Consider the following 144179-nt stretch of genomic DNA (forward strand, 5'->3'; position numbering starts at 1 on the left):
AGAACAGACTTGATAGGCCAAATGGCCCAATTCTACTCCTATGTCTTATGGTCTTAACATTGTGGGCTGTTGTTACAAAAAGCTTTTTGCATGTTTCCTTATACTTAAAATGTTTCTATTTAAATAAAAGCAAAAAGTATTGCAGGAAGCAGTCTTGTGGAAAGAGAAACAGTTAAAATTCCAAACTCTCTGACCTACTGAGTGTTTCCAGCATCTTCTATTTTTGTTTCCAATTCCCATTGTCAATGTTTTTTTTTGATTTTCAAAATTCTATTGAAATCTTGCAATTCCGTAACAGACACATTTCCAGTAATGTTGTGCAGAATATTTGTTCTAACCAAAAAAAACGTAAAACAAACGCCAAGCCTCATTAGAACGATGCAGAAAGGGCGACTATAAAGTTGAAATATTTGTGAAGAAAAGCTCCTAAATAGACTCGTCGGTGCTCCTAGTTCAAATCAGTTGAATGTAAGAACAGAAAGTGTAAAGTACAAAAAATTCACAGTGCTGTATTTAAGTACCTTTCAGAGAATGACATTGAGATACAAATCCTGTGAATTATTCTAAGTTGCAAGCAGAGCTAAACAGTTCCTAATATTTATGATTCAGTACAGTGTCAAGGCGTATACTGTTCTCATTGCATCATCAAGGATGATTATTTTCTCTGTGGTCAATATTATTGTGGAGTCGAGGGGCCACTGCTTTCACATAGCATTTATTTATTTTCCTGATTTATATTTCTCATTCTCTTTCCTGTTGGGCTATCATCTGGAATTGCTTAGCACATCCTTCCCTGCTTACAAAAGGAATCATAAAAATTTTGCTTCACAACAGGATTTTTAGTCCTACTACTCACTTTTTCTTCTTTTCTCTCTTTGTTTGTTATCAAATGTTTTCCACTACTTCAAAAAAGTCAAACGAATGTTTAACTTTGCAACAAATTATGTATTTAATTGAAATGCAGAACAAATTAGAACTCTATCAATACTACTACAGTACTATAAAACCACGTATGTTCCTAATGGTTATCAACAGAGGAATTCATCCAGTGTATCTCTATGTTGCCGCATTCCTTTGATTGAATAAATGAACAAAACCAGTGCAGACACCTAGCATAGATATTGGACTACTTTCATACAATGCTATTGACCATTGAATCCTCCAGATCTATATTTTTATTGTAACATTCAAGATGATTGTCGATACCTTCAAGTTCTTCCTAGTTCCTAACTTGTTGAAGTAATGAAGTAACGTCCATTTTTATTCCTGGACGTTTCTGGCATCTCCAAGCCTGAATGCTTGAAACCATAGTGAGCAAAACTGTTCTGAATTGTATTACTGCTTATTTCTTGCCAACAATCAGTGACAGAAATCATGGCTTTTTAAACACAAGTGCATGCAATGGAAATTATTTTAAAAAACTGCTCACTCAAAGTACTGCGTAGAGTCTAACGGCCGCACAACTGCATGCATCTGACACCAGTTGGAAACTGTTCAGCAGCACTCCCCTGCCTTAATTAAGCAGCATAATCTGTCAAATAATCAAAGTAAATCCCGGCTATTTTCTTGATTATTATATCTAGATATACCCTAATCGAGAACTTGCCAGGAAAATACATATCTACTGAACATTATCAAAGTTCAAAGTAAATTTATTACTGAAGTACATATATGTCATCATACACAAACTTGAGATTTGATTTCTTGTGGACATACACAGTAAATCCGGAAATATATAGAGTTAATGAAAGACCATACCCAACAGGATGGACAAATAACCAATGTGCAAAAGACAACAAACTATATATAAGTACAAAAGAAAAAAAGAAACAATAATAATAAATAACCAAACAATAAATAATGAGAACATGAGATTAAGAGTCTTTGAAAGTGAGTCCATAGGTTGTGGGAGCAGTTTAGTGATGGGGCGAGCGAGGCTGAGTGAAGTTATCCCCACTGGTTCAAAAGCCTGTTGGCTGAGGGGTAATAATTGTTCCTGAACCTGGTGATTTGCATCCTGAGGCTCCCGTGTCTTCTTCATGATGGTAACAGCAAGAAGGGGGCATGCTCTGCGTGGGAGGGGACTTTGATGATGGATGTTGCTTTCTTGCAACAGTACTCCATGTAGATGTGTTCTATGGTGGGGAGGGCTTTACCTATGATGGAACGTGATGTATCATTACTTTTTGTAGGATTTTCTGTTTAAGGACATTGATCTGTCCATACTGGGCCCTGATGCTACGAATCAATATACCCTCCACCTCACACCTATAAGAAGTTGGTCAAAGTTTAAGATGACATGCCAAATTTTCTCAAACTTCTAAGGAAGTAGCGACACTGCATTGCTCTTGTCATAATTGCAATTACCTGCTGGGCCCAGGATAGATCCTCTGAAATGGTAACACTGAAAAGTTAAAGTTGCTGACCCGCTCCACCTTTGATCCTTCAGTGAGGACTGGCTCACCGACCTCCGGTTTCCTTCTCATGAAGTCAATAATCAGCTCCCTCATCTTGCTGACATTGGGTGAGAGTTTGTTGTTGCGACACCACTCAGCCAGGTTTTCATTCTCGCTCCTATGTGCTGATTCATCACTACCCTTGATTTGGCCTACGACAGTGATGTCATCAGGTATGGCATGGGAGCTGTGCTTAGCCACACAGTCATAAGTGTAAAGCAAGTAGTGCAGGCAGCTAAGCACACAGTCTTGTGGTGTACCTGTGCTGATAGAGATTGTGGAGGGGATATTTTTGCCAATCCAAACTGACAGGGGTCTGCAAGTGAGGAAATTGTGGATCCAATTGCATAAGGAGGTATTGAAGCCGAGGCCTTGGATCTTGTTGACTTGCTTTGAGAGAATGATGGCATCGACTTCCAAGCTACAGTCACTGAAGTATATCCTGATGTATGTATCTTTGCTGTCCAGATTTTCCAGGGTTAAGTGAAGAGCCAAATAAAGTGACATCTGCCGTGAAAATTTTCTGCTGGAGGCTAAGTTGGACCAGATCAAAGTCACTTCTCAAGCAGGAGTTGATATGTTTCATCACCAACCTCTCAAAGCAATTCATCATCATAGATGTAAGTTCTGCAGGGCGATAGTCATTGTGGCAGGTTACCACATTCTTCTTTGGCACCAATGTAGTTGAAACCTGATTGAAGTAGGTGGGTACCTCAGACTGGCAAAGTGGGAGGTTAAAGATCTCAGTGAACATTCCAGCCAATTTATTAGCACAAGTCTTTAATACTTGGACAAATATTCCATCTGGGCCAGATGCTTTCTATGGATTCACCCACCTGAAGGACGCTGTCACATCAACCTAAGAGACTGAAATCATAGCATTATCAGGGGCCGTGGGAGATTGTAAAGGCTTATCTATGTTTTGACGGTCAAAGCAAGCATTGAGCTCATCTGGGAATGAAGCCTTTTTGTCATCTATGTCGCCTGGTTCCACTTTGTACAAAGTAATAGCATTCAAGCCCTTCCATTGGGGTCGAGCATCCTTCACTGATTCACGTTTGGTCTGGAATTGCCACTTTGCCTGTGAAATGCCTTTCCAGAGTTCATATCTGAACTTCCTGCATCTTACTTGGTCTCCAGACCTGAATGTCACTGATCTGACCCTCAGTAGATTGCATGTCTCATGGTTCATCCAGGACTTTTGACTAGGGTAGACACAGAATGATTTTGTGGGGACACACTCTGCTATGACTGTTTCTATAAAGTCCATGACAACTGTGGTGTACTCATTCAGCTCCTCTAATGTGTCCATGAACACAACCTAGTCCACTTACTCAAAGCATATATACAATACTGTGCAAAGGTCTCAGGCACCCTAGTTATTTATATGTGCCCAGGCTTTGTGCACAGTACTGTATATATATATGGTCATATGACATAATACAGCAGGAAACTTATAAGCTGGAGAACCTGTTAACCTCAGGCTTAAGTGAGCATCGAGTATTGACGTCACTTACTAACTGAACTGGTCCCAGTCCTCATTGATGCACATATATTGGGTCAACAGAAACCTTAATCAATGCAAAATTTGGCCTCAGAAAACTCAAGGAATCTGCTGTCTTAATAAATTTCCAACCTATTTTAGACTATAGCTTCTCACATGTGTCATTCACTGCTTAACTTGAGGAAACGTTTGTTATTGCGGTCAGAACTTACAATCCACGTCAATACACAACCCCACACCTCAATAGCCAAATATATTGCCAGTAAGAAAATAGTTCTTTCTTTAAAAGTAGTTATGATTTAATTAGGATCATCATAATGAAAACAATTCATCATATTAATTGCAATTTAAATTAATTTAGACAATAATAATAACAACCTTTTTTAATTAGTCCAATGGAAAATATTCTGCTTTTATAACCTTCAATAACTTGTTTGAGATTTCTAGTAGGTTCTATCCAGCACAGTGCCCTTTCCTAATCCAACAAATTTAGATGCCTGTTTTCCTCCAACTCTAGCCACATGTCTATCCCAGTTTATGTTTTTCTCTGCATCATTCTCAACTGTATGTGTTTGTTTTTGGATGTGATACTATAAAGCGAGAGGGAGCAAGGACTCTAGGCAGGTGAATTAGGTCTGGTTTTGACTTAACTTCCTCTCACTCTCAGGTTGCTCCATGTTCTGATGCCTGAGATTAAGTGATAACACAGGGAATATAAAGGGGCACCACCAGATTGGATCTGCATTTGGCTGGAGTTGAAATTACTCTTCATTTTCTCTCTATCGTCATTTCTCTCCTTTTCTTCCTCCAAGTATCTTTTCCTCTCACTTTCTTGTTGCCACCCCTTCCTTCACTTAAAACTGACCAACCTTTGATTGCTGTGATGTTTTGTAATTCTTCTATACACTCTCCACACATTTCAGTAGCTAACTGGGAGAGTTATAGACTCTGCGTTTCCATCCTTACATGAAGATCTTATAAGGGTCAAAAAGTCCAACTTTGTGCACTCTGTGCAAGGCAGCATTGCCATGGGTAATGAGAGCGTCAAGATAAGCAGAACCCATTGGCGTGGGTCTGAATACCTCTTGGAACTACTTCCTTCCATCAGTCTTGCTTCAAGGTAAACAGCTGGCAGCAAATATGTTTAATAAATGACTCCAAAGGTAGAATGTATAAAGGGAGGAATACTTACTGGCTTTTAGTGAGCACCAAAGATGATAGCATTTTTAATGTTAGTTTTCTATCATCACATTTTAAGCAGGTTTTTTAATGTTATTGCATAAACATTCATTTGCATTGACATTCATCCTTGATATTGATTGACATCAACTGAAATGTGTAGTGGACAAAAGGCTTGAGGAATGCATAGCCATGGATCATTGAAAGGCTTCTGAAGCATGGAGATCACTGTCTGACAGGGGGTGGAGACTAAGAACTTCATCTCTTTTAAAGGGTACCTGGACATGCAAATGATCTGCCATCGACTACAATTCTACAGAGTGAGAGCTGGGAAATAGCATTTCATTCAATTCCTCTTTCTTCAAATAGTATGAGCAGGATGGGCTGAATTGCCTTCTCTGGTAATACATTTCTTTGACAATATGATTCAGCCAAGTTCCACCATTTTCAGATACCCAGATATGACTTTATTTTCAGTTACTCTGACTGTTTTCTTTTGTGTATTTAATGTCTCAGTGCTATTTGAGAGGTATTGTAGATGTATTCTTTGATTGGGTGATCCTTGTTGTCTGCACGGTTCATTGCAGATTGCATGTATGTGAATGGTGAGCAACACTGTGCCGCCACATAATGGGTGCATGCCTCTTTAAAAGTAAAACGTAATTATACATATTATCCCTGAGCTCCCATATTTGTCATGCAATTTGTTCTGGAGTAACAAAATGTAACAGTGAAGACAAGGAAGTTTTAAAACCAACAGGAGACAACTACCTACCTGTTAGACTGCAGTGTGTTTTTTCTTTGCAGAGAAAAATAGACACATTTGAGTAAAGAAAAAGCCTCATACTTTTTTCTTTAGAAGGGGGAGAAAGACGGCTGAGTTAAAAAAAAGCAAAATATAGACACATTTCATGGGTTCATAAACTGTAAGTACCGGATAATAATAAATTGTTTAAAAAAAGCAGAAATGGCTGGCTATATCAGAAAAATAAATGTTGTCAATTGCAGAACAGATAACTGTATTTTGTATACTGAGTGAACTGAGCAGTATTTGAAGTAAATGAAACAGTTTACGAGAAATCAGTGCTAGTTTTGATAAGTGCAACTGGTGGAAGAACATATAGTTTGCTTAGGAGTTTGACGGCTCCAACCAAACCACCCAGAATGAGCTTCACTGATATTATGCATATAATGCAGGAACATTTAGAATGAAAACTATTGTTGATTGCAGAACACTTTAGGTTTCATTAGTGAAATCAAAAGGAAGGGATGTTCATTTCTGCTTATGTGGTTAAACTGACAAAATTGAGCATTGTCACTTCAGTGATGGGCTTAATAATACACTGAAATATCATTCAGTGTGTGGAACCTTTACTAGATAGCACTCAAAACTGGCTAACTGAAGTGCAACTCAGACTTAACAGAGCAGTTGAAATTGCTGTATCAATGGAAACAGCAGCTGGAGACACAAGTGAGTGGCAGTCTAAAATGAAATCGAGAGTAAACAAAATTGCAATGTCTAAACGGAAACCTGTCTGGCCGAGCAAGTTGTGTTACCATTGTGCAAAGGGCACACATACGCCGGACCAATGGCAAGTTTTAAAGGCAAATCTTGCAGAAAATGCAACAGAGTAGGACCCATACAAAGAGCAAGTCAGGCAGATTAAAAGAAGTTCACTGCACAGGGAAGAGAAAAAGATAAGTCAAATTGCAGTTTCAAAAAGAGCACTAACCTGCATTCTGTTAATGAAAAATCTGGTAATGATGAGAATGTCGCAGTGGCAGACCTTTATTTCGGATCTTTCAATTACTGTAACAGGTTTCTGCCAAACCTGTCTACTATGCTTCACCCCTTGGAATCAGGAAGAAATGGCAATGCACAAGGCAGTGTGAGGTGGCTTTCCAAAAGGTGATGCCATATACTGTATTGACACATTATGTTGCACATCGTCCAGTTGCCTCCAACTGCCAACCTGCTCTCAAATTTACCTGGTCCATTTCTGACACTTCCTTCCCCTTTCTCAATCTCTCTACCTCTGGAGGCAGCTTATCTACTGATGTCTGTTACAAACTCACAGACTCTCATAGCCATCCCTTTCTCTCAATTCCTCTGTCTCTACCGCATCTGCTCTCAGGATGAGATTTTTCATTTTAGGACGGAGATATCTCCTTCTTCAAAGAAAGGGGCTTCCCTTCCTCCACCATCAGCCCTTCCCTCAACTGCATCTACTCCATTTCATGAAGGTCTACTCTCATCCCATCCTCCCACCAGCTTACCAGAGATAGGGTTCCTCTTGTCCTCACCTACTACCCCACCAGCCTCTGCATCCAGCATATAATTCTCTGCAACTTCCGCCATGTCTAACAGGATCCCACCAGCAAATAAATCTTTCACTCTCCCCCACTTACTGCTTTCTGCAGGGATTTCTCCCTACCCGATTCCCTGGTCCATTAGTCCTTCCCCACTGATCTCCCTCCTGGGACTTATCCTTGCAAGAAGAACAAGTGCCACATCTGCCCCTACACTTCCTCCCTCACCACCACTCAGGTCCCAACAGTCCTTCCAGGTGAGGTTTCGATTCACCTGTTAATCTGTTGGTGTCATTTACTGTATCAGGTGCCCCCGGTGTGGCCTCCTCTATATCGGTGAGACCCAACGTAGATTGGGAGACCACTTCTCTGAGCACCTATGTTCCCTCTCCTAGAAAAAGCAAAATCTCCCAGTGGCCACCCATTTTAATTCCATTTCCCATTCCCATTCTGATATGACTATCCATGATGAGGCCACACTCAGATTGGAGGAACAACACCTTATATTCCGTCTGGGTACCCACGAAACTGATGGTATGAATATCAATTTCTTGAACTTCCAGTAATGCCCAGCCCTCTCCTTCACCATTTTCCATCCCCTTTTCCCGCTCTCACCTCATCATCTTGCACACCCATCACTTCCCTCTGGTGATCCTCCCCCATTTTCTTTCTTCCATGGCCTTCTGTCCTCTTCTATCAGACTCCCCCACCTCCACCCCTGTATCTCTTTCACCAATCAACTTCCCAGCTTTTTACATCATCCCTATCACCTGATATTTCTCTCTTCTCTCCCCCTACCTTTTATATCTACTCATCAGCTTTTTCCCTCCAGTCCTGCTGAAGGGTCTCAGCCCGAAACGTTGACTGTACTCTTTTCCATAGATGCTGCCCAGCCTGCTGAGCTCCTCCAGCATTTTGTGTGTGCTGAGGGGCCTTGAGTCTGGTTTTGGAGTCTAAAGCAGTTCAACCAGTCTCTGTATGGGAGACAGTTAACAAAGGGAGAACACTGAATTGACTTTATTTCTTACAGCTTTTGCCTACGAGGAGTAAAAATCTTTCCATTACATCTCCATCTGAACGTGCAATGTGCAAATTATAGTAATTTTTAATAAATATGTACAGTAAGATATACAACAGAACAGTCAATATAACTTAGAGATACAACTGTGTCAGCATGAATTAATCAGTCTGATGGCCTGGTGGAAGAAGCTGTCCCTGAGCCTGTTGGTCCTGGCTTTTATCCTGTGGTACCATTTCCCAGCTGGTAGCAGCTGGAATAGTTTGTGGTTGGTGTGACTTGAGTCCCCAGTGATCCTTCAGGCCCTTTTTATGCACCTGTCGCTGTAAATGTCGTGAATAGTGGGAAGTTCACATCTAAAGATGCGCTGGGCTATTCACACCATTCTCTGCAGAGTCCTGCAATTGAGGGAAGTACAGGTTTCATACCAGGCAGTGATACAGCCAGACAGGATGCTCCCAATTGTGCCCCTGTAGAAAGAGTTAAGATTTAGCGACTCATGCCAAATTTCTTCAACCGTCTGCGGTGGAAGAAGCATCATTGAATTTTTTTCACCACACAGCCGGTATGTATAGACCAAGTGATGTCAATAGGGGTGAGCCTGTCTCTGTTCCTTCTGTAGTCCTTTGTTTTTGCGACATTGAGGGAGAGGTTGTTTTCTTGACACCACTGTCTCAGGGTGATGACTTCTTCTCTGTAGGCTGCCTCGTTATTATTTGAGATAAGGCCAATCAATGTAGTATGTTCTGCAAATTTAATTAGCAGATCAGAGCTGTGGGTGGCGACACAGTCATGGTTATACAGAGAGTAAAGGGGGCTTATGATACAGCCCTGAGGGGCACCTGTGTTGAGAGTCAGAGGGGCAGAGGTGAGGGAGCCCACTCTTAACACCTGCCATCAACCTGACAGGAAGTCCAGGATCCAGCTACACAAGGAAGGGTGAAGGCCGAGGTGAATTGTAGGGGACCTAGTGTGGGTGGTAGCATGCTGCAGATGTAGTCCTTGACCAACCTCTGAAAGCATTTGCTTATTAATAAGGTCAGTGCAACAGGACGCCAGTCGTTCAAACATGTTACCTTGGTCTTTTTAGGTAAGGGACAATGGTGGATGTTTTGAAGCAGGAGTGCATTTTACACTGGGAGAGGGAGAGATTAAAAACGTCTGCAAATGCACCAGCTATTTGTACCGCGCACATCCTGAGAACCTGCCCTGGGATGCCGTCCGGTCCCGCAACCTTGCGACTGTCCACCTGTTGGAAACATCTGTGTACCTCAGCCTCAGAGATGACCGAGGTTCAGGTCACATCAGTGGCTCTCCTCGGGGGCTCAGTGGTGGCGATATCAAACCGAGAGTAAAAAAGATTTAGCTCATCTGGGGGAGAGGCAGCGATGTTGGCAGCACCACTGCGCTTAGCTTTGAAGTCTGCGATGGCGTGCAGACCTTTGCTATAAGCTGCGTGTGTTGTTGGTGGAGAGTTGTGTCTGGATCCTGTCCCTGTATTGTCGTTTTGCTGCCTTGATGACTTTGTGTAGATTATAGCGGCACTTTGTTGCGTTCCTGGTGGTTACCAGCGACAAAAGCTCCGTCTCACATGGTGATTGCAGCGTACATGGAACTGTTGACCCAGGGTTCCTTGATTGAATAGACCCTGACCATTTTTTGGGATAACGTCCTCGGTGCACTTCCAGATGAAGCTTAAGCTGCACTCTAACAGCTCTGTTGTCTCCTGTTTATTTTAAAACTTCCTTATCATCACTGTTATGTTTATAATTCCAAAACTAATTGATTGAAAAGCATGGGAGCCACCTCCCAACCCCATACCAGACAGTGATGCAGTATAGATGGATTCTATACTGAGTTGGAGTCTATAGCAGAGTAGAGAGGAGCTTTGTGTGTTTAATGGCTCAGTGGTGTTTGAGTAGCATCGAGGACATATAGTACGACTGGGTTTTCTTCGTTTTGTGGCTCATTGTGGGTTGTTTGTATGGGGTGCGTGAAAGACGTGCTTTGTTGCGCCACCACATTGTGGCCATGTGCCTCACCAATAGTAAAAACAAAGTACACATTTCTTTTCTTTCAATTAGTTTTGGAGTTACAAAAACATGATGTCCTTGCTATGTTTTCATCGCCTTTTAAAACTGACATTGTTCGTCTCTTGAACCTATCAGGTCAGCTGATTTAAGTTGTGCAAATATTTCAAAACAGTACTCCTTATCTGGACTAACGTATCAGTCATTAGAACTGATGACCTTAAGCGAATGGCCGCTCAGTCATTATATACTATTCATTAGTGGGAAGTGACATGGTCACACTGAGATTTAGTTTTATGTTACCTGGTGGCCCCGTGGTTATTTGCTTTCTGGGCTTCCTGTTACTCATTATCAGGTCATCAGTTTGCACCTCTCCTGCACATCCTCCAACACCCTTCCTTGCACTGCTGCTATATTTCCTGTTTAGCCAGAGGGCTATTAGTTCCACAGTGCAGACTTTGAGGCGGGGTGGGGGGGGGTGGGTTGTGGGGGAGAAAGAACTTGGCAGAGACAAATGTAAACAATACCAGAGCCTATTTTTAGATACGGTGTCAGCCAAGGCAGTCAGTGTGAGTCAGACCAAAACTGCTGATTTCATTTTGCTTGCTCACATGATACAGATGAAGTCACAGAATCAAAGAAAGGCTGCAGCACAGAAGGCCATTCTGATTATCAAGCCTGCAGCGTTTCTATGTAACTTCAATCTCTCTGATCACATACCCCCACAAATGCTCCTTAAATTTATTCTTTCTAGATACTTATTGAACATTCTTTAGAACAGAGTTGTAATTCAAAAACTTTTTTATCTCTCTGCACTCTTGAGGATTTGCAGTGAAACTCTAGAAATAAAGCCAGTGTGCTTCAAAACATGGCCACACAGGCTAACAGAGACTGCGGGAAAGGTGATAGCATAAAGGAGTAATATCCTTGGTGATTTCTTGAAGGGTGTTGGGAGGGACATCCTTCTTGGTATGCAGTTGTTGGTTAGGTTTCTATTACCAGTTACATTCAATGAGGCAACAATCCATTACTGATCCTGTCGAAACTGAAGGTATACGTACAACCAGTTTGTTTTCCAACTTATTTTTGAAACTCTCTTGATTTGATATGCAAATTAACTCCAATGGCTGCCTTTCAATTTCACCTACTTGTTCTACCTGAAACACTCATCAGACTAAATATAATATTTCTCTCCTGTGAACGAAGGCATTCTGTGCTGTAGAAGTAGACTATACCAGGAAAGTCAGACACCACACTGTAAAAGGAAAACTCCATCGAGTTTATTGGAATAAAGGGCACAGCTTTGCAGCTTGTGTACTGGCTGGCACCGGGAGCTTGGCACATCTTCTGAAATTATTCAACAGAGAAATTCAAGTACAGATGTGGGAAAGGGTGAGGCCATGAGGTTCTGTGAATGCACAGAAAGAGAGTAATTGCAGGCTGGGTGCCAGCTGAAGGAGTTGGTCACATTCCTTTCCCACCAAATTTTACTGTTTTCATAATTCATACAGTAAATACAATTCAGATATTATTTTCTTCATCCATGGTACCAATTAATTCAGTACATTTCTTTCTATTGTTTGTCTTAGAGTCAGAAGTCGCTCCAGACCCAATTTACTATGTTTATCCACTACTATAGTAACAAGGAAGCACTTCGCTGTCAAAGATTGCTAGATCTATTATCATACATTTATGGGATCTTGTTGTGCATCAATTGGAAATTCTTTTAATGCAACTGCGCTACTCTATATGGCTTGCAGAAGCAACTGGATGCCCTGAGAAAGAATCAGAATCCAAATCAGGTTTAATAGCACCTGCATATGTTGCAAAATTTGTTAACTGTGTGGTAACAGTACAATGCAATACATGATAATACAAAATATATAAAAAATCTGTAAATTACAGTAAGTATACATGTATATTAAATAGTTATTAAGTATATATGTGTGTGTGTATATATATTAATATTTATAATAAATAAGCAGTGCAAAAACAGAAATTAAAAGGAGTGAGGTAGTGAGCTAGTGGAAGGCGCCACACAAAATGCTTCCCTTTTAATCATTGTGAGTATTTTTACAAAGTTGTCTTTTGTTGTCCTTCACAGGGAAAAGTATCTACATAAGAAAATACTTCATAAGCATCCCTTAAGTTCACAGGCTCAGAATTACTTTGGAAGGGGAGGAAGTAGATAAACTGACGACAGAAAAGATCACGCAAGTTTTCTTGGGTTTAGTAAAAAGAAGATATTCAAAAGAGATATATGTTGAGTGTCCTCCCCACCTGAACTTGATGCCAAACAATGTCAATATTAAGCAACACACACAAAATATGCCGGTGAACACAGCAGGCCAGGCAGCATCTATAGGAAGAGGTACAGTCGACGTTTTGGGCCGAGACCCTTCGTCAGAACTAACTGAAGGAAGAGACAGTAAGATATTCTCTCAGTCAGTCCTGACGAAGGGGCTCGGCCTGAAATGTTGACTGTACCTCTTCCTATAGATGCAGCCTGGCCTGCTGCGTTCACCAGCATTTTTTGTGTGTGTTGCTTGAATTATCAGCATCTGCAGATATCCTTGTGTCAATGTTAAGCAGTTGTTTTGCATCTGGAGAAATAATCTTTCTTGCTGAGAGTGAACTGAACCAAAATGTCAGAGCGCTGCACAGCATCAGAGGTTCCTGTGATATGATCCCCCCAACGGCTGCCTCTGAGAAACTTCAAATGACATCAAAACCTTAGCTCAGGCTTTGCTGCCAGTCAAATCTATCTCCAACATGCTAAAACATTTAAGACCTGTTAAAAATGAAATAAGTGGTTAAAATTTAATGCATTATGAAAAATAGTTTGTAAAATGAAATGGTTAAAACAGCTAAACACACTTGCCTGCAATTCAAAACTGCCAAGAGCAAAAATATGTTAAATATGCTTTAAATGGGCCCTCAGGTCCTGTCACAGGTCTACCTCTGCACAGGATCTGAAAGGAGATACCCTGTTTTAGATGAAGACACAAAACCTGCAAATGTTAGAATCTGAATCAAAAAAAATGTTTCATGGAGGAATTAAGCGGAAAGGAATCATCGACATTTTAGTTTGAAACTCTGCATCAGTACAGATGCTACTTTAACCTGCTGAATTTCTTCAGCTGATTGTGCATCCTATTTTAGATGTTATGGGGAGGGTAAGTCAGCTTTAAAGAATCAGCTACAGCTGTGAGGGCACTCATAGCCAAAAGTTAATCTTCAAAAGGTATGTTGATCAGATTCAAGGAAACCAGACTTAGAAGAGAACTGAGATTATAGCAAAGGTGGGAAGGGGGAGGAGACAGGAGGCGATAATACAGATTGAAAAAGTTTTAAGAAGAGAATTATCAAAATAAAATCACAATGAGGCTTATGTTAAGACCAGAAATCATATGTGTCATAACCTCCCAAGCGTGAATGGGATGTGGTCTGGTATGTTCCACTAAGCAAAAAATGGCAAGAAGCAGGTGTGCAGGACTGAGAGAAATTGGCTGGTAGAGTGGTGCCACAACAGCAATCACACACTCAAAGTCAGCAAGACCAAGGAATAGATTGTGGACTTCAGGAAGGAGAAGTCGGGAGGAATCGTCCCAGCCCTCAGCTGAGGGAACAGTGGTGGAAAGGCTAAGCTGCTTTAAACTCCTGCATGTCAACATCTGTCCTGGGCCCAACATATTGATGCAATCATGAAAAAGGCATTCCAGCAGCTCTACTTTGTTATGAGTTTGAAGAGATTTGGTATTTCAGCAAGGACTCTAGAGCAAATTTCAATAGATGTGGAGAGCATACCTTCTCAACAACTTCTGTTTCCGCATTACCCCAAAGCCCCCTGTAGGTCACAGCTAAGGGCTTAATGGTCCAAACTTTTTCTTCTCATTCTGGGGAAAGGAGAGTAGAATTGAATTCCTAGGCCTTTAATTCAAGCTGGAATTATCTTTCTCTGGAGATATGTCGCTTACGAAAGCAAAATCAATGTAAGAAAGAGTTTACGTTTAATTTTCAAGAGGTTAGGGGAACTGAAGAGAGTGGGAGGAATCTCCACCTCACTGCCTAAAGCGATGGTGGAGACAGAACTGTCTACCACACCTAAGCAGTACTTGGACGTAGCTATGATCTACGGGTCTAGGGGCCAAATACTGGACTGTCAGATTAGTCTGGCTGACTCCTTAATGATGCTTAGACATTGAGGTGCCTAAAGGATCCTTTTTACATTCAGTTATTTTTAGGGATCTAGGCATTATCAACAAAGGCCAACATTTATAGCCCATCATTACCCTTGAGGAGATGGTGGCGAGTTGCCTTCTTGACCACTGTCGTACACTCTGTGCACGTCATATATTTTTTTCATTTCCTGTGTGGCTGGGATTGGCTTCTCATTGTCAAATGGACTGAGGTACAGTGAAAAGCATAGTTTTGCAATTCACCCATTCAAAACACAAAGGCATTGAGTAGGACAAAGGAAAAACAATAACGAAATGCCGAATATAGTATTACACTTTGATTTACAGTTACAGAGGGAAATAATAAAGAGTAAGGATCCTGACAACGTAGATGGAGAGATCAGGAGTTTATCTTTAATGCAAAAGAAGTCTGTTCAAGAGTTTTATTGCTAATGTGTATTGACTTCTTACTCCCTTTGCTGGAATAAGGTTATAGGGATAACCAATCCCATATCATTTAACAACTTTTGTCACGGTCCGTTCCGTTGACTCCTCATTTTCTTTTAATTCCCTTTTCCCCGTGTTCTACCGGGCTCTTTGATTAAGGCACCTGATTCTCATCCGAACCAACAGCATAAAAACTGCGGCTTACATCTACTCAGGGCTGGACCGTCATCTCAGCCAATGTGGCAATGCATGTTCCGGGCTGTCGAGAATGGTGGATTCTAAATTGCTTTGGTGCCTGAAGTTGCTTTGAGAATTCTGCCTCTTTGTGTCCAGCTGAGTGACTGCCGGCCGTTTGCCGCTTCATGTGCTACTCCATGTCAAGATACAAATTGTCTGTCGTTTGGTTTTGTCACCTCGTGTCCAGCTGAGTATTGCCGGCCATTTGTTGCTACTCCAAGTCAAGATATGAATTGTGTGTTCTATATTCTAAGTTCCGTTCCCGCGCCAGTTGCCTGTGTTAATTTCCCCCCCGCCCCCGTGTTAATAGGAGTAGGGCATTCTGCCCTCTGTTCTTTCCCAGCCACGCTCATCCCCTGGTCCACAGCCCTGCTGTGCCTAAGTCCCGCCACTAAATGCCAGAGTCTTGCTGTAGTGACCCGGTTCGATCCCCGGTCCATCTTCACTCACTCCTTGGCTCCCCTGGCCTAATCCTTGCTCCTCAGAACTTCCTTGCAACTTAATAAACATACTTCTGTTAATACTACCTACGTGTCGGTGTCCTGCACTTGGGTTCGCTCCCAATGCTCTTGTAACAACTTTACAACACAGTGATGTAATCAGCAGAGCTGCTGGCTCACAGGTCCAGTGACCTGGGTTCAGTTGTAGCCTCTGACATTACTTGTGTGGAACTTGCTCATTCTCCCTGTGATCTTGTAAGTGCTCACGTCTCCTCTCACTTTCCAAAAACATGCAAGTTGGAAGGCTAAAACCTTATGCATAGCTGAATGCCAGATTCTTATGGGAGTCAATGGGTAAGCAGAAATAATAAAACTGGATGTTGTGTAGAATCTTTGTAAATGGGTGTATGATGGAAAGCAGATAAAAATGGGTAAGCACACTCCTTTTTTACACACACACCCACACACACTCAGAAAGCATTGTGCACTTCAATATCTTCCCCAGTATTCTCATAATGGCTCCTAAAGGGTTGGCTTTAGGGTGCCTTCCCCACTATACATGGGGGAGTTTTTTTAGTAATGGGGATCTGTAAAAGTGTCTATGTGTTTCTATACTGTATTTAAGGTAGATGCTTCTGTTTACTTTGTAATAAGATTGTAAAAACATTGTGGGGTGCATCATATTCTAATTCATGCGTAGTCTTAAGGTAACTTTGTGTGTAATTAAAGATGGTGTGTCATGGTGCCAAATAAATAAGGCTCATTGCTCTGGGTGGGATCACGGAGAGATCGGGGCTGCCAGCAGTTCACACACAAAGATAGAATGGAGCTATTAATGTGCATTCTGGTAGATAATTTTTTTTTGTAAATATTGGCAGCTTTATTTTCACTATTTTCACAAGCTTTTGTAAGTTTGATTTCTGACACACCTAATAAACACCCTTGCACAAAAGTGCTAAGTGACTCCAGCCATTTTTTTCCTTTAGTCAAAACCCACTTACGCAACGGGTGGTAGATTTACAGTGTGGCCTCAGTGGGCCAAAGGGCCTCTGCGACTCTAATATAGTCTCCAGGAAGAAAGTCGCTGAGATATTGAGGATCAATTTGTGATGAATACTGCATTTGTTGAGAACTTACATAACATTTGCAAAAGAACAATAAAATAAAGTCTTGATCATAAGCGGGCCGAAACTCCTGAAGACAGGTGGCGGATCAACTGATGATCCCGCTGGTGATAGCATAGGACAGTTAACATCTTAGTCCACGTGTGTTTTCAATTCTTATATAAAAATCACTCCATCCCTTTATACTTATACATTTAACATCTTGCAATGCAGAAAATTTATTCAGTGCCACTTCTGAAAAAAATTAAACTAGCTTCCACAAACCATGCAGAACATCAGTAAATTCCCTTTTTGTTTCACTATAATACAGGATAAAATAAGCAAAGTATTCAATATTTGGTCTAAAACTTTTGCATGCTATCTGCTGAGTTACATTTGCAGAAAATGCATTGGCTTAGATTTTAAATAAGTGAAATTGTGAGCCACCTCTTTATCAGACTGAATTTGAGGAAAACAATGCTTCCAAATACTTGCAAAAATTGCATTCACTGGGTGACAAAATGAATGTAGCTTATTTTTCCCACCTAGAAACCTTCTAAACATATATTTTGTATTAAAATACAGCTAAACTCAAAAAGGAAATGTTTTGATTACAGGAGCAGATTGTTGCATGAGAGGGAATTGTATACACATCTGCTTCTTTCATAGAAGTCTGCTTGAAAATATTAGGAGCACATTGGGTTTCTGTTGTTCTGTTGAGCACATACTTTGTTACTTTGACAAACAGCAATTTAGAATACTTAACTTGGGCGTATATCACTTACAAAATAAAACAAGTTGAAATTGAATATTCTGCACAAACTGAGGGAGTCATTTATACATTAGTGCTACTTTCTGGGTAAAAAAAAGCTGTAAAAACAAACAACATTCTTAACTTTTAAATAAAAACTGACTGGGTGTGGTTGTGATGCCTTACATGGATAAACAGTTTCTATCCATGTCAGTCTGCTCTTCCATTGGTGGAAATTGGCAGAGGGATGCTTTATTCCAAAGGAAGAGGTTTCTTCCACAATTGCCCAGTTTAGGACAATTTCTCTCCTGGATGTGGAATGTAAGATTTTCTTTTCTGTACTCGCAAGAAGACTGACTTCTTACATGATGCAGAACCGCTATATCAACACATCCATCCAGAAAGGCGGTATTCCAGGCTTTTCAGGGTGTCTGGAACACACCTCAATGATTAGCCATTTGATCTGTGAGGCCAAGCTGAAAAAAGGCGACCTAACAGTTGTCTGGTTAGCCCTCGCGAATGCCTACGGATCTACTCCACATGACCTCATCCTAGAAGGACTCGACCACTAATATATCCCAGTGGCTATTTGAGATATGATCACCAGCTACCTATGAGGTTTCAAACTCAGATTTACAACAGCCCATTTCACAACTAGTTGGCAGGACCTCCAGAAGGGGATTCCAACAGGGTGCACCATCTCCCCCATCCTATTTATTATGGGAATGAACCTCCTATTATCAGCAGCAGAACATGTAACCCGTGGCCCGACGCTGCAGTCAGGCATTGTTCAGCCGGCTCTACGAGGATTCATGGACGACATCACTATAACAACTGTGTCACATGTATTGGAAACCCTGGACAATGTAGCCACTTGGGCGAGGATGTCCTTCAAGGCCAAGAAGTCCAGGTGTATGGTGATCAGAAAGGGCAAAGTTACTAGCAAGTTTAGCCTCCAGGTTCAGGGTGAGGTCATCCCTTCCATCGAAGATAACCCGATAAAATGCTTGGGGAAGTGGTTTAATGTGTCACTGACAGATGGGCCAATGTCACCAATGCTGTGAAGCAGACAGAGGAATGGCTGAAGAAGATCGACAAATCCGGACTTCCAGGTAAATTCAAGATCTGGCTGTACCAATACGGCCTTCTGCCCAGGCTTCTCTGGCTCTTCACACTTTATGAGTTCCCCATGACTGTCGTAGAGGGCATCGAGAGGAAAACCAACAAGCACCTGCGGAGATGGTTGGGAGTTCCCCTAAGCTTCTCTTCAGTGGCCTCTATATTCGATCTGGGCAACTGCAGCTTCCCCTGTCATCTGTTGTGGAGGAATTCAAGGTGGCAAAATGCAGAGCTTTATTAAGCTTGAGAGATTTCAATGACATCTTGGTAAAGCAAGCAGGCGTTACAACCAGATCTGGGCGCAAGTGGGCAGCCAACACAGCTGTGGAGGAGGCAGTGTGTTCTCTGAAGCTGCGAGATATCATCAGCAACCCTTGCGTCGGGCGGCAAGGCCTCGGCTCAGTTCACTTCCAGCGGTGGGGAAATGCAAACATAAGGAACAGGCGAGACATGGGACAGGCAGAAGTACGGATCCGTGAGGAAGAGAAGCAGATTTCAAAGGTAGTGGAACAAGGATCCCAGGGTGCCTGGACAAAATGGGATCTGCCTAAGCGCAAGATCTCATGGGCAGAGTTATGGAGACCGGAGCCCTTCCGTATTTCCCTCCTCTTGCAATCCATGTATGACACCCTTCCTTCACCATTACATCTGTTCACATGGGGGATGAGAGAGGACCCGAACTGTAAGCTTTATGGTCAAAAGGGGACACTGGCTCATATACTGTCCGGGTGTAAAACAGCTCTAACTCAAGGACGGTATAGGTGGCGCCATGATAAGGTGCTTCTGGCTCTTGCTGACACACTAGAACGGGAGAGATGCAAGAAGAGGACGGCTGGCACAGATTTGAGGAAGGCCATCACCTTCATCAAAGAGGGAGCTAGGCCTTTCGTAACCAAACAACCAAAGCCCAATCGCTGCTAACGGCCAGGCCCTGGGAGATGAGGGTTGATGTGGGAAGGAGGTTGCAGTTCCTGGATGTGGTGCACACAACCCTACGCCTGGACATTGTACTGTGGACAACGGAAGACAAGAAAATAATTCTGGTTGAGTTGACTGTGCCATGGGAGGAGGGATGGGAAGAGGTCCACGAGAGAAAGACCTTGAAGTACCAGCCCTTACTGCAGGAGTGTAAAGACAAGGGATGGCAGGCATGGTTGTTCCCTGTGGAGATCGGCTGAAGAGGTTTCCCAGCCAAATCAGCATGGTGGTTGTTGTCAGATCTGGGTCTGGACGAAAGGAGCGAAAAAACAAGCAGCTGGTAGGATGGGGGAAGAGGCAGAACAAGCCTCTTGTTGGATTTGGAGTAGGCGAGAGGAGGGGAGCTGGAAGCCAGGAGCAGACGGGCAGTGATTTGGCCACCACTGCCGGCCCACCAACTAGAGAGTGTCGTGGTTAAGGGTCGAAACACTCGGTGAAGGTTGGGAATCACCTGATGACATCTGCTCCTGGCTGAAGGCGACAGTTACCTTATAAGGTAACTGGAGAATGCACCCTAACAGGTGTATGTAACAAGTGAATCACATTTAGTCCCAGCATTCAGCTTCAGGATGGTGATGTCCAAGGTTTTGAAATGAAACAACATTAGCTCCAATCAACCACGATGTCCAGATGGACACGTAGAAAATGAAGACCAGGCACAGTTATAAGGAACTACACACACAAAATAATGGAGGAACTCAGCAGGCTAGGCAGCATCTATGGAAAAAAGTACGGTCGATGTTTCGGGCCGAAACCCATCAGCAGGACTGGAGAAAAACTGCTGAGGAGTAGATTTGAAAGGTGGGGGGAGATGATAGGTGAGACTTGGAGAGGGAGGAATGAAGCAAAAAGCTATGAAGCTGATTGGTGAAAGGGATGGAAGGCCGTGGAAGAAAGAAGAAGGGGGATGGAGTGTGGAGGAGCACCAGAGGGAGGTGATGGGCGAGCAAGGAGATAACATGAGAGAGGAAAAGGGGATGGGAAATAGTGAAGGAGGTGAGGTGGAGGCATTACAGGAAGTTAGAGAAGTCAATGTTCATGCTATCAGGTTGGAGGCTACCCAAATGGAATATAAGGTGTTGTTCCTCCAACCTGAGAGTGGCCTTAGTAGGCCATGGAGGAGGTCATGGGTAGACATATCAGAATGGGAATGGGAAGTGGAATTAAAATGGGTGGTCCCATCAGAACAAGCTGGAACTCCCAACACCTTATATTTCGTTTGGGTGGCCTCCGATCTGATGGCTTGAACATTGATTTCTCAAACTTCCAGTAATGCTTCTACCTCCCTCTCCTTCACCATTTCCCATCCCCTTTCTCTCTCTTATGTTATCTCATTTCCTGTCCATTGCCTCCCTCTGGTGCTCCTACACCCCCGCCCTTTCTTCTTTCTTCCATGTCCTTCTGTCTCTTTCAACAATCAACTTACTAGCTCTTTGCTTCATCCCTCCCCCTCCAAGTTTCACCTATCGCCTGGTGTTTCTCTCTCCACTCTCCCACCTTTCAAATCTACTCAGTTTTTTTTTCTCCAGTCCTGGCAAAGGGTTTCAGCCTGAAACATCGACTGTACTTTTTTAGATGCTGCCTGGCCTGCTGACTTCTTCTAGCATTTTGTGTGTGCTGCTTGGATTTCTAGCATCTGCAGATTTTCTCTTGTTTGTGAAAGTTATAAGAATGTTGTTAATGCCCAGGTGAATGGAGCTGAGGCCCAGAGTGAAGTCTGTTCTTCAGGGAGGGGTTAAAAAAAGTTGAAGGGAGGAAAATAAACAAAAAATTAACAGAGGAATAATAAGAGAAAGAAGAAAAGAAATAAGGAGAATGTTTATAAGCCACCATTCATGATTTCACTGAAGATTTGTTAAGTACTGTCAAAATTGTAATGATGAGAATGGTAGCATTCAGCAAGGTCCCGTAAACAGAAAGGAGATATATCAACAAAACGTCTAACTGAAAGAAAAGTCACATATGGTTTGCAAGGTTAACTGCAAAAAATCCTATAATTGTCTCAATAGATAATATTAATTTCATCTCCCCCTTGCTGTGGTATTATGTACATTGGAAAGAAGGGGTCAAAACATCTCTATCACTTTGGTGAAAGTGTTTGAATTCTGAGATGGTCTGTGGATCTGTTTCTGTATGGACTTCAGAAGTAAACAACATCAAACCAGATTACAGCTTCAGACAGCTGCTCTAGAGATCAAATAATTTCAGTCATTTTGGGTGTCATGTTTGAGTCTGTCTGTACATGTTACATAGTTGATATCATATTGTGGGATGGTTATTTGGAATGCAAACTACTTGAGAAGTAAAAAAAGACAAGACCATGCCCCAGACAGATTGCTTTACTAATAGCTTCTGTGGTGTTTTAAAAGCATAATGTTTAAAAATATACTTTAAATTTATTTATATAATGTTTACTAAACCTAATCCAATGCAAAAAAAATCATATTTTACAATTCTTTAGCCTTTTCTGCATTCGCAAGTCTGGAGCCTAATGTCACATATTGGGAAAGGTAATAGAAAGCAACTATTTGGTTTAATGTCACAACATTAACAAAGTTCACTTGATTTATGAAGGTAATGAGAAGCATCGTGTGTACAAATGACTGCAGGAGTATGAGCAGGTCTAGAATTATCACAAAACCTTGCACTCATACGGCACCTTGTGCGAAGTGAAAACTGGAGCATAATTGGGTCAAAGTTGATGGAGAGCAAAACAAGCATTGTTTACAACAAAAACCTCATCAACGTTCTGAACTGCGCAGAGATGTAGAGAAGCTGAGACACTTCAAAAGTAATTCCAAAAGTCAGTATCTGGGTGGCTGCAGACAGGCATGTTGCAAAGAAAGTAAAGGTGTGGGGATGACCACAAGGGAAAGCGTACTGTTTTTTTCCATGTGTAGGAGATTAACCAGGTTAATGTGTTTGATCCAAAAGAGTGTATTGCCTGGTCCTGCCATCCAAAAACTAATCCTAATGTTGTGGTTTGGGGGCATCAGGAAAGGACGGCTACAAAGTAACAATAGAAAGGAGATCATCATAATGGTCTTCTCTCTCTCTCAGTTATGTGGAGTACACTTGTGGTGTCTGCTCTATGGCCCAGATGAATTAATATTAAAATTAAGAGAACCCTTATTTTTTGCAGAGTCAATGATCACACATGACTCATCTAATCTTGTTCAAGATTCAAGATAGTTTAATGTCTTTTGCTGTTAAGTATAAAGGACAACAAAATAATTGCTGCTCCAGATCCAATGCAGCACTGAAAAAAGCACAAAATATAAAGAACACAATAAATAATATAAAAATGAAACTCAATAAATATAAATACTATAGCTTATCAGGTAATAAGGTAGGGTAGGCTGGTACAGTTTTGACTAGTTGTGGAGTCTGTCTGTCCACTGCAGTATAGTTTCTGTACCTGGAAATGATACAGATTGTCAGAATGCTCCCTACTACGCTTCTGTAGAATGACGTGTGAAAGTAAAGGTGTTGCTGAGTTTTCCTGACTGTGTAGGATGTGTTGTGGGACCATGTGAGGATGTGTGTGAAGTACACTCCCAGAAGTTTGAAAATGCTTGCAGTTTCCACTGCTGTGCCACTGATATAAAGAAGAGTGTGAGTGGGACAGGTTCTCTTGAAGTCGATAACCAGCTCCTTCAACTTGTTAAGATTAAAAAAAGTTTACCTACCTGGCACTAGGCCTCAAGTTCTTCCAGCTCCTCTCTGTAGGGCGTCTCGTCATTGTTGGTGATGAGTCCCATTACTGTTGTGTCATCAGCTAACTTGACAATGTTATTGCTTGGGTGTTTGGCCAGGCAGTCATGAGCGCGTAGAGTGTCTTCTTCTTCAGTTGTCCACTGAAATCCGATGACAACGTCCACTCCTTTAACGGTGAGATCTTTGATGACTATACAGTCCTATCCTGGACCCACAAGCTCTATTGCAGGTAGGACATGTATATGTGGTAGTGGTGGCAACCACGGCTGCATTTCTCCTGGCTCTCTTCTGCTGTCTTTTGGTTGTTCTTTCCATCTCCAGAATATGAACCCCATCTCTGCACAGCTGTCGCCAGGTGGTATGGTCAGCGGCAACATCCTCCAGGTCTTAGGGTTTGATCTTGCACTTCCTTAAAGCATTCTTCATCTGATCCTTATAGCGCTTCTTCGGCCCTCCAGCTGAACGTCGACCATGATGTAACTGGTCATATAACACTCTGCAGTGGTAGCCGACGTGGGGATATCCTTATCACATGCCCCAGCAACTGCAGCTGACGCTGGGTGATCATGGCCTCAATACTCCTGCAGTTGGTCTTTACAAGTATTTCAGTGTGAGGCACCTGCTCACGCCAGGTAATTCCCAGGATGCACTGGGGGCAGCTTGTGTGGAAGCGCTCCAAGGACTTGATGTGATGGCTGTAGGTTACCCAAGCTTCACAGCTATAAAGGAGGGTGGTGACACAGATCGCTTGGTATACAGCGACCTTTGTGGAGGGACGAAGGCTCCTGTTCTGAAAGACTCTACGCCGAAGTCTCCCAAAGACAGTTGATGCCTGTTTAATGCGGCTCTGGATGTCATTATCAATGCTGCTATCCTCAGAGAGAATGCTCCCCAGATATTTGAAAGATGGCACTACTGACAGCTTTTCATCACCAACAGTGGAGGACACTGGTCCTCCATTGGCAAACCACTACTGTCTTGGTGGTATTGACAGTCAGCCCCATCCTGCTGTATGCTCTCACCGCCACAACAAGGACAGTCTGAGGATCCTCCAGAGTATGGGCCACAGGAGGACAGTCGTCTCTACTGTAGGTCCTGGACCCACTCTCTACGGAGTTTGGTGGTTGCGTGGAGCCTTCTGATGTCAAAGAGGTTGCCGTCTAATCTGACATCCACTGCCACACCACTACTGTCTTCAATCTCGTTGTGGAGAAGCTTGGTAACACACAAGAGGAAGATGTTAAAGAGCACTGGCAGTAGTACACACCCCTGCCTCACCCCTGTGCGTACAAAGAAGGGCTCTGACTCTTGTCCTCCTATGGTCACCCGAGCAGTCGTCCCATTGTGGAACTGGCAGAGGATGTTAACAAATTTATTGGGACAGCCAAAGCTGAGGAGGACATCCCATAAGAGCTCTCTTTGCACAGTGTTGAATGCTTTAGACAGGTCGACAAAGGCCATAAGCAGGTCTTGATGCTGCTCCTGGCACTTTTCCAGAAGCTGCCGGGCTGTGAAGATCATGTCGATCGTGCTTCTGTTCTTCCTAAATCCACACTGCGATTCAGGCAGCACTGACTCGGTGATGTTGCTGATGAGTCTCTGAAGCATCACCTTAGCCAGGACCTTTCCAGCAACAGAAAGGACTGATATGCCCCTACTATTGCTGCAGATGGCCTTTTCACCCTTGTTCTAATAAATAACAACAATGTCTGCATTTCTCCATTGCTGTGGGATGTTCTCATCAGTCCAGGCCTTGGTGATGTACTGGGTAGAGGGTGCGCATAGACATGTACCCTCCGTTCTTCAGTAACTCCGCAGGGCTATTGTCAGTGCCTGGGGACTTGTTGTTCTTAAGGGAATGGACAGCTGATAGAACCTCCTGGAAGATTGGTGGTAGACTGAGGTCGTGGATAGGAGGAAGTTCAGGCAGTTCGTCCAGGATGGCGGGGTCCGCGTCAGAGTCCTGATTAAGCAGGGTGTTAAAATGCTCAACCCACCTCAGTCAGTCCAGCACTCTGCACCTCTCATTGCACGGGTGATGAGAACATCCTTGATGTCACTACGTCTCACAATGATGAAGTTGGTCATGTGCCAATGTTTAGAGTGAGGGTGCATTCACGAGGTCTTATATTTTTCCTCCTGCTGGAAGATGATGTTGGTTATTGTAAGGTTATGCTCAGTGCAGAGAGTAGGTAGCCTCATTCCATTTACATTCACCTTGCCAATACCATACCTACCTAGCACTCCACTCCATATCCTGTTGTTTTGTCCCACCCTAGTGTTGAAGTCCCCAAGCAAAAGGATCTTATCATTCTTAGGGATCTGGCAAAGAGCTTCATCCAATGTCTGATAAAAGCATTCTTTGGCCTCATTCTCAGATGGCAGAGTTGGTGCATAGGCACTGAGAAACATGGCATAACATTTCTTTGCCGAGGGATACGGATGGTCGTTACTCTTTCACTAATGCCAGCAGGTGTTTCTGTGAGACTTGGTAGAAAGGTGTTCTTGATGGCCAATCCTACTCCGTAGCGATATTGTCCATCTGGGGGGAAATCTTTCCAGAAGAAGGTGTAACCCATCCCTTCCTCTGTTAAAGAGCCTTCATCCAGGAGCCTGATTTCACTCAGGGCAGCAAAGTTGATGTTGTAGCACCTCAGCTCAGCAGCGATCAAGGCTGTTCTCCGGTGAGGTCTGTCAGAGATGCCATATGGGTCCAGGAGAGTCCTTACATTCCATGTTGACAGTTTTAGGTTGTATTGTTTCTTATTTCGATCACAGTAGTGGAATAACCTGATAGGCATGGTAACCTATCCAGCTGAGTGATTGAATGGACAATTTTTAGGCCGCCTTTTCTAGGCCCTTCCCCAATTGGGGTGAGCAGTGTGGTCCCTAAGTAGGGCTGCTCAGTCGCACAGGGGTCTGCTGAAAACAGCTGCCACTCAGTCCCAGCTGCGAGCGACCAAATACCCTGTGCCGCTGCCGTTCAGGGTTCTGACTAGGAGCTCCCAGTCCATTTGTACCTGCTCCCGTTGCCAGACGCCCCATCGCTGTCAGACTTCAACCATATGCAAGGTCCAGTTATTGTTCACTCAGGTCAGAGGTGGAGACCTGCGCAAGGAAGATTTTAAAGTGCCACGGGGGTGCGCCATCCCCAGTAGCACTATCTTCACCATGATGAGGTAAATCCCAGTTGACCCCAGGACAACCGGTCCCACATCTTGGCTGCTAGATCCTTGGTCTGTTAAGGCCCGCCAGCGCATTGCTTTTCTGTCAGGGTGTGCTCCCTTAGCCTTGTCTCAACAGACTTACCACAAGGCAGTGGGGCTATTTGCTCATAGCTGGGACAGTGGTTGATGGGCGCCAGAGCGTGTCCACACAGTGGTGGGCCTGCATGCCATGTCTCTGGGGCCCACTGCCACTCCGAGATCCCCTGTAGTTTAGCCTGGGACTGTAAGATACCCAGCTTCCGTGTGTGGCCCCGAGGAGGCACTGCAGGAGTCTTGGTGGTGGAGAGGCTCTGTACTGGCAGGAGGAGGCTTACACACTCGGCTCCTCTTTTCATCCTCTATTAAGAAGGCTAGCCAGCGGCAATAGCTGTAAGCAGAGAGCAGCAAGCAGAGAGCTCTCTGCGGCATAGAGCATGCAGCGTCCACTAACTACAGGCACTGCTACACTACTGCACTAGATGCTACACACGCACACACCCTGTGAGCAAATACTCACACACACTCCTCTCCTCCCTCCCCATCATCCTCATCATAGATGTACAGCAATGGGCTCAGCGCACAGCCCTGGGGCGGGGTGCGAGGGGATGGGCATCTGTGATAAGGGTGATGGGGAGGGAGGAGCATTTGTGCATCCTGACTGTCAGAGGTCTGTTGGTTAGGAAGTCCAACACCCATTTGCACAGTGGTGTATTTAGACAGTGGTGTATTTTGAAGATGTTCTTTAATCCAAAGTATGGATCTGTGATGCTAATTGATGTTATTCTCTCTGAAGAAATACTCAAGTTTATTGTAATTTAGTCATTTTACAAGATCTGGACTTTGTTAAGAAGGCCAGCACTAATTGCCTATTCCTAATGCTCTTAAGAAGGTAGTGGTGAGTTAACTTCTTGAACTGCTGTAACTTTCCTATTGAAAGTAGCCCATAACACTGTCGACAGCTCCAGAAGATGGAGCAAATGAGAATGGAAAATGATATCATAGATGGCTGTAAAATTATTAGCAATAATCCTGCTTGCATGTTTGCTAATTTTGAGACTCCCTTCCTCAATTCTCTTTAAAATAAATTGACAATTTGATATCGATACCATGACAAATACAATTTAGTTGGCATTATTTTATTGGTTGTTGAAATGTAGCATTCCACAAGGATACTAAGAAGCTGTTCAATGGAAATCTTTGTAACAACATTCTTTTAACTGACACCAACTATTCTTCATCCTCACAGCAGAATATCCAGTGAGGCTGTGCTGAAAGCAAGAGTGCCCCAATTTTATAATTTTCTTGGTGACACTTGATTTGACAGAAAGGCAAAACAAAGCACTCATTTAGTGCATCAGAAATGGTTGAATTCAAATTTCAGAGCAAAAGTGTTTTAAAATATCTTGAAAAGTGTTTTTACTGTTGTTGGAGATGAGAACTATTCTTTATGAACATTCTTATTGTGAAGCCATTGTTGAGGAGGTGTTACAAGAGATTTTCTTTGTTTCTTACATGTAATGAGTTCAGAAATCTGATCCTGGGAAATCAGGAATTTTATTCTTCCAGGAGAAAGATTGCGAAACTTGTACAGAATGGATGGGAGATTATGCAAAATGAGTCAAAGATATCCCAACATGCAAATATACTGAGCAATTCACATTGTCAGAAGTGAACTGTCCTTAATGTACATGAAAAGCAACTTCCAATTATGGTCATCAAACTTCTCCCTTCAATACTGTGTTATATTGAGGAAGAAATCTCAAACCAAATAATGTTCATTCAAGATTAAGCATATTGTTACTTACAGAGTCCTTTGCTCTGCTTAGATGTTTGTGCAGGTTCAACATGACATCTAAAACTCTGACAAACTTCTATAGATGTGTAGTGAAGAGAATATTGACTGGCTGCATCACAGCCTGGTTTGGAAGCACCAATATCCCTGAATGGAAAATCCTACAAAAAGTGATGGATACGGCCTAGTCCATCATGGGTAAAGCACTCCCCATCATTAAGCATGTCACAGAGCATTGTCACAGGAATGCAGCATTCATCATCAGGAACACCCACCCCACCACCACCACCACACAGGTCATGCTCTTTTCTTCCTGCTGCCATCTGGAAGAAGAAACAGGAGACTCAAGACTCACACTACCACCTTCTGGAACTATTATTACCCCTCAGCCATCACAGTCTTGAACCAATGGGGATAACTTCACTTCACTTGCCCCATCACCGAACAGTTCCCACAAACTATGGACTCACTTACAAGGACTCTTCATCTCATGTTCTCAATATTTATTGATTATTTATATGCTATTATCTTATTATTATTATTTTTTTTTCCTTTTGCATTTGCTCAGTATGCTGTCTTTTTGTTTGCACACTGGTTGTCCGCCCTGTTGTTGCAGCCTTTCATTGATTCTATTAGTCAGTACATTTGTAAGGAAATTAATCTCAGGGTTGTATATGGTGACATATATTCATCTTAATAATAAATTTACTTAGAACTTTGAACTTTATTGCTTTTAACTCATGAGTCATATCTAGATCAAAATTATGGGAAACAGTGAATAATGTTCAATATAGAAGGAGCAAGTTCTCATCTGACTGTTCAGTTCTCCCAAGGCACGCTGTTCTGCTCTTCATTAATTATAGAAGAAATTAGTCATTTTATTTCTTCTCTCCAGTAGAGACAACAGCTCACATCAGGGGCCCCTCGGGTGCACTTACACAATCAACCTCATGGAAAGGTGGCCATCTGGGGGCTCACTCAGCCTGCAGAGAGAATAAATGTAATTTTTGTCTGTTTCATTGTTAATGATAATAACCATTTAAAGAGAATGTTGATAATGGTAATGTAGTCAGGAAGATAAGCAAAAAGGCTGAAGCAAGAAGAGATTTGTCCAGAGCAGGGTTTCCCTTACTGTGGTCCACAGATCTCTCGGCTGAGGAGCAGTTGCCTGAAAAACAGTTGAGAAGTGAATGATTGTCAGAATGAGTGAAAATAGATGTAGTAGTGTAGTGGCTAGCACAGAGTTTTACATTACCAGCGGCCAGGGTTGAGCTCCTGCAGCTGCCCGTAAGGAGTTTGTACGTTCCCCCGCGTGGGTTTCCTCTGGGTGGCCTGGTTTCCTTCCACAGTCCAAAGACGTACCAGTTGGTAGGTTAATGGGGCACTGTAAATGGTGACATGATTAGGCTAGGATTAAAATCAGGGGCTTACTTTGCGGCACGGCTTGAAGGGCTGGAAGGGCCAATTCTGCGCTGTATCTCAATAAGTAAATTAACAATCAAAAAGACAATGCTGGAAACACTTAACAGGTCAAGCAGCATTTATAGAAAGAGAAATAGAGTGAACACTTCATGATGAAGGCTACTCGAGTCTATAATACATCAATGTTTCATGAGATGCTGTGGTCCATATTTTATTCCATGATTGCCATGCTACCAGGGTTAAAACCTCAACTGCAGACTTTTATTTTTGAAACAATGAAGTAATGGAGCTCGCACAACAAGCGGGATATATTTTTTCCTCAGGCAGAACAGTTAACTTGGGTTTCTGAAAAGAGAGAAAGCATGCTACTAGTAAAGTCGCTGAGCCTGCTGGAGCAGCTGAAATAGCACTTTTATTTCCAGTGAAGTTACCAGATCACATAAGTGTTTATAAATTGCATTTTTTAAAAGTTTTCCTGCATCCAGTGACTGCACCAAATATTTCTTTGCTGAATTTAGCATTGGTCAGGCTCCAGAGAGATACACTGACCTCATCGCCTTGTGGGCTCAGGTCTCTAGCTGTCGTGTCACCTCCCACTGACATAAATTGCTTTCTCCCACTGACCACTTTTTCCTACTTGATTGACACTCTGCCGTTCATGATCCTAAAGTGAACGTGTTTGGTAAAGAAAAAAGGATAAAAACTAGTCATTTTCATGGGCTTCCAATTAAATTTATAAAGTCAATCAGATTTTTCAGGTAGGAGGGAAGGCATACAGAGGGGAAGAAGGGGTTTAGACAGAAATAGACACAGTTTAGCAGTTAGTGTGACACTATTATAGTTCAGAATGCCAGAGTTTGGAGTTCAATCCCAGTGTCCTCTGTAAGGAGACTTTACCTTCTCCCCGGGGAATGTGTGGGTTTTTGCTGGGTGTTCCAGAATCCTCCGCAGTCCAAAGACATACCCTTAGTAGGTTAACTGGTCATTGTAAATTTCCTGGGATTAGACTAGGGTTAAACCAGGGGTTATTGACTGATGTGACTCAAATGGCTGGAAGTACCTATTCATGCTGTACCTCCAAATAAATAAAATGCTGTCAGAAGCAAGGAAGTTATTCTATTTAATGATAGCATGAATACAAATAAACATGCACTAATCAAATCCAAGTGTAATTTATTTCTGTTTTTAAAGTTTCTAATATTTTTAATTTTGGTGCTTCCCTTAACATTCTACATGTGAATCCACTCTTCTTTCCCTCCACAGCCTTTCTCACTGGAAGCAATCTACCACAATGCTGACTAGGGAACTCCAGCAACTTTGCTAATGCTGGTTTCACATTTCTGAAATGGCTTAACAGCCACTTAAGCAGCATTCTAAAACCCGACGATGTCGTCAGGAGCAAGAAGCTTTGTTACTTATCCTGTCTGCCACTAGCCTAGCCACGAAGAGCCAATTCAGCACATGCTGAGTTTGGGCCTCTCTCTGCTTCATCTGAACAACTGAATTATTCATTGCAGAGTTGTTTAATGATTCTAAAAGCAATTGATGTCATTTGGGAGGATGAGACAAGAAGAGGGAGTGCTTTTAATAAATTTTAAAACTCATTGAACAAAAAACTATTTATTTTTTGTGCCATGCAGTTTACTAGAAACCAGCTTTGCTTTTCAGCAATTCAGTGATTAATTTTTGCACCTTTAGGGTACAAGGTATAAAATGCAGTTATAAAATAAAAGAATTTCTTGCAATTATAACCTTTACCAATAAATGTATATAAAAGGGTGGAATAGAAGCATCTAAAAGGAATTAACTGTATTGATCTTTATATCAACATGCTCTCAAAAAATGCAACAAGATTAAAATTGCATTGCTTTCCTCATTTAGTGCAGGGACATAAAAGGATTAAATAGATTCCATTAGACTGCCATTGAGATGTTAACCACTGTGACAATCATTAATAATTTTGCATTTTCTGTGAATAAGTTAGAAGAATGTATTTGAAATCAGGACCAACTTCTGACCAATTCCAAGCTAATGTTTGTAATGATCATACATAAAATGAGGTTGATTACTCTCTCACAATTCCAGCTTGCATGAGCCTGCAGTTCAAAAAGCACTTGTGTAAGCAATAACCAGCAGTGGAATGGTGCTTGCTTAATCCTCTTTAAAACCTATATGCATCATCCCTATGCTTTGGATAATATTCTTCTGAAGGCAAAGGGGCAGGAAGCCTTGTCACAGGATGCAAAAGAAATGGTCAAAACACACATCATTGTCATCAATCCACATGCTTCCAATCAACCATTAGCTTTTTTTGTTAGCACCTGAAAAAAGAAGGGCTTCAAGTAATTCTAGCAAGGGGAAGAGAAACGTTGTACATGTGCTGTAAAAGGCACTGTTTTGGATTATACTGTTGCATTTCTAAGGAAATATTTAATCATTGACTTCATGCACAATCATTAAATACTGGTGCTGTCAAAATATAAATATTGCATTAACAAGAGCTGACAGCTTTCATTACGATGGAATCCAATAAATACAACATCAATTTACACAATTTCCCACAGAAAATAAATTCCAGAATTTGTAAATAAAAGAGCAATGTATTCAAAACTTACTTGATCCAGCCTGGCATTCTCTTTTCTCATTTCTTGCACTGGGCAGAAATTACCTTGATGCCTCCCTGTGCAACTGAGTCCTCGATTTCTTCAATTGCAAACTCTAGTCAGTTCAGATTGGTAATAACATCTCCTCCACAATCACCATCAGCACAGGTGCACCATAAGGGTGTGTGCTTAGCCCCCTGTTCTACGATCTACTCACTTTATACTAATGGCTGTGAGGCTAAGTGTAGATCCAGTGCCATTGTCAACGATGTCACTGTTGTTGGCTGAATCACACATGGTGGCAATATAGGAGATTGTAAATCGGGTTGGATGGTGCCACAACCACAACCTCTCACTCAATGTCAGTAAAATCAAAGAGCTGATTATTGACTACAGATGGAAGAAACCGGATGTCCATGAAACAATCTTTATTAGAGGATCGGAGGTGAAGTTGGTCAGTAACTTTAAACTTCCTGGTGTAATTGTATCTGAGGATCTGTTCTGGAACTGGCACCTAAGTGGTGTCACAATGAAGGCACAACAATGCCAATGTGTAGATTTGGCCTGTCATCTAAAACTTTGCCAAACATCAATAGATGCAGAGTGGAGAGTATCCTAAATGCTTACATCAGAATCAGAATCAGGTTTAATGCCATTGGTATGTCGTGAAATTTGTTGTTTTACGGCAGAAGTACATTGCAATACATAATCATAAAAAACAGTAAATTACAGTAAGAAGCATATATAAAAAATTAATAAGTAATGCAAGAATGGATATCTCTCAAAGCACTTCATAACAGTAGATGTGAGTGCCACTGGAGAATAGTCATTGCGCCAGCTCATGGCCTGGTATGGAAACACCACTGCTCAGGAACAACAATTGTCCTCTTTAGCACATTGGTTGTTTGTCAGTCTTTGTTTATTCACAGGTTTTCATAAATTCTATTGTACTTCTTTAGATTCCTGTAAATGTCTCCAAAAGGTGATTTTCAAGGAAATATATATAATCCCCTATTAGGGATTGAGACAGGGACTGTTGTAGAAATTTGTGAAGGTGAACATTTTGCATCTAGTGATCATAATGGCATTAGTTTCAGAGTAATTATGAAAAAGGATAGACAATAGACAATAGGTGCAGGAGTAGGCCATTCGGCCCTTCGTGCCAGCACCGGCATTCACTGTGATCATGTCTGATCATCCACAATCAGTACCCTGTTCCTGCCTTCTCCCCATATCCCTTGACTCTGCTATCTTTAACTCTCTCTAACTCTTTCCTGAAAGAATCCAGAGAATTGGCCTCCGTTGCCTTCTGAGGCAGAGCATTCCACAGATCCACAACCCTCTGTGTGAAAAAGTTTTTCCTCAACTCTCTTCTAAATTGTCTACCCCTTAATCTTAAACTGTGGCCTCTGGTTCTGGATTCCCCCAACATCGGGAACATGTTTCCTGCCTCTAGCGTGTCCAATCCCTTAATAATCTTGTATGTTTCAATCAGATTCCCTCTCATCCTTCTAAATTCCAGTGTATACAAGCCTAGTCGCTCCAATCTTTCGACATATGACATTCTCGCCATCCCTGGAATTAACCTCGTGAACCTACGCTGCACTCACTCCGTAGCAAGAATGTCCTTCCTCAAATTTGGAGACCAAAACTGCACACAATACTCCAGGTGGGGTCTCACCAGGGCTCTGTACAACTGCAGAAGGACCTCTTTGCTCCAATACTCAACTCCCTTTGTTATGAAGGCCAACATGCCATTAGCTTTCTTCACTGCCTGCTGTACCTGCATGCTTACTTTCAGTGACTGATGAACAAGGACACCGAGATCTCGTTATACTTCCTAATTTGACACCAGTCAGATAGTAATCTGCCTTCCTGTTCTTGCCATCAAAGTGGATAACTTCCCATTTATCCACATTAAACTGCATCTGCCCAATAACCTAACCTGTCCAAGTCACCCTGTATTCTCATAACATCCTCCTCACATTTCACACTGTCACCCAGCTTTGTGTCATCTGCAAATTTGCTAATGTTACTTTTAATCCCTTCATCTCAATGTTTCTTTGTGCCAGTAATGGAGACAACAGATGGATATCTCGGATGGGGAATGGGAAGATAAATTGAAACAGGTAGCCACTGGGACATTCTGCCTTTTCTGGTGGATAAGGAAAAGGTACTGGATGAAGCATTTGGCCAATCTGCGATCACCAATGTAGAAAAGGCTGCAGAGGGAGCACCAGGTACAATGGGTGCCCTAAACAGACCCACAAGTGAAGGATTGCATCACCTGGAAGGACTGTTTGGGGTCTTGAATGGTGATGAGGCAGGAAGTGTAGGGAGAGGGTTAGCACTTGTCACACTAGTAGGGATAACTGCCAAGACGTTGATCAGTGGGGAAGGGTAAGTGGACAAGGGAGTCATGTACAGAGTGATCTTTACAGAAAAGGGTGGAGGGCAGTAGTATTACATGTACTTAGTAGTAGGATCCCACTGGGGATGTCAAAAGTTATTGAGAATGATGTGCTAGATGTAGAGGCTCATGGGATGGTAGGTAAATACCTGTCCCTGTTATGATGGTGGGTGAGTAAGGTGAGAGAAGTTACAACGGATGCGAGTGATAGCAATCGATGGAGGTGGAAGGGGAACCCCATTCTTTGAATAAAGAGAGCCAACATAATATTAGTTAGAAATGTTTCTGCTTCAAGCCTCCTATACAAATGAACTCTAGAATTTGTGGTCTGTTGCATTTCCCCCTACTTTCTGCAGCTTGGCTTATCCATCTGAAAAAATTAACTAACAACTGCATTCCCAAAAAGTAAAAAGATTGCTGACATGGCAATTAAGCCTTTCACATTCCATTGAGTATATCACAGTACTAAAAACAGAAAAGCTGGGCAGCATCTGTGGAGAGAGAAAGAAAGACATTTTCCAGAATTTGATTTTCTTATTTCAGATTTAGTGTCTACATTATATTGTTGTGAGTCTTGTTTGGTAAATAGCAAGTCTTTGTACCTTGCTGAGAATAGCTGTGATATGAAAGACGATCAACAATGAAAGATTTATGCCATATTCATTTTAAATATAACAAAAAACCTCTTCAAATGCAAAATGATTTTGCAAAGATATCTTCTGGCAGCCTCTGTCTAATTAAACTAATTATCAGTATATTTTCAATGAAATTTACCAAGCGATAAAACTGCACACTGTAAAATGGCTTTTAAATTGTTAAATTGCTAAAATTTAATACCAAGTAAAATTTTAAAAGCCTGTTATGAATTAAGATCCGGAACATGTGTCATATTATCCTTATTTTTTTTATCTGCCTATCTAATATAGTTATTGATCAATAAAGATCTTTTATTAAATAATGAATGGATGAATAGTTTACTTTATTGTCAAACTCAAGCATTAGTAACACACATCAAAGTTGCTGGTGAACGCAGCAGGCCAGGCAGCATCTCTAGGAAGAGGTACAGTCGACGTTTCAGGCCGAGACCCTTCGTCAGTACTAACTGAAGGAAGAGTTAGTAAGAGATTTGAAAGTGGGAGGGGGAGGGGGAGATCCAAAATGATAGGAGAAGACAGGAGGGGGAGGGATGGAGCCAAGAGTTGGACAGGTGATTGGCAAAAGGGATATGAGAGGATCATGGGACAGGAGATCCGGGGAGAAAGACGGGGGGGTGGGTGGGAAACAGAGGATGGGCAAGGGGTATAGTGAGAGGGACAGAGGGAGAAAAAGGAGAGTGAGAGAAAGAATGTATGTATAAAAATAAATAACGGATGGGGTACTAGGGGGAGGTGGGGCACTAGCGGAAGTTAGAGAAGTTGATGTTCATGCCATCAGGTTGGAGGCTACCCAGACGGAATATAAGATGTTGTTCCTCCAACCTGAGTGTGGCTTCATCTTTACAGTAGAGGAGGCCGTGGATGGACATGTCATAATGGGAATGGGACGTGGAATTAAAATGTGTGGCCACTGGGAGATCCTGCTTTCTCTGGCGGACAGAGCGTAGGTGTTCAGCAACCCATGCGTGCAACATCTTATATTCCGTCTGGGTAGCCTCCAACCTGATGGCATGAATATCGACTTCTCTAACTTCCGCTAAGGCCCCACCTCCCCCTAGTACCCCATCCATTATTTATTTTTATACATACATTCTTTCTCGCACTCTCCTTTTTCTCCCTCTGTCCCTTTGACTATACCCCTTGCCCATCCTCTGTTCCCCCCCCCCACCCCCATCTTTCTCCCCGGATCTTCTGTTCCATGATCCTCTCATATCCCCTTTGCCAATCACCTGTCCAACTCTTGGCTCCATCCCTCCCCCTCCTGTCTTCTCCTATCATTTTGGATCTCCCCCTCCCCCTTTCACTTTCAAATCTCTTACTAACTCTTCCTTCAGTTAGTCCTGACGAAGGGTCTCGGCCTGAAACGTCGACTGTACCTCTTCCTAGAGATGCTGCCTGGCCTGCTGCGTTTACCAGCAACTTTGATGTGTGTTGCTTGGATTTCCAGCATCTGCAGAATTCCTGTTGTCAAGCATTAGTAAGTTGGATTAGGTGAAAGTCACCTGGCCTCTGTTCCATTCCAGCTTACATAACCAACAGAATGCAGATCGATTGATTATTATTGACAGGTTAGCAGTTCAGAAGATCTGTCCTGAGCCCAGCATGGAGAAAGCACAGGAGTGCCTTTACTTCCTTAGAAGATTGCGAAGATTCAGCATGACATCTAAAACTTTGATGTGTGGTGGAAAGTATATTGACTGGTTGTATCACGTCCTGGTATGAAAACACCAATGCCTTTGAATGGAAAATCCTACCAAAAGTAGTGGATACGGCTCAGTCCATCGTGGGCAAATTACTCCCCACTATTGAGCACACCTACACAGAGCACTGTCACAGGAAAGCAGCATCCATCATTGAGGACACCCACCACCGAGGCCATGCTCTCTTCTCACTGCTGCCATAAGGAGCCTCAGGACCCCACCATCAGGTTCAGGAACAGTTATTAGTCCTCAATCAGGAGGCTCTTGAACCAAAGAGGACAACTGTACTCATCTTCACTTGCCCCTTCACTGAACTGTTCTCACAACCAATAAACTCTCTTTCAAAGACTTTTCATATTTTGTTCTCGATATTTATAGCTTATTTATTTATTATTATGTATTTTTGTTTCTCTTTCGTATTTGCATATTTGTTGTCCTTTTCACATTGGTTGTTTGCCCATCATGTTGGGTGTTGTCTTTTATTGATTATATTGTGTTTTTTGGATTTACTGTGTACGCCCGCATGAAACCAAATCGCAGGGTTGCATATGGTGACAAATAAATTTACTTTGAATTTTGACTGATAGTCCACAGATGTACAATCAACCTGTGGTAAAAATTCAAGAGTTCATCATCGGTAGAGTGAACACAGTAGAGTATCTCCCTCCCATGTCCCTTTCACCAGTCATCAACATGGTCCAGCTGAAATGTGATCATGTTAACACCCCATGACTCTTTACAACTCAAAAACACTCCCCACCCACCATCCTCAATCTGTGTGCAGTACATCGCTCTTAACCCCTCTGTAATTCCTCTGGTCTCATCTTTTTAAGTATTTGTTATCTCTCTCAGTGTTGGTAGAAAGAAATGTTTCTTTGGGACAAGTTAACACACTTCCTCATCAAAATCAGTTCAAAAATAATGATGGCAGGATTGCTTCATAGATAAATCTCACCTTCTTCTTTAATTATTTTCATTCTTAAATAATCTCACCGAAAGCAACACCAACGAGACACTTTGGACTTAAAGGGCACAGCCAGAATACCAACTTTGCTTAAGGTGATTCCAACTGGAAAATGGATGAGTCAAAGATGCATGGCTCTTCCAAAGCACTCTCACTAAAGGTATGGCAGTTGTTGGACTGGCTCATACAAATCCACATAAAGCCTTCAATAATTCCTGGCTGACAGTTTCTGTAAGTTCTTGTAGAAGATCAGATCATTATAGAATAACCAATGGTGAAGAGTGCAGTGCACCAGTGGAGATAGTCTCAGTCACATCCTCACTTCCATGGCCTGATGGCCAATATGTTTTGAGGAAACAGGCAAAGTTAGAAGTTTGAGTACATTTGGTATGTCACCAGACACACCTGGTACATTTGGTATGTCACCAGACAGTGCACCCCACCCCACCATTGATGACTGAGCATAGCTTCAAGAACGGTTCCTCAAGAAGATATCATCTATCAATAGACAATAGACAATAGGTGCAGGAGTAGGCCATTCGGCCCTTCGAGCCAGCACCGCCATTCACTGTGATCATGGCTGATCATCCACAATCAGTATCCAGTTCCTGCCTTATCCCCATAACCTTTGATTCCGCTATCTTTAAGAGCTCTATCCATCTCTTTCTTGAAGGTATCCAGAGACTTGGCCTCCACAGCCTTCTGGGGCAGAGCATTCCATATATCCACCACTCTCTGGGTGAAAAAGTTTTTCCTCAACTCCGTTCTACATGGCCTACCCCTTATTCTTAAACTGTGGCCTCTGGCTCTGGATTCACCCATCAGCGGGAACATGCGTCCTGCCTCCAGCATGTTCAATCCCTCAATAATCTTATATGTTTCAATAAGATCCCCTCTCAGTCTTCTAAATTCCAGAGTATACAAGCCCAGTCGCTCCAATCTTTCCACATATGACAGTCCCGCCATCCTGGGAATTAACCTTGTGAACCTACACTGCACTCCCTCAATAGCAAGAATGTCCTTCCTCAAATTTGGAGACCAAAACTGCACACAGTACTCCAGGTGTGATCTCACCAGGGCCTTGTACAACTGCAGAAGGACCTCTTTGCTCTTATACTCAATTCCCCTTGTTATGAAGGCCAGCATGCCATTAGCTTTCTTCGCTGCCTGCTGTACCTGCATACTTGCTTTCAGTGACTGATGTACAAGAACACCTAGATCTCGTTGTGCTTCCCCTTTTCCTAACTTGACTCCATTTGGATAATAATCTGCCTTCCCGTTCTTACCACCAAAGTGGATAACCTCACATTTATCCACATTAAACTGCATCTGCCATGCATCTGCCCACTCACCCAGCCTGTCCAAGTCACCCTGCCTTCTCATAACATCCTCCTCACATTTCACACTGCCACCCAGCTTTGTGTCATCGGCAAATTTGCTAATGTTACTTTTAATTCCCTCATCTAAATCATTAATATATATTGTAAACAGCTGCGGTCCCAGTACTGAACCTTGCGGTACCCCACTGGTTACCGCCTGCCATTCCGAAAGGGACCCGTTAATCGCTACTCTTTGTTTTCTGTCAGCCAGCCAATTTTCAATCCATGTCAGTACTCTGCCCCCAATACCTTGTGCCCTAATTTTGCCCACTAATCTCCTATGTGGGACTTCATCAAAGGCTTTCTGAACCTTCAGGTACACTACATCCACTGGCTCTCCCTTGTCCATTTTCATAGTTACGTCTTCAAAAAATTCCAGAAGATTAGTCAAGCATGATTTCCCCTTCGTAAATCCATGCTGACTCGGACCGATCCTGTTACTGCTATCCAGATGTGCCGTAATTTCATCTTTTATAATTGACTCCAGCATCTTTCCCACCACTGACGTCAGGTTAACTGGTCTATAATTCCCTGTTTTCTGTTATCATAATAGACCATCACCATCTGGAGGTACAAGAGCCTGAAAACCCTTTCTCAGTGACTTAAGAACAGCTTCTTCCCCTCCACCATTAGATTTCTGAGTGGTTCATGAACACAACTTTATTATTTCCCTGAAACAAAGATTGACCCAAGGCCAAGTACAGGTAGGAGAAGGCAATCAGAGTTCCAAACACCAATATTCAGTTGAACTGGAAAATCATTTTTTTGCAACTGACTGTTCTGCAGTTTGGAAAGGCTTTCAGTCTATTACGAATTGCATAAAAGATTCCTTGGCGTCATTATTTCACAGGACCTCATGTAGGAGAATCATATCTCTTCCATTAATGTAAAAGCTCAGCAGAGGCAGGTCATCATTGATAATGACCACAAATTAATAGATTCTGGTAAAATTCGATTTAGCTCACCAATGTTTTTCATGGAAGGAAGTCTGCCCTCATTACTCAGCTCAATCAATATGTTTCTTAATTGGTCTTTGAAATGGCCAACAAGCAAGTCAGATGGTTAAGTTATTGCTGCTATATTGAAACAGGGATAGAATAAAGCTGGTCAGATTACCTAGCATTTAGTTAAATAACATCTACAGACATGATCTTTATGAATACTTTCCACTTACCTGTATAATTGCAGTGCTAACAGCTCTTAAGAACTTCAACATAATCCAGGACAAAGCAACTGCCCAACTGGTACACCATCTACTCCCACTACTATCAGTTTCCTATACTTATACTGCGCAATGGCTGCAGTGCGTGCTGTCTGCACAACACAGTGCAATTTCTCAACCAGGCTACACCAACAACAATTCCCAAACCTATGACGTATACAACCAAAACGTACCAGGCACACTGAATAGCATCATGATTATGTTCCCTCTCAAGCCCCGAACCTGGAGCTTCCTCTTGGGTGTACTTTAGCCAATCTGCAGCAGTTCAGGAAGATGGCTGACCACTATCTTCCCAAGGTCAATTATGCTGCCTTGTCAGTAATATACAGATCCCAAAAAGTGAATGAGTAAATAAACAATACCTGATGTTCAGAAATCAAATACTTGCTGGAAGTGCAACCTTCTACAGTAAGGAGATGACTCACTGACTCTACAATTTCCAATGATCTCAACAACACCATGCATTGATTGGCGCAGACAAAGAGAGTAAGTGCCCAATTTTCAAGGGCTCTGCACTTGTTTCAAACTAATGTGGGTGCTAAGGGAAAAGAACAATGGATTAAAATTCATTACTATGGATTGCAATGAACATACATGAATACAGGTAATGCAGAACCAAATGAAACACATGTAAATTGATATCCAAATACAAAGATTGTTGATTGCTTTTTCATGCGGTTAACATACAGACTTAATATCACAATCAGCTTTCTCATCGTACTTCCGAAATTAATAACAATTCCAGAATCAGGCTTTTATGCATTCACTGGGGATCTTTAGAATGATTATTTTGAAAGCCTTTCCTTCCTAATCAAATTTACCCTACATTGCCTGAAATACTTTACAGTGATAAGGTGAGCCTGCAGTAATGCACTCAAAGAGCACACAATAAATGTATAGCCACCCACTTGCTATGCCTGTCTTTAGTTTCCACTATTCTATTACTTGAAAGTGGCATCTATCATTGGATGAACTGGCAATGAAGAATAGTTTTAGGCTAGTAATATTTTTAGTCTATGAATTTGTAGTCATATTCCAAACAGTAGCACTATAATAACCTGCAATATATGCAATTTCAACATGTAACATTTGAAAATAAACCTTAGTGTATATAATATCTGATGTTTTTAAGGTGTGTATCAGCAGTGAAGAACTTTTTCACCTCATCAATGTATTTTCAGAAATTCTAATTACTTTTAATTGAATCAAGCATCCAACACACCTAGAGTATGCCAGCTTCATTGCTACTGGAGTGTACTTTTCAAGTGACGTTGTTAATATTTTCCCTTATAAGTGTAATTGTTTATGATGTTGGATGTGATTACATTTTGAATGGCAGATTAATACCACTAGGAATTGATAACCCAAAAGTACACACTTTGTACTATCTGTAATTATCATTAAAAAAAGGACTTCAATATGTTGCAGAACATAAAGATTTCTACCGCTCTTTAATTTGTTGAATTGTTATTTTTCAAGGTAAATTGATCTTGGGAAAGTCTGATTATCTAGGTAAGAACCATTCTTTGGAGGTATAACATTTGCTGCTGTTATCAAAAGGCAAAAAACAACATTACAGAAACTGGAAATTTATAACTTAAAAAACGATTCATGGTAATACTCAGCAAGTCAGGCAGCATCAGTAGGAAGAGAAAAAAAGTCAACATTTTAGGATGATGACCTTTCTTTGGAAATGGGGTAAGTGAGAAAATAAACATATTTTCTCACTTTCATTTCGAGAGGTCTAGAATAGAAGAGCAGGGATATGCTGCAGTCGTTTTACAAGGCACTGGTGAGGCCTCACCTTGAGTACTGAGAATATATTTTGGCCTCTTTATCTAAGAAAAAGATTGGAGAGGATCCAGAGGTAGTTCATAAGGATGACTCCAGGAATGAAAAGATTATCATACAAGGAACATTTGGAATTTAGAAGGATAAGGGGGGATCTCAACCTTTTGAATGTTGAAAGGCCTAGGCAGAGTAGATGTGGAAAGGATGTTTCCCATGGTGGGGAAATGTTTCCCATGGTGGGCTCTATCTAGCCTCAGGATAGAGTGGCACCCATTTAAACAGATATGTGTGAGAAATTTCTTTAGTCAAGGGGTGGAGAATATCTGGAATTTGTTACCACAGGGAGTTGTGGAGGCCAGGTCGTTGGGTGTATTTAAGGGAGAGATTGATAGGTTCTTGATTGGACATGGCATCGAACTTTACAGGGAGAAGGCCAAAGAATGGGGTTGAGGAGGGGAAAAAGGATCAGCCATGATTGAATGGCAGAGTAGACTCAATGAGCCAAATGGCCTAATTCTGCTCCTATGTCTTATGGTCTTACGGTCTTATATTTTAACTTGCAGAGTTGGGCAAAAAGAACAATGCTATGAACGTATGAACACCAGGGGAGATTGAATGATGCCAATGGTAATGGTGCTGGCTGAGAGAAGGCAGTAGAGGTTTGTTAATTGTAGACAATCTGAATCAAAGAAGTGTAACAGGAGATGAATGAGTGATGAAAAACTTGATGTCACAACTGTAAGATACAAACATTGCTGTTACTGGAAATTTGAATCAAAAGACCTTATTTGCTTCCCCATCAGGTTTTCAAAATCATTTTGATCTTCTTTCTCTAATTCTGAGCAAGCTATACCTAGCAGTGGCCTTGGATAATAAAGTCTATAACCCAATTCGAACAAAACCTGGGTAATATCCAGACCTGGACTAATAGATGACAAGTAAAATTCATGCCACACAAATGTCAACCAATGGCAAAATCCAACAACAGAAAATTTGTAAATGTTATTACAGCACCAGCAGTGGGTTCAATTCCCACTGCCGTCTGTAAAGAGTTTGCATGTTATCCCATGACCGCGTAGGTTTCCTCCAGATGTTCTAGTTTCCTCCCATATTCCAAAGACATAGGGATTAGTAAGTTAGTGGTTTAATGGGTCTAATTGGGCACCACAGGCTTGTCAGGCTAGAAGGCCCTGATACTGTGCTGTATCTTTAAATAAAAAACAAAAATAAAAATTCAACTTTAACCCCCCCCCCGATATTGAAAAGCAATACTGCCACTGAACCCCCACTATCAATATGCTAGGGGTTACCATTGACAGAAACTCATCTGGAGAAACCATATATTTTATGTGGGTAAAAGTGCAATTCAGAGGCCTGGAATCCTGTGCTAAAAAATTCATCTCTTAGCTTCCTAAAGCCCATGTACAAGATCAGGTCAAGAGTGTAGTGGAATACTCTACACTTTCATGGATGAGCTCAGCTGAATAACACTCAAGAAGCTCAACATCATACCTAACATACTGTACTTTGTTAGGCACTACACCCACAACCATGCACTCCATTACCACACACTGTGGCATCAGTTTGTGTTTCACTTGAAAGGTGCACTACAACAGCTTAACAAAACTCCTCAGAGAGCATCTTCCAAACTCAAAACATCTACAAGCTAGAAAAAAAAAAGGGCAGCAAGAAATCGCCCTCCTGGCCACACAACATGTTGACTTGGAAATATATTGACATCCTTTTGTTGTTGTTGGGTCAAAATTCTGGAACTTTCTCCCAATAACATACACATACCTCCAGGACTGGAACACTTCAGAACACAGTTCATAACTATCTTCTTAAGAGCAACTGAGGATGAAGAATTAGGTAAAGCTCACATTCCTTGACTGAATAGAAAATAAAACCCCCGTTCTCCCACATCTCCATCACCATGTATTTTTAGCTCAAAATTTTGAGCTCCCTACTGCTGTCTTTGACACCATTTGTGTTCAGGAGCCTTCCAATATACCCTTTCTCCTGCCTTTATGCTTCCCACTCTGGTTGGACCTACTCTGTTACTTTCTCCCTATACTAGCTGCAAGAACTATTATTTACATCCAGAAGTTTCTATTTTTAATCTTTGGCAGTTGTATGCCAGTGTTGATATTCAGTGCTGCAAAGATGTTTATTTGATTGATTGATATCTCACTTCTTCCATTTGGCATGAAATACAAATTAGATAGAGTTCTGAATTTAACTTTACCATTATGCATTGAGTTCTGTTGAGGATAATAGCAGCTCTCCAGCTGAATTTAATTGTCTAAGTAACAATTTTGAAATTAGCCTCATTTGCATTTATTTAACAGCTTAGTTTCAGGCCATACATACTCAGAAAATTAGGCTGAAGCAGATTTTGACAACCAATTTGAGAAATAATCCATTAGCTGTTAGAGACACATAGAAGTAAAGCAGTTGCACCAAGATCCGTCAGAATTCCAAAACTACCAGCAATTCTGCACCACTGAAAGAGTTACTGACTGACAGGGATGGACAACTGGAATGCAAATACATTTCCATGTTAGTGCAACAACAGCTTAAACAGCACTTGATCCAACCACCCCTGTGCTGTCAGTACATGTCTGGTAAACATATACCAGCCGAACTCTGCTATTTACTGTATATTGGAAAGTGCCTACTGTATCAAAATAGATCATTCCACTATACCAACAAGATGATATCATTCAGCAAAGGACTATTTTTATTCAAGTCACATGTTAGGGATGAACAACTTATCAAGTATATGACATGATCTACTCAGGAGGAGAATAAAGTTACAAGTTAACATTTCACTGATGATTTTCCTTCCCAAACCTGCAAGACATGTTCACTTTCCCTGAAGGCTAGGTTGGTAATTACATCACATACATTTGTGAGATAGATCCCCTTCTAGTTTAGGTGCTAGCTGTCTTGTTTGTGTCCTCAACTCAGAATATTGTGGCTTCCAGTCCAGGCACTGGATCCCATATCCAGTCTGATGCTGCCTGGAGTCATTTAGTATGAGTCATACATTTGCCATGGAGATTTTAGACTAGAGTCTCACTTACTCTCTCAGATTTTAGTAACTAATTTATTAGGACTATTTGAGGAACAGTGTTTTCTCTCATGTCCTGCTCTGTTTCTCAAGAAAAAAAAACAACAAAATGGTCTGTCCAGCAATTATCACATTATTGGTACTGGGATGTCACTGTGAACATCAGTTGCTATGCTTCTTTCATTACCACAGTGATTACTCTTCAGAAATACTTTATTAACACTAAAATACATTGAGCATTGTGAAATTGTGAAATAGTTTGTATAATAATGAATCTCTTTCTTTTTCCACAGAAAGCCCATCTATATGTATCTTTCTCCCACTTTTATTTCCAGTTTTGTGCACCCTTCATCCATCTTCTTCCTTTCCCTTAAAGGCCAATGTGGTGCATTCGCTGGCTGAGAGTTATTCACCTCCACCTTTAATATGCTTCAACAACAGGTCGAGTCTCAGTGGTAGGGCTGAAATTTACCCTTTTTCTTGAAGATTAGTTGTTCCAACTGAAACTGCCCTTAGAAGATGACAGGGCAGGGTGGAGTTACGGGAGCAACAAACAATCTACTGGAGGAACTCAGTGAATTGAGTTTCATCTCAACAGGAAAGACATTTACGATGATTCAGTTTGAAACCCTACATCATGACTGAGAATGGAGAGGACAGTTGGCTAGTATAAACCATCTACTTTACTTATGACAGCTGTACGTATCAAATTTGTTGTGTTAAAACATAGCCATCTTTAATATTACTTCCAGTTTTTCTCTTGAATCCATACTAAACCCTAGTAAACGTATATACACATAATAAAAAGGAGAAAGGGACTGGTGCGACAGAGGCACCTATGTTTTTGCATAGCACCATTACAACCCTCGAAGATCTTAGCATACTTCACAATCAAAGCCCTAAAGGAAAAATATGAAATTGATTAAATGATATGCTTTGGTTGGAAGTTGTTTGAATGTTAAAAGTTAGGCCAGGACACTGACTCCCCTGTTGTTTTTAGAGAACATGGATATCCAGGGAGTGCAGGCAAGTTTTAAAGTAATTATGGCCATCATATCGTGGCATACAGGAACAAGCCCTTCGGTTTAACTTATTTATGATAACCATAAGTCATCCATCTACACAAATCCCAATCTTTCCTTTTGAATCCACATTAACAGCCAACCCCCTTCCACTATTCCCTGATTCTCCTGCCACTTGTCATACCAGGGACAATTTACACACAATATTCACTGGAGTAAATCAGGGCACCTGGGTTAAACACATGCAGTCACGGGAGAATGTGCCAAGAGAGTCTAGAGCTATGAGGTGGGAATGTTAACTGTGGTGCCAAACTGAAGGAGAGGATTTATCACATAAGCAGCTCGCACAGTGTAAAGTAAATGACCAAATAGTTGGTCAAGTCTTGGATAAATAATGACCAGAATTTCCCTGATGTTATGTCAACTGTTTTATTCAGCTAAGAGCAACTTGGATTAGTGTGGCCTTTAAAACACAATGAATCAGCCTTAAATGCTCAAGCCCCTGGAGTTGCAGTTGAACCAAAGGTTCTCATTCAGAAGCAAATATTAAAATTGAACCGGCACAGTTCCCAATAGAACATGAACTAAATTTCCTGGTGTGCGTTCAGAGCCAAACATTAAATGCAGGCTCTCCCCATAACAGCCTAACTGTGCCAACTCACACTTTGACTGCTGGAGGAGAGAGAGAAAGACAGACGGGAGAGAGAAATAAGGGATATGTGAATTAAGGGGCCTTAGCAACATCAAGACCACCAGAAGAGGTTCCTAGCAGGAGGTGGCTACAGTGGTCTCCTCTGGGGAGGTGAATGCTCTCACGATGGAGCAAAGCTGGAAAATATTTGAAGATCTCATAACTTATTTCAGGTTGATATTTTTCCTCCTCCATGTTGTGAAATGTATTGTTTATGGCAACAGTACAGTGTAAGACATAAAAATTACTATAAATTGCAAAAAATGAAAACGAGTGCAGAAGTAGAAAAGCAAGGAAGCATTCATGGGATAATGGATTGTTTAGAAATCTGATAGTGGAGAGGAAGAACCTTTCCTAAAATGTGGAGTGTGGGCCTTCTGACTCTTAAACCTTCTCCCTGATGGCAGTAATGAGAAGAGAGCATGTACTGGATGGTGAGGGTCCTTAATGATGGTTGATACCTTCTTGAGACTTTTTGAAGATGTCTCAGTGGTGGAGAGGATTCCACCTGTGATGGAGCTGGTTGAATCTACAACCCACTGCAGCCTTTTTTGATCCTGTGCATTTGAGCATCCATATCAGCTGGTGATGTAACCAGTCAGAGTGCACTGTATATAATGAACAAAGCGGATGAGCTTAGGGTGTGGATCAATACTTGGAACTATGATGTTGGGGCCATTATGGAGACTTGATTGGCTCAGGGGCAGGAATGGTTACTTAGAGTGCCAGGTTTTAGATGTTTCAGAAAGGACAAAGATGGAGGTAAAAGAGTTTGGAGCGTGGCATTGCTGATCAGAGATAGTGTCACAGCCGTAGAAAAGGAGGAAGTCATGGAGGGATTGTCTACTGAGCTTCTGTAGGTGGAAGTTAGGAACAGGAAGGGGTCAATACCACTACTGAGTGTTTTTTATAGACCACCCAATAGTAACAGGGACATCGAGGAGCAGATAGGGAGACAGATTCTGGAGAGGTATAATAATAACAGAGTTGTCGTGGTGGGAGATTTTAATTTCCCAAATATTTATTGGCATCTTCTGAGAGCAAGGGATTTAGATGGGGTGGAATTTGTTAGTGTGCACCGGAACAGTTGTAGTAAGAAGTTAAAAACATGCACCACACTTAGCAAATTTAAAAAATTATTTAAAAATAATTTAATGAACAAGTATAAAATACATGATTTAAAATGAAAGGGAGTAATGTAAACAAATGATACTTGGAATTGGATTTTGTGTTAAAAGGTTATGAAATTTTTTCTTTTGATGTGATGATTGACACGAAATATGTTGTTGTATAAGTAAGAGGGGTAGGTGTAATACGCTGCAGCTTCAGCCTACACCCTTTCAGTCTGTTTTAAAGAATATCTTTTTTTGTTGTTGTAATTTTGTCCTATGAAATCGTCATTGAAAATGATGCTTTTTTTTACGTTTGTACCAACTGAAATAAATTTCATTCATTCATTCATTCCTGACACAATATGTAGATAAGCCTACAAGAGGAGAGGCTGTACTTGATCTGGTATTGGGAAATGAACCTGGTCAGGTGTCAGGTCTCTCAGTGGGAGAGCATTTTGGAAATAGTGAACAACAGGAATTCTGCAGATGCTGGAAATTCAAGCAACATACATCAAAGTTGCTGGTGAACGCAGCAGGCCAAGCAGCATCTATAGGAAGAGGCGCAGTCGACGTTTCAGGCCGAGACCCTTCGTCAGGACTAACTGAAGGAAGAGTGAGTAAGGGATTATCTCCTTTACCATAGCATTGGAGAGGGATAGGAACAGTAATGCAGGGAAAGTGTTTAATTGGAGTAAGGGGAAATATGAAGCTATCAGGCAGGAACTTGGAAGCATAAATTGGGAACAGATGTTCTCAGGAAAATGTATGGGAGAAATATGGCAAATGTTCAGGGGATACTTGCGTGACGTTCTGTACAGGTATGTTCCAAAGAGACAAGGAAAGGAAGGTAGAGTACAGGAACCGTGGTTTACAAAGGCTGTGGAAAATCTAGTCATGAAGAAAACATAGAAAAAATAGGTGCAGGAGTAGGCCACTCGGCCCTTCGAGCCTGCACCGCCATTCAGTACAATCATGGCTGATCATCCAACTCAGAACCCTGTAGCAGCCTTCCCTCCATACCCACTGATCCCTTTAGCCACAAGGGCCATATCTAACTCCCTCTTAAATATAGCCAATGAACTGGCCTCAACTGTTTCCTGTGGCAGAGAATTCCACAGATTCACCACTCTCTGTGTGAAGAAATTTTTCCTAATCTCTGTCCTAAAAGGCTACCCCTTTATCCTCAAACTGTGACCCCTCGTTCACTTCCCCAACATCGGGAACAATCTTCCCGCATCTAGCCTGTCCAATCCTTTTAGGATTTTATATGTTTCAATAAGATCCCCTCTCAATCTTCTAAATTCCAATGTATAAACTAGTCGATCAAGTCTTTCATCATATGAAAGACCTGCCATCCCAGGAATCAATCTGGTGAACCTTCTTTGTACTCCCTCTATGGCAAGAATGTCTTTCCTCAGATTAGGGGACCAAAACGCCACACAGTACTCCAGGAGTGGTCTCACCAAGGCCTTGTACAACTGCAGTAGTACCTCCCTGCTCCTGTACTCGAATCCTCTTGCTATGAATGCCAGCATACCATTTGCCTTTTTCACCGCCTGCTGTACCTACATGTCCACTTTCAATGACTGGAGTATAATGACACCCAGGTCTCGTTGCATCTCCCCTTTTCCTAATCGGCCACCATTCAAATAATAATCTGTTTTCCTGTTTTTGCTACCAAAGTGGATAACCTCACATTTATCCATATTAAATTGCATCTGCCATGAATTTGCCCACTCACCTAACCTATCCAAGTCACCCTGCATCCTCTTAGCATCCTCCTCACAGCTAACACTGCCACCTAGCTTTGTGTCATCCGCAAACTTGGAAGTGTTGCATTTAATTCCCTCATCTAAGTCATTAATATATATTGTAAACAACTGGGATCTTAGCACTGAGCCTTGCGGTACTCCACTAGTCAATGCCTGCCATTCTGAAAAGGTCCCGTTTATTCCCACTCTTTGCTTCCTGTCTGCCAACCAATTCTCTATCCACATCAATACCTTACCCCCAGTACCGTGTGCTTTAAGTTTGCACACTAATCTCCTGTGTGGAACCTTGTCAAAAGCCTTTTGAAAATCCAAATATACCACATCCACTGGTTCTCCCCTATCCACTCTACTAGCTATGTCCTCAAAAAATTCTATGAGATTCGTCAGACATGATTTTCTTTTCACAAATCCATGCTGACTTCGTCCGATGATTTCACTGCTTTCCAAATGTGCTGTTATCACATCTTTGATAATTGACTCGAGCATTTTCCGCACCACCGATGTTAGGCTAACCAGTCTGTAAATCCCTGGTTTCTCTCTCCCTCCTTTTTAAAAAAGCGGGGTTACATTAGCCACCCTCCAATCCTCAGGAACTAATCCAAATCTAAAGAGTTTTGAAAAATTATCACTAATGCATCCACTATTTCTTGGGCTACTTCCTTAAGCACTCTGGGATGCAGACCATCTGGCCCTGGAGATTTATCTGCCTTTAATCCCTTCAATTTACCTAACACCACTTCCCTACTAACATGTATTTCCCTCAGTTCCTCCATCTCACTAGGCCCTCTGTCCCCTACTATTTCCGGAAGATTTTTTGTGTTCTCCTTAGTGAAGACAGAACCAAAGTAGTTATTCAATTGATCTGCCATGTCCTTGTTCCCCATAATCAATTCACCTGTTTCTGTCTGTAGGGGACCTACATTTGTCTTAACCAATCTTTTTCTTTTCACATATCTATAAAAGCTTTTACAGTCAGTTTTTATGTTCCCTGCCAGTTTTCTCTCATAATCATTTTTCTCTTTCCTAATTAAGCCCTTTGTCCTCCTCTGCTGGACTCTGAATTTCTCCCAGTCCTCAAGTGAACCGCTTTTTCTGGCTAATTTGTATGCTTCTTCTTTGGAATTGATACTATCCCTAATTTCCCTTGTCAGCCATGGGTGCACTACCTTCCCTGATTTATTCTTTTGCCAAACTGGGATGAACAATTGTTGTAGTTCATCCACGCGATCTTTAAATGCTTGCCATTGCATATCCACCGTCAACCCTTTAAGTGTCATTTGCCAGTCTATTTTAGCTAATTCACGTCTCATATCTTCAAAGTTACCCTTATTTAAGTTCAGAACCTTTGTTTCTGAATTAACTATGTCACTCTCCATCTTAATGAAGAATTCCACCATATTATGGTCACTCTTACCCAAGGGGCCTCTCACGACAAGAATGCTAATTAATCCTTCCTCATTGCTCAATACCCAGTCTAAAATGGCCTGCTCTCTAGTTGGTTCCTCGACATGTTGGTTCAAAAAACCATCCCGCATGCATTCCAAGAAATCCTCTTCCTCAGCACCCTTACCAATTTGGTTCACCCAATCTATATGTAGATTGAAGTCACCCATTATAACTGTGTTCCTCTACTGCACGCCACGCATTTGTAATTTCCTGTTTAATGCCATCCCCAACCTCACTACTACTGTTAGGTGGCCTGTACACAACTCCCACCAGCGTTTTCTGCCCCTTAGTGTTATGCAGCTCTACCCATATCGATTCCACATCCTCCCGGCTAATGTCCTTCCTTTCTAATGCGTTAATCTCCTCTCTAACCAGCAATGCTATCCTTTTCTTTCATGTCTATCCCTCCTGAATATTGAATATCCCTGAATGTTGAGCTCCCATCCTTGGTCACCCTGGAGCCATGTCTCTGTGATCCCAACTATATCATATTCATTAATAATAATCTGCACTTTCAAAAGAAAAGCTTACGAAAGGTTCAAAAAACTAGGTAATAATAGAGATCTAGAAGATTATAAGGCTATCAGGAAGGAGTTTAAGAATGAAATTAGGAGAGCCAGAAGGGGCCATGAGAAGGCCTTGGCAAGCAGGATTAAGGAAAACCCCAAGGCACTCTACAAGTATGTGAAGAGCAAGAGGATAAGACGTGAGAGAATAGAACCAATCAAGTGTGACAGTTGAAAAGTGTGTATGGAACCGGAGAAGATAGCAGAAGTTCTTAATGAATACTTTGCTTCAGTATTTACTATGGAAAAGGATCTTAGCGATTGTATCTTGGGACTTGCAGCGGACTGAAAAGCTTGAGCATATAGACATTAAAGTAAAGGATGTGCTGGAGCTTTTGGAAAGCATCAAGTTGGATAAGTCATTGGGACCAGACAAGATGTACCCCAGGCTACTGTGGGAAGTGAGGGACGAGATTGCTGAGCCTCTGACAATGATCTTTGAATCATCAATGGGGACGGAGAGGTTCTGAAGGATTGGAGGGTTGCAGATGTTGTACCCGTATTCAAAAAAGGGAGTAGAGATAGCCCAGGAAATTATAGACAAGTGAGTCTTACTTCAGTGGTTGGTATGTTGATGTAGAAGACCCTGAGAGGCAGGATTTAGGAACATTTGGGAAGGAATAACATGATTAGGAAGAGTCAGCATGGCTTTGTCAAAGGCAGGGTCATGCCTTACAAGCCTGATTGAATTTTCTGAGGATGTGACGAAACACATTGATGATGGTAGAGCAGTAGATGCAGTGTATATGGATTTCAGCAAGGCATTTGATAAACTATGCCATGCATGGCTTATTGAGAAAGTAAGGAGGAATGGGATCCAAGGGAGCATTGTTTTGTGGATCCAGAATTGGCTTGCCCACAGAAGGCAAAGCGTGGTTGTAGACGGGTCATATTCTGTATGGAGATTGGTGATCTGTGGTGTGCCTCAGGCACCCCTTCTCTTCGTGACTTTTATAAATGACCTGGATGAGGAAGTGGAAAGATGGGTTAGTAAATTTGCTGATGACATAAATGTTGGGGGTGTTGTGGATAGTGTAGAGGGCTGTCAGAGATTACAGCAGGACATCAATAGGATGCAAAACTGGGCTGAGAAGTGGTAGATGGAGTTAAATCCAGATAAGTGTGAGGTGGTTCATTTTGGTAGGTCAAATATAATGGCAAAATATTTGTATTAATAGTAAGACTCTTGGCAGTGTGGAGGATCGGAGGGATCTTGGGGTCTGAGTCCATAGGACACTCAAAGGTGCTGCACAGGTTGACTCTGTGGTTAAGAAGGCATACGGTGCTTTGGCTTTCATCAACCATGGGACTGAGTTTAAGAGCTGAGAGGTAATGTTGCAGTTATATAGGACCCTGGTTAGACCCCACTTGAAGCACTGTGCTCAGTTCTGGTCACCTCACTGCAGGAAGGATATGGAAATTATAGAAAGAGTGCAGAGGAGATGTACAAGGATGTTGTCTGGATTGTGGAGCATGCCTTATGAGAATACGTTGAGTGAACTCGGCCTTTTCTCCTTGGAGCGGCGGAATATGAGAGGTGATCTAATAGAGGTGCATAAGTTGATGAGAGGCATTGAGGCTTTTTCCCAGGGCTGAAATGGCTAACACAAAGAGGGCACAGATTTAAGGTGTTTGGAAGTAGGTATAGGGGCGATGTCAGGGGTAAGTTTTTCACGCAGAGAGTGGTGAGTGCATGGAATGGTCTGCTGGCAATGGTGGTGGAGGCAGATATGATAGGGTCTGTTAAGAGACTCCTGGATAGGTACATGGAGCTTAGAAAAAATAGAGGGCTATAGGTAACTCTAGGCAATTTCTAAAGTAAGTACAAACGTTTGTACATGTTCAGCACAACATTGTGGGCTGAAGGGCCTGTATTGTGCTGTAGGTTTTTCTATGTTTCTATGTAGGTTTATACAAACGAAGGAAGCCATTCAGGCCACTGTAGCCAACATCAGCTAAAAAAAAATTAACTATTTCGATTAATTAAGAGATGGAGGAGGAGAAGATGGCGGCGTGACGGCAGTGCATGCGGCCACTTCGGTGGTGATGTCTGTTATCTGTCAAGTAGGGCACCGTGCACAATCCTGATTTGATGGAGGCAGATGTGAGAGTACGGAGGAACATCTGGAAAACTTCTGAAATGCCCGCTTCGCTGCTGCTGCTACTGTGTGGTAACCAGAATCTCCGGAGGAGAAGGCCCCGAAATCCTCGGCTTTGCGTGTTTCAGCGGCCGGGGTGAGGTCGAAGGTACTCGGCAGAGGATGGCTCTCGGGAGGCTGTATCGGATAGGCTGGTCGGAAGCTCGAAGTTTCCGGATGGATGGACTCAGCATCGGCTGTGGTCGGCTGCTTCCAAGGCATCGGCAAGTTGACGGTGCCTGGAGGTTTATGGTAGGGAGTTTCTCCCTTTTGCCGCCGCTATCAGGAACTCGGGACTCAATCGACTCGGGGACTTTTGAGATTTTATTTACCATGTGCATGGTTTGTTCTTCATCAAATTATGGTATTGCTTTGCACTGCTGTAACTATACGTTATAATTATGTGGTTCTGTCAGTGTTAGTCTTTGGTTTGTCCTGTTCTCTGTGATATCACTCCGGAGAAACATTTGTATCAGTTCTTAATGCATGTATGCATTTCTAAATGACAATAAAAGAGGACTGAGTGTTCTCATAATCTAATCTAATTTCACCTTCTCAATCCATAATCTTGTAGGCTACAACAAATTACACTTTGTAATTGCGACGAGGCATTTTATTTTCAACCACCCTTTCTGTCTATGGGGTTAGACTCTATAATTCATAGATTCAGGGTGAGATACAGCATGGAGTCCACCCTTTAAGCCTGTCAGGTCCACGTTGTCAATCAAACATTTATACTGATCCGTTTTTATTCTCCCCACATTTAATTAGCTTTCCCCAAGAGTAGCTTTTCTACTCTTTTACACCCACAAGAAAATAAATCTGAGTTTTATATGGTGACATATATGTACTTTGATAATAAATTTACTTTAAACTTTGAACTTCTATCTTCCAAACAGCCACTAAGCCTTCAGCTAGAATTCTATTCATCTTCAGTCTCCACACTTTGAATCCTAATTGTTTCTCTATTTCCTTTGTTATTCTCTTTCCCTTCATATATTTATAAATATCTGATATTATTTTCCAGTATTTTATATACATCTTCATTGTCCTTCTAATCTTTTAAAATTTCCCTCCTGCACTTTTTAAACCCACTATGTTTCTTTTGTTTGCCTTAAATGACCATGTAATTTCCAATGAATCCATGGGTTTTAGATTTGGGACTTCCCTCTCCCAGGTAAAGTGAATATATTTAGTCATGATCCTCACAATCTCTTCCTTGAACACTTCCCTTTGCTTTGACATCAACTTATCTTCAAGTATCAGTTTCCACTTCACCTTTGCTAAACCACACATCGGTTTAGTGATAGTAGCCTTCCCCAAATTTGGAATTGATATTACTAATATTTCCTCGTCCTTTTCTTAAAACTAATTGAGTTATAATTATTCCCCTATTTTCACTTTCACCATGTTTGTTCCTTCAAATGCACATCAGTGTTTCTCCTTGTTGGACACTAATTAAATAGTTCTCTTGGATGCAGTTGAGGAATTTTGCACCCTCTGTAGCATTACCACTATTACTGTCCAAGCTAATCTGAGAGTAGCTGACATCCCCTGCTATTACATGCTCGTTATTTTTGCAGTTTTCAGAAATTATGCCAACTAATTCCCTAATCTGAGGAAAGACATCCTTGCCATAGAGGGAGTACAGAGAAGGTTCACCAGATTGATTCCTGAGATGGCAGGATTTTCATATGAAGAAAGACTGGATGAACTAGGCTTGTACTCATTGGAATTTAGAAGATTGAGGGGGGGGGATCCAATTGAAACGTATAAAATCCTAAAGGGATTGGACAGGCTAGATGCAGGAAGATTGTTCCCGATGTTGGGGAAGTCCAGAACGAGGGGTCACGGTTTGAGGATAAAGGCGAAGCCTTTTAGGACTGAGATTAGGAAAAACTTCTTCACACAGAGAGTGGTGAATCTGTGGAATTCTCTGCCACAGGAAACAGTTGAGGCCAGTTCATTGGCTATATTTAAGAGGGAGTTAGATATGGCCCTTGTGGCTAGGGGGATCAGAGGGTATGGAGGGAAGGCTGGTGCAGGGTTCTGAGTTGGATGATCAGCCATGATCATAATAAATGGCGGTGCAGGCTCGAAGGGCCGAATGGCCTACTCCTGCACCTATTTTCTATGTTTTCTATGTTTTCTCTAGAACATGGCTTAACAATCTGTCATTGACAGAGGGCAGGTGCTCCATGCCAATACAGCAGAGGTGTGCTGTCAGAGACACCTGCAAAGTAGACTGTGTGGAGAATGACTGGCAATGTCAGGACAACTTCAGACAGATTGTGCTTCGTTGTAGTTGTACATTGTCTGATACTGCTAATGTCTCCTGTGGACATTTGGAATAAGTCCAATGCATTAAATTTCAGGGCTGTAGTTAGTACTTTGACAGTCACAGAATCAGAGGCAAGTTGAGTACAGGTCATTCTTTAACAGACAACACAACTAGACACAGCATGGAGTAGTCATAGTTTCTGCTCATTCATTCTCAAGCAGGATGACTGGATCTGTCAGTAAGGTTGAAAGAGTGCAGAGAAGGTTTACAAGGATGTTGCCGGGACTTGAGAAACTCAGTTACAGAGAAAGGTTGAATAGGTTAGGACGTTATTCCCTGGAGCGTAGAAGAATGAGGGGAGATTTGATAGAGGTATATAAAATTATGATGGGTATAGATAGAATAAATGCAAGCAGGCTTTTTCCACTGAGGCAAGGGGAGAAAAAAACCAGAGGACATGGGTTAAGGGTGAGGGGGGATAGGTTTAAAGGGAACATTAGAGGGGGCTTCTTCACACAGAGAGTGGTGGGAGTATGGAATGAGCTGCCAGACGAGGTGGTAAATGTGGGTTCTTTTTTAACATTTAAGAATAAATTGGACAGATACATGGATGGGAGGTGTATGGAGGGATATGGTCCATGTGCAAGTCAGTGGGACTAGGCAGAAAATGGTTCGGCACAGCCAAGAAGGGTCAAAAGGCCTGTTTCTGTGCTGTAGTTTCTATGGTTCTATGGTTTCTATGGTTCTATGGATGCCTGGATAAGGACAAATTTGTGCTTCCTAAAAATGCTTTGCTCTTGAACATATAATAATGCAAAAGAAAATAAATATTTTTCCTACAATTATAAGAAAATGAGAGATGGGCCCTATAGAATTGACTTAATTTAAATATGGGAAAATGTTACTAATTGCATTTGTAAAGTGCCTGTACAATAGGAAAGCATGCCATGATATTCCACGGAGGAGAAACTACACAGACAATGAGCTTTCCTAGAGTGAGGATTAAAGCAAGTATCTGAATGCTTAGCCTCATGGAAGTACAGCAGTTGAGGATGATCTAATGATCATTTCAGCTGATCAATTTTAAGTGCAGCTCACTTTGCCACCCACACTTCATTGACCAAATGTTTCCACATTCCTTGTGAATACACTGCATGCAAAGTCAAGTAGCCTATGAGAGGACTGTAGTACAGCTTTAAATATTTTAAAAAATTCTTATCATAGGAAGATATGTTGAATTAGTAAGGGAAATTAGGGAGGTGCATAGTGTTATGAATTTCCACCAGGATATTTGATTTTATTTGTCAGATCCAGTGGAAGGAACTCTGATCATGAACTGGAAAATATGTTTCTATATTCTCTTTTTTTTTTGTTCCTCATTACCTAAAATTTGACCTGTGAGTTCTTGAACTATATGTGTGTACATTTAGTTTCACTTATGGTGCAGGAAATAATCAGTTTAGTATTGTTAAAAAAGCATGTTTGGACTTACCTGGCCAATGTACTCTTGGCCACTCTATCCCTGGCAAGGCGGCAGAAAGATGGGGTGAGAGCAAATGTCTGGGAAATGTCGGAGATATGGGTGAGGGCAGCATCAATAGTGGAGGAATGGAAACCCCGTACTTTGTAAAAGGAGGACATCTCTGATGACCTGCAAAACAAAGTCTCATACTGGGAACAGATGTTGCAGAAAAGAAGGAACTGGTATTTTTACAGGAGACCAGGTGGAAAGTAGTTTAATCAAGATAGCCTTGGGAATCGGTAGGTTTATAAAAGATATCAGAAAATGGTTTGTCTCCAGGTGACGCAACATTTCACCTGCAAATCTTTTGTGGTTGTCTCCTGTATCCAGAGTTCCAGATGTGGCCTCCTCTACACTAGTGAGACTCAACATAGATTAGAGGACTGCTTTGTCGAGCACTTTCCACTTCATCTCAAAAATTTTCTAGTGGATAAGCATTTTAATTCCTAGCCCTATCACTGTTTCAACATGTCGGTCTGCGGCCTCCTCTTCTCCCACAATGAGACCACTCTCTAGATGCAAGAGCAACAATCTAGGTAGCCTCCAGCCTGATGACATGAACATTTAATTCTCCAAATTCCAATAATTTTTCCATCCCCCTTCCCTCTTCTTCATTTCTCCACTGCTTCTCCTCACATGCCTATCACCTCCCCATGATGCCTCTGTTCCTTCCCTTTCTCCTCTGGTCCACTCTTCTCCCTTATCAAATTTATTTTTCTCCAGCCTTTTACTTTTTCCACCAATTGCCTACTAGCTTCTCACTTCATCACCAGTCCCCCCACCCACCTGACTCTACCTATCTCCTTCTAGCTTGTATGTCTTCTCCTACGCACCACCTCCATCTTTTTCTGGTTTCTTCCCTCTTCATTTCCAGTCCAGATGAAGGGTCTTGGCTCAAAACGTTGACTATTTATTTCTGTAGATGCTGCCTGACCTTCTGAGTTCCTCCAGCATTCTATATGTGTTGCTTATTTTAAATACTGCTTTTGTGGGGAGCTATACTGGGCCTGCATAGAAGTGAACATTCACATTGGGATTATATCTCTGTTTATTCTATTTATATGCTTATCTGTTCCCATGATAAACAGCAAACTATTCAAACGTTACTTTGAAAACATGTTAACTCTGACGAGCTTATATTCATGTTGCAAACCTACATGATTCAAGCAGGGTGTGCCAAACCAACGTTTTCCAAAAGGTGAAGTCATATGTTTTTTTGTATTAGTTATCATATGAAAGTGCATTTATTTTTATTTTGTAGCTGTATTCAGTTGGCTTGATTCATTTATTCTGCTTCTAGTGAACCGATCAACCTAATACATTTAGTTTTATCAACAATATACAGAAGAGACCAAGCACTAAGTCTATTAACAAATTTCAAGAGGTTTTGGATTGTGCAAACTAACCCTGGCATAATTTCTGAGCTGGCATTCCATCTTAGGCCTTGAGGTGGTAAGATAACTTTCAAGCTAAGACTGCAGAGAAATTTTAACACTTAAGAATTCATTTGATTTTATGACATCTTTCCTATAGGAGTATCATAATACTATAAATTAATATTAGGGCATATTATGCCATAAAAGCCTTCAGTCTGTTGCCATTAACTCTCCTTCCCAAAGTGATGCCTCATGGCTTTATGACAATGCAGATAATGGAGACACAAGGAATTGCAGATGCCAGAATCTGGGGCAACACACAAAGTACCTGATGGGTTCAGCAGCTCAGGCAGTAATTATGGAGGGAAATGAAAAGACAACATTTCAGGTCAAGACCCTTCATCTGATCTGAAAAGAAAGTGGGAAATAACCAATATAAGGTGGAGGAAATGGGTGAACCAAGATCTACAAAGTGATAAATGGATCTAGGTAAGCGCTGATTTTAGATGGAAGACAGCAAGAGAATGTCAGAAGCTGGGATATGATAGTTGGAAGATATCAATAGAAAGTAAATACCTGGGGTTCTTGCTGGAGCCAAAGTGAGGAGCCTGGATATGAAGCTGGAAAACATGGGGGAAGCTAATGGCAGAGACAAGTGCCCAGGAAAGGCACATGGCTGTGGTAGCGAGTCTGGCTGACCACAGGGCCAAAGAGCAGGAAAGCAGCAGAGATCAAAGAGGAGGAACAGTGAAGGGGGGGGGGGTTCTCACACACATTTACTAGTTATTTCCCACTTTCTTTTGAGATGGAATATGAGGGCAGACTAACCAAAAGTATTTTTAGTTTTATAAAGAGTAAAAGTAGGTGAGAGTTGATATTGGACCACTGGAAAATGATACTGGTGAGTTAGTAATGGAGGAACAAAGAAATAGCAGATGAACTTAATGGGTACTTTGCATCTGTCTTCACTGTGGAAGACACTAGCAGTGTGCCAGAATTTTGTGAGTGTCAGAAAACAGCAGTGAGTGCTATTGCAATTACGAAGGAAAAAGTGCTGGCAAACTCAAAGGTCTTAAGGTGGCTAAGTGTCCTAGACCAGATGGATTACATCCCAGAGTCCTGAGAGAGGTTGCTGAGGAGACAATGGATGCATTGGTTATGAACTTCTAAGAATTACTTGATTTCCACATGGTCCTGGAGGACTGAAAAATTGCAAATATCGCTCCACTCTTTAAGAAGGGAGCAAGGCAAATGAATGGAAATGATAGGTCAGTTAGCCTGACCTCAGTGGTTGGGAAAGTGTTGGAGTCTATTATTAAGGATGAGGTTTCGAGGTACTTGGAGACTAACGATAAAGTTAGTCAAAGTCTGTATGGTTTCTGTAAAGGGAAATCTTGCCTGACAAATCTTTTAGAGTTCTTTGAGGAAGTAACAAGTGGGGTGGACAAAGGATAGGCAGTGGAAGTCATTTACTTGGATTTTCAAAAGACATTTAATAAGGTGGCACACATGAGGCCGCTTAACAAGAGAAATATCCTATGGTGTAACAGGAAAGATACTGGATAGCGGAATAACTGACAGGCAGGAGACAGCAAGTTGGAATAAAAGGGGCCTTTGCAGGTTGGCTGCCAGTGACTAGTGGTGTTCTTCAGGGTCAGTTTTGGGACCGCTGCTTTTCACATGGTTGGTCAATGATTTGGATAATGGAATTGATGGCTTTGTGGCAAAGTTTGCAAATGATTCGAAGGTAGGTAGAGGGTTAGGTAGTGCTGAGGAAGCAATGCAATTGCAGCAAGATAACACGAATTGGAAGAATGGACAAAAAGTAGCAGATGGAATACAGTGTTGGGAAATAAATGATGTTGTATTTTGGTGAAAGGAAAAATAGTGCGGACTATTATCGAAATGGGGAGAAGGTTCAAACATCAGAGATGCAGAGGGACTTAGGAGTCCTCATGCAAGACTCCCAAAAGTTTAATTTCCAGGTTGAGTCTGTGGTAAAGAAGGTAAATGCAATATTGGCATTTATTTCAAGGGGAATAGAATATAAAAGCAAGGAGATAATGCTAAGCCTTGATAAGACACAAGTCGGGCCACACTTAGAGTATTGTTAGCATTTATGAGCGACATATCTCAGAAAGGATGTGTTGTCATTGGAGAGAGTCCAGAGGAGGTTCACGAGGTTGATTCCAGGAATGGAGGGGTTACCATATGAAGAGCGTTTGGCAGCTTTGGTCGTGTATTCACTGGAATTTAAAAGAATGCGTGGGGATCTTATTGAAACCTACCGAATGTAGAAAGGGGTAGATAGGGTGGGTTTGGTGAGGGTACCCGAAACTAGAGGGCACAGCCTCAAAATTGAAGGGCGGCCTTTTAGAACAGAGATAAGGAGGATTTTTTTTTAGCCAAAGAGTAGTGAATCTGTGGAATGCTCTGCCACTGACTGCAGTGGAGACCAAGTCCGTAGGTATATTTAAGGCATATATTTGATGCCTTGACCAATCATTTCCTGATTGGTCAAGGCATCAAAGGACATGGTGAGAAGGCAGATGTATGGGTTAACTAGGATCTGGGATCAGCCATGATGGAATGGCGGAGCAGACTCGATAGGCTGAATGGCCTAATTCTGCTTTTATGTCTTATGGTCTTAATTGTTTCTTCAGGTTTTTTTTTACATGGAAGTAATTCTTTAATCTGAATTACCACTAAGCAACTTGTGCAAGATGGACTATTTACATGTTTCAACTATTAGAACCAAGGAAACTATTTGAAGTTCAGGCATGCGGGCTGGTTTGCTTCAGGGCACAATGTGTTCCAAAACTGTTGGCTGCACTTAAACTGTCCAATAAGTATAAATATTGCAAATTTTACCCATGGATATCTTTCGGTCCTTTTCTTATTCTGCTATAAATAAGATGAAACTAAACCTTATGTCATTTGGTAATCCATAATTATGTTTAGAGCAGAAGGACATCATCAGATCCAGCTCATTTCAACTGAGCAGATGATGATATCTTTCAACCTTATGGATCTATATTTTCTCTTCCTGTTCAATTCTAAAATTTAACTGCTACAGCTACGTTTCTGGGCACCTCTACCAAAATTTTATTGCTGTCCTATTTCACTGGTTAGACCTTCCACTTACATTTTAGAACTACATTGACAGTGAAGCTGTCATGTTAATACGGTTACATAAATGTTATTATGTAAACATTTCTGCAAACTGAGTTGTTGCTTCTTTTAACTTTTTCTTCGAAGAATATGATTAAAACAAAATGCAAATAAAAACGAATAACACTTCGTAAGTATACTTATGAGACTCCCTTGTGAAAAATGTTTTGTAAGTAGAATACATAAAATGACCATTCTGAAGGACACAAAGTATGTGTGGAAAAGATTCAATCACCATTGTGCATTTCCTATAGATCAGGGGTGGCCAACCTTTTGCATTCCATGCGTCAATTTTTTCACGCACGAGTTCAGGCGCCATGCAACCCTTGTATCCCCATTCAATTCTTGTAAAAATATGTTGATATAGACGTATTTAGCATTTTTACATATATTGATTTAATATAAAAACAAGATAAAACATTACTTACCTTAATGAGACTTCTTTTAACAAATATATTTTGTCTTCTTTTGATTTCTTCCTTTTTCTTAATCACATTCTTTCTGTAACTCAGACCCAAGCATTAGCTTCAGATTTCCTTCTATTTCAGTCTGATGTTGTGTTTTATAGTGTCTATTAAGATCATGTCTTCTATTGTGTGCGAAAGTGTTTTCACGAACAATGCACAACAGTTATCCTGACGGACCCGCTTAAATAAGAACTCATTTTCCCACAGTTCATTGAATTCATGCTTACTATCATTTTCTGCTTTTCTTTTGCTCATTTTCTTTTGCACTGTGATGAGTAACTGAATGTAAAAACAAGGCTTAATTTTCGAAAAAGTATAAAACTGCAAATGTTCACAAAGGACGAACAAAGCACAACTCCGTAGCGCATGAGTGTCAATCGTAAACTGACTGGCAAAAACCTGTGACGCACCACTGGTGCAGACGCCCGGCACCTCAGGATCAAACAAGTATCAAACGTGTATCGAACAGTTATGGAACGACTGCAGAACAAAAGTCCTTCTTTCCTAGTTAGACTCATTGAACATTTAAAAAAATATTGAAAACTGATTAATGTGAAAGAAGATAACATTTGCCAAAAGATGTGCACGAAATAATAAAATCGTTGAAAATAATTGCTAAGTTTTAGATTTATTCTCAGTAAAACCCATTTCTAGCTCTAAGCTACTTGAATTCCTGTTATAGATTCTTTTTTCTACAAATTGGTTTTTGGTTAATAGTTTTTGCATGAGTAGGCTTACTTTTTTGTTATTATCACTGGGGTGCAATGCGCCATTTCTAATCATCCAATTCACCACTTTTGGCGCATGCACCATAGGTTGGCCATCCCTGCTGTAGACTCCTGAGGTAGAATGGATGTTCAAATGTGCACAAGAATATAGTTGCCTGTAGCTGTACCTAAGGTCAAGGGAACCTTCAGAGGGAAAGTTATACAAAAAAATTCTCTATGCTTGCCAAAAAATGACCTTCCTTCTTTCTAAATGAATGGGCAGTACGAGTATGCAGTATTTATGGGTTTGCATGTTTTTGTACTTGTTTGTATGAATATGTGTCTCCATGTATTTGACTGAGTTCATAAGTACATCTGCATATGTAGTTGTCAGTTTTGTGGCTATGTCTGAGTCAGTGTGTGTATGAGTGTGTGTATGCAGGTGGGATTGGTTAAATATTAAATATGTGTTAGTTTGTGTGTATGTGTTTTTGAGAGAGTGAAGTAGAGAGTTTATATATACTAAGTGAATTTTGCGTTTTATAAATTCCGGTCAAGATGGCACCAAGCTGCGGTCTCTCTTGAGGTAATGGCTCAGACTTAGTTGTGTTCTAAGTTTGTAGGAATGGTTTTGGGGCGAGCGGGGCAGGTTAAGGTTCAGATTAGGGTCTAGGGACAGGGATGTGAAGAAGTTAGAGGTCAGACTAGAGTCTAGGCCTCTGCTCTGCAATCGAAGGCCAGCAATGTAGATGAGTGACGAAGAACAAAGGACATCTACAGATTTGGCCTCTGCTCTGCACTTGAAGCCCAGTGCTACAAAGGACATCTGGATTCTATACCTCTATTCTGCACTTGAAGACCTGTAAAGTACATGTGGGACAAAGAACATCTGGAGTTTGGGCCAGGCAGCATCTATGGATAGAAGAGCCTAGAATATCTAGGATCTAGGGATGAAAATTGCCAAATATCTTTAGCCTCCTGAGGAAATATCAGAATCAGAATCAGATTTAATAGCACCAACATGTGTTGTGAAATTTGTTAATTTTACCGCAACAATACAATGAAATAAACGATAAATTTGTGTAGAGAAAAAAACTGAGTTGCATTAAGGATATACGTGTGTTTATTAATTAGCTGTTAAAATAAGTAATGCAAAAAAACAGAAATAAAAAAAGTGAGGTAGTGTTCATGGGTTTAATGTCCACTTAGAAATCAGATGGCAGAGGGGAAGAAGTCTTTAGGCTTCTGCACCTTTTCCCCAATGGAACAATGAGAAGAGGACCTTTCTAGTGTGGTGGGGATCCTTAACAACCTGGTATATCTCACTCCTGTATGTCCTTATATCACCAGCTGAAATTCTGCCAACAATGGTTGTATCATCAGCAAATTTATAGATGGCATTTGAACTATGGCAATCCACATGATTATAGGTGTAGAGACAGTAGAGCAGTGGGTTAAGCACACATCCCTGTGATATGCCAGTATTGATTGTCAGCAAGGTGGAGAAGTTATTTCCAATCCGCACAGAGAGGTTTTCTGGCCGTGGCACTTGTGTGGTTGAGTCAGAAAAGGCTATTGGTGATACTCATTCATTTACCTCTCGTCCTCAACACGTTTGATGTAGACAGAAGCATGTGCATCATCTCACCCCTACCCAACAACCAGCTCTTTTGTTTTGCTGACATGGAGGAAAAGGTTGTTGTCATGATGCCATGTCACTAAGCTAGGTGGAAAAGGTAACGGACTGGAGAAGAAGGAGAGAAGAGTGGATCATGGCAGAAAGAGAAGTAGGAGGGGCAGCAGGGGGAAGTGAAAAGCAGGTGAGGACAAGAGAAGAGGTAAGAAGGGGTTCAGAGTGGGGAACTGAAGAACAGGGAAGGGGGAGGGGAAGAATTATCAGGCTGGAATAATCGATGTTGCTCCTTCAACTTGAGAGGCGCCACATCATGGCAATAGGGAGGCCATGGATGGACATACCTGAATGTGAATGGGGATTGGAATTAAAATGTTGGCCACTGGGAAATCCTGCTTTTTGTGGAAGGAGTGAAGGTGCTTGACAAAGGATTCCCCTAATCTACGTCAGGTCTCTCCAATGTAAAGGAGGCCAAATTGGGAACACTGGATATAGTAGACAACACCAACAGTCAACATACCTGAACAGTTCTCTTCAACAATAGACCTGGCCGGTTGCCCTCCGACAACAGACTCGACCAGTTTACCTCACCACCATCCTCCTCTAACTGGTAGAACTGGTCCTCAGACTCATCAATTTTGGCTTCTCCTACATTTCCAACCTCAAGGTGTAGTCATGTGCACATGCATGGCTGCTAGCTATGACATGGAATGGTCCATATTCTAAACTGTTCCTGGCAATGCTCCCCAACTCTTTCTCACTATATGCACCCATACTGAGCTAATCAGTTTTTCAATTTTGCCTCATACTTCCACCCTGATCTTAAATTAACATGATCCATTTTTTAATAGCTTTCTCCCCTTTCTCCGTTTACCTGTCTCCATCTCTGGAGACAAAATGTCTACTGATGTCTTTTATAAATCCACCAATTCCCTCAACTATCTTGCCAGCTCTCTTCCCACCCTGTCTCTTGTAAAAAATGCCATTCTTTTTTCTCAGTTCCTTCATCTCTGCTGCATTGTTCACAGGATGAGGCTTTCCATTCCTGGATATCAGAAACTTTCTCTTACTTCAAAGAAGGGGATTTCCCTTCCACCACCATTGAAGCTGCACTCACCTATATCTCCCCCATTTTGGACCATCCACACTCACTCCTTCTTCCCGCTGCCCTAACAGGGATAGATTTCCTCTTGCCCTCACCTAGCTCACCATAAGCCTTTGCATCCAACAAATCATTGTTTGCAACTTCTGCCATCTTCAATAGGATCTTGTCATCTTTACTTCCCCCTTCTGCGTTCCAAAGGGATCACTTCCTCCGTGATTCACTTGTCCATTCATCCCTCCCCACTAATCTCCCTGCTGGCACTTAACCCTGTAAGCAGAAAACTGCTCCTGCCCATTCATCTCCTCCCTCATCTCCATTCAGGGCCGCAAAACCTTCCAGGTGAGGTAACACTGCACCTGCAAATCTGTTGGGACCATCCACTGTACTCACTGCTCCCAATGTGGCCTGACCTGCAATGGTGAGACCTGATGTAGATTAGGGTACCACATTCTAGAAACATAGAAAACTTACAGCACAATACAGGCCCTTTGGTCCACAAAGTTGTGCAAAACTTGTCCTTATCTGAGAAATTACCTGGGGTTACCCATAGCTCTCTATTTTTCTAAGCTCCATGTACCTATCCAGGAGTCTCTTAAAAGACCCTATCATTTCCGCCTCCACCACCTTTGCCGGCAGCCCATTCCATGCTCTCAACACTCTCTGCATAAAAGAACTTACCCCTGACACCTCCTTGGTACCTACTTCCAACACCTTAAAACTGTGCTCTCTTGTGCTAATGATTTCAGCCCTGGGAAAAAGCCTCTGACTATCCACACGATCAGTGCCTCTCATCATCTTATACACCTCTATCAGGTCACCTCTCATCCTCTGTCGCTCCAAGGAGAAAAGGCCAAGTTCACTCAACCTATTCTCATCAGGCATGCTCCCCAAGCCAGGCAACATCCTTGTAAATCTCCTCTGCACCCTTTCTATGGTTTCCACATCCTTCCTTTAATAAGGTAACCAGAACTGAGTACAATACTCCAAGTGGGGTCTGACCAGGGTCCTATATAGCTGCAACATTACCTCTCAGCTCTCAAACTCAATCCCAGGATTGATGAAGGCCAAAGCACCATATGCTTTCTTAACCACAGAGTCAATCTGTGCAGCAGCTTTAAATGTCTTATGGATTTGGACCCCAAGATCCCTCTGATCCTCCACACTGCCAAGAGTCTTACCATTAATACTATATTCTACCATCATATTTGTCCTACCAAAAGGAAACACCTCACACATATCTGGGTTGAAATCCATCTGCCACTTCTCAGCCCAGTTTTGCATCCTGTCAATGTCCCGCTGTAATGTCTGACAGCCCTCCACACTATCCACAACACCCCCAACCTTTGTGGCATCAGCAAATTTACTAACCCATCCCTCCACTTCCTCATCCAGGTCATTGATAAAAATCACGAAGAGTAGGGATTCCAGAACAGATCCCCAAGGCACACCACTGGTCACCAACCTCCATGCAGAATATGACCCATCTACAACCACTCTTTGCCTTCTGTGGGCAAGTCAGTTCTGGATCCACAAAGCAAGGTCCCCTTGGATCCCATGCCTCCTTACTTTCTCAATAAGACTTGCATGGGGTACCTTATCAAATGCCTTGCTGAAATCAATATACACTACATCTACCGGTCTTCCTTCATCAATGTGTTTAATCCTCTAAAAATTCAATCAGGCTCGTAAGGCACGACCTGCCTTTGACAAAACCAAAGCACCTTTGCTCCATCCTCAGAAAGCAAGATTCCCAGTAGGCAACCATTTAAATTTGAATCCCTATTCATATTTGGACAAATCAGTCCATCACCTCCTCTACTGTCACAATGATGCATTTCTCAGACTGGAGAAACAATACTTCATATTCTGTCCAGATATCAACCATCCTGAAGGCATGAACACTGATTTCTCAAACTTCCAGTAATCTTACCCCTTCCCTCTTCTTCAATGCCTTATTCAGACCCAACTTATCTCTTCTCTTCTCCTGACCTACCTATCACATATCCCTGGTGTCCCTCCTCCTTCCTTTTCTCCCACTGAACGCTCTCCCCTCCTGCCAGATTCCTTCTTCTCTACCTTTTCCATCTGTCACCTCCTAGCTTCTTACTTTATCCATTCTCCACCTCCCACCTGACTTTTCCTATCACCTTCTAGCTTATACACCTTCCACTCCCCCCACCAATATATTCTGGATTCTCCCCCCTATTTTTCCAGTCCCAATGAAGGGACTCGGCCTGAAGTGACAACTGCTTATTCATTTCCATAGATGCTGCCTTACCTGCTGAGATGCTCGAGTATTTAGTGTGTGTTGTTCTTCCAATATATATTTTGCCATCAAGATGGGCCATGAAATGTTCATCCAGTGCTTCTCAACCAAAATTTACTAAACCGTAACACTTTGCCCTAACCAAGCTTTCTCCGTTCTTAGGCATGATGGGAGCATGATTTGCCACTGGACTTCAAATTATGTTTATTCCTTTATTTTTAGTGTTTCTTCACTCTTTGCTCAGGCATTAAATGAGAGAAGTACACAGAAACTCAGCCCAGCACCTCTAGGGATTAGTAGCTAGAGGTGATTTCAATTATTAAAGGCCGGTACATGACAAATGATGACCAGTGAAATGGGCTGTAACAGCACCACATCCTAAAAGTTGTACTCAGTTGTAGCAGACGTGCACTTGGTTCAAGGCCTTGAATATTTTCAAACTGCTGTCAAGCACAATGGAGCATGCAAGTTTACCTGTACTGTCTGGAGCCGAAACAGAATCTGAGGGGTCGAAGTAAATAGCAGACTGGAAATTGGAGGACCAAATGGTGCCTAGGATTGATGAAGAGTTTGGCGGGTCAGTCGTTAGAAGATCAGTGTTGGAAGGTTTGTGTCTGATAGATCAAATATCAGATGTTTGGACATGGGATGCTGAAGCCGATTATCCATCAGAAGATTGGTTTCTAGAGTGGAGATAAGAAATTGAGGAGTAGGATATTTGCCAGTAGTTTTTCTTGAAGCAGTGCACTTTGATATGTTTACTTGTGTGTGTGAATTGGGCCTTGGATGAATGATTGACCTAAGAGATGGCATCGCAATCAGTGCTGATTGCCTGCTGTATTGACCTGAAGTATTGGTTATTATTCTGCTCCCAAATATCAGGATTTGGATTTACACTTCCATTCCTCTGATTCAGATCTACAAGTGATCAAGCTGGATTTTAGTCAAGCTTGTTGAAGACTTTCAGGAAGATTTTCTGCCTTACATCTGACTTACTCTTCCTGTGGGTGCAGCTATCTAAGTCAAATTGAAATGTACAACATTCTCCCTTATATTTTGTCATGTGGTTAAGAAAACAACTATGCAATGGTTCATTGAACAGCTGAAGAACACAGCAAGGAGGAGGAAAGTGAGGAAAAGGTCTTGTAGACATGAAATGCTTTAACTTGCCCAAGAGGAATAGCAGCATTTGTTTTGGCTCAGGAGGACATGACTGAGGTCCTCCAGCAAAGGATGTTGTCAACAAACACATCTCACCCTAGTGGCTACATACGACATCACAATCAAATTGTTCATACCTGGTGTCTGCATGCAGTTGATTCCAGGAAGCTCTATCCTCTTGGTCCACGTACCCAATTTACAGTTCGTTAACTAAGATGTTTTCACCCACTTCTCGACACTGAGCATAATATGACATCATTATTTTTCCTTTGAATCACTATGAGATAATGTTGTTGAGCTCATCATGCAGTAAACTTGCCTAGAATAACATTGAAATAGTTACGTGTGGAGAATATTACATCCTTCATATCCTTCTCCCTATAGGTCTTGCACTTGCATCATATAGTACCCACCTGGTTTAATGCCAATTTTGTATGAGTTACGACATGGGCAAACTGTTGTAAAAATACTGTGGAATATTAGAGTCTGCTGATTATTACATGGGCAATTGAACCTGAATGATAATAAGTGATAGATAATCATATCAGATTTAAAATATGTAAAAATAATAAACATAACTGCATCTCCCAGATTTCTTAAACTGGTGGCTGAGGAGATTGTGGAGGCATTAGTAATGATCTTTCAAGAATCACTAGATCCTGAAATGGTTGTGAAAGACTGGAAAATTGCAAATGTCACTCCACTCCTCAAGGATGGTGAGATGCAGAAGAAAGGAAACTATAGGCCAATTAGTCTGACCTCAGTGGTTGGGAGGATGTTGGAATCGATTTATAAAGATGAGGTCTCAGTGCACTTGGAGACACATGATAGAAAGGGCCATAGTTTCCTCAAGGGAAAATCTTGCCTGACAAATCTGCTGGAATTCTTTGAAGATTTAGCAAGCAGATAGACAAAAGAGATTCAGTTGATCTTGGGTACTTGGGTTATCAGAAGGTATCTGACAAGGTGCTACACACGAGACAGCTAAACAAGCTACAGGCCCATGGCATTACAGGTAAGATTCTAACATGGATAAAACAGTGGCTAACTCGCAGAAGACAAAGAGTGGGAATAAAAAAGTCTTTTCTGGTTGGCTGCCTGTGACTAGTGGTGTTCCACAGGGGTCTGTGTTGGGACCGATTCTTTTAACTTTATATGTCAATGATCTGGATGATGGAAGTGATGGCTCTGTTGCAAAGTTTGCAGATGATATGAAGATAGGTTGAGGGGCATGTAGTTCTGAGTAAGTAGAGAGGTAACAGAAGGCCTTAGACAGATTAGGAGAATGGGCGAAGAAATGGCAGATGGAATACAGTGTCAGGGAGTGTATGGTCATGCACTTTGGTAGAAGGAATGAAAGGATTGACTATTTTCCAAATAGCGAGAAAATACAAAAAACTGAGGCACAAAGGGACTTGGAAGTCATTGTGCAAGATTCCCTAAAGGTTAACTTGCAGGTTGAGTCTGTGATTAAGAAGGCATTCATTTCAAGAAGACTAGAATATAAAAGCAAGGATGTAATGTTGAGATTTTATAAAGCACTGGTGAGGCCTCACTTAGAGTATTGTGAGCAGGTTTGGGCCCAGTAGGGATGTCATGAAACTAGAGAGGGTTCAAAGGAGGTTCACGAAAATGATTTCAGTATTGAATGGCTTTCGTATGAAAAACATTTGATGACTCCTGGTCAGTATTCGCTAGAATTCAGAGGAATCAGGGGAGATTTCATTGAAACCTATCGAATGGTGAAAGGCCTTGATAGAGTGGCTGTGAAAAGGATGTTTCCTATGTTGAGAGAGTCTAAGACCAGAGGATGCAGCCTCAGAATAGAGCGGTGTCCTTCTAGAATGGAGGTGAGGAGAAATTTCTATAGGTAGAGAGTGGTGAATCTGCAGAGTTCCTTGCCATAGGCAGCTGTGGAGGCCAAGTCTTTATGTAATTTTAAGGCAGAGGTTGATAGATTCTTGATTGGTCAGGCATGAAATGATGTGGGTAAAGTCAGGAGATTGGGGCTGAGATTGAAAATTGGATCAGCCATGATGAAATAGCAGAGCAGAGTCAATCGGCCAAATAGCCTAAGTCTGCTCCTATATCTTATGGTTTTATCTCCACAAGCACACACGGTCACACAGCCACACAAAAACATAGACACATTGAGCAACATGCACACGTTCAATGACTATAGTTGGCATTAGTGGCGGACCAATTGTTTCACAGAGGGAGAGAGCTTCACACAGGTTGGGGAGAAGGGTTTAAAAAAGGAGCATTTTGCAGGGCTCTGCACATGAACGGCGAACCAATTGATTCGTGATCCATTAGCAGGAGTAAATAAAAGTAAAGCAGGATCCAACACAGAGCAGCCATTGTGTGAGTGGACCAGTGTAGGAGTGGGAACTTGAGGCTTTGGTCATAAAGGCTTTGGTGGGGAGGCACAGGTAAGTAGCAGGTAAGGCTTTTGAAGTGGTTGAATAAAAAGTAACTAAATTACAGCTAATTAAATAAAGGGATGATGCAGAATCAGGTGATTTGCTGTAACTGCATGATGTGGGAGCTGGTGATGACCTGATAGAGATGTATATGATGATGAGAGGCATTGATTGTGTGGATAGTCAGAGGCTTTTTCCCAGGGCTGAAATGGTTGCCACAAGAGGATACAGGTTTAAGGTGCTGGGGAGTAGGTACAGAGGAGATGTCAGGGGTAAGTTTTTTACTCAGAGAGTGGTGAGTGTGTGAAATGGGCTGCTGGCAACGGTGGTGGAGGCGGATACGATAGGGTCTTTTAAGAGATATCTAGATAGGTACATGGAGCTTAGTAAAATAGAGCACTATAGGTAAACCTAGTAATTTCTAAGGTAGGGACATGTTCGGCACAACTTTGTGGGCTGAAGGGCCTGTGTTGTGCTGTAGGTCTTCTATGTTTCTATGTTTCTATGGTGGACCCCATTGTGGTTCCTGGTGACCACATCTGCAGCAAATATTGGCTGCTCAAGGAACTCAGGCTCAAAGTTGATGACCTGGAATCTTAGCTTCAGATACTGTGGCAAATTAAGGAGGGGGAGAGTTACCTGGGTTCTCAGTTTCAGGAGGCAGTCGCACGCATTAGATTAGCTTTCTCAAATTTGATCTGTGGTCAGGGGCAAGGGGGGGGTGACTTTGACTGAGATAAGTAGTTGTATCCAAGAGACAGTGCTGGAGGAGCCTCAGCTCTTGAGCTTGTCCAACAGGTTTGAGATTCTTCCTACCTCTGTGGATGAGAGTTGGGTCTACAGGAAAAATGAGCAACCTAACTGTGGCACTGTAGTTTAGGGAGCCATTCAAGAGTGGGGAGAGAAGAGAAATGCAGTGCTTATTGGGGATAGTATAATCAGGAGAATAGACAGAGCTCTCTGTCGTGAGGATAGAGTGTCCTGAAGGCTGTGTTGCTTGCCTGGTGCCTGGATTTGGGACATCTTATCTGACCTGCAGAGGAATTTGCAGTAGGAGGGGAAAGATCCAGTTGTTGCAGTCCATGTGGGTACCAATGTCATATGTAAAATGAAGAACGAGGTTCTGATAAGGGAATTTGAGCAGCTAGGGACTAAATTAAAAAGCAAAACCAAAAAGGTGGTAATAACTGGATTACCACCTCAGCCATGTGAAAATTGGCATAGGATCAAGAAGATTAGAGAGTTAAATGTGTGGCTCAAGGATTGCTGTGGGAGAAGTGGGATTGAGTTCATGGGAAATTGGCACCAGTATGGGGAAGGAGGGACCTGTACCAATGGGACAGACTCCACTTGAACCATGATGGGACCTAGATCCTAGTGTAATGCCCTGGTTCATATTTTTTACTGTTATACTGTATAGATGTCATTTTTTGCTGTTCTGTGTGAGCTGCTTGTTTTCAGCTTATGTTTGGGTTACTACTGAGGATAAGAGAGAGGAGAAATGTGTGCCATCCAATTAGGATGGTCCGATTAAGGGAAGTTTTCTCTGGTGAGGAACACTAAGGTTGGGTTTGGAGCTTTTGTTCGAGAGGAGATGAAGAGAGAAGATGCTGGGGAGAACTGGTCATAGCATATGATCCGGTGAGAGACGTGTATGTTCGAGATGGATTGTGAGCGATGTTCGGAGGGTATGTAAGAATGGAACAGCAGTTATCATGGGGGACTTAACCAGCACATAGATTAGGTGAAACAAGTCGGTCGAGGAAGTCTTGAGGAGGGCTTCATAGAATGCATCCTTGATGGTTTTCTTGAACAGCATGTTACTGAACCTACAAGGGAATGCGTTATCTTAGATCTGGTCCTGTGCAATGAGACAGGTAAAATTAGTGATCTTGTAGTTAGGGATCTTCTTGGAAAGAGTGATCACAGTATGATTGAGTTTCTCATACAAATGGAGGGTGCAATAGTTTGATCTAAAACCAGTGTGTTATGCCTAATGATGGAGACTACAATGGGATGAGGGAGGATTCGGCTTGTGTAGACTGGGAACACAGGCTATATGGTGGGATGCTTGAGGAACAGTGGAAGACTTTCAAATAGATTTTTCTGTCATAAGGGGGGTGTTGGTGGTGAACCCAAATACAAGAAACAGACACTGAAGTACTAGGAACAGGACTCAGTGTGTCAAGAAAGCAGGGAGAGTGGGGAAGAAAGGATGCTGGACATTGACACAGGCACTGGATGAGACTAGGATGCAGGGCCTGGGCTAGGACATTGACAAGAAACATGGAACCCAGACAAGGAACTAGGAACAAGGAGCCTAGACAAGGACCTGGAACAAGAGCCTGGACAAGGACCCGGAACCTGGTTCCTGGTTGGGACTAGGAACCTGGGTCTTGACTCAGGTAGTACTAAGCCAACTTGTGGGCCTAAAGTTAAACAATTGCCTTGGTCCTGATGGAATGCATCCCAGGGTACTGAAATAAATGGCAGAAATTACAGTAGAGCTTTTGATGATGATATACCAAAATTCTCTGGATTCTGGGCAGGTCCCAGTAGATTGGAAGACGGTGAATGTCACACCACTGTTCAAATAAGGATGTAGGCAAAAGGCAGGTAACTAGGCCAGTTAGCTTAACATTTGTAGTTGGGAAAGTGCTTGACACTGTCATTAAAGAAGAAATAACAAAGCACCAGGAAAGAAATGAATCCATCAGGCAGACCCAGCATGGATTCAGCAAAGGCAGATCCTATTTGACAAACTTATTGGAGTTCTTTGAAGATATAATGAGTACAGTGGATAGAGAGGAACAGATGAGCATTATTTACTTGGATTTCCAGAAGGCGTTTGATAAGGTGCCACATAAAACTTATCCATAAGATAAGGATACATAGAGTAGGAGGTGATGTATTAGCATGGATAGAGGATTGGTTAACCAATAGAAAGAGAATTGGATACATGGATATACTCTAGTTGGCATTCTGTGGTAAGCGGTGTGTCACAGGCTTGTGTGCTGGACCCATAATGGTTCACGATATACATGAATGAATTGGAAGAGGGGACCAAGTGTAGTGTATTGAAGTTTGCTGATGATACTAATTTGAGTGGAAAAACAAGTTGTGCAGAAGATATGGAGTCTGCAGAGAGGTATAGATAGGTTAAGTGAATGGGCAAGGGTCTGGCAGATGGAGTATATTGTTGGTAAATGCAAGGTCATCCACCTTGGGAGGAAAAATGAAAGAGCAGATTATTATTTAAATGGTAAAACATTGCAGCATGCTGCTGTGCAGAGGGACTTGGGAGTGCTTGTGCATGAATCACTAAAAGTTGGCTTGAATCAATAGTAACAAGCTATCAAGAAGGCAAATAGAATGTTGGCCTTCATTGCTAGAGGGATTGAATTTAAGGGCAGGGAGGTCATGCTGCAACTATACAGGGTAACTGGTGAGGCCGCACCTGGAGTACTGCGTGCAGTTCTGGTCTCCTTACTTGAAGAAAGATCTACTGGCTTTGGAGGCAGTGCAGAGGAGGTTCACCAGGTTGATTCCAGAAATGAGGGGGTAAAACTATGAGGAGAGATTGAGTTGCCTGGGACTATACTCGCTGCAATTCAGAAGAATGAAAGGAGATCTTATAGAAACATATAAAATTACAAAAGGGATAGATAAAATACAGGCGGGAAAGTTGTTTCCACTGGTAGATGAGACTAGAACTAGGGCACATAGCCTCAAGATTTTGGGGAGTAGATTTAGGATGGAGAAGAGGAGGAATTGCTTTTCCCAGAGAGTGGTGAATCTGTGGAATTCTCTGCCCAATGAAGCACAGGAAGCTACCTCAGTAAAGATATTTAAAACAAAGTTGGATAATTTTTTGCATCGTAGGGGAGTTAAAGGTTGTGGGGAAAATGCAGATAGGTGGACATGAGTCCAGGCCAGATCAGCCATGATCTTACTGAGTGGCAGAGCAGGCTTGATGGGCCAGATGGCCTACTCCTGCTCCTATTTCTTATGTTTTTATTTTAATATCATTAAGAACCTAATCCTAACATTCCCTTATAACTGTATTATGAGGTAAGGTTCCAATAGTACATGGCCATGTCATGTGATTATCATGAGATAACATCGGCATTAAATTTACCATCCTTCCATTCAAAAGATATGACTTATTCATAACTTACACCATTATAAATAATTTTTATTTATGCATCTTTACTTATTGCTTGCTGAGGTTTTTCTCTATTCAGTGCATTTGATTCAAACACTCATTACAGGTTGTCCATTTGCATTTGACCATTTGCCAAAACTCATCATAAATTTTTAACTGCCATCCTCAAATAAACAATCAGTAACCTTATTCAAAAATGAACCAATAGTAAACCCTGTGTGTATTTAAAATCACATAATCACATATTGCTAGGTACATTGAAATGACAAACTACAAACACAAAAAAAACATAATGTGTTTGAAGTTAACGGGTGTATTTTTTTCAAAATCTCATGTTTTGTACCAGAATTTGATTACTTGATTAAAAGAAGGTTTAACTATTTCATGTTAATTTCGAGAATGCAGAGTGGAAAAACACTACGTTTTCAGAGGTAGCTTAGTATTAGCAGGTTCCAGGTTCATAGCTGTGATGCTGATCTATGTTGATACTAATACTTAAATTTTAAAATTCTTACTCTTGCTCCTAAATTTGTCTAAGTCCTAAATGCTCTATTTTGCTCTTCCAGCTGCCTAGCTCTTTAGGAGAGTCTTATAGTAATGACATACAGCACAGAAACAGGGACCTCAGACCAGTTCATACAATGCCAACCAAAATTTGACTCCCTGAATTTGTCGTATTTGCCTGATTTTGATCCCATATCTCTCTAAACCTTTCCTGTCCATGTACCCGTCTGAATGTCTTTCAACCACTGCAATAGTATTCATCTTTACAACTTGCTCTGGCAGCTCGTTCCATATACCAACCACTCTCTGTGTGATAAACATAGCCTTCAGGTCTCTCTTAAATCTTGCCCCTCTCACCTTCAAGCAATGCCCTCCAGTATTAGACTCCCCTATTCTCTGGGAAAAAGGATGTGATCATTCACTTTATTCGTGCCCGTCATAATTTTATAAGATCATTGTTGAGCCTCCTACATTCCAAGTGGAAATCCTGGCCCAAAGCCTAAAACGTATCCATTGGAACTTCAGAAGTCTAATCTCGGAAGTTCTCTCCCTAACAGTCACAACCTCTCTGGCTTTCTTATCTCTTTACAAAAAGTTCAAAGTTCAGAGTAAATTTGGTATCAAAATACATACTGTATATGTCCCTATATACAAACCTGAGATTCATTTTCTTGTGGGCATACTTATTAAATCCAAGAACCGTAACAAAATTAATGAGAGACCACACCCAAATGGTGGAAAACAACCAATGTGCAAAAGATAGCAAACTGTGCAAATACAAAGAAAAAAAAAGAAATAATAGTTTTAGATAATCAAGCAATAAATATTCAGAACATGAAATATGAGATGAACTGTCTTTGAAAGTGAACCCATACGTTGTGGGAATAGTTCAGAAATGGGGCAAGTAAAGCTGAGTGAAGTTACCCCACTGATTCAAGAATCTGATAGTTGAGGGGTAATAACTGTTCCTGAACCTGCTGGTGTGGGTCTGAGGCTTCTGTACATTCTTCCAGATGGCAGCAGTGACGAGAGATCATGATCTGGGTGGTGGGGTTGCCTGATGATCGATGATGCTTTCCTGTGACAGTGCTATATGTAGTTGTGCTCAATGATGAGGTGGGCTTTGTGTGTGATGGACTAGGCTGAGTCCAATATGCTTTGTAGGAATTTTTGCTCAAGAGCATTCCATTCAATTGCATCACAACATAACAGGCAGTGATGCAACCAGTCAATATACTCTCCTTCACGCACCTATTAAAGTTTGTCAAAGTTTTAAGATGTTATTCCGGATTTTCACAAACTTCAAAGGAAGAAGAAGCCCTTGTGTGGCTAGGCATAGCTCAAATACCATCTAGAAATTCACTGATGATACAGCCATTGTTGGTAGAATCTCAGATGGAAACAATAGGGTGTATAGGAGTGAGATATACTAACTAGTGGAGTGGTGTCACAGCAACAACCTGGCATTCAACGTCAGTATTCTACCTGTCATTGCTTTGCACATTCTCCTAATCTGTCTAAGGCCTTCTGTAACCTCTCTGCTTACTCAGAACTACATGCCCCTCAACCTATCTTCATGTCATATGCAAACTTTGCAACAGAGCCATCACTTCCATCATCCAAATCATTGACATATAATGGTAAAAGAATTGGTCCCAACACAGACCCCTGTGGAACACCACTAGTCACAGGCAGCCAACCAGAGAAGACTTTTTTATTCCCACTCTTTGGCTTCTGCTAGTTAGCCACTGTTTTATCCATGTTAGAATCTCACCTGTGATACCATGGGCCTGCAGCTTGTTTAGCTGTCTCATGTGTAGCACCTTGCCAGATGCCTTCTGAAAACCCAAGTACCCAAGATCAATTGTATCTCCTTTGTCTATCTGCTTGCTATTTCTTCAAAGAATTCCAGCAGATCTGTCAGGCAAGATTTTCCCTTGAGGAAACTATGGCCCTTTCTATCATGGTCTCCAAATACCCTGAGACCTCCTCTTTAATACTCGACTCCAACATCTTCCCAACCACTGAAGTCAGACTAACTGGCCTATAGTTTCCTTTCTTCTGCATCTCTCCATCCTTGGAGTGGAGTGACATTTGCCATTTTCAAGTCTTTCACGACCATTTCAGGATCTGTGATTCTTGAAAGATCAATATTAATGCCTCCACTACCTCTTTAACCACCTCTTTCAGAAATCTAGGAGATGCAGGTATGTTTATTATTTTTACATATTTTAAATCTGATGTGATTATCTATCACTTACTATCATCAAGGTTCAATTGCCCATGTAATAATCAGCAGACTCTAATATTTCACAGTATTTTTACAACAGTTTACCCATGTCGTAACTCATACAAAATTGGCATTAAACCAGGTGGGTAATATATGATGCAAGTGCACGACCTATAGGGAGAAGGATATGAAGGATGTAATATTCTCCACACATAACTATTTCAATGTAATTCTAAACAAGTTTACTGCATGATGAGCTCAACAACATTATCTCATAGTGATTCAAAGGAAAAATAATGATGTCACTGTAGAGAAGTGGTGAAAGCATCTTAGTTAATGAACTGTAAATAGGGTACGTGGACCAAAAGGATAGAGCTTCCTGGAATCAACTGCATACAAACACCAGGTATGAACAGTTTGGTTGCAATGCCTTGTGTAGCCACTAGGGTGAGATGTGTTTGTTGACACCATCCTTTGCTGGAGGACCTCAGTCATGTCCTCCTGAGCCAAAATAAATGCTGCTATTCATCTTGGGCAAATTAAGCCATTTCATGTCTACAAGATCATTTCCTCACTTTCCTCCTCCTTGCTGTGTTCTTCAGCTGTTCAATGAACCATTGAATAGTTGTTTTCTTAACCACATGATAAAATATAAGGGTGAATGTTGTGGAGTTCAATTTGACTTGGAGTGCTGCACCCACAGGAAGAGTAAGTCAGACGTAAGGCAGAAAATCTTCCTGAAAGTCTGCAACAAGCTTGACTAAAATCCAGCTTGATCACTTGTAGATCTGAATCAGAGGAATGGAAGTGTAAATCCAAGTCCTGATATTTGGGAGCAGAATGTAAACCAATACTTTAGGTCAATACAGCGGGCAATCAGCACTGATTGCGATGCCATCTCTTAGGTCAATCATTCATCCAAGGCCCAATTCACACACACAAGTAAACATATCAAAGTGCACTGCTTCAAGAAAAACTACTGGCAAATATCCTACTCCTCAATTTCTTATCTCCACTCTAGAAACCAATCTTCTGATGGATAATCGGCTTCAGCATCCCATGTCCAAATGTCTGATAGTTGATCTATCAGACACAAACCTTCCAACACTGATCTTCTAACGACTGACCCGCCAGATTCTTCATCAATTCTAGGCACCATTTGGTCCTCCAATTTCCAGTCTGCTATTTACTTCGACCTCTCAGATTCTGTTTCAGCTCCAGACAGTACAGGTAAACTTGCATGCTCCAATATGCTTGACAGCAGTTTGAAAATATTCAAGGCCTTGAACCAAGTGCACGTCTGCTACAACTGAGTACAACTTTTAGGATGTGGTGCTGTTACAGCCCATTTCACTGGTCATCATTTGTCATGTACCGGCCTTTAATAATTGAAATCACCTCTAGCTACTAATCCCTAGAGGTGCTGGGCTGAGTTTCTGTGTACTTCTCTCATTTAATGCCTGAGCAAAGAGTGAAGAAACACTAAAAATAAAGGAATAAACATAATTTGAAGTCCAGTGGCAAATCATGCTCCCATCATGCCTAAGAACGGAGAAAGCTTGGTTAGGGCAAAGTGTTACGGTTTAGTAAATTTTGGTTGAGAAGCACTAGATGAACATTTCATGGCCCATCTTGATGGCAAAATATATATTGGAAGAACAACACACACTAAATACTCGAGCAACTCAGCAGGTAAGGCAGCATCTATAGAAATGTCACTTCAGGCCGAGTCCCTTCATCGGGACTGGAAAAATAGGGGGGAGAATCCAGAATATGATGGTGGGGGGAGTGAAAGGTGTATAAACTAGAAGGTGACAGGAAAAGTCAGGTGGGAGGTGGAGAATGGATAAAGTTAGAAGCTGGGAGGTGATAGTTGGGAAAGGTAAAGGCTTAGAGAAGAAGGAATCTGACAGGAGGTGTGAGCGTTCAATGGGAAAAGAGGAAGGAGGAAGGGCACCAGGGATATGTGATAGGTAGGTCAGGAGAATAGAAGAGATAAGTGGGGTCTGAATAAGGCATTGAAGAAGAGGGAAGGGGTAAGATTACTGGAAGTTTGAGAAATTAATGTTCATGCCGTCAGAATGGTTGATACCTGGACAGAATATGAGGTATTGTTTCTTCAGTCTGAGAAATGCTTCATTGTGACAGTAGAGGAGGTGATGGACTGACTTGTCCAAATATGAATAGGGATTCAAATTTAAATGGTTGCCTACTGGGAAATCTTACATTCTGAGGATGGAGCAAAGGTGCTTTGGTTTTGTCAAAGTCAGGTCGTGCCTTATGAGCCTGATTGAATTTTTTGAGGATGTGACTAAACACATTGATGAAGATAGAGCTAGATGGAGTGTATATGGATTTCAGCAAGGCATTTGATAAAGTACCCCATGCAATGCTTACTGGGAAAGTAAGCAGGCATGGGATCCAAGGGGACCTTGCATGTACATCCAGAATTGGCTTGCCCACAGATGGCAAAGAGTGGTTGTAGATGGGTCATGTTCTGCATGGAGGTTGGTGACCAGTGATGTGTCTCAGGGACTGCTACTCTTCGTGATTTTTATAAATGACCTGGATGAGGAAGTGGAGGGATAGGTTAGTAAATTTACTGATGACACAAAGGTTGGGGGTGTTGTGGATAGTGTGGAGGGCTGTCAAAGGCAATAGTGGGAAATCAATAAGGTGCAAAACTGGGCTGAGAAGTGGCAGGTGGAGTTCAACTCAGATAAGTGTGAGGTGATTCATTTTGGTAGGTCAAATATGATGGTAGAATATAGTACTAGTCATAAGACGCTTGGCAGTGTGGAGGATGAGAAGGATCTTGGGGTCCAAATCCATAAGACACTCAAAGCTGCTGCGCAAGTTGACTCTGTGGTTAAGGTGGCATACAGTTTATTGGCCTTCATCAACCTTGGGATTGAGTTCAAGAGCCAATAGGTAATGTTGCAGCAAAGGACCCTGGGCAGACCCCACTTGGAGTATTGTGCTCAGTTCTGGTCACCTCACTACAGGGGGGTTGTGGAAACTATAAAAAGTGTACAGAGGAGATTTACAAGGACGTTGCCTGGATTGGGGAGCATGCGACGGAGGATGAGAGGTGGCCTGATAGAGGTGTATAAGATGATGAGAGGCATTGATCATGTCAGAGGCTTTTCCCCAGGGCTGAAATGGCTAACATGAGAGGGCACAGTTTTAAGGTGCTTGGAAGTAGGTACAGAGGAGATGTCAGGAGTAAGTATTTTATGCAGAGTGGTAAGTGTGTGGAATGGGCTGCTGGTGATGTTGGTTAAGGCGGATACAATAGACTCTTGGATAGGTCTTGGATCATTTCTCAGCTAAGGACATGTTCGGCACGTTGCGGGCTGAAGGGCCTGTACAGTATGACCAAGTGAAATAGGAACTGATATGGGAGGTGAGGGGAGTAATGAATTAAAAGTATTGTATATGAATGCACGGAGTATAAGAAATAAAGTGGATGAGCTTGAGGCACAGTTGGAAATTGGTGAGTGTGATGTTGTGGGAATAACAGAGACATGGCTTCAAGTGGACAGGGCCTGAGAAATGAATATTCGAGGGTATACATCCTATTGAAAGGATGGACTGATGGGCAGAGGGGGTGGGGTGGCTCTGTTGGTGAGGAATGATATTCAGTCCCTTGCGAGGGGGGACATAGAAGCAGGAGACGTAGAGTCAGTATGGATAGAACTGAGAAATTCTAAGGGTAGAAAGACCCTAATGGGAGTTATCTACAGGCCCCCAAACAGTATGTAGGGTGTAAGTTGAATTGAGTTAAAATTGGCATGTCGCAAAGGTAATGCTGCAGTTGTTATGGGGGACTTTAACATGCAGGTAGACTGGAGGAATCAGGTTGGTGCTGGACCCCCAGAAAGGGAGTTTGTGGAGTCCCTCCAAGATGGATTCTTAGAACAGCTTGTACTGGAGCCTACCAGAGAGAACACAATCCTAGATTTAGTGTTGTGCAATGAACCGGATTTGATCAGGAACCTTGAGGTAAAGGAGCCATTAGTGGGTAGTGACCATAATATGATAAGTTTTAATCTACAATTTGAGAGGGAGAAGGGAAACTCGGAAGTGTCAGTATTACAGTTGAACAAAGGGAACTATGGTGCAATGAGGGAGGAGCTGGCCAAAGTTCAATGGAACAATACCCTAGCAGGGATGACAGTGGAACAGCAATGGCAAGTGTTTCTGGGAATAATGCGGAAGGTGCAGGATCAGTTCATTCCAAAGAGGAAGAAATATCCTAAGGGGAGTAAAGGAAGGTCGTGGCTGATAAGGGAAGTAATGGACAGTATAAAAATAAAAGCGAAGAAGTATAATATAGCAAAAACGAGTGGGAAGCCGGAGGATTGGGAAACTTTTAAAGAACAACAGAAGGTAACTAAAAAGGCAATACGTGGAGAAAAAATGAGGTACGAAGGTAAACTAGCCAAGAATATAAAGGAGGATAGTAAAAGCTTCTTTAGGTATGTGAAAAGGAAAAAAAAATAGTTAAAACCAAAATTGGGCCATTGAAGACAGAAGCAGGTGAATTTATTATGAGGAACAAGGAAATGGCAGACAAGTTGAACAGGTACTTTGGATCTGTCTTCACTAGGGAAGACACAAACAATCTCCCAGATGTAATAGTGGCCGAAGGACCAAGTGTAATGGATGAATTGCAGGAAATTTATATTAGGCAGGAAATGGTGTTGGATAGGCTGTTGGATCTGAAGGCTGATAAGTCCCAAGGACCTGATAGTCTGCATCCCAGGGTACTTGAGGAGGTGGCTTTAGAAATCGTGGATGCACTGATAATCATTTTCCAATGTTCTATAGATTCAGAAACAGTTCCTGTGGATTGGAGGGTGGCTAATGTTGTCCTTCTCTTCAAGAAGGGAGGAAGAGAGAAAACAGGGAATTATAGACTGGTTAGCCTGACGTCGGTGGTGGGAAAGATGCTAGAGTCAATTATAAAAGATGAAATTACGACATATCTGGATAGCAGTAACAGGATTGGTCCGAGTCAGCATGGATTTACGAAGAGGAAATCGTGCTTGACTAATCGTCTGGAATTTTTTGAGGATGTAACTATGAAAATGGACAAGGGAGAGGCAGTGGATGTAGTGTACCTGGACTTTCAGAAAGCCTTTGATAAAGTCCCACATAGGAGATTAGTGGGCAAAATTAGGGCACATGGTATTGGGGACAGAGTACTGACATGGATTGAAAATTGGCTGGCTGACAGAAAACAAAGAGTAGCGATTAACGGGTCCCTTTCGGAATGGCAGGCGGTAACCAGTGGGGTACCGCAGGGTTCAGTACTGGGACCGCAGCTGTTTACAATATATATTAATGATTTAGATGAGGGAATTAAAAGTAACATTAGCAAATTTGCCGATGACACAAAGCTGGGTGGCAGTGTGAAATGTGAGGAGGATGTTATGAGAAGGCAGGGTGACTTGGACAGGCTGGGTGAGTGGGCAGATGCATGGCAGATGCAGTTTAATGTGGATAAATGTGAGGTTATCCACTTTGGTGGTAAGAACGGGAAGGTAGATTGTTATCCAAACGGAGTCAAGTTAGGAAAAGGGGAATCTAGATCTAGGTGTTCTTGTACATCAGTCACTGAAAGTAAGCATGCAAGTACAGCAGGCTGTGAAGAAAGCTAATGGCATGCTGGCCTTCATAACAAGGGGAATTGAGTATAAGAGCAAAGAGGTCCTTCTGCAGCTGTACAGGGCCCTGGTGGGACCTCACCTGGAGTACTGTGTGCAGTTTTGGTCTCCAAATTTGAGGAAGGACATTCTTGCTATTGAGGGAGTGCAGCGTAGGTTCACAAGGTTAATTCCCGGGATGGTGGGACTGTCATATGTCGAAAGATTGGAGTGACTGGGCTTGTATACTCTGGAATTTAGAAGGCTGAGAGGGGATCTTATTGAAACATATAAGATTATTAAGGGATTGGACATGCTGGGGGCAGGAAGCATGTTCCCGCTGATGGGTGAGTCCAGAACCAGAGGCCACAGTTTAAGAATAAGGGGTTAGGCCATTTAGAATGGAGTTGAGGAAAAACTTTTTCACCCAGAGAGTGGTGGATATATGGAATGCTCTGCCCCAGAAGGCTGTGGAGGCCAAGTCTCTGGATGCTTTCAAGACAGAGATGGATAGAGCTCTTAAAGATAGTGGAATCAACAATTATGGGGATAAGGCAGGAACTGGATACTGATTGTGGATGATCAGCCATGATCACAGTGAATGGCGGTGCTGGTTCGAAGGGCCGAATGGCCTACTCCTGCACCTATTGTCTATTGTCTATTGTGCTGTAGGTTTTATATGTTTCTATGTTTCTAGGTACATGGAGTTTAGTAAAATAGAGGGCTGTGGGTAACCCTAGGTAATTTCTAAAGTAAGTACATGGTTGGCACAGCATTGTGGGCCGAAAGGCCAGTACTGTGCTGTAGATTTTCTATATTCTATGTTCAATGTGTTGCTTAGATTTCCAACATCTGCAGAAATGCGTAACTTCTTGTTCATACATTTCTGCAGATTACACATTTCTGTTTCTGTCTCATTTGTGACATCCCAGAAATGGCTTAGCTGCCTCCCCACACCATTTCTCTATTCAATATATCGCCACACCCCTAATTCCACTACCACCACTCTCCCCGCCTTCTTGCTGTATTAAATGGAGCAGGAGATGATTCAAATTTTTCTGTTAATTTAATTTTTCCCAACTGGCCTACACACCCATTTTGGGGAGTTGAAATTACCCTTTGTATTAATGTTAATGTAAAGGAATAGCCAGCTTTTGAACAAAAGCCAAATCTCAATCCACAGTAATCTGAATTTTCTTCTTAGCACATCTAGCTTAGTGAAACCCTGGTTGAGATCCAAGCTGCTGGAGCATATTTTCCTTAAGAAAATGCCAATTCAAATTATTTGAGGCTGAAGATCAAAAAAGTATGATTCTTTCAATGAAACTAACAAGTTCTATTTGCAAAGTACTGATACTATGATATTTTCTTTATTTGTATTTCTTTATATAACACATCAATTGAAACACAGTCCCAACATTTTTGTTTAAAATGTTTATGCTTATTGCAGGAATGTGAAAAGTTAGCTGAAAGCTTTACTGTTGCACCAAACTTAATTCATGTATAAATAATGTATTTGCTTCTCTACAAATCTTAGACGCTAAGACATAAGAGCAGAATTAGACCATCTGGTCAGCGAGTTTTCTCTGCCATTCAGTCATGGCTGATCAATTTTTCTTCTCCTCCATAAAGCCGGTTCCTGGACTTCTCCCTGTAATCTCTGATGCCATGTCCAATCAAGAACCTACCAATCTCTGACTTAAATATACCCAATGACCTGGCCTCCACAGTTACATGTGGCAACGTATTCCATAAATTCACTACCCTTTGGCTAAAGAAATTTCTCTGCATCTCTGTTTTGAAAGGGCACTCCTCTATTCTGAGGCTGTGCCCTCTAGTCCTAGACTCTCCCACCATGGGAATCATCCTTTCCACATCTACTCTGTTTAGGCCTTTCAATATTCAAAAGGTTTCTTTCTTTCTTTCTTTTTAAATCTTTTTATTGAGTAAGTATACAAAAAAGGTAAGCATTAATACAATGTTAAAGTATAATAAAATTCCAAAAGATAACAATACCAAAAAGAAAATACTACAAACAATGTAATTTAAGCATAAGAAACCAAAATAACATAATAGTATACTAGATTTTATATATATCAATGGAAAAAAAGAAAAAAAAAACCCCCCAAAAAAAACCCACCGTGCAACTAACTAAAAGCAAAGCAAAGCAATGGGCTAACTTGAAACCAAACAGAGTTAAACTTAAAATCACGTCCTCAATCCCGACCTCCATTAAAACAGTGAGAAAAAAAAAACAAGAAGGGTAAAAAAGGTTTCGATGAGATCCCCCTTCATCCTTCTGAATTCCAGTGGGTACAGACCCAGAGCCATCAAATATTCCTCCTGTGATAACCCTTTCATTCCTGGAATCATCCTTGTGAACCTCCTTTGGATTTCTCCAATGCCAGCACAACTTTTCTAAGATGAGGGGCTCAAAACTGTTCACAATACCCAAGGTGAGGCTTCACCAGTGCCTTATAAAGCCTCAACATCACATCCTTGCTGGTGTATTCTAGCCCTCTTGAAATGGATACTAACATGGCATTTGTCTTCCTCACTACCAACTCAGCCTGCAAGTTAATTTTCACGTTGTTCTGCACAAGGACTCCCAAGGCCTTTTGCATCTCAGATTTTTGTATTTTTTTCCCCATTTAGGAAATAGTCCACACATTTATTTCTACTACCATTGTATTTCATTTGTCACTTTATTGCCCATTCTCCTAATCTCTCTAAGTCCTTCTGCATTCTACCTGTTTCCTCAACACTGCCTGCCCCTTCACCAATCTTTGTATCATCTGAAAACTTAGAAACAAAGCCATCTATTCCATCATATAAGTCATTGATATACAGCATAAAAAGAAGTGGTCCCAACACCGACCCCTGCGGAACACCACTAGTCACCGGCAGCCAACCAGAAAATAATCCTTTTATTCCCACTCGCTGCCTCCTACTAATCAGCCAATGCTTTAAACATGTTAGTAACTTTCCTATAATACCAATGGTCTCTTAACTTGGTAAGCAGCCTCATGTTTGGCACCTTGTCAAAGGCCTTCTGAAAGTCCAATATACAACATCCAGTGCGTCTCTTTTATCTATCCTACTTGCAATCTCCTCAAAGAATTCCAACAGGTTCATCAGGCAGGACTTTCCCTAAAGGAAACCATGCTAACTTTGTCGTATCTTGTCCTGTGTCATCTAGTACTCCATCTCCTCATCCTTAACAGTTGATTTTTCCCAACCACTGAGGTCAGGCTAGCTGGTCTATAATTTCCTTTCTGCTGCCTTTCTCCTTTCTTAAAGAGTGAAGTGATATTTGTAATTTTCCAGTCCTCTGGCACCATGCCAGAGTCCAATTATTTTTGAAAGATCATTTCTAAAAGCCACCACAATCTCTAATGCTACCTCTTTCAGAACCCTATGGTGCAGTTCATCTGTTCTGGGTGACTTATATACCTTTAGGTCTTTCAGCTCTTTGAGTACCTTCTCTTTTGTAATAGTAACTGCACCCACTTTTCTTCCTTCACACACTACAACATCAGACATACCGCTGGTGTCTCCCACAGTGAAGGCTGTTGCAAAATACCCATTTACTTCATCAGCCATCTCCTTGTTCCCTGTTATTATTTCTCCTGCCTCATTTTCTGGCGGTCCTATTTCCACTCCCATTTCTTTTTTTTATTTTTAAAATGCTTGAAAAAACTTTTACTAGTCACTTTGGTATTGTTTGCTAGCTCGCTTTAATATTTCATCTTTCCCTTCTAATGATTTTTTTAGTTGCTGTCTGTAGGTTTTTAAAAACTTCCCAATCCTCTATTTTCCCACTAATTTTTGTTTTGTTGTATGCTCTTTCTTGCAGAGGGAGTCATGCTACTGTTGAACAAATGTAGCCATGTGAATTATTTCTCAGATTTATATGTTGTAATGTGAACAAAGTCACCAGACAGACACTGAAGCTAGTGGATATAGAAGTGTTTTCTTTAGCAAAAGCAAGCAACAGGCATCGTATTGAGATGCGCTCGAAAGAAGAGGCCTGTTCAATCCAATATTACATGATATTTTTATATGCTAAAGATCAAAGGTAACAGCAGGATAATTCTATAGTTACAATGTATCTACAATGCTTCCATTGAATTACATATAGTTTTCACAAACTTCTTTGCACCCACTCTCCAGAAACCCAAAATGAATTGTAATTTGCACTGACTCCAGGCCACATTCATGTATGTGGGGCATCTAAGTTCTAATTATTCTGAACTGCATTTTAAATTCAACCTGCAATCCACATTCAAATCTGAAGATTTGCTGCTGGTGAAATTAGTATTTGCTATATACCCTAACTTTGATCATGTGGCAGCAACTTAATGGATGAAAGCATGCAGACATGTTCAAGAGGTTCATTTGTTGCTCAGACCAAAAATCAGAATGAGGAAGAAATGTGAGCTACGTGACTTTTATCATGGAATGAGTGTTGGCAGTGGATGGGATTGTTTGATTACCTCAGGAACCTGCTGATCTCCTGGGATATTCACGCACAACAGTCTCTCGAATTTACAGAGAATGGTGTGAAAAACAATATAAACATCCAAGTGAGTGGAGGTCCTGTGGGTAGAAATGACTTGTTAATGAGAGAGGTCATAGGAGACTGGCCAGATTGGTTCAGGTTGCAGTAAGATGACAGTAACTCAGCTAATTATATTTTACAACAGTGGTGTGCAGAAGAACATCTCTGAACACATAGCAGGTTGAATATTGAAGTGCACAGGCCACAGCAGCAGAAAAGCATGAACATTCATTCAGTGGTCTCGTTATTTGATACATGCTTTAAAAGAGAGAACATCACTACACTTGTGAGAATCCCTACAGAATCTGGTGACTCTGTGATCTCTGAAAGCCTTGAATCACAAACCAGACAGAGCAGGAAATCGGCACCTAACTGACTGTCTACAAATGCATGAATCCAATCAACATCCCATTGCACGTGCAACCCTCTCACTGGGGCTTGTACGACAACATAACTCGTTAGCTGATTCTATTAACAGCAATGAGAACGCCGCCTTTCATAAGCAATACACATCTAGGGTATGTATGATTCAGGGTTCAACCAAATGGATTCATCAGGATGTTCCGATAAAGGAACCATGATTTGAGCAAATGCGGATGGGATCCTCCCGGTGTGTTAAGAGGAGCTCTTCTCTCTCTACCTCTTGCCAAAAGACCCAAACGGGACTGCTGTCCTTCAGAAAACTCTTCCCACCCAGCACTTGAGAATGTTCCATGCCATCCCACTCCTGATTGGCTGACACAACATTCATACGTTGGACACCATGTCTCCTTAACTTTAGCCGCAGCCAAAATACTCTTACCGGTCAAGATGGAACCAGTGAACAATGATTCCTCGAGAGCAAATCTTTCCAATTATTTCACTTTTTTTAAACCTTCTGCTTGCTCTTTCTGCCTTGTTTGTGTGATGGAAACTGTTGTAAAGTTTGAATCTCAGTCAAAGGATCCAGCACTATGCTGTGTCCGGAGAGCTTTCTTGTGGAGATCAGAGACAGGGGGCAGGAGGCCAAAAAGGTCTGAGAGTACAAGCTGACTCATGGAAAAGACCAGAGATGAGGCATGGGGTCATGAACGACTCCATCTCGAAGCAGTGAGGAAGATTGAATCATCGAGGTGAATCTGATGGCTGACAAAAAAGATGTCTGCAGCTCAATCAGCACGCTCAACCCAGATCAGCAACACTCAGACCTGGGCTGGTGGTACTCTTTACGAAAGGACTGACTTTGTGTAGCTGCACAAAAAGACAGTTCTGAGATTTATGTGATCATTGGACTGTACTTTATATTGGTTTCCTTCAGTTGTTTGGGACTTTTTTCTTGTGGATGATTGGCAGGTGAGTAGTCTGTTAAGTTTTTGTGAGTAACAGAGGGGTTGGAGGTTCAGTGCTACTGTCACTTATTTTCAGTGAGTGAGGGGGTCATAGGTTGTTATGTGTAGGGGTCGTTGATTGTTATTGTGGCTATTTTTTGCTGCGGGCAAAGGGGGTTTTTGGAGCCATCGAGTTTTGCTTCTTTTCTTTATCGTGCCGGTTGGAGGGAGTTCATATCTTTTCTCGCATCAGCTCCCATGGTCTTTCTGTATTTAATGCCTATCTGGTATCAGAGTTGTATTATACATGCATACATTGACAATAAAATGCATCTTTGAACAATGGTTGAACCTTTGAATCCTTACCAGCAGTTTTGCTTTTACAGAAAACTGCTAAAATAAATACCTCACAGCATAGCAGTAAAGATCTTAACCACGGCATTACACATGGATGTAACAGTAATTAATACTTATTTTGGGTCTGATGGTGGGACAATCCAATCATTTTAGACTATTACATGTGTAGATCAAAAGGGTATTGTAAATATGGATTTGTTTGAATTGTGCTGAATTTTCTTTGAGCTTTAGCATATAAAATGTGTGTGGTGCTGGGCACAGGCAGACATTTTTCCCATCCGAAAGGCCCTCCATGTGGTGCCTGCCGTAACTTGTTTTGTCAAATAAAGAGGCTGCTTCACAGCTACCAGTACTTTCTTCCAGTGACTTCATTCATGCAACAATGATTATCTTTGACTGGTTGATTATTGCTAGAATTAACTTCTTCCCAAGTAGAGAGTGCAGTTTATGTATTGCCACAACAGGTCTACAGTGGACACAACCTCAATGGCTCTCTACAATGCTTTGGGGTGCCTAGACAATAGTAAAACATATGTCAGGTTGTTGTTTATCAAATACAGTTTTGCTTTCAACACCATCACCCACTCAGGGTTCAGCACCTCCCTCTGCAAATGGATCCTTGAGGTATTCATCGGGAAACTTCATCAGTGCAGATCACTAATAACATCTCCTCCTCTCGATAATCAGCACAGGTGCACCTCAAGCATGCATGCTTTGCCATCGGCTCTACTCTATCTACACTCATTACTGTGCGTATAAGCACAGCTCAAAGAAAGTTAATAAATTTGCAGTTGACACCACAGTTGTTGGTAAATCTCAGATAGCTATAAGGTGGTGTACAAGAGGTGAGATAGTTCAGCTGGTTGAATGATATACCAACAATAACCTCATGCACAACGTCAGCAAGACCGAGGAATTAATTGTGGACTTCAGGAAGGAAAGTCATGAAAACACACACCAGTCCTCTTTGAGGGCTCAGCAGTAGTATGGGGGAAGCTTCAAGTTCTTGGGTGCTGTAGAACCGATCCTACTCCTAACATATTGATGCAATCATGAAGAAGGCACATTTACTTCATTAGGAATTTGAGGGGATTTGGTATGTCACCAATGACACATGCAAATTTATACAAATGTATGGTGGAGAACATTCTGACTGGTTTTATCACTGCCTGCTTTGGATGCTCCAATGGATAGAATTGCAAAAGGCGGCAGAGGGTTTAGACTCAGTCAGCTCCATCATGGGCACAACCTTCCCATTGCCATGGACATATTCAAGAGGTGGTGAATCGAGAAGTATGCGTCCATCATTAAGGGCTCTCAACACAACTTCTCCCTATTATTACCTTTGGGGAGCCTCAAGAATTCGGCCCACACTCACGAATTTATGAATAGCTTCCTCTTCTTCACCATTAGGTTTCCACGAACCCATGAACACTACTTCATAGCATTTTTGTTTGCACTATTGAGTTATCCTGTAATTTGTAGTAATTTTTATGCATTTGAACTGCAGTGCTACTGCAAAACAACAAACATGATGACATATAAGTCAATGATAATCTGATTCTGATTCTGATGAGAGGAAGGAGGCAGCTGAGAAAAGCAGGAGGGCAGGGTCTGAGGCAATTGAAGAGGTCAGCACCAGCAGTGTGGTGTCATGCTCCTGATTCCATTGCAGGAACTGGTCAATGGGCTATATAGAACAGGGAAAACGCTGCCAATTGTATATATATATATATCTACTCATGAGAATATTACTTCATCTTTCTTCTTATCTTAACTTTTTTAAGTGTACTCCAGTTCTTTCTCATCATATCTACATATATTGTAGGTGCACATATTGTCTTTTATCGAGGCACTCTTCTTGAGCCAATCTATTCATTTGTGCCTAACACTCAGTCTACCTTTACCCAGTGCCAGGTTTCCCTCACATGGTTGCCCTCAACAATGACCTTTCCAAATCGACCAAGTCTAGTACTCCCACTCTTAATTCATTTTCTTCTGATCTAGTGAGAAAAGGAAGGCAGAGAACATGAGGATCCCATGACAATGTCTCTCACTGCCAGCAGTTGCAGTGTGAGTTGTCATAGAGATCAGCTACCCCCAGTGCCTCCTGATACCTGGTGACTCAATTAATGACGAATACATAGCACATAATATTGAGTCACATTAACTATGTCACTACTGAACAAAGTATGACTCTTTGCAAATCTTAGCCTTCATTGGGTAAACCTTGCACAGGGACTTCACACTGATAACAACTGCCTAGATGGCAGACTACCTTGGACATTCAGTGCAGCAATTGGTGCCACGCTGACAAACAGCTCGGCTGAGATGCTAACACTCTGACTAGAGCATAGAAATCTGTGTTAACATCCTAAATACAGCTCTGAACGAATGTTGCGGTGGTGTCTTTTGAATAAGGTGTAAAACAGAAACTATTATACAGATGAATTAAGGACAGCAAGTAAGTTTCCTGGCAGATTATTTATCCCTTAATCAATATTCTTCAAACCGATTATCAGCAGAATATCCTATTCCTGTTTGCGAAGTTTGCTGCATGCAAACATTACATTTCCTGTGAAGTTTCCTGCATCACATTTCCTGAGGTAAATTGTCAATGCAATTCAATAGTGCTTCAAAGGCCATAAAGCACCAGTTCTGTCTGAAAAGGGGCATGAAATATACAATAAAGAGACATGAAATGTACATTCAAACACAAGTCTTTCCTTCCCACATTACTTTCATCACTATGCTTTCCTTTGTATTCTTCTTGGTTCTCTCACAATATTTCATTATTGGTTTATGACACATGGATATCAATGGCAAGCAAAGGGCTGATGATGAAAGAAGTGTGTCTTATTGTCCCTAAGAAGTGGGTGTTGAGATGCAGTCCTTCTGGTAAGTCCTTCTTTCACAAATGCCATAAAACAAAGAGATCTATGATTTGGACCCAGTGATTTGAAGGGACAGTGATATAATTACTAGTCAGGAAGGTTTGTGGCTTGGCAAAACTTGCAGGATCTGATGTTTCCCATTTGATTGTTGTCATTGCTCTTGTGATGACAGAGGCAATGGATTGTGATAGACGGTTGAAATAGCTTTGGTAGGAAACTGGGTGCACTATGTGTATGGTGCACGGTACAGCCTAGATGGTGGGAGAGGGAATAAATATTTAGTGTGTTAGTCATGAAAGTTAGCATCTCCTGGATAGTGTCAAGTTTCGTCAATGATGCTAGAGCAGAAATGATCCAGACAAGGAAATATCATTATGTTTTACTCCTGACTGGTACTTAATTTTAGAAAAGCTTATCTGCCTAAGAACCTATGCACTTTTTATTAACATATGGTGCTTATTTAAGCTGTTAGATGATGTTGCATGGAGCAAATTACATATGGGACATTCATCTGACCTATCCATCTGAACGGCATCATCATCGGCCAATAGTTTTCTCAATTGCACATCTGATGGACACATGACTTGGACAGGTTGGGTGAGTGGGCAGATGCAGTTTATTGTGGATAAATGTGAGGTTATCCACTTTGGTGGCAAGAACAGGAAGGCAGATTATTATCTGAATGGTGTCAAGTTAGGAAATGGGGAAGCACAACGAGATCTGGGTGTCCTTGTTCATCAGTCACTGAGAGTAAGCATGCAGGTACAGCAGGCAGTGAAGAAAGCTAATGGCATGTTGGCCTTCATAACAAGGGGAGTTGAGTATAGGAGCAAAGAGGTCCTTCTGCAGTTATACAGGGCCCTGGTAAGACGACACCTGGAGTACTATGTGCAGTTTTGGTCTCCAAATTTGAGGAAGGACATTCTTACTTTTGAGGGAGTGCAGCGTAGGTTCACGAGGTTAATTCCCGGGTTGGTGGGACTGTCATATGTCGAAAGATTGGAGCGACTGGGCTTGTATACTCTGGAATTTAGAAGGCTGAGAGGGGATCTGATTGAAACATATAAAATTATTAAGGGATTGGACATGCTAGAGACAGGAAGCATATTCACGATGTTGGGAGAGTCCAGAACCAGATGCCACAGTTTAAGAATAAGGGGTAGGCCATTTAGAACGGAGTTGAGGAAAAACTTTTTCACCCAGAGAGTTTTGGATCTGTGGAATGCTCTGCCTCAGAAGGCAGTGGAGGCCGGTTCTCTGGATGCTTTCAAGAAAGAGTTAGATAGAGCTCTTAAAGATAGTAGAGTCAAGGGATATGGGGAGAAGGCAGGAACAGGGTACTGATAGTGGATGATCCGCCATGATCACAGTGAATAGCGGTGCTGGCTTAATGGGCCGAATGGCCGAATGGCCTACTCCTGCACTTATTGTCTATTGTCATGATCTTATTCCTCATGATTCTGAGAGTGATCTGCATCCATATTTTAATCTCCAAGTCATCAGTTCATAACTTTGTTTCCAGGAACAAAGTTTGAAAGAGTAGATTAATATAGGAAAAATGTTTCCAGAAATCTATCTCACATTTATATAAAGGTCCTTTTGTAGTTGTGTACCAGATATGCATGGGTAAAGTAGACACACACTATTCTGGGGTGCCTGTATTTCCAAATCTGTGCAGTCAGTTACACCCTACACCCATGGGAAAACCACGAGCCATAAATCTATGCACCTGCTCACTGTGACTGGTATCACCAAAGATGAGGTTGGAAATATTAGTGTGAGGTGATGCATGTAAGAGAATAGGAACCACTGCTGCCTGGTAACCTATCGGATTTGTGTTAGGTCTCAGGTCTTGATCTTCAAAAATCGTTTTCTTCAATCGTTCATAGGTTGCATTGGGCCATTGAAGGTGATGGTGAATTTTATCAATGATGTCTGCATTATCTGAATGATCTCCCAAGTTATGAGGAGTGATCCTTGTTTTCCAGGGTTTTACCATGAACCCATATTATAACAGAGGTTATTTGGTGGAATCCTGTTGACTTGTATACGTGGTTTACAATGTTGATCCTCTCATGAGCTTTCATGGAAGTGTTGATGGTGGTTTAGAGCTCAACCTCTGAATTCATGCAGAACCAAGCACTGCTTGCACGCAGCAGCTTGACTATTGGAATGCAGCGACCTTCATTCTGGAATGTAAATGCTGCAGGATGAGTTATTCTGAAGTTTAGTTCCCCTCTCATGGGAAGTTTATTGAAGCATAGAAGCAGAATGGTGTCAAGGAAGACTTAATAACACAACTTGTTTGATGCAGGTTGTCACTGAGATTTGCTTTGTTGAAGACCCATTGGTTTGAGTTGCATGCCAACACGAAGCAAACATTTACTGGAGAATTTCTGTGGGAGGCACAGCAGCACATCCAGTAGAATAACTGTCTCTCAGCACCAGAGACCTCGATTCAATCCTGATCACAGTTTTCATGTTCTCACTGTGACCACATGGATTTCTTTTGGGTGCTTCAGTTTCCTCCAACATTCAGAAGACAAGAAGTTTGGTATTTTAACTTGCTTCAGTAAATTGGCCCTGGTGTGTATGTGAGTCATAGAATCTTCAAACAGTTGGACTATTGAGAGAATTTAAATGGAAATAATTTTGAAACAATGGGTAGTTGATGGTCTGCATGGATAGAAGGGCCTGTTTCTATGCTATATATTTCTAAGTCTTTCTGACTCTGTGAGAGGGTTCTACAGTCTTCTTAACTGATGGAATCAAAGGTTTCAGTGAGGTTGAAGAAGGTCATATATTATGACTTGTGCTGCTCCCTGCATTGTTGTTGGAATTGTTGAGCAATGAAACTCATGTCCACGATGCCTCTGGATGGACCGCATCCATATCATGATTTACGGAGCAGCTCCTCAGCCACAAAGGGTTGTAGGGGAGGGCGCTCTCTTGGACTGGTAGCCTGAAGCCTGTTCTATAGTTATCACGGTGAACTTTGCTTCCTTTCTTGATAAAGATTGCAGGATTTCTCAAGTCTTCTGATATCTTTCCCTTTCCATATGTGGACAATGAGATTGTTGATTTATGACTGAAACTCCTCACCACCTAATGTTAGAATTTCAGAGGGACGCTTTCAGTCACGTGTGGCTAGGGTGTGGCCATTTGATTTTTTTGTAGGTAAGGAGGGATGGTAATACTGAACTGAATAGGTTGCAATGGGATAAGAGGTACTGTACTTTCAACAAGTGCTGTGGCTTAAGGGGTCTTTGAAGTGAAACTTCCAGAGGAGGTAATTGCTTCGCTCTGCCTTTGAAAAGTTTACTTCAATCCTTGGGTCCAATTAGAACGGACTGTAAATAGCCTTGACAATTATGGTGGTTTCAGGATAGCCCTTGTGAAATTCACAAAGGCTAAAAGCTGGCTAATGTTTTTCCATTATTTAAGAGTGAAGAAAGGAGAAGTCAGGGAATGCAGGCCAGTGAGCCTGACATCAGTAGTGAGGAAGTTACTGGAGGGAATTCTGTGGGACAAGATCTAACAGCTTTTGGATAAACAGAGGAGTCAGCATGGCAAAATTTGTCATTCTTGACAAAACTTTTAAAGTTTTTTGAAGAGGTAACCAAAAAGGTAGATAAGGGCTGGACAGTGGATGTACACCATTTGGACTTTAGCAAGGCCTTCAACAAGGTCCCACATGTTAGGCTGGTCTAGAAAATTAAGCTCTTTTGAATCCAAGGAAGGCTGGTTAGATGGATTCAAAACTAGCTCAGAGGTACGAAGCAGAGTGTGGTGTTTGAGGTTTTAATCTCTTGGAATGGTGACTGGTGACTAGTGATGTACTGCAAGGATCAGAGTAGAGACCCTTCTTATCCATTATGTTTGTAACAACCTGGGAAAGGTTTTCCTGCCAATGTAATGGTTTCTCTGTAGCGCAGTGTTTAGGTAATGACTAGAGATAACAGGGGGCCTTGGAATGTGCACTGGCCAATGAGGGGAGGTGTTTTTCTTTCTTGTGTGCCCTAGCAAAGGTTTTGCAGTTTTTTGTTCAGTGGAAGATGGAAAGAGAGAAGATGCCAGAACGGGGAAGTCGTAGACTACAGGACGGAGTGGACTTGGCATAGGGTCGGGAGTCGATGCTGGTGGGGAGGGGGTGGAAGAATCGATGGAGAACGAACAGACGGGAAAACAATGAGCTCCAACGTTGCACATTAGACTGTTTCATGAGAATGGGCCCTTTTTCTTTTTTTGTTTTCTTTACTAACCCTACAGTCAAATTGAGAATTATAAAGTTCAATCGTTTAATTGCATATTGTGTACTGTTTGTTATTTCATGGTACTGATTTGTAACAGGGAACACAGCACGCAACATCCACCCAAACAAGACTGTCTTCCCCTAGACTAAGCCGTTAGCTGAACCTAGGGTTACAATTGTGGGGGGCATCGTCCAGGACTGATTCCGTTGGATGCTGTGTGATTACCCTGAGCACTGAACCAATGGGGTAGATATTCGTACTCTGGATGAATTGTTAATTCGCCTGTTAAGTACTGTTAAAGTTGCGATTGCAGAGCAGAGGTTTGATAAAATGGTGGGCGCAGCTCTCTTTTTAATGCAGACCAGTGCTGACATAGCGGCAGCGGGGAGGGCCAAATGACAAGTCGAGTTTCCTGTAGCTGGGAGAGTGGGGGGCAGACATTTCAAAGACAGGATTCTATCATGTGCCAGGTCATTACATACTCCTCCCCACCAAACTTAGCTATGTCCTCTTGACTTTGAGATAATTTGCCAACCCTTCCTGCAAAAGACAAAGCCCAACCCAGGTGTAAAATGTAGCGACATAGCTCCCCAAAACAGTAAGGGCCATACTCTGTCCCCCAGTGCCACATGTTTAGGTGAAAATGATAAGGATGTGAATGCACAGGGTTTAATTAATGAATTTACAGATGACATAAAATTAGATGTTGATAGTGAAGAAGGTTATCACACATAGGGGATATTGATCAACTAGGGAAGTGGATCAAGGAGTGACATGTGGATTTCAGTACAGATTAGTGTGAAGTAATATATTTTAGAATGTTAAACCAGTGTAGGACTTATACTGTGGTTCAGGGGGTCGTCTATCTACAGTGCCAGTCACAATGTGAATGACACAAACACCTTTGCATTCTTTACGCAAAAGATGATAGAAACAGTTGCCAGTGCCTGGACTGTACATGCTGATTCTTTATTATGAAGCTTACGGCTTCCTTTCAGAGAAGGCACTTTTCTGAATCTCAACAAAATAAATTTTGACTTGGAAGTCTTGATTGGTTTGATCTGCTTTTCCTTTCCAAGTGAATATGTTCAAAAATGAAGGATGTCTGGCTCTGATGAAGACAAAATAAAAAATGTTTAATTGATAACCTGGAATTTAAACTCTTATTTCTGTCCCGAGTACACACACATAAAAAACAGATAAACCCACACATTATTAAATACAACAACAAATAAACACACACACACACACAAAGCCTTCTTCTTCAACCAATGAGCTGGTCATTGATTTCTGGAAGGCAATAGAGCACATTACTTCAATGGTGCAGAGGTTGAGAAGATTGAAACTTCGAGTTCCTAAGAGTGAACATCATCAACAACCTGTCCTACTACAGGAACGTAAATGCCACAGCCAAGAAAGTTCACCAGCACTCAGCTTCCTCAGGTGGTTAAAGAAATTTGACCTTCACCAGTTTTGCTGATGCACCATAGGAAGCATCTGATCTGGAAGAGTCATGTTTTGGCATTTCTAATACTCTTGTCCGTGACTGTATGAAAACTACTAAGAGTTGTGGACACAGCTCAGCACATCACAGAAACCAGCCACCTCTCTGTCGACTCTATCTACATTTGCCTCTATTTCAGCAAAACAGCCAGTATAATCAATGACCCCATCCAGCCTGGACATTCTCACTTCCCCTATCCCATCAGGCACAAGATACAAAAGCCTGAAAGAACATACCACCAGGCACCAAGACAGCTTCTGTTCTGCTGTAATAATGTTATTGGATGGACTCTTGACCTCACAGTCTAACTTGTTATAAATTTTTACATTATTGTTTACATGCATTGCACTTTATCTGTAAATGTAACACTTTAATCTGCATTCTGTTATTTGTTTTACCTTGTACCACCTGAACGCACTTGAGTGAATTGATCTGTATGAGAGATATGCAAGACCAAGTTTTTCACAGTACCATGGTGCATATGATAATAATAAACCAATTTATTAATATTTATGTAGTTTCTTGGATTCAAGAATGACTTAGATTTGTGGTTTCTGATGCAGCTGATGAGGTCAATGTGGGAACTGCAGACTGTATCTCAGTTGGGTCAGAAGGTGCATGATGCAACAGACAAAGTGGGTTAGTTGTGACATGGCATACTCCTGCCACATCACAAACTGAACTTCTGTGTGTCTCCAATGCAGCACTTGATAATTTCACGCTGTTTCAAATGCTCCTCCTCCATTTTGAGAGGTCAAGGGCCAGGAGTCAGTTATATAAAGAGGCTTTGTGAATATCCTTCTACTTACCAAGAGAGCTCTCCACCATGATCCTGACCACAGTTTACATACTGCAAAAAGCAGATGTCAAACAAGCATTCCATGTATTGAGTGCCATGATTAACAAACAAGAAACGGCCTGCCCTAATGCAATTCAAATCCTGGCTGGGGACTTCAAACCAGACTAATTGAAGAAATCGCTGCCTAATTACTATATAACATATCGCCTACAGCACCAGAGGACTCAACTTACCTGACCACTGCTACAGTATCATCAAGCATGCCTACGACTCCCTCCCTAAACCTCATTTCAGGAAATCTGATGATTTAGTTGTCCACCTGCGAGCAGAGGCTTAAAGAGCAAGGCACCAGATGTAAGGACAACAAAGAGGTGATCACAGGAGGCAGAAGAGCGGCTATGGGATTCTTTTGAGTGGGTAGACTGGACCATGTTCAAGGGCTTGTCAGCGGACCTGAATGAATGCACCATGGTCAACATGAACTTTATAAAAACACTTGTGCATTAGTGTGTCCACACAAAGTTATTCGGTGTCTTCCCCAATGAGAAGCCCTGGATGAACCAAGAGATTTGCATTCTGCTAGGGGCTAGATCAGTGGTGCCCAGGATTGTCCACCCAGGTAAGTACAAGAGGTAGAGGTATGACCTCCGGAAAACCATCTCATATGCGATGTGGCATTTCCAGACCAACTTTAAGCCACAGAGGGATGCTTGACAGCTGTGGAAGGATTTGAATGCCAATACCACCTACAAAGCAAAACCAAGCAACATAAATGACAATAAGGTTTCACTCCCGGATGAACTCGATGTCTTTTCTGCTCACTTTGACCAACAGATCATGGAGGCACCTTTAAAAACAATCACAGCCCCCAAAGACCCTCTGATTTCAGTCTCTGGGGCCAACGTGAAAGCATCCTTCAGCAGGCTGAACCCACGGAAAGCATCTGTCCTAGATGCTGTACCTGGCTGAGTACTGAAGAACTGTGTTAATCAACTGACTGGAGTGTTCACAGATATCTTCAACCTCTTGCTACTGTAGTCTGAGGATGCTTCAAGCAGGCTTCAAATACACCGGAGGCCAAGAAGAACGTGGTAACATGCGTCAATGACTGTTGTCCAGTAGCACTTATATCCACTGTGATGAAATGCTTTGAGTGGTTAGTCGTGATGCATATTAACTCCTGCTTGAGGAGTGACTTGCATCCGCTTCAATTTGCCTGCTATCGTAACAGGTCAATAGCAGATTTAATTTCATTGTTTGCATCACAGAGCGATATGAAAACACCATTGCCCATGATCTCTTCTTACTGCTGCCAAAGGGAAGTAGGTACAGGAACCATAAGGTCCCATACACTCCAAATTCAAGAACAGTTATTACCATTCAACCACTAGGTTCCTGATCCTGAACTCACCTTAACTCTGAACAGATCCCACAACCTGTAGACTCCACAGCCAATGTTTTCAGTATTATTTATTTACTTTTTTTATTTGCACAGTTTGTCTTCTTTTGCTTCTGGTGAAGCATATCACTATCAATAAATAGGTTTGTAAGAGCATGAGCATAGACTGTGAGTGTTAGCCAGCTGTTTTGAACAATGAATCAATCAACGATAATTTTCTCAATGCCGTACACATCAGGTAGAAATTCATCCTCTGCCAGTTGTATGAAAGAAATGGCTGTGTGTTCTGTCCTGGAATTGTTTTTTGCACTGAAGCTACACAATTACTACCAGTGACAGTGGATGATTTTGTTCTTCTCTCTTCCACACATAGACTTTACAAACATCTCACCCTCTTGCCTCTTCTTCCTGAGAAACCCTCAAAAACTACATTTTTTACCAAGCCTTTTAATGCTGCTGTTTACATGATTTGGTGGTGTATCTTGTATGTTAATTCTGTGAAGTGTCTTGAGATATTTTACTACATTAAAGGCATTGGCTGTTATTTTTGATGCCTCAGAGTTCACAGGGTATATAGGGAGGAATGGGCATTGCAAGTAATCTGTGGAAATTCTACTGGCCAATCTTTATCTAAATTCTAATAGAGACAGTTTTTCTTTAAGGTACAAGGTAACAAACTGTGTTGCTACATTTTGTCCTCTCCAAAGCGTTCACAATCACAATCTTACGTAAAATAATTCTGACAAAGTGATATCATGTTGATACAATACTTACAATGTAGTCTGCAGAATCTCTTAAAAATGTATCCTGCATTTCATTTAATATTTTAAATTTAGAGGGAGTGAGGAAAAAGAAACATTCTGAAATACACATGATTTAAATACAGTTACATTGCTCTGTATTTGCTTTTGAGGCCAGAGGAGAAATCCAATCCATCCAGCAATGTGCTGTGATATTATGGAACAAGCCTGAAAAAACAAATGTAATCATCAGACTGCTTATAGAAGTTATAATCTCCACTGGGCAAGTCCAAACAGTGCCCTGAGAAAACAGGCTTCTGTGACAACACCCACAATGACCTGGGATGCTCCCAGGCAGACGTAGCGAGCAGCAGTCAATGGGGTTTATCTTTAAGCTGCCCCGTCTGTCTTGCTTATTATTCACCCACATAAAACATTTCTTATGACGGGAGTTGGCATTTTTTCTAAGAAGGTAAATGATGGTCTTGGATGACAGCCTCCTGCCCTCAATCTGGACTGAGGACAGATGGTAAAAATGATGATAAATTGGCAAGCAGTGTCTGTGGAGTTACTCAGCCACACACACCTGCAGAGCACCATCTAGTGGTACTTTCCATGCAATCACAAATTGTTACATTTTGGAGATCAGCACAAACCTCACTCAATACTTCTCCTGTCCCACAGTCCATACTAACATGTTATGTAACTGCCTGATTGGCAAAATTAGTCCACAGTGTTAAGAAGGTAATTAGTCAATTAATATAATGAAGAAGGAATATGAAAATAAGCTAGACAGTAATATTAAAAAGGATACTAAAAGTTTCTTCAGATGCATAAAGTATAAAAGAGAAGCAAGAGTGGATATTGGACCACTGCAAAAATATGCTGGAGAAGTAGTTATGGGGAGCAATGAAATGGTGGATGAACTGAATAAGTATTTTGCATTAGATAATCAACCTTTCACTGTTGAAGACACTAGCAGTGTAGTGGAAGTTCCAAGTGTCAGGGGTTATGAAATGTCTGAAGTTACCATAACTAGAGAGAAGATTCTTGGGAAACAGAAGGTCTGAAGGTAGATAAGTCAACTGGACCAGATGATGTCCACCTCAGGATTCTGAAAGAGATGGCTGAAGAGACCATGGGGGCATTAGCAATGATCTTTCAAGAATCATTAGATTCTAGGATGATCCCAGAAGACAGAAGAAGGGAGAGAGGGAGAAGAAAGGAAACGACAGGCCAGTTTGTCTGACCTCTGTAACTGGGAAGATGTTGGAGTTGGTTATTAAGGATGAGGTCTCAGGATACTTGAAGACACATGATAAAATAGGCCATAGTCAGCATCATTTCCTCAAGGGTAAATCTTGCCTGACAAATCTTTTGGAATTCTTTGAAGAAATAGCAAGCAAGATAGACAAAGGAGAATCGGTTGACGTTGGGTATTTGGATTTTCAGAAGGCCTTTGACAAGTTGCCACACATGGGGCTGCTTAACAACCTACAAGCCCATGCAGTTACAGGAAAGTTTCTAGTATGGATAAAGCACTGGCTGATTGGCAGGAGGCAAAGAGCAGGAATAAAGGAAGTCTTTCCTGGCTGGTTGCCAGTGAATAGTCGTGTTCCACAGGGGTCTGTGCTGGGACCGATTCTTTTTATGTTATACGTCAATGATTCGGATGATGGAATGGATAGTTTTGTTGCAAAGTTTGTAGATGATATGAAGATGGGTGGAGGGGCAGTTAGTTTGGAGCAAGTAGAGAGGCTACAGAAGGACTTAGAAGAGAGAATGGGCAAAGAAATGACAGATGGAACACAGTCTTGGGAATCATATGGTTATGCACTTTGGTAGAAGAAACGAAAGGGGTGACTATTTTCAAAATGGAGAGAAAGTACAAAAGACTGAGCACATAGGGGCTTGGGAGTAGTTGTGTAAGATTCACTAAAAGTTAATTTGCAGGTTGAGTCTCTGGTGAGGAAGGCAAATGCAATGTTAGCAACACAGATAAAAGTTGCTGGTGAACGCAGCAGGCCAGGGTCTCGGCCTGAAACGTCAACTGCACCTCTTCCTAGAGATGCTGCCTGGCCTGCTGTGTTCACCAGCAACTTTTATGTGTGTTGCTTGAATTTCCAGCCTCTGCAGAATTCCTGTTAAATGCAATGTTAGCATTCGTTTCTAGAGGACCAGAATATAAAAGCAAGGATATTATTTTGAGATTTATAAAGCACTGGTGAGGCCTCACTTGGAGTACTGTGAACAGTTTTGGGCCTCTTATCTTAGAACAGATGTGTTGAAACAGGAGAGGGTTCAAAGGAGGTTTGGCAAAATGATTCCAGGATTGAATAGCTTGTAATATGAAGAGTGTTTGATGGCTCTGGGCCTGTATTCACTAGAATTCTGAAGAATGAGGGGAGACCTCATTGAAACCTATCAAATGCTGAAAGACCTTAATAGTGGATGTGGACAGGATGTTTCCTATGGTGGAAGAGCCTGATACCAGAGGACCCACCCTCAGAGTAGAGGGGTGTCCTTTCAGAATGGAGGTGAGGAGGAATTTCTTTAGCTAGAGAGTGGTGAATCTGTGGAATTCTTTGCCACAGGCATCTGTGGAGGCAAAGTCCTCATGTATATTTAAGGCAGAAGTTGATTGATTCTTGATTGGTCAGGACATGAGAGGATATGGGGAGAAGATAGGAGAATAGGGCTGAGAGGAAAATTGGATCAGCCATGATGAAATGGCAGAGCAGACTCAATAGGCCTGATGGTCCAATTCTGCTCTTGCATCCTACGGTGTTCCAACAATAAATGGAGTAACCATCCTATTGTTGTGAATGGTCTTGTCTAATTTAAGCTGTAATATTCAATACTATGCCAGGACTGCTGAGGCTTTCTCAAAATCCAATATTCTATCAGAATATAGGGAGTGATGGGGAGGTTCCGCACTCACCTCAGTGCAGCTGCTGCCCCAAGTTCCTCTCATGCACCTTAACCTCAAAATTAGGTACATCTGCAAGGCTGTCATGTCCTTCCAAGTAACTACAGTAGTTCTCTGTCATACCTTCCAATTTTGTTCCCACTACAGCATCTTACATACATACTTGGGCAATGTATTCAGAAATAAATTATCTTTTTCACTTTGATTATATGAAAAACAGGTGGTGTTTCAAGCAATGGGATTTATCAGCGTTGCTGGCTTCGTATGAGTGCAGATGGACTGAACTCATGTGTCCCTAAAGTTTGTTTATAAACAGGAGAAGTTTCTACTTCCTAGAGTTTCAGGGCATCAGAGATCACCAGAGGAATTAACACATGGTCAATGTCATGCTTTTTTTTCAAAGTACACTTGACATCTTCATCCTCCTGAGCCTGCCCAGCCAAACATTTTCAGCAGCCAGCACTGCCTGGAGAGATGGATCCTTAAGTACATTAGGTATCCTCTGCTTACCTGATTTTACATACCAATAAACTCTCTAACCCCAGAAATTGTGCATTGGTTCAACAAGAGAAACACAAAGACGCTAAAAAAAAACTATTTCGCTGCTGGCACTACTCTTGAGCATCCACAGCACACACTAACTATCTGTGGAGAGTTCACTGAAGTGCACTGCATGCTGATTGAAGACAACAGCCCAGTCTAGTGGAGAAGCAACAAGGACATCAGTCTCAGGGTCACAAGGCTGAGCCTGAAGGGCCTCAGGAGCTAGAAGAAAGGTCACTGCTCAGCACCTTAGCCTTGTCTCTCTTTTGAATGGAGAAGTCAGGTAGTGGCAGTATAGGATATAAGGGTCTCCCTGACAGGGAAAATAAAGAACCACCCTGCATCTGCTGTCCATTGCATCTCCTACATAAAGAACCTGTAAAGTCAGAGTCTCTAAAGTAAACTCTAAATGGCCCTCATTGCAGCCATTGGCTGGCATAATATACCAATAATCAGGCAGGAAAGATCAGCTCACAGATCCATCCGCACTAATTATATGATTTCAAAGAATGAACTTGCAGTAGTCTGCAACTAATTCTGATACATGATGTGAGAGCATGGATTTTGTTTGAGCATTGCCTTTCTTTTTACTGATTGACATTCTCATATTGGGATGAGAAAAATGTAACCACCTCATTCCAGACTGTTTTATGTTGGCCCAAGTGGGACCAAAGGCCTCCCTCCTGTTGAGTATGAAATCGGCCAGATTCTGAAAGTTGGCTTATTGCCCCTCTTTCCTACAGAGCGGTCATGGTATGGTTAATTGGTCCATACCTGTGCCTCTAAGAGTAGCTTCCCCTCTCTGAGTTCTGCACTGAACACTGCCTGCACTAGCATCAAGAACTGCATTGGCCCTATTTTAGTGCTTGCCCATGGATGTAAACTACCACAGAACTCCTCCAAATCTCTGTTTGGCCAAGTTCATGATTTTGGTTTGTGGGCAACTTGAATGGGTTAAACACTAAACATCATGGTGGATTAGCCTACAACTTAAAGAGTCACTCACATTTGCAAAGATCACAATTTAAAACCTTTACTTTTTCTTTCTCAAGTGCTGGTGAACAGCTTTATTTCATCTGCATTCAGCATCATTCATCAAATGTTCAAGCACGATGTCCTAGAATTGTGTTTAATATTTCAAATGCAACCATACAATTGAATTGTAGTTAGTGCATCATTTCTATCAGTATGTTTTTACAAGAACAAGTGAAATTATCTTGCATTAACTGAATCCTTTCAGAGAATGATTAGCACTTACAATAAAATAGTTTTTTTGTCACCTTTAGCTGCTCTATTCCACCTGATCTTCCATTTTAAAATTCTGCTTCTCTTTTTCAGCTCATCTGCTTAACTTACTCAGATTCCACTGTGTTAATATTAATGCTTATTAACTATTAGTGACATTAGCAAGCAAGAAAATTAATTTCCCGTTGCCTGCTAAATTTATAATAGTTAGTGAACAAAAATATTCCAGTTGTATCTCAGTGTTACCTTAAGTTTCCTATTTGTGGTGAAACTTCAAGCATATTCTCAATTTCATTATAAATAAGGAACAGAGGAAATCTCAAGCTTTTTGTTGCCAGAAATAAATGTCTTAATCTCATTTGTAAATGTCAGAGGCGTTCAAGTATTCAACACAGATTATCACAGAACTCCAGTAGTCGCAGTCCAACAGAGACAAGTTCGTTTATCATCCCCTTCCTGCCTTCCATTGTCAAGTCAGATTTTCAATTTGTCATTTGTTCCCTATTGCTTTTTTATTCCTCTGAAGGTCTCAGCTGAAAATCCTGACAATCGCCTTTCAAACATCCATTGTGTGATAAATCTATTGATTAGGCTATGCTGTTAATTTAGCAACAGTCTTGGAATGGAGATGAAGGTGGGAGGGTGGGGGACGTACAAAACACTCACATGCATACCCCACAGTTAAAGGGCATATTAAAGTGGAGAATCTCCCAGTTTTACAGGTCCATAGGATCACGAGGGATGAGCTCATTGCTTGGGGATTGCAGAATATCAAGAAAAATGCTGTAAATTTGTATCTGTAGAGATAACATGATTATCAACATACTTGCAGATACTGTCTAACTTCTTGTATACATCCTGCGTCTTCTGTGTTTGATTTCCCCCTCCCCCACCCCAGAAATATTATTGATTTATTTTAATATCTCAGTGATTTATTTTTCTGGTCACTTTTTTCAGCAGTATAACATACTCACTTTGGATGAGGTTTGAGGCCTGGTTTAACACCCTTCTTCACACATGTTCCACAAATAATTCTCTATACGTGGGACTGACCAACTAGAGAGCTTAGACAGTGATTTGACCATGAATTATAATTGTCAAATTCAACTTACACAATTTCCCTATGATGGAAAGAAAGCTGGTGTCACTGAATAAGAATCTAAAGATCAATAGTCTTTCTTTCAATCACTTGGTCAGATTCCAATCCCTGATTGCTATCAGACAAGACCTAAAAAAGAGAACAGGATATGAGTTTTGCTTTGGATGTCACTGTTGACATGACACATTGACCTTGGCCTTAACCATAGGTGCTAAGCATAAAATACTGCAGCATGTATACAGAATTACACTCCTCTTCTGGAAGTTAGTTCCTTTGACAGAATCAGAGTCAGAATCGGGTTTATTATCACTGAAATACGTTGTAAAATAGTTTGTTTTGTGGCAGCCAATCAGTACAATACATAGAATCTACCATGACTTATAAAATGAAAAACATATATACAGTATATAATTGAATGAGTAGTACAAATTGAAAGCAAAGTAATGAGGTTGTGTTCATAGGTTCATTTCTGTTGGGAATTCTGATGGAGGTGAAGAAGCTATTCTTAAAATATGAACTGTATGTCTTTGGGCACCTGTAATTCCTGCCTGATGGTACTGACTTCAGTCGAATCAAATTTCAGGAGCGGTTTTCAATGCAATCTATTATTTCATTGTGGGCTTCACTCATGCAGATCAGAGATGAATTTCTGGCCCTCACTGCTTAATCCTACAGGGCAAAGAATCACCAAATAGGTGAGGTACCAGGAACATCAGGGTTTAATTCCACCTTGCAAGAGAAAAATGGAAACAACAGTATCTCTGTCACAGCGATCATGACACTTTTTAAATCACATGTGTATTTGGGCCTGTGTTAATCACCATTCAATCCTTCATTAAATTGCTGCATTCACAGTCTTCCTAAAGATAATTCTGTGGGCCTGAGTTATTTGCTCAAGCATTTCCTTGAGACTCTAGGGTATATTCCAGATGGTCCAGGTGTTTTGCAGACAGATTGCTTGGAAAATAGTTGAAAGACATGACCATTGACCCACTGAATTAACACACATTCTGGTTGAATGCTCACTTCACAGTTGAGAGCACATTTATATATATAATTTATAAGAGCTGACCAGATTTGTGGCAGGAGACAGAGGTGGAATAAAAATAAATAAATGAAGCTGTTCTCATGAATATACCGACTTATAAAGAGCTGCTGAAAGCACTTAATGGAGAAATGACTGCGGCGATTACCAATAAATTCAATCATGGAACTGATTCTACTTCAATTAAAATTCATAAAAATGCTGGCCAAGAAATTGCTCCACTACTTCTGTTTTTTAAACATTAACACTGTGCTATGGTTCATGCAACTGCTATATGAGAAAATCATACAAAGTATGAGAACTTCAAACACAAAGTTCACAGAACAATATTGTAGGATTTCCTTGCACAACTCTGCTGAAGCTGACATTATCAGTTTCAGTCCCAAGTTCTCTTTTGATATGTTGCAAGATCTTACAGTTGTTGCAACATAACTTTTCAGGTGTAATTTTTCCACATAACTCCAAAAGGGATCACTACCTCTCCAACAATGGGAAAGGACAAATAAAAATTTGGGAAGATGAAAGGTCTGCAGATAGATAAGTTACCTACACAAGATGGACTATACCCCAGGGTTTTGAAAGAGGTGGTTGGGGAGATTGTAGAGGCATGATCTTTCAAAAATCACTAGATTCTGGAATGGTTCCCTCCCTTCTTGAAGAATGTGACTCCACTCTTCAAGAAGGGAGGGAGGCAGAAGAAAGGAAATTATAGGCCAGTTAGCTGGACCTCAGAGGTTTGGACAATGTGGAGTCAATTGTTAAGGACTCGGTTTCAAGATACTTGGAGACATATGATAAAATATGCCAAATTCGGCATGGTTTCCTTAAGGGAACATCTCATCTGACATATCTGTTGGAATTCTTTGAAGAAATAACAGACAATGGAGAATTAATAGATGTCGTATGCGTGAACTTTCAGAAGGCCGTAAGACCATAAGATATAGGAGCAGAAGTAGACCATTCAGCCCATCGAGTCTATTCCACCATTCAATCATGGGCAGATCCAATTCTTTCACTCCCCTGCTTTCACCCCATACTCTTTGATGCCCTGGCTAATCAAAAACCTATTTATCTCTGCCTCAAATACACCCAATGACTTGGCCTCCACAGCCGCTCGTGGCAGAGCACAAAAGGCCTTTGACAAGATGTTGCACATAAGGCTACTTAACAAGATAAAACACTAACACTGAAATTTAGAAGAATGATGGGGGTTGACACTAAAGCCTATCACATGTTGAAAGGCCTAGATAGATTGGATGTGGAGAGGATGTTTCCTGTAGTGGGGGAAGATAGAATCTCAGAACAGACAGAAGTCCACTTAGAATGGAGATGGGGAGGAATTTCTTTAGCCAGAGGTTGAGAGTCTGTGGAATTTGTTGCCACTCGCAGGTGTGGAGCTCAGGTCACTGGATGTATTTAAGGTGGACGTTGATAATTTCTTGATTAGTCAAGGTGTGTAAGGTTACGAGGAGAAGGCAGGAGAATGGAGTTGAAAGGGAAAATGGATCAGCCATGATGAAATGGCAGAGCAGACTCGATGGGCCAAATGGCCTAATTATGCTCCTATCTCTTATGATCTTATAGTCTTATGGCAAGTTTCGCCAATGAATTAAATAATACTGCAAAGATGGGAAGGGTTGGAACAGTGAATAGTCTAGCAAAGAGCAGAGGCCCTAAGGAGTCAAATTTCTTTTGCAGGGAAACCCTCCAGATCTTCAGTGGGCATTCTTAGTGAGAGGTTGGCTGGTAAACTTTCTGAAAGTGCCTAAATGTACTTTGAAGGAGCTTTCACACAGGCACATATATTTTTCCGGCCGCTCCTCCTGGCTCCTGTTTGGGCTGAAGGAAATGGAGATGAAGTCTCCTTTTTAATGCAGCACAAACCAACAATCTGTGCTGTGGTCTAGAGGGGATCTGAGGAAGAACCTTTAAACCCAGAATGGCTGGATTATACACTGCACTATCTGGGAAAGTGGTGGAGGCAGTTACTGTCTCTCATTTAGGACATTGTCACAACTAGACAAGTCTTTGAATCACCTGGAGCTGAAGACTATGACTGAATGCCGATAAATTGGATTAGTACAGATTGGTATCTAATGGTCAGTTTTGGCATGATGAGCCTACAGACCTGTTTCTCTGGTGTATGGCTCTGAGATTGGATTAATCTTGAGAATCTGGGAAAATGAGATTAACCGTGAATTTGGAATTCATGGACTAAGCAGTCACTATCGACAAGTGATGTTATGGTTGACTTGGTAGAAACTTGGTGGACATGTTTCTTTCCCATTCATTTTGGGTGTTTTCTCCATGCTGGGAGACATGCTGATTCCTGTCATTCTCTCCCCATGTACAATCCAATCTTCCTCAAGACTTTCCGTCATTTTTACCATAGATGGCATTTACGTAGAAGAAAATTGACCTACAGACTGGAGTTCACAGTTGTTGGAGTAGTAGATAGTGCTGCTTGTAGAGCTATGGCCCACTCAAGTGATTGTAATAAATGAGCACAAAATTGGCAAAATCCTGGTAAAGAATTGTCTATGATATTGGCTCAATTATTTTTTTTTGCCTTCACTAGCCTAGCCTGACACATAATGGGCAGCACATTACATATAAAGTCATAGAGTTATATGCAATGGCATCAGTGCTTGACTCCGGAGCAAAGGCTCCCGAGTTCGAATACAAGTCGGGCCACCTCCCGAGCACGCTTTCCACCGTGCCGGGTTGAGCGTCGAGCTAGCCACTCGGTCTCGTAAGAACAAAGCTTTGAGTCAGGAACGTTCATATCGTGACCCAGTTAATTTGAGAGGTGAGCAATCCTGACACCACACGCCAGACAAAAATGGCTGGCTGTCTGGTGCGACATGCAAAAAAATATAGAATATGACAGAACAGACACAGGACCTTCGACCCATCTACTCTATGATGAAATGAGTTTCAGCTTAGTAGCATCTACCTGTCCCTGGACCCTCCCTCCATATATCTGTCCAAACGTCTCTTTAAGTGTTACAATTGAACTGCATCTACTGCTTCGGTTGGCAGGTCATTCCACCCATGCAGTACCCTCTGAGTGAAGACTTCCCATAAATATTTCACCCTTCACCCTAAGCCTGTGACCTCTAGTTCAAGTCTCACCTAAAAAAGCCTGTCAGCATTCACTTTATCTATATCCCTCATAATTTTGTATACCTCTATAAGATCTCTCTCCATTTTTGTCATTCTATAATGCACCATTAGCAACACTGACCACACACTTCTGTCTCCACCTGTCACAGACATTCCCTTTTCCTTTCCCATTCCTCTCCATTAAAACTAACTTTCATCTCTCTATCCCAATTCTAACAAATGGAATCTGAAAAGTCAACTCTGTTTTCATTTTCACAGATCCTGCTTACTGTGTGTTTCCAGAATACCTTGCCTTTGTTTAAGAAATGTTAGAGTGATTCTTATGTTAAAACTTTATATGTGTCGTTCCTGACAGCAGCTGCCTGCACAAATTGCAGCTGTCACGTCATTACGTCATTACAGGTACAGATATAAAACCGTAAGATATAGGAGCAGAATTAGGCCATTTAGCCCATCAAGTCGGCTCCACAATTCCATCATGGCTGATCCAACTTTCCTCTCAGCCCCAGTATCCTGCATTCTCCCCGTATCCCTTCATGCCCTGACCAATCAAGAATCTGTCAACCTCTCCCTTAAATATACATAAGTACTTGGCCCACACAGATGACTGAGGCAAAAAATTCCACAGATTCACCACTCTCCGGCTAAAAAAATTCCCCCTCATTTCCATTCTAAAAGGACGCCCCTCTATTCTGAGACTGTGTCCTCTAGTCTTAGACTCTCCTACCATAGGAAACATCCTTTCCACATCCACTCTGTCAAGGCCCTTCAGCATTTGATAGATTTCTATGAGCTCACCCTTCATTCTTCTGAATTCTGGTGAATACAAGTCCAGAGACATCAAATGCTCTTCATATGACAAGCCATTCAATCCTATTATAGATATGAATCATGGGAAGTGGGTCAGAGCCCCAGAGAAATTGCTGTCATGGAAGTGAGGAAAAACACAGGAAAGGAGGGAACATCGACTTTCAGTGTACCTCACCACCACCCTCTGTTGAGGGCAAATTGTTGTGTTGTGCTATGACTATGTCCCCCCTCCACTGCGACCCTGCTTCATCCTGCTGAGAAGCATTGAAGCTGATGCATTTGCGCAGTGAGTAAAGCAGGAATGCTGCTATGTGCCTTGCTGTTGGAAATATGCTGAGTAACAAGAAATGAAGCTGACAGATGCAGAAAGTAACACTTTGTGGATCAATGGAAATTCTTTACGTCACACATCCTTTACCATCTACTGTGGTGTGTGCTCCTTGCTTGTTCCTTCCATGAAGGTCATGATTGAAACTGAGAAAATAATCTGGATGACATCGGAGATACATGAGTGAGTTCAGGTAAACAGCAGGAGCTTGCTAGGGGGAATCATACTCGGAAGTGTGGGCCAGTTTCCTGATGATCAATAATTTAACAATAAAAAGTGCACAAAGTGATCTAACTTTTGGCAAATTACATTTTACAATTTTCTTTGAAATTAATCCATATGTAATTCCACAAGTTTAAAAAGACACCAGCATGAACTTAGTTAATGTCCTTAAATTGCTACTCCTCTCACACTAATTCCTCAAGCTAAACACAATAGCTAGAAAAGAATCTAGTGTGATGATACAGAATTGAGATAATTTACCAGTTCCCCACCATAGATAACTGGGATTTGATCATATTGGCTACCATGAATTTAAACATCTCAGTTAATAATATGCAGTCAATCCTAAAGTATCTATTTTCCTGAGATGAATTTATAATCCCAAAATGACTTCTTAGCTTACTTAGGCGATTGAAAACCACTTGCACTTACTGCGAAGGATAAACTTTAAGTCCTGTCCCTGTGTAAAAAAAAATAATGATTGTGAAAAGAGAGATTAAAATAGGAAATATTGGAAACAGCAGAATAAGTGACATCTATGGGAGAGGAACAGAGGTATACCCTTTCAACAAAACATTTTATTTCAGATATCCAGCAGTTGTAGTATCTTGCTTTTGGTCTCCACCATATCCTGCTATGTGCCTGTGATGCTTTAAAAACTTTTCATTGCATCTGTGCATACACGTCCCTGTGCATATCTCAATAAACTTGACTATGATTTCAATCCAAGATCATCTCTCTTGACCTTTCTATCCTCCCTCTTTCCTTCCATCTTGGATTTTTTAAATATATTGAACATAGAAAAAAAGAACAGGAATAGGCTCTTCAGCCCATTATGTTGTGTTGAGCTAATTAAATAAGTAATCATATGTCCAGCTAAACTCATCTCTTCAGTCTACACAATATCCAAACCCATCTATTTCATGTACATTTTAGGAGCCCCTTGAATGCCTCTGTCATATTTGCCTGTACCACCATTTCAGGCACCCACTACTGTGTAAGAAACGTCACACACCTCCACTGAACTTAACCACTCTCACCTTAATGCGTGCTCTCAAGCTTTAGATATTTCAACCCTGTGGAAAAATGTGGCTACCTACTTCATTTATTCTTCTTCTGATCTTATAACATCTATCAAATCTCTCCTTAGCCTCCACTGCTCCAGAGAAAAAACCCTAGTTTGCTAATCCTCTCCTGACAGCATACACTCTCTAATTCAAGCAGCATCGTAGTAAACCATCTCAAAAGCCTGAACATCCTTCCTATAATGTGCCAGGGAGAATTGAATGCAATACTGCAGAAGCGGCCTAACTAGAGATTTATAAAGCTGCAAAATAACTTTCTGACCCTTGAACTCATATACTTGACGACTGAAAACAAGGACGCCATATGTTTCTTTGCCATGAAATTGGACACTAATATTCCACTGTACATCAACATCAGCCTTTTGGACTACTGATAAAGGGTAACTAACCAGAATAACTAATTTTTTTTCCTTCTCCACAAATGCTGCTTTGTAAACATTCCCATCTTTTGAAAGGATTTTTTTTCAGATTTCCAACACCTGCGGTATTTTACTTTCAAGAAAAGAGAGAGAAACAAACAAGGGTTGTTTGTTGCACCAGATTCCAACATCTGCCACCTCTTTTATCTCTATTAGATAAGTAAAATGCTATTGCTCAGTGTGAAAGGGAGTAAAGAAAAAAAGCAGAGAGTACTGTCAGGTTGACAGTGTTGTTAAGAAGACTTACAGTGTGTTGGACTTCATCAACCGTGGGATTGAGTCCAAGAGCCATGAGGTGATGTTACAGCTATATACGGCCTTAGTTAGACCCTACTTGGATGTGGATACCATACAGAGAAGGTAGAGCATATTTACAAGGATGTTGCCTGGATTGGAGAGCATGTCTTATGAGAATAGGTTGAGTAAACTCAGCCTTTTCTCCTTGGAGCGACAGAGGATGAGAGGTGACCTGATATAGGTGTATAAGATGATGAGAGGCATTGATTGTGTGGATAGCCAAAGGCTTTTCCCCAGGGCTGAAATGGCTAACATGAGGGGACATAGTTTTAAGTTGCTTGGAAGTAGGTACATGGGGGATGTCAGAGGTAAGTTTTCATACAGAGAGTGGTGGGTGCATGGAATGGACTGCTAGCGAAGGTGGTAGAAGTGGATACAATAGGATATTTTAAGAGGCTCATAGATAGGTACACGGAGCTTAGTAAAATAGAGGACTATGTGGTAGGGAAATTCTAGGCAGTTTCTAGAGTAGGTTGCATGGTCAGCACAACATTGTGGGCCAAAGGGCCTGTAATGTGCTGTAGATTTCTATGTTCTACGTTACTCCCCATTTAGATCAAAGGTTTACAAATATTTGAGTGTTAGACATTAAGGTTTAAGTGTAATGACAAACGAATGTGAGGTGTTAAAAACGCAAACATGAGGAAATCTACAGATGCTGGAAATTCAAGCAACAAACATCAAAGTTGCTGGTGAACGCAGCAGGCCAGGCAGCATCTATAGGAAGAGGTACAGTAGACGTTTCGGGCCGAGACCCTTCATCAGGACTAACTGAAAGAAGAGCTAGTAAGAGATTTGAAAGTGGGAGGGGGAGGTGGAGATCTGAAATGATAGGAGAAGACAGGAGGGGGAGGGCTGCAGCCAAGAGTTGGACAGTTGATTGGCAAAAGGGATATGAGAGGATCATGGGACCGGAGGCCTAGGGAGAAAGAAAAGGGGGAGGGGGGAGCCCAGAGGATGGGCAAGGGGTATAGTGAGAGGGACAGAGGGAGAAAAAGGAGAGAGAGAAAAAGAATGTGTGTATAAAAATAAATAATGGATGGGGTACGAGGGGGAGGTGGGGCATTAGTGGAAGTTTCAGAAGTCAATGTTCATGCCATCAGGTTGGAGGCTACCCAGATGGAATGTAAGTTATTGTTCCTCCAACCTGAGTGTGGCCTCATCTTTACAGTAGAGGAGGCCGTGGATAGCCATATCAGAATGGGAATGGGACGTGGAATTAAAATGTGAGGCCACTGGGAGATAATGCTTTCTCTGGTGGACAGAGCGTTGGTGTTCAGCGAAACAATCTCTCAGTCCGTGTTGGGTCTCGCCAATATATAGAAGGCCACACCGGGAGCACTGGACGCAGTTACGGATGTTCAGTCCCTATATACTTCCATTCCCCCATCAGGAAGGCCTCAAAGCTCTCCGCTTCTTTTTGGATTCCAGACCTAACCAGTTCCCCTCGACCACAACTCTGCTCTGTATAGCAGAATTAGTCCTTACTCTTAGTCCTTACTCTGGAAATAGTTACATCCCAACACGCGGGACAGAAGCAAGGTCGCATTCTGTATTCCAGGGACCAGCTGTTTGTGCTAATTCCGGCCGGTTTAGCGAGCAGAACGGCAACACTCCTGCTGAAATCCGGAGGAAAACACTCAGAGGATAAAGAGGGGTATCACAAAGTCGAGGAAAGAGGACCGGGTCGAGACAACAGAGACTTATGGAGAAGAGGAGTTTGGTGGGTAATACCGTTCCGGCTGACCGGAAGTGCACTGAGAGCGGTAAGCGTAAGGGGTTGGGTGCTTACTGATCTGGTTAACAACAGATGGTGCAATCCTTGTCATATTACAATTGAGGAACGTGTTTGTAGACCGGCTATTCAACATTTTACTGTTGGACTTCAGCCGCATTCCACCGAGTTATAACACTGGGCGGCATGGGAGGTCGTTCCTACATGTGGCCTTCGAACGTGCAGCTTCTCCCGTGGAGGGTCAGACACCCATAGAAACCATAGAAACTACAGCACAGAAACAGGCCTTTTGGCCCTTCTTGGCTGTGCCGAACCATTTTCTGCCTAGTACCACTGACCTGCACACGGACCATATCTCTCCATACACCTCCCATCCATGTATCTGTCCAATTTATTCTTAAATGTTAAAAAAGAACCCGCATTTACCACCTCGTCTGGCAGCTCATTCCATACTCCCACCACTCTCTGTGTGAAGAAGCCTCCCTTAATATTCCCTTTAAACCTTCCCCCCCTCACCCTTAACCCATGTCCTCTGGTTTTTTTCTCCCCTTGCCTCAGTGGAAAAACCCTGCTTGCATTCATTCTATCTATACCCATCATAATTTTATATACCTCTATCAAATCTCCCCTCATTCTTCTATGCTCCAGGGAATAAAGTCCTAACCTATTCAACCTTACTCTGTAACCGAGTTTCTCAAGTCCCGGCAACATCCTTGTAAACCTTCTCTGCACTCTTTCAACCTTATTTATATCCTTCCTGTAATTTGGTGACCAAAACGGAACACAATACTCCAGATTCGGCCTCACCAATGCCTTATACAACCTCATCATAACATTCCAGCTCTTATACTCAATACTTTGATTAATAAAGGCCAATGTACCAAAAGCTCTCTTTACGACCCTATCTACCTGTGACGCCACTTTTAGGGAAGTTTGTATCTGTATTCCCAGATCCCTCTGTTCCACTGCACACCTCAGTGCCTTACCATTAACCCTGTATGTTCTACGTTGCTTTGTCCTTCCAACGTGCAATACCTCACACTTGTCAGTATTAAACTCCATCTGCCATTTTTCAGCCCATTTTTCCAGCTGGTCCAAGTCCCTCTGCAGGCTCTGAAAACCTTCCTCACTGTCTACTACACCTCCAATCTTTGTATCATCAGCAAACTTGCTGATCCAATTTACCACATTATCATCCAGATCATTGATATAGATGACAAATAACAATGGACCCAGCACTGATCCCTGTGGCACACCACTAGTCACAGGCCTCCACTCAGAGAAGCAATTCTCTACCACCGCTCTCTGGCTTCTTCCATTGAGCCAATGTCTAATCCAATTTACCACCTCTCCATGTATACCTAGCGACTGAATTTTCCTAACTAACCTCCCATGCGGGACCTTGTCAAAGGCCTTACTGAAGTCCATGTAGACAATATCCACTGCCTTCCCTTCATCCACTTTCCTGGTAACCTCCTCGAAAAACTCCAATAGATTGGTCAAACAAGACCTACCACACACAAAGCCATGTTGACTCTCCCTAATAAGCCCCTGTCTATCCAAATGCTTGTAGATTCTGTCTCTTAGTACTCCCTCCAATAACTTACCAACTACCGACGTTAAACTTACCAGCCTGTGATTTCCCGGATTACTTTTCGATCCTTTTTTAAACAACGGAACAACATGGGCCAATCTCCAATCCTCCGGCACCTCACCTGTAGACAGCGACATTTTAAATATTTCTGTCAGGGTCCCTGCAATTTCAACACTAGTCTCCTTCAAGGTCCGAGGGAACACCCTGTCAGGTCCCGGGGATTTATCCACTTTATTTTCCTCAAGACAGCAAGCACCTCCTCTTTTTCAATCTGTACAATTTCCATGATCTCACTACTTGTTTCCCCTAATTCCATAGACTTCATGCCAGTTTCCTTTGTAAATACAGACGCAAAAAACCTATCTAAGATCTCCCCCATTTCCTTTGGTTCCGCACATAGCCAACCACTCTGATCTTCAAGAGGACCAATTTTATCCCTTACAATCCTTTTGCTCTTAATATACCTGTAAAAGCTCTTTGGATTATCCTTTACTTTGACTGCCAAGGCAACCTCATGTCTTCTCTTAGCCCTCCTTTCTTTCTTAAGTATTTTCTTGCACTTATTATACTCCTCAAGCACCTTATTTACTCCCTGCTTCCTGTACATGTTATACAACGCCCTCTTCTTCTTTATCAGAGTTGCAATATCCCTTGCGAACCAAGGTTCCTTATTCCTATTCACTTTGCCTTTAATCCTGACAGGAACATACAAATACTGCACTCTCAAAATTTCTCCTTTGAAGGCTTCCCACCTACCGATCACATCCTTGCCAGAGTACAACCTGTCCCAATCCACGCTTTTTAGATCCTTTCTCATTTCTTCAAATTTGGCCTTCTTCCACTTAAGAACCTCAACCATAGGACCAGATCTATCCTTGTCCATGATCAAGTTGAAACTAATGGTGTTATGATCACTGGAACCAAAGTGCTCCCCTACACAGACTTCTGTCACTTGTCCTAACTCGTTTCCTAACAGGAGATCCAATATTGCATACCCTCTAGTTGGTCCCTCTATATATTGATTTAGAAAACTTTCCTGAACACATTTTACAAACTCTAAACCATCTAGTCCCCTAACAGTATGGGAGTCCCAATCAATATATGGAAAATTAAAATCCCCTACCACCACAACTTTATGTTTCCTGCAGTTGCCTGCTATCTCTCTGCAGCTTTGCTCTTCCAATTCTCATTGACTATTGGGTGGTCTGTAATACAATCCGACTAATGTGGCCATACCTTTCCTGTTTCTCAGCTCCACCCATAAGGACTCAGTAGACAAGCCCTCTAATCTGTCCTGCCTGAGCACTGCTGTAATATTTTCCCTAACAAGCAATGCTACTCCCCCACCTTTCATTCCTCTGCCTCGATCACATCTGAAACATCGGAACCCTGAAATATTAAGCTGCCAGTCCTGCCCCTCCTGTAGCCAAGTTTCACTAATTGCTATAACGTCATAATTCCACGTGTCAATCCATACCCTCAACTCATCTGCCTTCCCCACAATACTCCTAGCATTGAAATATATACACCTCAGAAGATTTTTACCACCACTCACAACCTTTCTATTAGCGGATTTGCTTGAACTTTTAACACCATTTATTTTCACCCCAGCCACACTGTTAGTTCTGGTACTCTGGTTCCCATCCCCCTGCAAATCTAGTTTAAAGCCTCCCCAATAGCACTAACAAACCTCCCTGAAAGGATATTGGTCCCCCTGTAGTTCAAGTGTAACCCGTCTCTCTTGTACAGGTCCCACCTGCCCCAGAAGAGGTCCCAATTATCCTGAAATCTGAAACCCTGCCTCTTACACCAGTTCCTCAGCCACTTGTTCATCCTCCAGAGCATCCTATTCCTACCCTCACTGGCCCCTAGCACAGGTAGCAATCCTGAGATTACCACCCTCGAGGTCCTGCTTTTCAACTTCCTACCAAGCTGTCTATACTCACTGTCCAGGAACTCCTCACTCTTCCTTGCTATGTCATTGGTACCGATGTGCACCATGACATCTGGCTGATCACCCTCCCACTTCAGAATGTCATGCAATCGATCAGAGACATCCTTGACCCTGGTACCCGGGAGGCAACAAACCATCCTGGATTCTCTGTCACGACCACAGAACCTCCTATCTGCACCTCTAACTATCGAGTCCCCTATCACTCCTGCTCTCCTCTTTCCCCCCCTCCCTTCTGCACTGCAGAGCCAGACTCAGTGCCAGAGATCCGAATACTGCAGCTTATCCCAGGTAAGTCATCACTCCCAACAGTATCCAATAGGGTATACTTGTTATTGAGGGGAATGGCCACAGGGGAACCCTGCTCTGCCTGCTCTTTCCTCTTCCCTCGCCTGACAGTGACCCAATTTCCCATCCTCTGCTCCTTTGGCATAACTACCTCCCTGTAGCTACTATCTACCCGGAGCCAATAGACTGGTCCTGGACTTATTTTCCATCTGGCATAGTTTGCAATTTGTTGTTTGTTTGTTTGTGGTTTTTGTATTGCTATATTTACACTCTATTCTTGGTTGGTGCGGCTGTAACGAAACCCAATTTCCCTCGGGATTAATAAAGTATATCTATCTACCTATCTAATAATTTCTCCTTTGGCTCCTCCCACTTCCTCCAAACTAAAGGTGTAGCCATGGGCACCTGTATATGCCCCAGCTATGCCTACCTTTTTGTTGGCTTGGTGGAACAATCTATGTTCCAAACCTATTCTGGAATCTGTCCTCCACCTTTCCTTCACTGCATCGACGACTGCATTGGCGCTGCTTCCTGCATGCATGCTGAGCTCATTGACTTCATTAACTTTGCCTTCAACTTTCACCCTGCCCTCAAGTTTACCTAGTCAATTTCCGACACCTCCCTCCTCTTTCTAGATCTTTTTGTCTCTATCTCTGGAGACAGCTTATCTACTGATGTCTACTATAAGCCTACTGACTCTCACAGCTATCTGGAATGTTCCTCTTCTCACCCTGTCTCTTGCAAAATGCCATCCCCTTCTTGCAATTCCTCCATCTCCACCGTATCTGCTCTCAGGATGAGGCTTTTCATTCCAGGATGAAGGAGGTGTCCTCCTTTTTTAAAGAAAGGGGCTTCCCTTCCTCCACCATCAACTCTGCTCTCAAACGCATCTTCCCCATTTCATGCACATCTGCTCTCACTCCATCCTCCACTAAGAATAGGGTTCCTCTTGTCCTCACCTACTACCCCACCAGCCTCCAGGTCCAACATATAATTCTCCGTAACTTCTGCCACCTCCAATGGGATCCCACCACTAAGCACATCTTTCTCTCCCCCCTTCTCTCAGCTTTCCACAGGGATCGCTCCCTACACGACTCCCTTGTCTATTCCTCCCCCCCCCCCATCCCTCCCCACCAATCTCCCTCCCGACACTTATCCTTGTAAGCGGAACAAGTGCTACACATGTCCTTACACTTCCTCCCTCACTACCATTCAGGGCCCCAGACAGTCCTTCCAGGTGAAGTGACACCTCACCTGTGAGTCAGCTGGGGTGATATACTGCATCCGGTGCTCCTGATGTGGCTTTCTATATATTGACGAGACCTGACGCAGACTGGAGATCGTTTCGCTGAACACCTATGCTCTGTCCGCCAGAGAAAGCAGGATCTCCCAGTGGCCACACATTTTAATTCCATGTCCCAGTCCCATTCTGATATGTCTATCTACGGCCTCCTCTACTGTAAAGATGAAGCCACACTCAGGTTGGAGGAACAACACCTTATATTCCGTCTGAGTAGCCTCCAACCTGATGGCATGAACATTGACTTCTCAGACTTCTTCTAAGGCTCCACCTCCCCTTCGTACCCCATCCATTATTTATTTATTTATATATACACATTCTTTTTCTCTCTCTCCTTTTTCTGCCTCTGTCCCTCTCACTGTACCCCTTGCCCATCATCTGGGCTTCCTCCCTCCCCCTTTTCTTTTTCCCTAGGCCTCCTGTCCCATGATCCTCTCATATCCCTTTTGCCAATCAACGGTCCAGCTCTTGGCTGCATCCCTCCCCCTCCTGTCTTCTCCTATCATTTCAGCTCTCCACCTCCCCCTCCCACTTTCAAATCTCTTACTAGCTCTTCTTTCAGTTAGTCCTGACGAAGGGTCTCAGCCCGAAACGTCAACTGTACCTCTTCCTAGAGATGCTGCCTGGCCTGCTGCATTCACCAGCAACTTTTATGTGTGTTGAATGTGAGGTGTTATTTGTTCTGTACTCCTATGCATAGGATAGACTATGCTAGACCTAATCATAATTCTTGCCTAGTATGATTTACTTGTGGTAAATTTCACTAATGTTAGTTCTGACACATTGGTGCCGATAGCACAGTATCCTCGTGCTGCTGTCACACATTTCCAGGGCAGTCTGTTATGAGTTTGTGGCTGTGTGAGTTTACCACGTTTCCTTTCACATACCAAAAAATGTACAGCTTGAAAGATTGACGGACTTCTGTAAATTACCACTGAGTGTAATTTTGATGATGAGCATTTGAAGGAGAATACACTACAGGGATATACGTGGAAATGAATGGGATTGCACTGAGAATTGCACAAATTTTATGGGCTGAATGGATTCCTTCCATATTACAAGGAAACATGAGAAAAAGATTTTCCATCATTGGGAATTGCATGTCTTTAACTGGACACATTGATCTGTTAACAAGATAGCTCTAAAACAGGAGTTCTAGATTGAGTCCCACTTAACAGTTTAGAGAAATAAAAAGCTGCCTATCTGCTGGAGGAAATCATCGGGTCAAGCTTTGCCTGTGGCAGGGAAGAAATTGTCAATGTTGATTGTTTATTGTTCTAGATTCCAACATGCGCAGTCTCTTGTGTCTCCATTAGACAAATAATAAGCTATTGCTCAAAGTGAAATGGCAGAACAGTTGCCATTTTGGTGAATTTTCCTGTAGACTTTGGATACATATGAAGCATTTACAATTGCACATTTAAAACCTTAGGCCTGCCGACTGACGTTGAACAAAGACCAAAGGATTCTTATTCTTTGTTGCTTTATTTCAAAGCTTACCTTCAAATAATTATAACCGTTTCGATGACAAAAATCATTTCTTCAGATGTAGTTAATTACAGAGTCTTTTGAAGCAAATTATAGGTTAAAATGTTAACAAAACAGACTCCCTGTTTACACTTCTATATACTACTTAAGTAATATATTAACTTTTATTTTACCCATCGCCAAATCTTTTCTTAATTCCTCTACTCATGATAATATTACTCTGAATAAGTTGGAGTAATCCATTAACACATTGATGTAAACTTTATAATCTCAGAGCTCGTAGGAGGGAGTTATATGTTTGTTCACAGCTTTACAACTGTTTCCTCTACTTCAGCATTCCTCTACTTCGCTTTAGGATCCTTCTTATCACAGAGTACTCTAGTTACCATGAAGAGATGCACAGAACTGACATTGTTCCTAAATAGAGGACTATGAAGCAGCCTTTTGAAATTCTGAAGATATTGGAAGACTAAACTAGACATAAATAAGTCCCTTAACTCAGGACAGGCTATGATGTTCAATTCTTATTACCTTATGGTATATGATGACAGTGATTCAATTATTGGAATATATTTATGCTTTATTAAAGTATGTTGTATGGGTTAAGTTATAGATATGAAAAGGGACAAACAATATATCCCAGCAGATGTAATGTGATTTCACACTGGAAACATTAACAGTCATAGCATTCATGTCTTGGTCCGAATAACCCTCTTCCACAAGTATAGTTTCAATGCACTCCAGAGAATAGGAGAAAGCTATTTAGTTTGATCATGGATGATCTGTATTCCAATTCCATTCACCTAACTCATCTATATTCCTTGACACCATTACCCAAGAAATTATATCAATTTTAGTTTTGAAGATTTTAACTGGCCCAGGTTCTAACATGGCCTCTTGAGAAGAATTTTTGAATTCTACTGGGCTTAACATGAAGAAATGTTTCTTGATGTCAAACATGCATATGAACATAAGTAAGAAGAGCAGGAGCATTCAACCCTCAAATCTTGCTCTACCACTAAATAACATCATGATGATCAGTCAGCAACTTTAATTTTGTAATCGTGTCTAACTGCAGCAACCTTTCACCCTCTTAGTTTTCAGGAATCAAATTAGCTCTATCTTAAAAGTATTCAAAATCTTGTTGTCCTGATGAAGAGTCTCAATCTGAAACATCAACTATTCCCCTTTACAGATACTGCCTGACTTGCTGAGCTCCTCCAGCATTTTGTGTGTATTGTTCAAGATTACAGGCATCTACTTGTACTTATTCAAAGTCTTTCCTTCTACTAACTCTCAAGGAAGAGGATTTCAAAGACTTATGGTCTTCGAGAGAAAGGAAAAAAAAGCTCATCTTTACATTAAATCTGTGACTTTTAATTTTTTTAAATAATAATCTCCCATTATGGATGTATCAAGAGTAAGCATCCTTTCTACATCCACCATGTTAAATCCACTCAGTATTTCAAATATTACAGTCAAATGTCCTGTCACTTCTTTAAACTCCAGTGGATGCAGCCCTAACTTTCCAAGACTTCCATATATTGCAATCCTAAATGTCTTTCAGGGATGAATTCTTTCAGTTCTGAAGAGCTCATCCCTGAACAACTACAGAGCATTTGGTTATTCCTGGGTTTTGGCTCCATGAAGATGAAGGTCAGCATTCAATTATTCATTAATTGCAATCTCTACTTTCTCTACAGATTTCAATGACTTGCATAGATATCAAGGAGCAGAAAATTGTCTTTGGTAGCAGCTGTTAAATGGGTGAAACAGCAACAAATAGCCTTTGCACTCTGCTGAGTATTATATCACCACTGCTATTATAATGAGATTAGTACTGTGAGAAACCTAGGATGATTTTCTTCCAGCAAGTTTTCTCACTGTCCGTATTTCCTACACTCTTTTTTACTGTTTTGTAAAAGAGCTAATTGTCTTGGCCCCTTGGTGACTGACTTGTCATAGGGGTGACAATATGGGGTGGATATTGTAACTCAAAGGAAAAGAGAGGTTGCAAAGTTTTGTTTGACTGATTCTGCTTGGAGCAGTTGAGGATATTATTGCTTCAGAAATCTCATTGAGAAGTCCAAGGTTTGAGGTAATACTGACATTAGAGGTCATTTCAGGCCAGAGTACATGCTGAATTCTACGACTGGAGCTGCAGTCAAGTAGTTATTAGAAAGAAGATGCAATGAATCTATTGCTTTAGATCAAAAGATGCCACAGACCAAAGTGGGTGTGATTCAAAGTGAAATATTAACACAATTTCCTTTGGCTCATGTCAGTTTCCAGAAACCACATGACTGGAATCTATTATCCTATCAGAAGTCACATAGAGTTTCCAAATATTTTGCTGAGACCAGGCTAAATACAGACTCCAGAAATGCCAGTGGTTACAGCAAAAGATACTTAAATAAAAAAAACAGTTTTCCTTCCTGGCAGGTTTCTATAAAGCTGAAAATCACAAGAATAATATACTGCTTACCTCTTATGGGGAGCCATTTATTTGTATTGATCACACATAAAACTGGATTAAAGGAAGCCACAAAAAAAAATTGACAGTAATTTCCTTTTTACTTAATAAATAAACACGATGAAACACCCACAGCAACTTCCAAAACCACTAGGAGAGAATAAAGAATGATTGAATATCAACAGAAATAATGCAGTCTTTAAGAGTTTCATACAGGATTAGAGCTGTAAGATTTTGAGCTGGAACTTGCTGGGAAATGGCAGCAGTATTATTGTGGCAGGTTGTGGCATTTATCGTCTTTAATTACCACCAGCCCAGAAGTCCCAAACTTGCTGTTGAAGCTTTATTGGCTATTTCCTAACTGTGTATCTTTGCTAAATGCTGCACAGAGTGGGAAACAAGTGTAGACTTCTTGCTGGTGAATCTGTCTTGCAAAACCTTATACTGGGTTGTGAACTTCCAGAAGCATTCAGAGCGGTTGAGAGTTTTGACAGCAACGCTTTCCCATCTGGCTTTTCCATGGATAAGGCTTATATCTACCCATGTAACATCGTATCATGAGATTCAGGGCACCAGCAAGTTCCAAGAAGTATTGCCTTCTATAGTACATAATGCTAATGAACTTCACAGGTTGGCAGTATAGAAACAAAGAGTCATTTTCTCAAGATATGGTCATTTTTTCACTCCGTGGATGAGGAAACTGAATTCTCCATCAAAGGAGTAAGTGGAGGTCATCAATAAATATATTATTTGACACAAAGGGCATAAAGGAATATAAGAGAAGAGTGCTGAGGAAGATAATTAATTAGGATAGCAATGGATAACAAAGCAAGCTTGAAGCCTAAAAAGGTGTATTCATGTTCCTTTTCTTCTATGCTTCTGGATACAAATCAGGAGTATTTGCAAACAAAGTGAGGAAGATAAACTTTTCTGCTGATTTTGAGACCCTGATCTCAATTTAGTAGAAGTCTATGTAAGCAGCAAGGAGAAAAGGAATTGCTTTAATATTCTTTCAAAAATGCCTGGCTCTGTGATAAAAACGATCGAACACTGATTTGCCGGTTTCTTCATTCCATCCAATCAAACTAATAACTATATAATTTCCTAAGAATGTTTTTTTTTAAATTTAAAAATAAAATACAATGATAATGTTATTACCGCTAGTTATAATTTCAGGCTGTTTACAATGAAGGTAAATGTGGAGAGAACTGGGTTACTTCCTTGTGAGTGAAGATTAGAAACCACATGGTGACTACACTAAGTAGTTACACTTATGGTGCGGTTTGAAATATAAATTGAAGCAAAACAGACTGTTCTAAAATGCAGAATCATTTGGTTATAATTCACATTTGTACAGAGTTGTGTTAACGATCGGAGGCAGGGAATACTAAGGTCAGAAAGTGGAAAAATAATGTCGGGTTAGGGAAAGAGTTCAAATGGTCAAAGCACAGTCTCACTAAAATTAAAAATAACTATGACAGGAAAAGGGCAATGGAGATAAACATGATGGGAAAGGACTTACACAAGCTCATTAAGGTACATATCTGGTGCAGCAACACTGATCACAAGGAGAGAAGTAAAAGTTGAATCAAAACTGAATAAGAAAATATAACATAATAGAGAATCAGCCAGGCAGTGTATCGAAGGAAAGTAAGTAGATTTGGGAGTGGCAAGTTCTATGATGTAACATAGAAGAAACGAGTAGCATATTTTATGAGTTTATAATGCATAACTGTCATTAAAATAAAAGAAAATCTGAATTAGAGTAAAACAGAAGGCTATCTAATGAGGGATGAAGGCAGAAGGGAAAAGATGCTTTAGTTTTCAGAAAACTGAAAAGTGGGAGTGCAAAAGATGCAATAAAATACAGTGGAAGAATGAATTTGAATAATGATTGATAAGATCATAGATTGTAAATCCACAATGATGAAGTGTTTTGAGAGGCTGGTGAATTATATCAATTCCTGCTTGAGAAACAACTTGGATCTGCTCTAATTTGCCTACCAGCACAACAACATGTTGTGATAAAGTGTTTTGAGAGTCTGGTCATGAAGTGACTTGGATCCACTCCTATTCCCCTAATAGAGCAACAGGTCCACAGCAGATTCCATCTCACTGGCTCTTTACTCAACACTGGAACATCAGGACAGCAAAGATGAACACATCAGGATGCTCTTTAAGACATAAGACCATAAGGAGCAGAATTAGGCCATTTAGCCCATTGAGTCTGCTCCACCATTTCATCATGGCTGATCCATTTCCCTCTCAGCCACAATCTCCTGCCTTCTCCCAGAATCCCTTCATGCCCTGACTAATCAAAAATCTATTAACCTCTTTCTTAAATTTGCCCAATGATTTGGCCTCCACAGCTGCCTGTGGCAACAAATTATTGACTACACCTGGACATTTAATACTATTATTCCCTCAAAACAAATCAGTATTCAATATTCACTCCCTCTTGTGCAATTGGACTCTCAACTTCCTCACTTGTAGATCCTAGTCAGTTTGGATAGGTGACAACATCTCTTCCGTAATCTCAATCAGCACAGGAACATCATAAGGCTGTGTGCTTAGCCCCCTGCTTTACTCTGTGGCTAAGCACAGCTCTCATTCCATATATAAGTTTGCTGATGACACCACTCTCATTGGCTGGATCAAAGGTGGTGATGAATCAGCTTATAGGAGAGAGATTGAAAATCTGGCTGAGTAGTTCGATAACAACAACTTCGTACTCAATTTCAACAAGACCAAGGAGTAAATTATTGGCTTCAGGAGTGGAAACCAGAGGTCCATGAACCAGGTCCTCATCAGGGGATCAGAGCTGCAACTTTAAATTCCTCGGTGCTATCATTTCAGAGGACCTGTTCTGGGCACAGCATGTAAGTGCAATTAAAAAGAAAGTATGGCAGCACCTTAGGGGTTTGCAAAGAGTCGGCATGACATCTAAAACTTTGACAAACTTCTATAGATGTGTGGTGGAGCATAAATTGACTGACTGCAGCTTGGTATGGAAACGCCAATGCCCTTGTTCAAGTGCTACAAAAAGTAGTAGAAATGGCCCAGTCCATCATGGGTAATGCCCTCTCCATCACTGAACCATCTACATGTAGCATTGTCACAGGAAAGCAGCATCCATCAGTAGAAACCCCCATCACCCAGGACATGCTCTCTTTTCACTGCTGCTATCAGGAAGAAGGTACAGGAGTCTCAGGACTCACACCACCAGGTTCAGGAACAGTTATTACCCCTCAGCCATCAAGCTCTTGAACCAGAGGATATAACTTCACTCAGCTTCAGCTTCAATTGCCCCATCTCTGACCTGTTCCCACAACCTATACACTCACTTTCAAGGACTCCTCATTTCATGTTCTTAATATTTTTTGCAAATTTATTTATTATTAATTTTGTTTCTTTTGTTTTTGTACAGTTTGTTTTCTGCCCTGTTGGGTGAGGTCTTGCATTGATTCTATTATGGTTATTGGATTTATTGAGTATTCCCACAAGAAAAATGAATCTCAAGTTGTATATGGTGGCATAAACTGTATGCACTTTGATAATAAATTTACTTTGAACTTTGAACTTTGAACTTTACTTTGAGATGGTTACAAATGAAACCTAAAACAAGAGTTTGATAAAAAGCTGATGAAAGCCAAGGAGGAAATAGCATGGGTTTTGCCATAATTTTCCAAGCATCCCTTGATAGGAAATTTCTGCCACATATGCCATTCCTGTTCCAGAGCGGTCAAGACTGGGAATATTGTTTGAGCCAGAGCTAGTAAGCTTCGAGTTGTACTAAAGTTACACCACACTGATCTGTACAATTTGGTAGCAGGGGTTAGAGAAATAGACACCTACAGTGTCCCCAACTAAACATTGTGAGTTGGATATTTAACTATTATTAAGGTATTTATTTGCAGTATATAGACATTATCATTTCTCTTTAATTGCTCCTGAACTAAGGAATACTAGTGAATCGAATGGTTTTGTATGTTTCTTTAATAGTTACATGGCTGTCATTAGGGTAACCAACTTTCAGCTCTTCCATGCAGACCAAGATGCCTTTCTCAGCTTGTTCCATTTGCCTATGCTCGACCCATAACTCTCTAATCTTTTCCTGTCCATGTACTGTATCTATCCAAAATATTCTTAACATTGTAATTCTACCTGACCCAACCACTTCCTCTGGCAATTCATTTCAGATACCTTCCATCTTAGTGAAACACTCTGGTTTTCTTGGCTGCGTAAGTCTAGGGAAGACAACCTCTGGTCCCGCCAAACTCGTGAGACTGAGGTGCGCTCGATCCCATCCCAAACCTCAGTTTGTGTGGATGCTATGTCATTTGCTACCCTGTTACAAATTAGTGCCATGAAATAACAGACAGCACACTGCATTCAATTAAAGCAATTATATTTATCAATCTTAACTAAAGGGTAGGTAAAGAATAACGAAAAGAAAAGGGCCCATTCTAATTTAACAGTCAAATGTGCACAAGTTGGAGCTCATCTTGACCTTCTCTGTCACTCACACACTGGGCGCTCGGTCAGCGTGAGCACCCACACCACCTACCAAACGTCATTCACGATCCATCTCGAACAAATGGGTTACCCACCAGATCATATGCTACGACTGGGTCTCCCCAGCATCTTCTCTCTTCATCTCCTCTCAAGCAAAAGCTCCAAGCCCAACCTTAGTGTCCCCCACCAGAGAAACCGCCCCTTAATCGGGCTATCCTAATTGGATGGCACATATTTCTCCCCTCTCTTATCTTCAACAGTAACCCAAACATAAGTTGAAAACAAGCAGCTCACACAGAACAGCATAAAATGAAATACATACAGTATAACAGTAAAAAATATGAACCAGGACTTTACACTCTTTATAAAAAGTTTCCCCTCAGATCTCTTCTAAATCTTTTCCCTCTTGCCTTAAGTCTGTTCCCTCCAGTGTTGGACTTACCTACCTCGGCAAAAAGACAATATTTATCCTATCTATGTCCCTCATGATTTTATAAGTCTTGATAAGGTCACCCACTCAGCTTCTGATGCTCAGAGGATAAAAGCCCTTGCCCATTCAATGTCTCATTTGCTAGATGTTGGTGCCTTTTCACCATCAACTAAAATTGAAATTAAGGATAAGCAAATTTGATCATTTGAGAGATAGGCAAGTGGTGAATAAGTCCTTGCTCCCCAACTTCCCATTGGTTCCAGATGACCCTTCCCTTAGAGCTGACACCATGGTTTCCAGGCTGAATTTACATTGGGTCAGCCTCCAGTTATATTCCACCTCCTGTTGACTTAACTTGCTGCTGGCGTCACTGTGAATGGGTGTGCTTCGACCGCTTACTGTACTCACATGACCCTTTCGTGGGTGCTGAGGAGGGAGTGGGGTTTTCTAATTTTATCCCCAGCATTACTGAATTAGTACTAGAGATCAAGAGGGCAGGCAGCATCTACAGAGGAGAATAAACAGTTGATGTTTCAAGCTGAGACCCTTCATTGGGAAGGTCTAAGGCCAAAATATTGACTGTTTGTTCCTCTTCATAAATTCTGCTTGACTTGCTGAGCTCCTGCAGAATTTTCTCTATGTTGCTCAAGATTTCCTGCATCTATAGAATCTCTTGAGTTTAGTACCAGAAGTTTGATTTTTTTAAATTGCCAACAAAAGGATGAAGGGGTATGTTTTAAACCAGGAATTACCAGGACATGGAATGCCCAGTAATTCATAAAAGGTGAAAATAATGTCATAAGAGGTAAGAGGATATATTTAGGAAGTATTGAAAGGAGACACAGCAAAGTCAGCTGGTCATTAGCACTTGGCAGTGATACATGAGAAGAATGTGAAGACCAGATAGAAAATCTTTCCACAATGGCCACAAGTCAATGGCCAGAGAAAACACAGCCTCAGAATAGAGGGGCGTACTTTTAGAACTGATATGAGAAGGAATTTCTTTAGCCAATGAGTGCTGAATTGTTGAATTTCTTGCCACAGATGGTCATGAAGGCCAGGTCATTGGGTATTTATGAGGCAGAGCTTGATAGCTTGAAGGGATGCAGGGAGAAGGCAGGAGAATGGGCCTGAGAGGAAAAATGCATTGGCCATGATGAAATGGCAGAGCAGACTCGATGGACCATATGACCTAATTCTGCTCCCATATATTATGGTCTTATGGTCTTCAGTCTACTCAGCAGATGGAGTTTGAAGCGCATTCTGCTTCCTAGCTCACCTGTAGGCCTAACTTGTGCTCTGTGATAAGCAGAAAAATACGAAGCCATAGGCCTGAGAAGCAGACACGTTTATACGTAGGGTTAGCAATTTTGATAGATATTTGAAAAAAGAAAAGAAAACTAAAAGAGCACAGGAAAAGGCCCAGGGAAAAGAATGAGGGTGTATTGCTCTTTCACAAAACTAGGAAGGTAGTGCACCCGTGGCTGACAAGAGAAATTAGGGATAGTATCAATTCCAAAGAAGAAGCATACAAATTAGCCAGAGAAAGTGGCTCACCTGAGGACTGGGAGAAATTCAGAGTTCAGCAGAGGAGGACAAAGGGCTTAATTAGGAAGGGGAAAAAAGATTATGAGAGAAAACTGGCAGGGAACATAAAAATGGACTGTAAAAGCTTTTATAGATATGTAAAAAGGAAAAGACTGGTAAAGACAAATGTAGGTCCCCTGCAGACAGAAACAGGTGAATTGATTATGGGGAGCAAGGACATGGCAGACCAATTGAATAGTTACTTTGGTTCTGTCTTCACTAAGGAGGACATAAATATTCTTCCAGAAATAGTAAGGGACAGAGGGTCCAGTGGGATGGAGGAACTGAGCGAAATACATGTTAGTAGGGAAGTGGTGTTAGGTAAATTGAAGGGATTGAAGGCAGATAAATCCCCAGGGCCAGATGGTCTGCATCCTAGAGTGCTTAAAGAAGTAGCCCAAGAAATAGTGGATGCATTAGTGATAATTTTTCAAAACTCGTTAGATTCTGGACTAGTTCCTGAGGATTGGAGGGTGGCTAATGTAACCCCACTTTTTAAAAAAGGAGGGAGAGAGAAACCAGGGAATTATAGACTGGTTAGCCTAACGTCGGTGGTGGGGAAACTGCTGGAGTCAGTTATCAAGGATGTGATAACAGCACATTTGGAAAGCAGTGAAATGATCGGACAAAGTCAGCATGGATTTGTGAAAGGAAAATCATGTCTGACAAATCTCATAGAATTTTTTGAGGATGTAACTAGTAGAGTGGATAGGGGAGAACCAGTGGATGTGGTATATCTGGATTTTCAAAAGGCTTTTGACAAGGTCCCACACAGGAGATTAGTGTGCAAACTTAAAGCACACGGTATTGGGGGTAAGGTATTGGTGTGGGTGGAGAATTGGTTAGCAGACAGGAAGCAAAGAGTGGGAATAAACGGGACCTTTTCAGAATGGCAGGCGGTGACTAGTGGGGTACCGCAAGGCTCAGTGCTGGGACCCCAGTTGTTTACAATATATATTAATGACTTGGATGAGGGAATTAAATGCAGCATCTCCAAGTTTGCGGATGACACGAAGCTGGGTGGCAGTGTTAGCACTGAGGAGGATGCTAAGAGGATGCAGGCTGACTTGGATAGGTTAGGTGAGTGGGCAAATTCATGGCAGATGCAATTTAATGTGGATAAATGTGAATTTATCCACTTTGGTGGCAAAAATAGGAAAACAGATTATTATCTGAATGGTGGCCGATTAGGAAAAGGGGAGGTGCAACGAGACCTGGGTGTCATTATACACCAGTCATTGAAAGTGGGCATGCAGGTACAGCAGGCGGTGAAAAAGGCGAATGGTATGCTGGCATTTATAGCGAGAGGATTCGAGTACAGGAGCAGGGACGTACTACTGCAGTTGTACAAGGCCTTGGTGAGACCACACCTGGAGTATTGTGTGCAGTTTTGGCCCCCTAATCTGAGGAAAGACATCTTTGCCATAGAGGGAGTACAAAGAAGGTTCACCAGATTGATTCCTGGGATGGCGGGACTTTCATATGAAGAAAGACTGGATGAACTGGGCTTGTACTCGTTGGAATTTAGAAGATTGAGGGGGGATCTGATTGAAACGTATAAGATCCTAAAGGGATTGGACAGGCTAGATGCAGGAAGATTGTTCCCGATGTTGGGGAAGTCCAGAACGAGGGGTCACAGCTTGAGGATAGAGGGGAAGCCTTTTAGGACCGAGATTAGGAAAAACTTCTTCACACAGAGAGTGGTGAATCTGTGGAATTGTCTGCCACAGGAAGCTGTTGAGGCCAGTTCATTGGCTATATTTAAGAGGGAGTTAGATATGGCCCTTGTGGCTACGGGGGTCAGGGGGTATGGAGGGAAGGCTGGGGCGGGGTTCTCAGTTGGATGATCAGCCATGATCATAATAAATGTAGGAGGCCATTCATTTCTTTAAACATAGAAACATAGAAACATAGAAAATAGGTGCAGGAGTAGGGCCAAATGGCCTACTCCTGCACCTATTTTCTATGTTTCTATGTTTCTATGTTTAAAGAAATGAATGGCCTCCTATAGCAGGCAATTCTGTAATCATATAGAAGAGAGATTCAATGGGGGAAATCATAGTTTGCTCATTCCTAACACCATATTTTGTGGTTTAACTGTTCGCAGTATTATTAACAGTGTGAGAAATTCATTAATGCCATCATTCAAAAATACTTTTGCACCTGCACAACAAGCTGAGCAGAGGCCCACATTCATCTAGATTGTCTGTTAAATAAAGGACCTGCAGAATAAAACATATTTTATCTTATTCCAGGTGTTTTTTTGTGCTCATTAAATTGATGGATGATTGTGCTCAGGGACAGAATCTCTTTCCACCTTTGCAACCCGTATCAACGTATACATAGATAATGGTTGATGTGATTAGTAAGGCTTTCGTTCTTTCTCAACAGTGTACCTTACTCTCCATCTCAGGAAAGTACCTCACCCCATCATACTGCTGCTGTTTCCATTTCCGATGCTTGATGGTTTCTCTAACTCAGATTGGCTGATGGGTGATAAATTATGGACAACCCAGCACTGTGAACCAATGTCCCCTGGGGAAAAAGATTCAGACTGCCTGAATTAATTTAACTTAAGGGCTCTTAGCTGTCAAAGCGACTTTCATCCCATCTGTCCACGCTAGTTTCAAATACTGGGTCCTGGTGATGAAAGGATAATTCTCTAAGTTACTGTACCACCCAATCCCCTGGTAAAGAATATATCTAAATTAATATGTGGCATAAAACCTCGTGGAATTTTAATCTAAACACATTATTACATCAATAATATGAACAAGACTCTACGTGTTTCATTAACAGCAAACATGCACACAACATTGAAGAATAATATCTTAGGATTACGTTCTAATGATTGACATCAAAGGTATTGAGGAATATGCTGTATGTTACTGTAAACTACCAATACTTAGGAAATATATTAGATGGTAGAAAATAATCAAATGTGTATATTTGACACATTGAAGTACTTTATAAACTTCAAAGACTCCTTTCAAGTTGATCCTGATAACCATCATGAATCATTAAGAACAAAAGTCTTTCAACATTTACTGATGATATTACTGTTAATCATTTGCTTGCTTAATATTTGCTTCAGAAAAGTATTTTAATATAAAGATGCACCCGAAATTAAAAACGTACTAGCACTGTGGATAGAGTCATTAAATCTGTCCATAACTGTTGCACTGTGACCTTATTTACATCAGAATGTTAGAACAGTTCCAACCTTGGTTACCTGGGAATCAAAAGTAACTCCAGCTGAAACAAAGCCAACATCTATTCCTGAATCCAGTGAATGGCAAGTATTCACTTTAGGCTGGTTCCACTCCAGAATAGTGGTGGACAGCTTCATATAATGTTAATCCTGTGCACACGTTATGCTCCATGGACCAAATATAATTACTCAGAAACTTCTCTTCGGTGAGAGGGATGTTTAGGTCAGTTTGCCCTGCAGAGCTGAATAAGAGTCAATGATTGTATTCTAAGTCAGGGAGGTCAAACAAATCAAACCACCATTAATTTGCATGGTTTCAAACTAGGGTCATAGAAAGCATTGGATGCATAAAGAATACATCAAGAGGAAACAACAGGAATTCTGCAGATGCTGGAAATTCAAGCAACATACATCAAAGTTGCTGGTGAACGCAGCAGGCCAGGCAGCATCTATAGGAAGAGGCGCAGTCGACGTTTCAGGCCGAGACCCTTCGTCAGGACCAACTGAAGGAAGAGTGAGTAAGGGATTTGAAAATCCCTTACTCACTCTTCCTTCAGTTAGTCCTGACGAAGGGTCTCGGCCTGAAACGTCGACTGCGCCTCTTCCTATACATCAAGAGGAAGGTGTTTTTAAAATTTCACTGCTGACTGCACCCACAAGCTAGATTTTTGGTTACTTTATTATTTAATAAATATTTACGTATTTACACTTACTGTGCCGTATCTCTAAATAAATAAAGTATTTTTTTTCCCTCTCCACCTCCGCTATGAAAGAAAATCAAAATATCTCTAGAATTGGGCATATAGGTGAGTGCAAATCATGTCTGCTTTAATTGTGGGAGGCAGGTTTTGACCTTGGTGCAGCCTGAATATTATGAAGTGCCAATAATAAGCAACTGGCATTACCAGTTTCCTCAGAGGATGCACAGCTGTAGAGTGGGCACTGGGAGCAGGCACTGGGGGATTCAATGTCTCCAAAAGGCAGCCAGAAAGTTGAAAAATTAAGGCATTTTCTGGCTGTTACAACCAAGGATACAGCTAAAGCAAGCACTGACAGTGCAACACGAATTTCTGACACAACTCAGAGCAATTGATGTATATTGAGAGGCTGTTCTAGAGAGTTTTGATGTCAGGAATCCAGTTAACATAATCCAACTCAGGAGATTTACAGCCGGTGAGGTTCATAGAAAAAAGATGTGGTTGAACTTCACAGTGTGGCAAGCCTGAATATTAAAATATTAACACTTATCCTCCTAAGGGAGTGGTCTGGGGTACGGTGAAGAGGGTGTGGTGGATGAATGTAACATGCTGTGCCCTATAAATTGATGTGCTCTTTCCACAATGATAATGGCCGAAGCATAGTACCCAAATCTGAATTGGCTATTAAATTATTAGTATTTGCAAAGAAACTAGCCTAACCTCTGTATGACAACCAGCAGCTTGATTATATTTTCCCTGGTAGCCAGCCAGCTCTAGTGATGAATGGATTTTGAGAAGCTAGGTTTACATTTGGTTTAACGAGCAGATCGCAGAGGTTCCAACAAACAAGAGAGTCATGAAGATATGTTTCTAACATATGCTACCTCACTGTGGAGCAGGGAAGAACAAAAGCACTCCCACTCACCTAATATTTAAACACATGGTTCATAGATAGGACATTCACTTGCACCACTCTGCTCTCCTCTCCATCCCTGTGTGCTTTGTCACACTCCCTCAGCAGCTGCTACATCCCTATTCCTTTCCCCACTAAATTCTAAACCCAATTTCTTCTGCATCCCCTCCCACTGTTCTCCTTGTCCCTGTCTTACTCCTGCCTCTAGTCTCTGGCTTTGCCCTACTCCATTCCCATCATTCCATTCATCTATCCCTCACCCCTTTCAAGCCCATACCCTTTCCAACAAGGCAAGAACTTCCTTTAATCTGCTTGAATTTTAAGGGTTTATGAAGGACAGCCAACTGGTTTGGAAAGTTAAAACTTAAGAGTATAGTGTTTCACTTGTTGAGAATCATTAATGTCAATTTTCAATAAAGATCATTTAGTAATTACCATGTAACAACATACTAAATTTTCAAAACATTGATATTAGTTTCCAAATTTAAGCTGGACTTTCTGTTGAGGAATTTAAAGTTCAAACTGAAATAATTAATTGCAAGTAAGTATCTACTATGTGCTCAGATTAATTTACACCTTTTTTAATCAGTCTGTGTTGCAGGACCAGTTTGTTAACCCTGAGTGGAAAGCCTCTGGCTGCACCTCTCTTAACTCCCTTTACCCTCCAATGATGCATCCGCCCTCAGTTCCTCGAGCTGCTTGCCTTGGTGGTGATTTAAAGAACTATTGATGCACCCAGTGTTCTGTGTTCAATTTATGACCTGTAAACTGAACACAGAACACAAGATGCATTGTTACTTTAATTAGCGGCTAGCTAAAGAGCAAGCCCCTGCCCAAATCTTCACTTTCATGCAGACGGATTTCTACCAGTTACAATAAGTTAACCTTTGCTGTAAAATCAATTCCCTGGTAATTGCAACAGCAGAGAAGAAATGAAAGCTGTCTCTTAGCATAAAACATGACACACCTAGACAGAGCAATTCATCTGCACAACACTTAAAAAATCATTGTTATGTAGACTATTTTCTTATTAATGCAGGGATAACTAATTCTGCACATAGTCTGATGTAATCTGACACCCGTGAAGTATAGACTTTAAGTACAAGAATTATGAGCAACCTGGTACTGAGCTTGTGGTATCTAGCTCACGGAAATGAAGTCAATAGTGGCACAACAAGGAAAATTTATTGCTGTGAACTCTGGAAAATGGCCTCCTGAGTACATTGTTTCTTGAGCTGACTGCCCCTTCGGGATGACCTCTATGACTGCCAGATAGCATTAACACACACTAAAGCTGTCTTGAAGAAGACCGGCCTGCTTGACAGAAAGAGACTGCTCCACATTTTTTTACGGAGCGGTATGAAGTCACCCAGCGTCTGAAGTGCTCTCAAGTTAGTTTTCAGGAGAAGAGAATTGGGGGGGGGGGATTTTTCATAACATGTGTAAAGTAAAGGGTCCTAGACTCAAAAACATTAACAGTCACACAATAACCCCTTCTATGGTGCTGACTGATCTACTGAGCGTTTCCAGTATTTTCCGTTTTTGCTTCAAATTTCCAGCACGTACAGTTCTTTTTTGACTTACTGCTGCATTGATGGCAAAGCTCAGATGGCAAAGCAGGGAAGCTTTGATATTTGATAAATCTGACTTTTACTTAAACACTTAGAAAGAACATTGGCTGTTTACAGGGTTGCCAAAGGAGCATGTAATTGCAGATTGCACTCATTTCAGATAGACAATTTCCTGCTGCAGGTGGTCGTTGCACTGTGAAATTGCCACTCATGTACATTTTCCTTGAATAACCTGTACAGGGTTGTCTGTCCCTTTGAGAAGACTTCCATGACTGTCAGACAGTATCAATGCAAGTGGAATAAGTGCTACACCTGCCTCTACACCTCCTCCCTCACTACCATTCAGGGTCCCAAACAGTCCTTCCAGGTGAGGCAACACTTCACCTGTGAGTTTGTTGGGGCACATACTGTGTCCAGTGCCCCTGGTGTGGCCTTCTGTATATCGGTGAGACCCGACGTAGATTGAGAGACCGCTTTGATGAGCATCTCCACTCTGTCCACCGGAAAAAGTGGTATCTCCCAGTGTCCACCCATTTTTATTCCACCTCCCATTCCCATTCTGACGAATCTATCCATGGCCTCCTCTATTGTTGCAATGAGGCTACACTCAGGTTGGAGGAACACCTTATATTCTATCTGGGTAGCCTGCAACCTGATGGCATGAACATCGCTTTCTTGAACTTCCAGTAATGCCCCCCCACGCCTCCTTCACCAGTCCCTATCCCCTTTTCCCTCTCTCACCTCATCTCCTTGCCTACCCATCACCTCCCTCTGGTTCTCCTCCCCACTTTTCTTTCTTCTATAGCCTCCTGCCCTCTCCTAATAGATTCCCCCTTCTCCAGCCCTGTTTCACTTTCACCAATCAACTTCCTAGCTCTTTACTTCACCCCTCCCCTCTTCCCCCCCCCAACTCTAATCTTCATCTTATTTTCTCCAGTCCTGCTAAAGGGTCTCGGCCCAAAACATCAGCTGTATTCTTCTCGATAGATGCTGCCTGGCCTGCTGAGTTAAGAACATAGAACATAGAATAGTACAGCACAGTACAGGCCCTTCGGCCCACAATGTTGTGCCGACCCTCAAACCCTGCCTCCCATATAAGCCCCCACCTTAGATTCCTCCATATACCTGTCTAGTAGTCTCTTAAATTTCACTAGTGTATCTGCCTCCACCACTGACTCAGGCAGTGCAATCCACGCACCAACCACTCTCTGAGTAAAAAACCTTCCTCTAATATCCCCTTTGAACTTCCCACCCCTTACCTTAAAGCCATGTCCTCTTGTATTGAGCAATGGTGCCCTGGGGAAGAGGCGCTGGCTATCCACTCTATCTATTCCTCTTATTATCTTGTACACCTCTATCATGTCTCCTCTCATCCTCCTTCATACTTTCTAAACCAGGCAGCATCCTGGTAAATCTCCTCTGTACCCTTTCCAATGCTTTCCACAAGACAGACGGGTTACACATGAACCACAGGGGGACCAATATCCTTTCAGGGAGGTTTGTTAGTGCTATTGGGGAGGCTTTAAACTAGATTTGCAGGGGGATGGGAACCAGATTGCCAGAGCTGACAGTGTGGCTGGGGTGAAAATAAATGATGTTGAAAGTTTAAGCAAATCCGCTAATAGAAAGGTTGTGTGTGGTGGTAAAAATCTTCTGAGGTGTATATATTTCAATGCTAGGAGTATTGCGGGGAAGGCGGATGAGTTGAGGGCGTGGATTGACACGTGGAATTATGATGTTGTAGCAATTACTGAAACTTGGCTACAGGAGGGACAGGACTGGCAGCTTAATATTCCAGGGTTCCGATGTTTCAGATGTGATCGAGGCAGAGGAATGAAAGGTGGGGGAGTAGCATTGCTTGTTAGGGAAAATATTACAGCAGTGCTCAGGCAGGACAGATTAGAGGGCTTGTCTACTGAGCCCTTATGGGTGGAGCTGACAAACAGGAAAGGTATGGCCGCATTAGTGGGATTGTATTACAGACCACCCAATAGTCAACGAGAATTGGAAGAGCAAATCTGCAGAGAGATAGCAGACAACTGCAGGAAACATAAAGTTGTGGTGGTAGGGGATTTTAATTTTCCATACATTGATTGGGACTCCCATACTGTTAGGGGACTAGATGGTTTAGAGTTTGTAAAATGTGTTCAGGAAAGTTTTCTAAATCAGTATATAGAGGGACCAACTAGAGGGTATGCAATATTGGATCTCCTGTTAGGAAACGAATTAGGGCAAGTGACAGAAGTCTGTGTAGGGGAGCACTTTGGTTCCAGTGATCATAACACCATTAGTTTCAATTTGTTCATGGACAAGGATAGATCTGGTCCTATGGTTGAGGTTCTTAAGTGGAAGAAGGCCAAATTTGAAGAAATGAGAAAGGATCTAATAAGCGTGGATTGGGACAGGTTGTTCTCTGGCAAAGATGTGATTGGTAGGTGGGAAGCCTTCAAAGGGGAAATTTTGAGAGTGCAGTGTTTGTATGTTCCTGTCAGGATTAAAGCGTGGATTGGGACAGGTTGTTCTCTGGCAAAGAAGTGATTGGTAGGTGGGAAGCCTTCAAAGGGGAAATTTTGAGAGTGCAGAGTTTGTATGTTCCTGTCAGGATTAAAAGCAAATTGAATAGGAATAAGGAACCTTGGTTCTCAAGGGATTTTGCAACTCTGATAAAGAAGAAGAGGGAGTTGTATGAAATGTATAGGAGACAGGGGGTAAATCAGGTGCTTGAGGAGTATAAGAAGTGCAAGAAAATACTTAAGAAAGAAACCAGGAGGGCAAAAAGAAGACATGAAGTTGTCTTGGCAGTCAAAGTGAAGGACAATCCAAAGAGCTTTTACAAGTATATTAAGAGCAAAAGGATTGTAAGGGATAAAATTGGTCCTCTTGAAGATCAGAGTGGTCGGCTTTGTGCGGAACCAAAGGAAATGGGGGAGATCTTAAATAGGTTTTTTGCATCTGTATTTACTAAGGAAGCTGGCATGAAATCTATGGAATTGAGGTAGTGAGACCATGGAAACTGTACAGATTGAAAAAGAGGAGGTGCTTGCTGTCTTGAGGAAAATAAAGTGGATAAATCCCCGGGACCTGACAGAGTGTTCCCTCGGACCTTGAAGGAGACTAGTGTTGAAATTGCGGGGGCCCTGGCAGAATATTTAAAATGTCACTGTCTACGGGTGAAGTGCCGAAGGATTGGAGAGTGGCTCATGTTGTTCCGTTGTTTAAAAAAGGATCGAAAAGTAATCCAGGAAATTATAGGCCGGTGAGTTTAACGTCAGCAGTAGGTAAGTTATTGGAGGGAGTACTAAGAGACAGAATCTACAAGCATTTGGATAGACAGGAGCTTATTAGGGAGAGTCAACATGGCTTTGTGCGCGGTAGGTCATGTTTGACCAATCTGTTGGAGTTTTTCGAGGAGGTTACCAGGAAAGTGGATGAAGGGAAGGCAGTGGATATTGTCTACATGGACTTCAGTAAGGCCTTTGACAAGGTCCCGCATGGGAGGTTAGTTAGGAAAATTCAGTCACTAGGTATACATGGAGAGGTGGTAAATTGGATTAGACATTGGCTCAATGGAAGAAGCCAGAGAGTGGTGGTAGAGAATTGCTTCTCTGAGTGGAGGCCTGTGACTAGTGGTGTGCCACAGGGATCAGTGCTGGGTCCATTGTTATTTGTCATCTATACCAATGATCTGGATGATAATGTGGTAAATTGGATCAGCAAGTTTGCTGATGATACAAAGATTGGAGGTGTAGTAGACAGTGAGGAAGGTTTTCAGAGCCTGCAGAGGGACTTGGACCAGCTGGAAAAATGGGCTGAAAAATGGCAGATGGAGTTTAATACAGACAAGTGTGAGGTATTGCACGTTGGAAGGAAAAAGCAACGTAGAACATACAGGGTTAATGGTAAGGCACTGAGGTGTGCAGTGGAACAGAGGGATCTGGGAATACAGATACAAAATTCCCTAAAAGTGTCGTCACAGGTAGATAGGGTCGTAAAGAGAGCTTTTGGTACATTGGCCTTTATTAATCGAAGTATTGAGTATAAGAGCTGGAATGTTATGATGAGGTTGTATAAGGCATTGGTGAGGCCGAATCTGGAGTATTGTGTTCAGTTTTGGACACCAAATTACAGGAAGGATATAAATAAGGTTGAAAGAGTGCAGAGAAGTTTCACAAGGATGTTGCCGGGACTTGAGAAACTCAGTTACAGAGAAAGGTTGAATAGGTTAGGACTTTATTCCCTGGAGCGTAGAAGAATGAGGGGAGATTTGATAGAGGTATATAAAATTATGATGGGTATAGATAGAGTGAATGCAAGCAGGCTTTTTCCACTGAGGCAAGGGGAGAAAAAAACCAGAGGACATGGGTTAAGG

Source organism: Mobula hypostoma, chromosome 2, assembly GCF_963921235.1.
Source record: "Mobula hypostoma chromosome 2, sMobHyp1.1, whole genome shotgun sequence".
NCBI classification, from domain to species: domain Eukaryota; kingdom Metazoa; phylum Chordata; class Chondrichthyes; order Myliobatiformes; family Myliobatidae; genus Mobula; species Mobula hypostoma.